Genomic DNA, 144179 nt, shown 5'->3' on the forward strand with positions numbered 1-144179 from the left:
TATAAAGGATGCAATATAATAAAAAAGTCTAAAATTGTAACCAGCTGGTTCCACCATCCAACCAATAAATTAGAAATTTTGACGAGCTCTCTTTCCCCCAACGGAGTTACAGAAAGTTTGCATAGAGAGGATTGTGAACTCGAATTGAAAATGAAGTCTCGATTGGAACCGTTAAGAAACAGTCAAACGTAGCCGGCCCTAAAATTGTTGCAATGCAGCTAAAATAGTCAGGAGTTTCATGCGCTTTTCATGCGTCCACGCGCTCCGAGCGTATGACTGAGTATATTCAGCCTTTGGAACTATCAACGGGGCACCCACGACTCCGCATCCAATGTCCGGCGCGTGATTTTGTTTCTAGAGATGATAAATTGTTTTTCTCAGATGAGATAAGAACCGCCCTACGTAGTATTTTCAAATCGCTTTCCTCAGATAAGCTAAGAACCGCCCTGCAAGTAACACGACAGAGTGTTTTCTAGAGATTATAAATGTCTTTTCTCAGATGAAATAAGAACCGCCCTGCGCGCATTTTCACGATCCAGGCACCAACGAACCGAACGAAAACAGGATCAAAACGAGTCGCAGCAAAATAAATCTTCCACGAACAATTTCTTCATCAGCCTCCCTAAATTCTTCATCTGCACATATACTTTGAGTCGGTGTTATCCTTGTCCATGCATATACCTCAGTAACCTCTCACCTCAGTAGCTCTTACCCTGAAGTCTCGTCGTTTTCCTCAAACGGTCGCGCGGATCGCGCAGCTTTTTATATAAGAGTCATACCAAACTCATCCGTTTGCGCATCGATCGCATGTCAAAGCACAGAAACCCGCCACCGCCGCCCCCCCACGACTCGCTTTCCAATAGTCAACGGCTGCACGAGGAGGGCTAAAATTGAGCACCCACCTCTAGCATTATCCAATTCAGAAACATCAATCGATCGCCTTGTAAACATGCGTGTGGCACAAGCCTTGAAAACATCTTTTGAGAGTAGTGGACTAGTCACTATTATAGCATCACCTATGATTTCATCGTTGCCTATGATCCAAATTTTCAATGCCCTCAGCATATATACAACTTCAAAAAATGACTTTACTATCCCATTGTTCTTCTCAAAATGCATCTTCATAGTTTACGAGTAACCTGACCCGTCTACAACGGGCTAGCGACCCGCTCCGCCGGGTCTCAAGATGCTAAAATGTCTGAAACCAGCAACATATTCAAACAAAAAAAAATGTCTTATGACATAGTACTTCAAAATATTACATCCGAAAGTGAAGCCAGACAACTCATTGATACGTCCAAATACACATCCGCATACAAAGTCATAACTGAACATACAAAATCTACAATAGGCACACAAACACCTCTAAAGGGAAAAGTCTGCGGCCATGTACTATAGGGAAAAGCTTGCGTCAACCATGTACTTCACATCCGCCATGTCCAAAAAAAAATTCTGTATGACAGAGTAAATCAAAATATCACATCCAAAAGTGCAGTCACATGTTTGAACATGCAATAGCTACATCAAAGAACTGATTGATATATCCAAATACACAGCCGCAAATAAAGTCATAACTGAACATACAAAATCTACAATAGACACACAAACATCCCTAAGGGAAAAGTCTACGGCCATGTACTGCACGGAAAAGCTTGCGATGGCCATTCACTCCACATCCACCGCGTCCGCCGCGTCCACCACGGCTACGAACATACAACAGAGTACTAGCAATCGTATCTGGACCAACATCACATAGAAAGATAATTTAGGAACTATAATTGTTGAGCCATAAAACTTTTATACATGTATGTTGGTAAAACCCAACTCATTCTTTAGAGTACTTACTCAGACGCAAAGGGCTGTCAACAATGCTCACATAGGTGTACGTGTAGTCCCCATTTTGCCCTCGATAGAAAATTCGTGTCCCCACACATTCATAGTATCCTAGCCAGCGAATAGTGATGGTCTGTGGTCCATCATCCCTATGAAGCCAGCAAGCCAGGACAGCGTAATATCCCAAATGGACTCGTCTATCCAAAGGATTGTGGATGTGGAGATTCATTAGAAACCTTGAATCAGGAATAGTCCTAAAAGACAAACAGTAGCATGTTTTCCCACTCACATATAATCGAAAAAAAACCTTTTATTTTAACAAAAAAATAAAGCAACAAACAATGTACACGATTCTTACCCAAGGTAGCTCTCCAGCTCAAGCAAATCCAACAACAGTTGCGTGCTCTCCAAAGATCCCCAGCCCGCAGGATCTCCAATTTTCTAAAAGTGAGTGACTATACTATAAAACATGTCAACATAAAACGTGGTTGTCAAGCAACTATGTACCTTGCACCTACGCTCCTGTTTCGATGACAAACGTGAACTGCCTAGACATCCTATCGCATTGCAAGAAAAGAACGCACGTGTCAATCTACATATACTGGAAAAAAACAATAGGCTTAAAGAGAAAATAGGCTGTAGTATATTGCAAACCCATGACTCAAATGAAAAATGAAATCCAAACATTATCAAGGACAAAGTCATGAAATATTACATCTCAGTTCATATTTCTGTAAATAGCCAACATTCCCAAAGACCTATGACAGTTGGAATATTGAAAGAAGTTTAAAAAAATCTATACAAAGATTACCGAAATGAAGATTTGCCACCCAAGAAAGTCTCAAGAGGGCTTTCAAAAGAGAAATGTCATACTCCTAGGCTCTTGCTATTGCCAATTGCAAAACTTCCTTATACACAACATTTGTGGTAGAAGTATTATCCATCTCCTCGCCCCTGGCATCAGATGCACTCTGCAAAATGAAAACCTTAACAGCGTTTGATGCTCGGATATGTGAAAATGCCACGTACCTCATCATTTTTGTTGTAAACAGAGTAGAAATCTTTTTTGTTTTCATGCACTAGAGTCTTCTGAAGTTCATTGTCATCAAGCTTGAATCTTTCTCCCTTCAAGGTGAAAATATCACCAAACTGCGCATCAAGGTGAAACATTTTGTATCCATCGTCATGGACTTCATATTGCAACTCCATTGTCAAATCAGACCCATTATCATCAAAGTGCTGATGGACAGATATGGAACCAAGTGTGAATTGAAAATGGCTAGTAAGCACCATCTCTGACAACACTCCTCTACCTACAGAAGTGTGAACAAACATATGCAAAGGTCTATCCTCATTCTGAATTGTGATAGATTCCATAAGAGCTCCACATCCGCCTCGTCTAAAAAAATTTTCTCTATGATAGAGTACTTCAAAAATATCACATCCAAAAGTGCAGTCACATGTCTGAACATGCAATAGCTACATCAAAGAACTGATTGATATATCCAAATACACAGCCGCAAATAAAGTCATAACTGAACATACAAAATGTACAATAGACACACAAACATCCCTAAGGGAAAAGTCTGCGGCCATGTACTGTAGGGAAAAGCCTGCGACGTTCGCCACATCCACCGCGGCTATGAAAATACAAGGGGGTACCAACAATCGTATCTGGGCCAGCATCACACAGAAAGATAATTTGGGAACTATAATTATTGAGCCGGCAATCTAGGACAGCGTAATATCCCAAATGGACTCATCCATCCAAAGGATTGTGGACATGGAGATTCATTAGAAACCTTGAATCAGGAACAGTCCTAAAAGACAAACAATAGCATGTTTCCCACTCAAATAAAAACTTTTGTTTTAACAAAAATAAAGCAACAAACAATGTACACGGTTCTTACCCAAGGTAGCTCTCCAGCTCAAGCAAATCCAATAACAGTTGCGCGCTCTCCAGAGATCCCCAGCGTTTGATGCTCGGATATGTGAAAATGCCACACATTGATGGCCATGACTAAATACCGGTGTCGCCAAGTACAGGCCCCAAAACAGACAATGTTTGGCCCTGTGACTTATTGATTGTCATGCCAAATGCCAATCAGATAGGAAATTGCCATCTCCTCATGTCGAATGGAAGTTTAAGGTTGGTCGGAATGAATGTTATTCTTCGAATAAATGTTCTATCACCAGCATTGGTACCAATAATGATTTCAGCTTCTAACACTTTCGTGTGAAACTCTTTCCAAATACACATCTGCAAACAAAGTCATAACTGAACATACAAAATCTACAATAGACACACAAACATCCCTAAAGGGAAACGTTTGCAGCCATGTACTATAGGGAAAAGCCTATGCCGGCCATGTACTCCACATCCGCCACGTCCAAAAAACAAATTCTCTATGACAGAGTACTTCAAAAATATCACATCCAAAAGTGCAGTCACATGTCTGAACATGCAATAGCTACATCAAAGAACTGATTGATATATCCAAATACACAGCTGTAAAATAAAGTCATAACTGAACATACAAAATCTACAATAGACACACAAACATCCCTAAGGGAAAAGTCTGCGGCCATGTACTATAGGGAAAAGCCTGCGACGGCCATTCACTCTACGTCCACCACGTCCGCCGTGTCCACCATGGCTACGAACATACAACGGAGTACCAACAATCATATCAGGACCAGCATCACATAGAAAGATAATTTAGGAACTATAATTATTGAGCCATAAAAATTTTATACATGTATGTTGGTAAAACCCAACTCATTCTTTAGAGTACTTACTCAGACGCAAAGGGCTGTCAACAACGCTGACAAAGGTGTACGTGTAGTTCCCATTTTGCTCTCGATAGAAAATTCATGTCCGCACACATTCATAGTATCCCAGCCAGCGAATAGTGATGGTCTGTGGTCCATCATCCCTATGAAGCCAGCAAGCCAAGACAGCGTAATATCCCAAATGGACTCATCCATCCAAAGGATTGTGGACGTGGAGATTCATTAGAAACCTTGAATCAGGAACAGTCCTAAAAGACAAACAATAGCATGTTTTCCCACTCAAATATAATCCAAAAAAACTTTTGTTTTAACAAAAATAAAGCAACAAACAATGTACACAGTTCTTACCCAAGGTAGCTCTCCAGCTCAAGCAAATCCAACAACAGTTGCGCGCTCTCCAGAGATCCCCAGCCTGCAGGATCTACAATTTTCTAAAAGTGAGTGACTATACTATTAAATGTGTCAACATAAGACATGGTTGTCAAGCAACTATGTACCTTGCACCTGTTCTCTTATTTCGGTGACAAACGTGAACTGCCTAGACATCCTATCACATTGCAAAAAAAGAATGCACGTGTCAATCTACATATACTGGAAAAAAACAATAGGCTTTGAAGAGAAAATAGCCTGTAGTGGATTGCAAACCCATAACTCAAATGAAAAATGAAATCCAAACATTATCAAGGACAAAGTCATGAAATATTACGTCTCACTTCATCTTTGTATAAATAGCCAACATTCCCAAAGACCCATGATAGTTGGAATATTGAAAGAACTTAAAAAAAGCTATACAAAGATTACCGAAATGAAGATTTTCCACCCAAGAAAGTCTCAAGAGGGCTTGAAAGAGCAAGGTCATACTCCTAGGCTCTTGTTGTTGCCAATTGCAAAACTTCCTTGTACACAACATTTGTGGTAGAAGTATTATCCATCTCCTCGCCCCTGGCATCAGACGCACTCTGCGAAATGAAAACCTTAACAACGTTTGATGCTTGAATACGTGAAAATGCCACATATAATTGGCCATGAGTGAATACCGGTGTCACCAAGTACAGCCCCAAAACTGACAATGTTTGGCCCTGTGACTTATTGATTGTCATGCCAAATGCCAATCGGATAGGAAATTGCCATCTCCTCATGTCGAATGGAAGTTTAAGGTTGGTCGGAATGAATGTTATCCTTGGAATAAACGTTCTATCACCAGCATTGTTACCAGTAATGATTTCAGCTTCTAACACTTTTGTGTGAAACTCTTTGCATATCAACCATGTCCCATTGCACAAACCCTGGCGAGGATTCAAATTACGCAACAAAATTATAGGAGCATTCCTTTTCAAAACCAACCGATGCGGGGGATATACACCACCAAGATCAAGACTATTCAAATACTCGACTGCAAACAAAAAGGAATCTCCCCCTAAGTTGTCCACTGAGTCTGCACTTAGGTACTCCCTTTCCTCACCAGGCATTGCCTTCGATGCCGTAGCATTAATTGCATCAACCTCGATGTTTCGAGGTGCAAGAATAGCGCGTTCTCGAAAGTATGGTGCACAGTCCAAAACAGTTGCAAGCCCTTGATACACCCATCCAATGAGGCCTTCCATGGACTTTGTCTCTAAAAGCATCTGCGATGGAATCACAACAGTATCTTCTTTTGTACATCTATTTATCCCATTGCCAATGTCCAGAACCCATTGCACGAACTCTTGCTCAGCACAATTATCACCATTCCGAAGGACCCGCATATTCTGCGTCTACTTCAATACTGTAGTGTGACCCCAAATCCTTGAGTGGCATAAGGTAGCATTGACAATGTCCTCTCGTCCTGCCTTTGGAAGAACTGGCAAGACTTGCCTAAAATCCCCCCCCAACAATACCACCTTCCCACCAAAAAGTTGCTCATTGGACATGATATCTCGCAAAGTTCTGTCTAGTGCCTCGAAAGCAAACCGGTGTGTCATGGGTGCCTCATCCCATATTATCAGCTTAGCCATCTTCAGAACATCTGCAAGTTGACTATTAACCTTAATATTGCAACTGCTAGTACCATCCAACTCTCGGGGGGGTCACTCATCATATGTAACCCTATCACGTGAGTTCAACAGAAGGATATTTTCTATTTCTAAAATTTACAGAAATAAATATACATAAGGGACTATTTTAAATAGTTTTGGAAAAAATTTACAGATTTGTATAGAAAAGGGGTACATTTTATTAATGAAAATTTTACAAATAAGGCATTTTAGAAATATGCCTTGAACGCACGTGGTATAGAGGGTTTATACATAGTGACCCCCCTGAGATCCAACTCCAACGGTATCTTGAATTGTGAGTGTGCCGTGCATCCATTGGCTAGTAGCAATGCAGCAATCCCAGAAGATGCACATGCCAAAGCGATGAGCCCCTCCCCACGCAATCGAGAGAGCAAGCAATTGTAGAGAAAGGTCTTTCCAGACCCTCCTATACCATCGAGAAAAAAGACCTCACCACCATCTCCATAGACCCTTGCCAAAATCCGATCGAATGCCACACGTTGACACCTTTGGGATTCCAGTAAAAAAGTGACATAAAAGTCTCAGGAGTCTCTTAATTGTCACAGGTTGCGATTTACTCTAGTTTACGGCTCATCCTGGTCATCAAAGCAGTTAGCCTATTTAAACCAACTTTGAACATTGACACCTCAGTGGACAGTAGCTGAACTTGTTCTTTCAGCTTATCAACTTGTAGTCTACACCCATTCTCACATACAACTGCCCCTTCTCCACCTCTCCCCAAAATCTGCTGCATCCGTTGATTAGAGTCCTTAACGCTATTCTCAATTTGAGAAATCCTTGCAATGAGAGTTCCAGGGAATTCTGCCATGCCCTGTGCTATTACTGCAGCACCATCTGAATGGATTTCTCCCCATCTAGAGCCCAACTATCGTGTGTTCATGGCACATGCATCCTTATTATTCTCACACATGGCTTGAATGGACTTTAAAAGATTGTAATGACTTGAATGCTTAGTTGCATGGGTTGAAGCTCTCCCCCTTCTAAGTCGTTTCATTATATTAGCAGTGCGACGTTCGCGGCTAGACTTAAAATGCTTTGAAGGCAACTTGGGACCGTGATTTCCTCCATGGGTTGAAGTCTCGTCCCTTGCAAAAACTTGATTTATCACATGAAGGCTATCTGGCTCACGAAAAGATGACAACACAATGTCAGAAATTGCAGAGCCCTCCACCCTTGCAACTCGCTTCATTGCCCGAAGGCTTTGTCACCCATGGAAACCCGACTCCCCAAGATTTGGAACAACGGTAGAAGCCATTTCTAGAGCTGCATCCATAACAAAATACAAAAACCTTTTCAGGTATGTATTGGCTCAATTGTATAATTGGATCACATAGATTCCATAGAACAAACATGAGCAGAAATCAATTGGCATAGGAGGTAGATACCCAAAGATTGTAGCCCATCTCCTCTCAGCAAAGAATTTGGAATCAAGTTGGATGGATTGAGATATTTGTGAATGAGCTCTTGCCAAGCACTCGTGCAAATATTTTCCGATTCAAAGGTGGTAAGTTGCTTAGAGTGACCAAGGATATGGTGGTAGGAAGTAGAAATCATAGGATATGTTAAAAGGAGAAATCGACATGGAAGGCACATGGCCCTAGCGTCTATTTCAAAAATCAAATCCCCCTAACCTCCCCTTGCCATGCATTAGCCTCCTCTACCCAACCCTAAATCTGAGACCTTAGTCCTATGATCATCACCAAGCAATCTCACTACAATGTTATTGTCTGCTCATCAAGGTGCTCCTGGGAAAGATACAATTAACTTTGGAGCTATCCAACCACATCATGGACTTATTTCACTTCTGTCCACCATTATATTTTGCTCTGTGTGTGTGTGTGTGTGTGTGTGTGTGTGTGTGTGTGTGTGTGTGTAGCCCCATCTATCATCCAATCGCCTCACCTCTCGAGCTTAGTTCTCATGGCTATAAAGAACATGACATGAAACACACTTAATCCTTTACTCTCCTTGAGAAGCAAGGCTAACTTCTGAAAGAGGTTAGATTAGATCACTTAGGGAAGAGGATGCTGGCTTATCTCTAGACATACTGCCAGCTCGATGCTCCTAAGAAAAATACAAATACCTTTAATGATTACTGGTCCAAACACATCATGGCCTTGTCTTATTTCACTTCTGGCCTACCATTATATTTTTTCGTCCCCTCTCTCTCTCTCTCTCTCTCTCTCTCTCTCTCTCTCTCTCGGTGTAGCCCCACCTATCATCCAATCGCCTCACGTCTCAAGCTTAGTTCTCATGGCTATAGTCCACATGACATGAAACATATTTAAGCTAGCCTTGCTTCTCAATGAGAGTAAAGCATCAAATATGTTTCATGTCATGTGGACTATAGCCATGAGAACTAAGCTCGAGACGTGAGGCGATTGGATGATAGGTGGGGCTACATCGAGCGAGAGAGAGAGAGAGAGAGAGAGAGGGAACGAAAAAATGTAATGGTAGGCCAGAAGTGAAATAAGACAAGGCCATGATGTGTTTGGACCAGTAATCATTGAAGGTATATGTATTTTTCTTAGGAGCATGGAGCTGGCAGTATGTCTACAGATAAGCTAGCATCCTCTTCCCTAAGTGATCTAATCTAGCCTCTTTCAGAAGTTAGCCTTGCTTCTCAAGGAGAGTAAAGGATTAAGTGTGTTTCATGTCATGTGCACTATAGCCATGAGAACTAAGCTCGAGAGGTGAGGCGATTGGATGATAGATGGGGCTACACACACACACACACACACACACACACACACACACACACACACACACACACATGCACACACACACACATACAGAGCAAAATATAATGGTGGACAGAAGTGAAATAAGTCCATGATGTGGTTGGATACGAAAGCTCCAAAGTTAATTGTATCTTTCCCGGGAGCACCTTGATGAACTAAGAACCATCTTTTTTCAAAAAGGTAATGGAGGCGCGAGAGAGAGAGAGAGAGAGAGAGAGAGAGAGTATTGACGGATTTATCTCTCCATATGTTAAAGCTATATTTGCATCGTTTAAGACAAGCTACATTTTTAAAATCATCCAAACCATTATGATCTTATAGTTTGTAGATAATGGAGGCGAGAGAGAGAGAGAGAGGGAGAGAGAGAGAGAGAGGGAAAATATAATGGTGGACAGAAGTGAATTAAGTTTGTAGATGATTATATTATTGAGATGGAAGAACTAAAAGATAATGGAGGCGATGATGTGGTTGGACCAGTAATCATTAAATGTAAGCTACATTTTTAAAATCATCCAAACCTTTATGATCTTATAGTTTCTAGATGATTATATTATTGAGACGGAAGAACTAAAAGATAATAGAGGCGAGAGAGAGAGAGAGAGGGAAAATATATTGATGGACAGAAGTGAATTAAGTTAGTGTATTAGTTAGAGACAAGGCGATGATGTGGTTGGACCCTAAGTGATCTAATCAACCTCTCAAGGAGAGTAAAGGATTATGTATGTTTCATGTCATGTGCATTATAGCCATGAGAACTAACCTCTAGAGGTGAGGCGATTGGATATCAGTAATCATTAAATGTAATGTATCTTTCCTAGGAGCATCTTGATGACCTGGCAATATGTCTAGAGATAAGCTTGCACCCTCTACCCTAAGTGATCTAATCTAACCTTCGTTTTGAGAAGCTAGCCTTGCTTCTCAATGAGAGTAAAGCATCAAATATGTTTCATGTCATGTGGACTATAGCCATGAGAACTAAGCTCGAGACGTGAGGCGATTGGATGATAGGTGGGGCTACACCGAGAGAGAGAGAGAGAGAGAGAGAGAGGGGGGGGGGGGGACAAAAGAATATAATGGTAGGGCAGAAGTGAAATAAGACAAGGCCATGATGTGGTTGGACCAGTAATCATTAAATGTGATTATATCTTTCGTAGGAGCATCTTGATGACCTGGCAATATGTCTAGAGATAAGCTTGCACCCTCTACCCTAAGTGATCTAATCTAACCTTCATTTTGAGAAGCTAGCCTTGCTTCTCAATGAGAGTAAAGCATCAAATATGTTACATGTCATGTGGACTATAGCCATGAGAACTAAGCTTGAGATGTGAGGCGATTGGATGATAGGTGGGGCTACACCGAGAGAGAGAGAGAGAGAGAGAGAGAGAGAGAGAGAGAGGGGATGAAAAAATATAATGGTAGGCCAGAAGTGAAATAAGACAAGGCCATGATGTGTTTAGACCAGTAATCATTAAAGGTATTTGTATTTTTCTTAGGAGCATCGAGCTGGCAGTATGTCTACAGATAAGCCAGCATCCTCTTCCCTAAGTGATCTAATCTAACCTCTTTCAGAAGTTAGCCTTGCTTTTCAAGGAGAGTAAAGGATTAAGTGTGTTTCACGTCATGTGCTTTATAGCCATGAGAACTAAGCTCGAGAGGTGAGGCGATTGGATGATAGTTGGGGCTACACACACACACACACACAGAGCAAAATATGTCTAGATAAGCTTGCACCCTCTACCCTAAGTGATCTAATCTAACCTTCGTTTTGAGAAGCTAGCCTTGCTTCTCTCTCTCTCTCTCTCTCTCTCTGTCTCTCTCTCTCTCGCCTCCATTACCTTTTTGAAAAAAGATGGTTCTTAGTTCAGTTTTCCCCTCCCAAGAATCTAAGCGTCCACGAATTATAAGATCAGAATGGTTTCAATGAATGTAGCTTGTCTCAAACGATGCAAACTCACACACACACACACAATGTGTCCTAAGGAAGCAAAGAATTCATGAATTATCAGATCGGAATGGTTTCAATGATTTTGAAAATGTAGCTTGTCTTAAACGATGCAAACACACACACACAACATGTCCTAAGGAAGCAAAGAATTCCAAATAGAAAGCAAAGTCAATTGAAAAGCAAGGCTAGCTTCTCAAAATGAAGGTTAGATTAGATTACTTAGGGTAGATAGTGCAAGCTTATCTCTAGACATATTGCCAGGTCATCAAGATGCCCCTACGAAAGATACAATTACATTTAATGATTACTGGTCCAACCACATCATCGCCTTGTCTCTAACTAATACACTAACTTAATTCACTTTTGTCCACCATTATATTTTCCCTCTCTCTCGCTCTCCCTCTGTCTCTCTCTCTCTCGCCTCCATTATCTTTTAGTTCTTCCTTCTCAATAATATAATCATCTAGAAACTATAAGATCATAATGGTTTGGATGATTTTAAAAATGTAGCTTCTAAATCTCTCTCTCTCTCTCTCTCTCTCTCTCTCGCCTCCATTACCTTTTTGAAAAAAGATGGTTCTTAGTTCAGTTTTCCCCTCCCAAGAATCTAAGCGTCCACGAATTACGATCAGAATGGTTTCATGAATGTAACAAAGAATTCATGAATTATCAGATCGGAATGGTTTTAATGATTTTGAAAATGTTTAAGATGCAAACACACACACACACACACACACAATGTCAATTGGAAAAAAAGTAATCACCAAAAACAGTGCTAGTCCAACAATAAAATGAAGCACCTGCAAGAAAAACAACCCAAAAAAAAGTAAAGCTAAGCGAACTGTACATCTCTCTCTCTCTCTCTCTCTCTCTCTCTCTCTCTCTCTCTCATAGAAATACGTAATGACATACACCCCCACGTATAAATTAAGCTAATGCCTTACACCTTTATCCCCCCCTCCCCATTTCCTTTATATTTGATTTAATCCATATTCTTTTGTTTTCGGCGCATGCAATGAAATAGTCATTGCACCCCTTCGCCTCACTACATGGGCCCTCCATGGTCTAGATTCCATAAACCGAATCACACCTCCCTCACCTTTTTCTTTATGCCGCAAACCTCCAATGTACCTCCATGAGTGAGGGGATACTTTTCCTTCACTTTTGGGCCGATGATGCTCAATTACGTCTCAAAGTGGATGTTTGAAGTGATTTTTGTTATGTGCTGGAGGAGCATGGGATGAGGCAAGGAAGGGAAGGCAATAGATAGAAGATAGATGCTCAAGGGCACTCGTATGTCTGCACTCTGCATGCCTTTGCCCCCTCGAGATTTGCATTCGTGTCCTCACACACACGCCGTTTTGCTCTCTCTCTCTGACCTTGCTCGGCTCCCTTTGCTGCAGACCGTAGTAGCGAGTTGCAAAGGCAAGGAGTAGGCAGAGGGTAGGGCACTGAGAGAAGGAGGAGTGGGTTGGCACCGCAGGAGCTGGAGGTCGACTGACGGTGATGATGAAGGGTAGGGTGGTGGAGCTGCAAGAGACGGAGGGTGGAGGACAGTGTGTAATTCATATGTGTATATTTATGGAGGGGTGTCTAAATTTTAAGATGGAAAAATGTATACATGCAAGAGGGGGTTAATCAATTACATGAAAAAATGTAAAAATCAAAGAATAGGGGTATTTTTAATACATGCGTGTTCGCACATGCTATACCCCCCTAGGTCCATAGTTTGGATGTCAAGAGCATCTTCCTACTACCTCCAATCTTTTATTTTAAGCTGGGCCAATGCACGATCGGGTGTAGCCAATCATAGAACTATTTTTGGGGCAATTTGTAGGGCCATGCTAAGGTGCACTGGTGGGTGAGATTTCAAATTCGGGACAGCTAACACTCTCAATGGGTTTTTCTTAGGGTACTGATTGCCACACTAGCATAATGATCAGATACACCCTGTCAGAATTTGCTAGCATAATCATTATGGACATTGTGTAGATTTCAACACGCAGCAGTACTCCATGCCTTTACTCCTGCATGGGCATATAACCATTCTAAACATGGTGCTGAGCACTTCATGTGCCACTCCTTAGCACCTCATGTGCCACTCCACATAGGTCTTTACGCCATGGGCATATAACCATTCTGAACATGGTGCAGAGCGACCCTAAACGCCTTTATTGCATAGGAACACATAAATGGGTAGCAATATAGTGTATGACATGTGGCAGTCTACAAAGTAGTGGGACCACCATACTAGTTCTTTAGCGCTACCTTCGCACTATGGCTTACCGCCGCATTTGTTAAATAAGAGAGCTAATTTTTTACAGTTTTAATGCTATTTAAAACCAGCACGGTGGTCTCGGAAGCTTTTCATATAGCTATTTTGATGCAAAGAAGTAAATCAACTACTATTTTATCTTATGATGTACTAAACTTCCCTTGAAAATTGTAGCCCAAAGCAATAATATGTGTGCCCCCATTGCATAGAACAAAAATTCTAACATTGAATGCTACCTTAAATTGCAAATTAGCATAGCAAATAATTGTGGGGATAGATCTCACTGCCCACCGGGAGGGCTAGCATATATGCCAACCTAGCATCCCAAGCAGCATCCTAACCATGATGGTGGTGAAATGCACAATGTAGCATTGTTTAAGTAGTATTTGGGTACCTTTTTAGGGCACTTTTTAGCATTTTAGAGCATGCTCATGATGGCACAGAGACTAGCACAAAGAAAAAAAATGATCACAACCCAACAATGGCATACTCTTCTACAATATCATAATCTACTACAAATTTTTATTATACTAGTTTAAGCGGATTCACCATTTGGCACTTGTTGAGAGAATATAAGAAAAGAGAAACATGTTTGTATTATTACAAAATTTTGACACAACCTTGGGTCCAGCCCACTAGATAAGCTTTTTTACAATAATCTAAGCAGATTCACCATTTGGCTCTTGTTGAGAGAATATGGAAAAAAAGAAACACGTTTGTATGATTATAAAAACTATAAATCATAACATTTTGGCAGCCTTAAGTCGTTTACATCTTGAGGTGTAGCCTTGGTCTCTATGTTCAAATTTTTGGCCATTTGCATCCCTCGGTACATACCTAATTAGGCTAGTTGTCGGATATAAAATAGGACACCTCCAATTCAAAAGGAATACTACCTGGCCTTGCAAGCCTTTCAAGGAGGCTAGACATAAAAAGGGCCACAAGTGGAGCTCCACTTCAAAGGGAATAATTACTCTCAGGGGGTGCACTACTAAGAAACCCTAAGTATCACTTATGTTTTAAGGGTATTAAAAAAACCCCTCAAGGCGCAAAATTAGCAAACTCTTCTAAAAAAATACCAACTCCTAGATCAACGCCCTCGATCTTGAGACCAATCGGGAACCATTGTTGAACACGAAACCTGAACACAACACATGGCATTAAAATATTTGAGCAATGCAATGCGAGCACCTTGAAGACCAAAGAACATAGAATAAGGATGATGTTGGTAGAACGAATGTTGGTGACAACAAGTGTCAACGCAAGAGTATACATGACAAATAGGGGAGCAATGGAGGAATAGGCGATGAGCAGTGGTGGCAACCAGGTAACCAAAAAAAAGTGGAAAATAGCCAATGGATAAAAAGCCTTAATGAAGAAATAGAGTCCTGGATGGTAAACATGGGAGTGAACAGGGGAGATGAGAAGCAATGGAGAGATAGTGTTTGATGCATGAAGATCAGGGTTCTCTCTTATTCCTACATCTAACTATTGGCATGTCTAAAAGGGTCATTGTTTGCTTGGGTGTAGCCATTTTTGGTGAGGTTCAGGGAATTTTCTGTATATAGGTATCTTGTATGACCCATAACTTATGCATTGCTCAACGGAATTTGGCAAAATTTGTCTTCAAGTTGTAGTCCACATTCCAAACTTCAACATGAGAGCAAAAAATTATGGAATAAGGATTTGAAACAAGACATTAAAGCATTACAAGTGCTATGTTGCATATGAAGCATGCATCCTAAAGACTGTAGGATATAGCAATTTATTCAAAATCATCAAAATTTTGTTCTATACATACATGCAACCATGTAATCATTCAAAAGAACACTACATGAGCTTCTCCTAAACCCAAGTACACACATAAATGAGAACATTAGGCATGGGTTAATGGGCCTCCAATATTGTACTAAAGTGATGCATATCCATTTGAGGGCATGCTCCATAACTTTTTCTTGATTTGTTGAAAACCGAAACGGATTAAAAATTTAGAATCCAAATAGTGGGACTATTGTATGGTGGTCTTAAAACATTGATATTTATTGATATTGGTATCTAGATTCACCCTAAAATGGAAGAAGCTAGAAAAGTGCAATTTGTGCATGTGAAAATATAATTTAATAAATCCAACACTATTTACAATTTTGAATTGTATCTTTTTCCATGCACTTGCTTGCTATATGGCTCATAAGCATGCCAAAGGTCATTGGATTTAATAATACATAGCATCAAACCCAATAGCGCGCTCTTTGACCTATTTGTGTTTTGAAGCATTTTAGGCCACATTGCACATGTTTGGGATATCCAATTCTACTCACGTGTATCGCCGGAGGGGGAAAAACCGGTGGTTGAAATTTTGCTACTCCAGCGAATTACAAATTTTCACACCTCTCGCCCATCAAATCTTGGAAGATTTACCTGCAACCTGTCCCCGCCCTGCAAACACCCTGCAACATGCACGCACCTCGATGTGACCTTGCGTAGAATTTGGTTTGCCATTGTCTTCTTTATGATAAGTTGTATTCTCTTCTTTGCTTGCCTCACTAGCTCACAGCTTAGATCAATTAGCTACAAAGAGGGTGACGTTAGCTATGTTGTTGTCTCGTGAAACAAAGGAGAAATGGCTTGCAATGCATGATCGTCTTGATCCGAGAAGTCTGTGGGCTTCAACATAATGCAAGAAAAGGAGAGACAACCTAAGTGTGGAAGTCATTGCTACAGTGATGACGTTTTGGCACGAAAATACCAGAGTTTCTCCAAATAAAAAGGACATCTGTAAGAAGAGGATGGGAGACAAGGCATTTGAGGATCACATTAGACACATGTTAGATACGATGCATGTCAGTGGTGTATAAACCAGCCCACTAGTGGTTGTTTCAGATTGAGCTTTGAGATAATTTACTTGTTTCATTTCTTAAACCAGACTTGGACTAAATGTGATTGTCCTAAACCAACCTGGTGGTTGGAACATCATGCAATAGTAGGCTAGCTCAACTCAATCGCCATTTATGTGATTGTCTTGAACCAGCATGGTGGAATAGACATTAGTTGTTGTCCAGCCCGGTGGCATAGATGAGTAAAAATTAACAGCAATATATTTTGCAATATATTATTAGATTACTAAACCAATCCGGTGGTTAGAACATCATGCAACCGTGGCTGCTTCAGCTTAATCACCAGTTACGTGATTGTCCTGAACCAACGTGGTTGAACAGACATTAGTTATTGACCAGCTCGATGGTTGAAATTATTCATGTGTTTCTTAATTACTACTTAAATTCATTAAACTTAATTTCTTGCTATTCCGGTCATAGACCACTATTAAATTGTGAAATTCTGAAATGAAAAGCAATATATTGTTATTTTCTAATTATTAAAATAAAAAATGAAAAGCAATATACTTGTTATTGTCTAATATGTGAAGTTGAGACCGTTAGGCTAAACCATCCCAGTGGTTGAAATTGTGACAGTGTCCTAAACCATCTTGGTGGTTGAAATTATGACTCTCCTAAATGTGCCCTAAACCAACCCGGTTGTGGACTGTCTTAAACATATCCTAAACCAGCCTGGTGATTGAAATTGTGACTGTTCTAAACTAGCGCGATGGTTGAAAATTATTTTGCTTCATTATATACTTTAATTAGACTGTGTTTTGGAAAAATACAATTAAACTTTCAAAAAATGCAATTGACGATATGGCCCTTGAGGGTCTCCTCTAGGGGCAAGGGCCATATCGACATGCATTATACAATATCCAAGATGCCACTAGATAGAAATGGCATGTCAATATGACCCTTGTCCCTAAAGGGGAGGGCCATATCGTCAATTGCATTTTTCTTGGTTGCACAACAGAATACATTTTCCTTGGTACACAAATATATAACTCCAAGAACCAGTGCAATGGCTTTCATAGATCTCCTTCTATTTGCTAGTGCACTGGTCATCATAGACCTCCTCCTGTAATACATAAAAATAGGTAACTGAGTTATAACTCCAAGAACCAATGTGGTGGTCTCTCCAAGACAACCTTGAATTCTAGATGATGACAGGTTGTTAGGCCAGAGACTGTGTTGAGGCGATCCTCAGAATGATAGATTACGTCTCATTATTCCACCAAAAGTCTCTCCAAGCTAACCTATGTTTTGAATGGGCTGCGCAGGCAAAGATGTGGCAAAAGGTTGCACGATGACAGGTGGTCAAACTAGAGACTGCACTGTGGCAGTGTTTAGAATGATAGATTGCATCTAATTATTACACCAAGAACCTTCAATTTTAATGATTTGCATGGATGCGGTGCCCAGTGACAGGTGGCAAAGCTGCGGCAAAAGGCTACACAATGATAAGTGATCAAGCGACGTATACCAGAGACTGCGTTGTGCAAAGCAATGCAGAGATGTCATGTGTCGAGCTATGCCATGTTCAGAACAAATAGATTGTGTCTCATTATTACGCCAGTGTGCCTTCATGATGTTGAGAAAATTTCCAACGAGAGCACGGGTCCTCACAAAATTCAAATATTCACCTAGAAGTGCATCACATTGCGACCCAAAAATAGTTCTATGATTGGCTACACCCAAGCAAACATTGACCCAAAAAAACATCAGTGGCCTTCAAACAATCAGAATGTCCCTTGAATTAATTGCATGCAAACCCGATGGCATGTCTAACTCATCATGAATTACTTTTAATGAATCAATCAATCAATCATGGGGCCAATGCATGTTAGCCAGTGTGAATTCATTCACGATGCCAAATTATGTCTCAATGATTGGTAATTAACTATTCACCCTACTTAATCTGCAAACAACCGGTGGTTGTCATTGTGGCTACTATTTGAATCATCATTATATTCTTAAATTTACACCACCATTACACAAATTCAATTCAAGCCATATACATGTGTCTAATACATGGTAGCCAAGTGGCTTCATTCCAAATTGCTGGGGCAACCTTGGCGATTCATACCTTAGTTGCTTACCCTACTTACTCTCCATGCAACCCTGGTGGTGCATGCAAGCCCATCGTGATTTGTAATTAATTAGCTGCTCACTCTGCTTACATTGCATGTAAGTAAGCTCAATGGTGCATGCAATCCTAATGGTTATCATCATGACTGCTCACTCTACTTATTTTGCATGCAAGCCCGATGGTTGTCATCATGACTTGAGTTTGAATCATCTTTATATTCTTAAATCGTGATTTGTTATATTCTTAACTTGACGTTGACCTTGCTCACTCCCCCTTGCATCCAATGCACACCAGCTACTTATTTTGCAAGCTTGATAATTAGCCCAATAGTTATCATGATGGTTGCAACTCAACACCCCCCCTTGCACACTCCTTGTACTCAGTTAATCAATCAAAATGCAAACCGTGTGCTTGCATTCAATGCATGCTAGCTAGCTCTTTACTTTTCATGCAAGCTTGATGGTGCATTTTACTTCAATTTATGTCACCCTTGCATAGCCTGAACTCATCCATCTTGCTCCCTAGCATGTTCCCTTGTAGTTATATTCGGGTCATTATTTGCTTGGGTGTAGCCATTTTAGTGAGGTTCATGGAATTTTCTGTACATAGGTATCTTGCATGACCCATAACTTGCTCAATGAAATGCGGCAAACTTTGTCTTCAAGTTGTATAGTACACATTCCAAAGTTGAACATGAGACCAAAAATTTATGAAATAAGGATTTGGAACGAGAATGTTAAAGCATTAAAAGTATTATGTCGCATGTGAAGCACGCATCTTGAAGACTATAGGATATAGTAGTTTATTCAAACACATCAAAATTTTGTTCTTTACATAAATGCAACCAAGTAATCATTCAAAAGTATACTACATGAGCTTCTCCTCAACCCAAGGACACCTAAATGAGAACATTAGGCATGGATTAACGAGCCTCCAATGTTGTGCTAAAGTGATGCACATCCATTTGAGGGCACGCTCCATACATTTTTTTTAATTTGTTGAAAACCAAAACAGACTAAAATTTTGGAAATTCCAAACTAGTGGGACTACTACATGGTGGTCTTAAAACATTGATAGTTATTGGTATTGGTATCTAGATTCACCCTAAAATGAAAGAAGTTGAAAATGTGTAATTTGTGCATGTGCTAATAGCTTTTGATAAATCCAACACTATTTACAATTTTGAATTGTTTCTTTTTCCATGTACTTGCTTGCTATATGGCTCATAAGCATGCCAGAGGTCACTGCATTTCATAATACACATCATCAAACCTGATACCGCGCCCTTCGGCCTATTTGTGTTTTGAAGCATTTGAGACCACATTGTACTTTTTTGGCATATCCAATTCTATTGCAGTGTATCGTCGAGCGGAGAAGAATCTGGTGGTTGAAAATTTTTCTACTCCCATGAATTTTAATTTTTCACACCTCCCGCATATCAAATCTTGGAAGATTAAGTACCTGCAACCTCCCTCGCCCTGCAAATGCCCTGCAACTTGCACGCACCTCGAAGTCACCTTGTGCAGACTTTGGTTTAGCATTGTCTTCTTTTGGGTAAGTTGTCTTCTATTCTTTGCTTACCTCACCGGTTAGCTTCTCTCAGTCTATTCTGGACTCTGATCATGGCCATGATGTTAAGAAAAACAAGAAGAGAGATATAGGAAGCAACCAGGAGGGAGCAACAGTCTCCTCCACAATGAGCTCATATTCACCCCACACAATACTTTTGAACACTACTAAGGTCAACACCCATACATAGTAAATAAGAACTAACTATGGTCGAGTCAGTGTGACTCACCTTATTCACCTACTCACACAACAGGAACAATAACCAAGAGCTTGATTCCCAACAACCCCCCCTCAAGCTCAAGTAGGGAGCATAACACCAAGTAGCTCTCTAAAGTATGTAAACTTATCTCTCCCCAATGACTTGGTAAAGATATCTGCAACCTGATCTTCAGTCTTCACATGTATGAGATCAATCTTCTTTGATAACACCATCTCTCTTATGAAATGGCAGTGTACCTCAATATGCTTAGTTCTAGCATGATAAACTGGATTACTTGCCAACTGGACACTACTCATGTTATCATAATAAAGTCTGACTGGTTTTTCCACATGAAGTCCCAAATCTTACAAAAGCTTGTGAAGCCAAGCAATCTCACATGCAGCCAATGCTGCACCTCTGTACTCTGCTTTTGTACTAGACAATGCCACTGTGGGTTGCTTTTTACTACTCCAACTCATCACTGCACTACCAAGGCTGAATGCATAACCACTGGTGGATCTCCTGTCATAGGCACATCCTGCTCAATCTGCATCTGTGTATCCAACTAGTTCTATATCCTTTCCATACTCATAAAAGAGTCCATACTAATATGTCGCCTTGACATAGTGCATAATCCTCCTCACTGCATCCAAGTGAGGCTTATGTGGCTTCTGCATAAACTGACTAATGAGTCCCACAGCATATATTAAATCAGGTCTAGTAATAGATAAATCAAGCTTCCAACCATCTGCCTATACATGGTAATGTCATCAATCTCAGCTCTAGAATCAGCCATCATCTTCAAGTTTTGATCCAAGGAGATATCCATTGGTTTGCAATCTTTCATGCCAAACCTCTCCAGCATATTCAACCAGCATATTCAAGGCATACTGCCTCTGCATAAGCCAAATGCCATCAGGTGTTCTCAACACCTCTATGCCAAGAAAGAACTTCAAGTCCCCTAAATCCTTCATATCAAACTCCATTTTCAGCTTGCTCTTAATTTCAACAATGCCATCATCATCACTACCAGTCAGAGAATCAGATCATCAACATAAATCACAATCACAACATATCTAGCAATTGTCTTCTTTGTGAACAGTGAATGATCAGCCTTCCCAACTACAAAACCAAGCTCCTACAGGTATCTACTGATCCTTTCATTCCATGCTCTAGGTGCTTGCTTCAGCCCATAGAGAGATTTCTTCAACATGCAAACATAGTTGAGATAGTCAAGGTGCACATAACCCTCGGACTAAACCATATAGACTTCCTCCACAAGTCACCATTTAGGAAAGCATTCTTGACATCCATTTGCTACAATTTCCATCCATTTGCAACAGCCAATGCTATGACAGTTCTCACAGTTTCCATCTTGGCAACAAGGCTCAAAGTTTCCTCATAATCTAGCCCATACTAGTGTGCATACCCTTTGGCAACCAGCCTTGCTTTATACCTTTCCACTGATCCATTAAACTTGCATTTTACTTTGTAGACCCATTTGCAACCAATAGGATTCTTGCCTTCAAGCAACTCCACCAAATCCCAAGTTTGATTAGAGGCAAGAGCATCCATCTCCTCATCCATGGCATTCTGCTAATGACCATGTTGCATAGCCTCACCAAAGATAGTTGGCTCAGTATGTCCCGTAACTTTTTTCATATATGCATAATGCTGAGTAGCATAACCACTATAAGTTAACCTGTCAACAAGATACCTGACTCTCTGTGACCTTCTTACTTGAGTGCCTGACTCTCCTCGTTTATGAGAAGATATGTACCTGCTTCCCTTGACTCTAGGTGTAGACACAGATGGTATAACCAACTCACTATCCAAACTGTCACTACATGATGAATAGCCACAATTTGATGGCCCAGGGACATTATTTTCAGCTTACGAAAGCACCTCAACACCTTGGCTTTCCCTTTATCTCTCCCCCTCACTAACATAGAAGTGTTAGTGGAATTGCGTAACCTGCCAAACCAAGGATTCACTATAGTAGAACCAGTAGATGTAGGCCTAGATATGGATGTACTAATTTGCTGATTTTTATCATATGTATGACCTACAGATGCATCATTTGGAACAGCCACTTGGATGAATCTCCCATAGAATCCTGACAAACCTAAGAATATATGGAATTCTTCTAGATTTGTAGGATGTGGCCATTCCAATATGGCCCTTAGTTTATCAGGGTCCATACGAACCCCTTGGGATATTATATGTCCCAATTATTTCACTTCGTCTCAGCCAAGATAGGCAAAGTATAGATCGCAGATGCTCCATCGGACCTTGGAAAGAATTCATAGTTGTATTGCAACTGACATGGAGAAAATCAAAATCATCATGGAATTGCCTCCTCCTACAAATTTCAAAGGTGTACAGGTCTTTATGGGACATGCCAGCTATTATAGAAGATTTATATTACTGTATGCCATGATAGCTAGACCACTTTACTTTGTCAACCTGGTGAACATAAGAAAGACTACCCATTCTGCTTCACCAGTCGACAACTCAATGATGCAATTAGGAGTGTGCTTTGTCAACCTGGTGAACATAAGAAAGACTACCCATTCTACTTCACCAATCGACAACTCAATGATGTAGAAATCAACTATACCACCACAAAAAGAGAAGCCCTAGCAATGGTGTATAGTGTTAAGAAATTTTGACACTATCTACTGGCAAATGATTTTGTCTTCAATACCGACCATCAAGCATTGCTTTATCTTGTGAACCGTCTGTGTACAATAGGAAGAATAACCAGATAGCTCCTCTTGCTTTAAGAATTCAACTTCAAAATAGTGGTTCGTAAAGGTACTGTGACACCAAAAATTGATATTTTTAACTTGGCATTGATATTGTTTTTCTCTATGTTTGATAAGAGTTTGAGTATCAAGTGATAACCTAGCAGCTCTCACTTATTTCTATTTTCTATGATATTGTATGGGATTGAGAGGATGAGTGGAATGGCTCATTGTAAATACCATAGGTATGAATTATAAATACCTTGGTATGGGGTGAGAGTTATTTGTGTATGGGATATTATGGGTTTTTTAGAAAATAGGAAGAGTGAGTCATATAAAGAGGTGGGCTCATGTCCACGTGTTCCAATAATATAAGAGAGGCCACACGCCAAGAATCCTTCTAGAACTCCGATTTGGAATAAGGAGGATGTGGACATGTGGAAAAGAGAGGGTCCCTATGGGCTCCATGTGAGGAGACTCTTGACTTTCTCAATATTTTAAGGGTCTTGAGCATCTTGTGATGGGACACATGGCAAGAGTAGCCCAAAAGGACATGGATGGTGACATACGTGCTTATGTGATTGATGGCGAAAGGAATCTACAGGCAGCAATTGTAAATGGGTGAAGGAGGGTAACAAAATCTCTATAAAAGGAGCCCTCCTCTCCCTTGTTCATCAATCTCTTCCACCATTAGGCCTCATGTTACCGTAGCTCTAGTCTCCCCAAGCCTCTTCCATCAGCCTTCTCTCCCTCTTGTACATATTCTCTTATGTAGACTCTTGAGTCCTTCTCTCTCTAGTTTATTCTCTCTCTATAAGTAGTCTTGGAGCTTCCGCTCCCTCTTGTATGTATGAAACCTCTTCTTTTCCCTTGTGTTTGTAGTATTGAAGTGGATTCTCACTCTATTTGTAATGAAGGTTACTTCGGGTTCTCTCTCTCTTGAGTGTCTCTTCCCTTTTCTTTCTTTCAAAGCCTTAAAAGTTCTTTCTATTCGGCTGCTCAATGTGCACACATGGTCCCTCTGTTTCCCGAGCCACCATGCAAACTTCTTCCCCTCTTCTACTCTTGTGCTTCCATCATGGTAGAAAATGACACAGTATTTGATTTTGAATATCAAGATCCGGATAATCCAATTCGTACTCCCATGCCAAGTTCCAATGATGGGTATGATTTTGATGAGATACCACTTCCCAGTAACCCAATCAAGGAATTTTGGAGCAAATATCTTGATACGAAGACGCGAGGTGGATGGACCCTGGACAACTTTCCTACCAATCTTCGTCAACGTCAAATTAGTGAAGGTTGGATAAGCAAGTTGGATCCACAACCTGATCGGTGCCATCCCAAGCTCTTTGATATAATCTTCTTGAAAGAGTACCTACGTGCACCTCCATGTCTCAGAACCCATCCCAAGTTCTATGCAGTTCCACAATGTAAAAAATGGGAAGCCAACATACACACTTTGAATGAAGATCGCACCATTATTTGGCCAATGATCGAACCATACTCTAGTGTAGAATGGAATATCCGAGCACTTCAGCAGGATGAACAAATAATACGCGGCAACATTGATGGCTTCTTTCGCCTAAGTGCTATCTTCTGCAAAACATTGGAATTCATTCGGGAGATCCCATGTTACCTCGATACCCATTTGCCTCCACTCAGTTTCAATCCCAATGAACGGGTCAATGCTGTGATCTTCTTAGAAGCATGCCACATATCTCTGTTCGAACAAATGGTGGATACAAGCTACCTAGAAACTGAGCAAAAATTGTATGGAATCAACACTTTACAGCAGGATTGACTGGCACGACACAAGTTCCATCCATTGGACTAAAGGCATGGCAATCCAGCTACGTGCTCGCAATAAGCCATAACCCGAGTACCGGTAATTAACTGGATCTGGAAGTATGTTGTGTCTGTGCCAACATGACTTAGGTAGTACAGAATGTGTGTATAGAGTAGCGACAAAGCTCCTCTTGTACTTGCATAATGCTAGGAATAATCTCTCTTAGGAATCCTCAACATGCAAGTTCTACTTGCGATTCCTACATGCAAGTTCTACTTGCGATTCCTACATGCAAGTCCTACATGTAATTCCTACAAGCATGTTCTACTTGCAACTTCTACATGCAACTCCTACATGCAACTCCTATATGCATGTTCTACTTGCAACTTCTACATGCATGTTCTACTTGCAACTTCTACATGCAACTCCTACATGCAAGTCCTACATGCATGTTCTACATGTGAGATCTACATGCAACTCCTACATGCAACATGCAAGTTCTACATGCAACTCCTACATGCAACTTCTATATGCAAGTTCTACATGTAGAGAGAGAATGTCTTACAATTCCTACATGCAGAGAGAGAAGCCCTCCAACTTGTATAAATACCCCATAATGGAATGAAGCCCACACTCTTTGGGGCATTGTGTTGAGTTCTACTTTGGTATTCCAAGCAATTGTCTCAAGTATCCATGCTTCCTTGCACTCCACATCCAAAAGCATGTCCTAACCTTGCAACTCCTCCTTCCCTCTCCTCCAACCTGGCAACCCATCCTCTCCCTCTTCTCCTTCCTCCTCCTCCTCCCTCCTCCTCCCTCCTCCTCCCTCCTCTCTCTTCTTTCCCCCATGCTCTTACACCTTCTTCCTCTCCCACTCCTATGCTCCACCTAAACCCTTAGTTCCTCAACCCTTAACCTCCATGATCTATGAGGGAGACGAGTACTCCACCATATACTCTACCCTGAACCTTGGATTCTCCTTCTAAACTCTGAAACCTCTCTCTAAACCTTGGAACTTCCTTCTAAACCTTGGACCTCCTTCTAAACCTTGGACCTCCCTCTAACCCTTAAACTCCTCCTAAACCCCTCAACCCCCAATGAAGGCGAAAGCCTTCATTACCTCAACCATGATGATACACGTTCATTTTACACATGCATGTAATATGTTTGCTTACCACACTTAAGCCTACGTCTCTCATCGGACTCGAGGTCCTAAGCTACACGTATACTACAAATGACAACCCCGATATATCTGTAGGTGACAAAAAGCTCAGAACCCTGCTCAAGAAGCATTCTAAGGACACCGTCAAAAGGTTCTCCTCCAATAACAATCGTAGTTGCATCTACGAGAAGGGAGAAGTTGCATGTTCCACCTTCACCAACAGTTTTCTTAACAATGGTGGAACCCTCAATCCGATAGAAGGAGTCTATGACTAGGTTATCTCTATATTGGGGCACATACACATGTGGCACAACCAAAGTGACAGTGTCACAATTGTCGTTGTCAGTGAAATCAGTCCACAAACAAGTGGGATATGATGCCTCCCTAGCCTTATAAGTCCCATATTTTACTAAAAGCCTCCCCTCAAATGCAAAGCGGAATTGTATGAACTCAGACAACTCCGCAATTCGTAGTATCAGAAGTGAATTTTTGCCTCGCACAAAGTTAGGTGGAGCAGCAACTAGTGCAGCTGTTGCACGCTCTAGTGCACACAAAGGAGGTTGACAAATGGACCTAGCTACATGATTACTCAATGAATTCACATCCTTGGATAATTCTTGTTTCACTGATGAGTTTTTACTTGCTGTAAGCCAACGTACAATCATTTCAAATGAAGTTCAACACAATTAAAAAATGATGTGCAAAGAATATTGTGCCCTACTCACATTAGCACTTATGCTGCAATCAAAGAGACTAGTGCGAGCAATAGAATGGTATCTACACAAAGAAATTTTAGAGATCCTATAATTTTGACATGAAAGGTCAGTATTACAGTGGATGCCCAAACTGTTGAAACAATCCCATATGGAAAATTCTGCTTGGATTATCAATTAAGCCACATACATCACTAATTCAATGTCAAAAGTGAACAAGTGACCATGTATTAAATGAACGTTGTTTCGGACAACATACAGGACTTCATAACACTCCACTATCTGAAAACAGCCAGTTCACTACAGAGGACAACATATGTTCACGATGATGTTCTTTGCCATTCCTAAGCTCAAAAGCCATTACAAACACAAAATTCTCTGGTCACTATGACCTATGGCGAAGATCGCCTTCTCACAGAAGCTACATTTGTTAATGCACATACTATACTTGCAACAGTAACCACATTGCCTACGGTTTCTGTAAAAAATACCTGCAGTAGCAAAGAAGACAATCGTGGACAAGTGTCACTACTTTTTTTTAAAAACATCTATCGCTGCCATACAACAACAGATTTCCCCTAAATTTCTATATGATTACCTTCAGTATAAGCTTGCCTGGCCACAACAAGAAAAGCTTTCCTTAAAGTTTTTGCAGAGCTAGATTTCTTAATCGCACCAACGTTTGAAATGCCTCCGGGCTTCAAAGCCTTACAGTACGGAGTCATAGCCAAAGGTGCATTGGAGGAAGCTGTATCCTCTACTAAATGGGAAAAATAACCAATACGTGGGTAAACACATGATTAACAGAGCCTGGAACTTACTTTGAGACATTAAGGTTAATATAAAAACATGTCCACCAGAAATGATCCATTGACATGCCTTCAATATTGGTCATTGGAAACTTGGATGATTGACCAACTTCTGGTGTGGTGTTGAGTGGTGATAAGCCTACACAATGGGAGGCAATGACCATTGCAATAAAACAAAACTAAAGAGAAAGACAAGCACACATGACTAATGCAAATGGTTTGCACTTACCCTTGAAAATGTTGCTACCCTCATCGCAATAAATGTCAACATCCTGCACACGCTCTTTACCCTTCCAAGTGTGCTTCTTCCTAGATTTCTCATAAAACGATGGAACCCCTTCCACAAAACAGCGTGACAACAAGCTGTAGCCTGCAGATTCTTCAGTAAGAAATGGGCAGAAAATTAAATACATGTCCTCATTCCATGTTAATCCTTTGCCCTAATCAGTCAACAAGCAACCTTACATTTCTTAAAACCATGAGCAATAACAATTGTGAATGACCATTCGAGATTCCCATTACTTTTTTCAAAGCACCTCACCATTGCAAATGATTACTTTGTCCCTTGAAACAGATACAATCTTAATGCAATAAAAAATAAATTCTATGTGGTATGTCAACAGCAGAGGGAATAAGCCACACAATACCCATGGTTCACACATAAATATGTATCCTCTGCAAGCAGTTCATAATCCACATGTAAAAAAATATATATGAAAAGACAAAGGGACACTAACCCTCTTGAAGCATAGAGAAAAGTCTCTACAAAACTCGGAAAGGACTCAAACAGTACAAATCTCTGCTCAAGAGTAATAGAGTGAAACAAAATAGTCACATAGTAGTGTTGAGTGAAGCACGCAGAAAATAGGATAGGTCTTCGTCAGAATTCCAGAGTTGACAGCTGCACCCAAGGAGTTCAATACATTATCACTAATCTACACAACGATCACTAATCATTATCTTTGTGAATCTACACTTACTAAATCTACCAATATGTAATCGTCTTACTGAACGAACAATTTTGTTCGTTAAACAGGAATGAGACATTGAACGACCTGGAGGACCAATCCATCCAAGCATTTAAACAAACTAAACATTGTGCTGTGTCAAAGTCGCCAAACATTAACGAGGTTGCTGTAGGACTTTTTAAATTTGCAGGTGATTCAAAGGCTTTGCTAGTTTTGCGTCAGACGAATGACAAAACAAACGAGCAACATTCAATGATTTAGATGCAAACGATTAACATTCAACGATTCAGATGCCCACCGTGCATATGCTGTCTACTACACCAGTGCTGTTCGTCCTCATCGATTGGACCTTGGATCATTTGCACTAGCGTATGGGCCCATTATTTATGACACACCAATAGCAAAAGAAGCGATGGTATGTTTCGATGGACGGACGTGGGCACTTACTAGTAATTGAATAAAGCACTAAATCCTACAAAAGTTTCAGTAGACACACCTTTGTTTTGAAAGCCCTTATGATGACCTGCGTGTTTAACCTACTCTCATGATCACTTCACTCAATAGACTACCGAATGAAATCATGATTTTTGTGGAATGTGTGGACGTTAGGAAAGGGAAGAATGAACATAACTATCTACATAGGCATCGCTCACAATACACAGCGTCCAAGAGTCTAAAATTCTTCGACAATCCAACTCGCACACAATGGAGAAAAATAACACAAACCGCTGGACTCCGAACTAGCATCGTACGATTTGTCGTCCGACTTCTCTTATTGATGGTTATCAAAGTTCATCTCCAAATCTGCGGATGAAATCAGGATTTTTGTGGAATGTGTGGACATTAGGAGAGGGAAGAATGAACAGAACTATCTACATAGGCATCGCTCACAATACAGAGCGTCCAAGACTCTAAAAGTCTTCGACGATCCAACTCGCACACAACGGAGAAAAATAACACAAACCGATGGACTCCGAACTGGCATCGTACGGTTTGTCGTCCGACTTCTCTTGTTGATGGTTACCAAAGTCCATCTCCAAATCTGCGGGAAATCAAGGAAAAAGAAGGGAAGTAAGCAAAGGAATATCAATTTAGTGCTTTCAGTATCCATGGCCTCTACAATGCTCTCGGATGTCTTGCTGGCCTCCATAGCTCATGCATAAAATAAACGATACGATAGAAGTCGTTTGATGAAGCAGATTTGGAAAACAAAAGACAACAGTACCATCTTTATATACAGATTGGAAAAGAGGCCGCCAAACAGACATAGCCAGCCAAACACCTCCAAAGAGCCACAGCCAGCCAAAGATCACCTGCAAAGAAAAACTCCATGACGAAGCCCCAAATAGGACCATTCACAGGACACCAGAGAAATATCACGCCACACAGACCTTCATGTATCTGATACTGTGCCACTTGATACAGGGGATGAGCTAATCACGCCATCATGCATCTAACACTGCCAAGGTCAAGAAGATGCGCTTTGGACCGGCATGCATAGTTGTAGCACATTAGCCAATCATAAAATTGAGATTAAAGAAAACAAATTAAATTCAGCATTTTTCTCATTCCATCCATTCGGGGGCAGGCCAATAGAGAGAGCTTCTCTTCTCTTATCTCTTATTGCTCTTATGGGCTTTTATTGAAGCACTCGCCTAAATTTGGAAGACCGCACGTGTGACACGATGTGGTGGGGGCAACTCACACGAGCGGGATACACGCACGGCACGTGCAGGGAAGAAAGGCTTATGAGGGAGCTCTCCCTCTTCTTCTCCTTCTCCTTCTCCTTCTCCTTTCTTCTTTCTTCGTGCTGCGAATTTCTGGAGATGGTTCCTTCCGTCTCAGCCATTTGCACTGTCGAGCTTGCACCAGCTTTCATCCCTCCTTCAAGCTCCCTTTCTGCTGTAAGTTTTTCCGTTTGCATCTCCTCTGCTTTGCAAGTTTCTCCGCATATTTTGCCAATTTTGTTCCCCTCTCGTGCAAACAATCCGAACGTTTGGTTCCCTTTCGTGCAAAAATCCGATCGAATTCTTCGCCATCTTTTGCACTGTCGAGCATGCACCAGCTATTAAGCTCCCTTTCAGCTGTAAGTCTTTCCGTTGCATCTCCTCTGCTCTGCAAGTTTCCGCGCATATTTTTGCCAGTTTGGTACCCCTTTTTCGTGCAAAATGTGAACGTGTGGTTCCCTTTCGTGCAACATCCGAACGAATTCTTCGCCATGGTTCCCTCCCTCTCAGCCTTTTGCATGTACCAGCTGCAGCTGCAAGCTCCCTTTCAGCCGTAAGTTTTTCCGTTGATTCTCCTCTGACTTGCGCAAGTTTTCGTGCGCGTATTTTGCCCGTTTGGTTGCGTTTCGTGCAGAATCCGAACGTTTGCATCCTTTCTGCAAACATAAGTCAGGCTACGCCGCCAATGCAGCAGCTTGCATAGTCCGCAAGCTATGTACAACCATTTCCCTATCTGCATGTTCCATTTGCACGACTCTTGTTCGCATTGTGCCCGTCGCACGTTGTTTGGCGTTTTCTTCTTTTTCCTTGCTGAAGCCCTCCGTTTCTTTTCCTTGTTTTGAGTTCCACAGGCCTGTACTCTTATTGTTATACGTTTCTCTACAAGTTTAATTCCTAGACGCAATGGTTCCGCATTGTGGTGCGGAGTCATTTGCAAAGGAGATTTTTACATTTTTCACGGGTTTGACGCGCTGCAGCTGCTCCCATTCTTCGCGGTCTCGAATTCTTCCGCTCCTATGCGTGCTTGTTCGTATGGTTACTACAAAATCATTGCGACAAAATTAATTGCTAGCTTCGCAATGCTTCAACTCCGTTGTCCATTTCGTCTTCCGCCGTCCTGCAAGTGCCGAGCAACATTGCCGTCGTCGCGTAATTGTAAGCCTGTCTAGATACCTTCCTTCTAGAGCCGTCCTTCAATGCTTGTTGAGGAGCTCAATCTAAGATCTCACCGTACGAAGCAGCGAAGGGAGAGAAGATTTGACAACACATAATGATTTGGTTCTTCACCTCTGCGAGTATCCCTATTCCCATTCTCCTTCCTCCAGAGCAAAACTTTGTATATGCGAGGTTGTCCTTCGTCCGAGACTTAGAGCTCTATATAGTCTCTATGACTCCTTTGTTTCCATGGAGCTCGTGCTCTCGGTTTAGGCGTTTCCTGGATCTCGTTTTGTTTCTTAGCCAATTGCTTATTACTTCGGTCTCATGAACATGCTCTTATCTTATTTCTGCCTGACAGTTTGGTGTCCGCTTTTCTATTGTAAAGCTTAATCGGCAAGCACCTTAGCTATTTATAGGTCTGTCCCATTTTCTTGTGTATTGAGGACCTTGGTAATTGCAGAGCGAAATTACATAGTTAATCCATAAAAAATTTTGAATTACTGTCGTCACATTCTTCTATTCTGCCAATCAAATATTGGTAGCCCCAACAGATGATCCAGCACACGGGGTAAATGAGTCAAGTGATCCCTTAGGGGGATTCTGATAACGGGGGAAGATACAAAAGCCCCAACCAAACAATTGGTCAGACTTATAAGCAAAACCAACCGAATACAAGGTTTCCTAGCCAGGTATAACGATTATATATAGTTCTGTATTTTCTTCTTCACAGTTAGGAGAATCCATACTGGAAAAACAGATCTGGAGAGACGATCCCTACGCTGGAAGATAACGGTGGAAGATACAAAAGCCCCAACCAAACAATTGGTCAGACTTGTAAACAAAACCAACCGAATACAAGGTTTCCTAGCCAGATATAACCATTATATATAGTTCTATATTTTCTTCTTCACAGTTAGGAGAATCCATACTGGAAAAACAGTTCTGGAGAGACGACCCCTACGTTGAAGACAAGTGAGGGTGTTTAGTGTAAATCCCAACCGAACATCAAAAAGTAATTTCAGAGCAGTAGCCAGCACTCGGACAAGCACTCTGCTTGTGAATCAGAGAGTACGGAAGCAAATCGTTAGTAGGACAGGCGCCATGAAATATGAAATGTCTCATGGATTTTACCCCATGATGATGGTAATTCCAATTTGTAACTTAAAGGTGAATTTTTCTTGACGATCCGGAAAGTTCCATAGTATCTTGGTTGCAACTTAGGAAACATAGACTTAACTGTCTTATAGCGATGTGGGGCTACAAATAATAGCACCATGTCACCAGTGTCAAATTCTAGGTGATGTCTATGTTTGTTGGCAGACCGTTGATACCGCTCTTGCGCTTTTCGCATATGATCCCTGACTTGGAGTAGAATGTCTTGCATTTCTTGAACCAATTGATCAGCTAGGGTCACTTGATGTTGAAGTACAAAATTCATTGGTACAATCGGAGTGTGTCCATAAGCTGCTTGAAATGGAGTCATGCTAATGGCACTATGGAAAGAGTTATTATAAGCAAACTCAAGGAGTGGTAGATACTCTTCCCAAGCTGCTAGGCGTGACTGAATATAATGTCGAAGCATTTCTTCCAGAACTTGGTTGACTCTTTCAGTTTGGTCATCTGATTCTGGGTGGTAGGCTGAGCTGAACAGTAGAGTTGTACCCAAAGATTCGAACATTGAAATCCAAAAGTGACTGGTAAACTTAGGATCTCTTTCGGATATGATATTCTTGGGCAATCCATGGTGTCGGAAGATGTGTTGTATGAAGAGTTTGGCGATGTCCGGAGCCTGTGCACTGCTTTTGCAAGCAATAAAGTGTGCCATTTTGGACAATCGATCAACAATTACCATAATCTGAGTGTTACCTATGGAGGATCGTGGTAGTGTTGTAATGAAATCCATGGAAATACTTTCCCATCTTTCAGTTGGAACTGGAAGAGGCTGAAGAAGTCCTGCTGGAAGTCGTCGGCTTGCTTTCATTTGTTGACAAGATAGGCAAGATGTAACCATTTTGATGACGTCGCTTTTCATTCGAGGCCAGTAGTATGTTGCACTGAGTAACCTATAAGTCTTGTTGATGCCTGGATGGGCAGCATAAGGAACTACATGATGCTCTTTTAACAAAAGACGTCGAACATCCTTGTCATGTGGTACACAGACGCGATCTTGATAATACAAAAGGTCGTCCGTATAAGAATAGGATGAGAAAATCTTCTGTTCAGAAGTCGAAGGTTGATCTTTTGAAAGAACTTGTACTGCTGTGCCGAAGTCTTTATCATTGAAATACTTTCCTTCGAATGAATTGGGAACATCCATAGATAATGTAGAGATTACCATAGCTGATGCTAGAGTTAACCTGCTGAGAGCATCTGCAACTACCTTGCGTAGTCCTAGAATGTACTCAATGGTCATGTGAAAGTTGGCCAGAAACTCAACCTAGCGTGCTTGTCGAGCGATCATGACTGGCTGAGTAAAGATATACTTTAAAGAGTGATGGTCTGTCTTGACCACCGAGTCGGCTTCCATGAGATAATGTTTCCAAGAGCGATAAGCATGTACAACGGCAAGAAACTCCTTATCATAAACCGGGTATCGGGTTTGGATATCGGAATGTTTATGGTTGTCAAAAGCAATAACTCTGCCTTCTTGCATCAAGACTGCTCTTGTAGCGATGTTGGAAGTGTCGGTCATGACCTCAAATAGAAGGTTTGGGTCAGCAATAGCCATAACTAGTGTGGTAGTGAGTGCTTGCTTGAGTTGTTGGAAACTATACTCTGTTTCGGGAAGCCACTGAAAAACTGCTGTGCTTTTCAATAATTCGGACATAGGAGCTGCGATTTTGGAAAACTGATAGACCTTTGTATGGTAGAAGTTTGCCAATCCGAGAAAAGAGCGGACATCATGAACATTCTTAGGAGTAGGCCAGTTTCGGATTACCTCGACCTTCTTGGGATCCACCGAGATGCCTTGAGCTGAAATAACATGTCCCAAATATTCTAGTTGGGTCTTGAAGAACTCACTCTTTTCAATGTTGATGTAGAGAGAATTTGCGCGGAGAACTTCAAAAACTTGGTGAAGATGTTGTTGTAGGGATCTGCTGAAAACGAGGATGTCATCGAGGTAAACGAGGATGTCATCGAGGTAAACGAGGACGAACTTATCGAGGAAAGGCCTGAAGATGTCGTTCATTAGTGTCATGAATGTAGCCGGGGCATTGTTTAACCCAAAAGGCATGACCAAACATTCATAGTGTCCATACTTTGTTCGAAAAGCTGTCTTGTACTCATCGCCTTCTCGTATGCGAATTTGATGATAACTTGAACGAAGATCAATCTTTGAGAATTGTGTTGCGTGTAGAAATTGATCGAAGAGGTCATCAATGCGAGGCAATGGATACTTATTTTTGATAGTGAGCTTATTGAGGGCTCGGTAGTGGATGCAGAGGCGCATTGACTTATTTTTTTTTTCCACAAGTAGTACAGGAGATCCGAAAGGGCTGCGACTGGGCCGAATGTGACCTTTGTCGAGTAGTCCGGTCACTTGTCTTTGGATTTCTTCATTTTGGTGTAAGAAACCCGATAAGGAGGTTTCGACGGTGGATTACTGCCGGGAATAAGTTCGATTGGGTGATCCACTGCTCATTGAGGTGGTAATTGCTTTGGTAATTCCTATGGAAAAATATCCAGGTAGGGCTGGAAAAAAGATTGGTTGAGGTATTCAGGAGGATCCTTTGTTGGTGTCTTCTCTACTGCCGTAACCAACAGAAGTGAAGTCTTTACTTGACGTTTACGAACCCACTTCTTTACTTGTAGGGCAGAGGCAACTGGGGTTGAAGGAGAGTTCCTAGAACCAGTTAGCTCAATAAGTTTTCCCTGGTGGACAAACTGGATAGTATGGCTACGAAAACTGATTGATGGATCATAGTCGTAGAGCCACTGTTGTCCAAGTATGACATCGTACCGAGAGTGTTGTCCAAGTATGACATCGTACCGAGAGAGAGGCATGATGTCGAAGTTCAACTTGTCCGTATAATGTTGGATGCGAAAAGACAAGTTTTTGATCCTGGTGTTGCACAAGATGGTAGTTCCATTTGCGAGTTCAATCTGATAGTCCATGAGATTAGGACTGGTGGTCAACCGAAGTTTGTCGACCATAGAACTAGCTAGGAAGTTATGAGAGCAGCGACTGTCGATGAGGATAGTGACCGTTGTTCCACGAATCGATCCTTGAACACAAAGTACTTGAGTGGCCAGGGAAGGTTCGGGGTTGTTGGCAAGGCTCATGTGGATGGTATTTGCCATTCGAATAGCTTTGCCTTTCTTGTCTTGTGCTGAGTTAGCATCTTCTGTTTGGGAAGTGCTAGGTTCCATATTGGAATTTGGCTTTGGTCGCTTGGGACAATCGAACCATCTATGGTCGCTTGTACAGATGGTACAAAGTCCTTTTGTGTTGGAGTTGTTCTTCTTGTCAGTGGCCGCACCTTTATGTTGGGGATGACGGTGATAATTTTATGAAGAAGAAGAGGCGCGATCCTTGGAGGAGTGCTTCTGTTGGAATCCAGCATACGATTTCTGAGACTTGTGGGGATCTTGAGACTGTCGCTGACCTTGATTACCCGAGTTTTTTCTAAACCTGGGGTTATCTTGAGGGCGAGCACCTTTAGCCATAGTAGAGTTCTGTGTTCTATTAGCACTCTGCTTCCCTGTGTTTTGGAAATTTGTTATGCGCTCTGCGTAAGCAATAGCGCCAGCTATGGTGGTGATGTTTGCTTTGAGGACATCAATGCGTAACGAGGGATTTAGGCCTGAGATGAAAGCATGAAGGCGATCATTCTCAGTTAAACCATCAATCTCCAGCACCAATGTGGTGAACTGAGAGATGTAGGAAGACAGGGAGCCTGTTTGCTCTAACTGTCCACGTTTTGAACGTGCTTGGAAGTCCGCATTGGCAGGTATGAACTGCTTACGGAGCACGTGTTCAAAACGTTCCCAGGTTAACACACTTTTGCCGTCCTTTAAGCGTCGTTGCCACCATAGGAAAGCTGTATCCTTAAGGAGGGAGGCTGCCAAGGCAATCTTTTTGCCTTCAGTGAGGTCAACAGTATCAAAGTACATGCGCAATTTTGCGAGCCATTGGTCAACTGTTCGGCGATTTCGTTGACCAGTGTAGGCTTCCGGAAGTTTAATGTCAAGTCTTTTAGTTTTGGAAGCTTGGAGTAGACGGTAGAGGGCACGGAGTTCAGTGTTTTCTACCTCTGGTGGGAATGAGTTCACATAGTCGTCTGGTTGCGTTACGTCATCCTCTGTATGTGTGGTGCTGCGAATCTTGGAGTTGTTGGACTTTCTGGACCAAGTCGGAGATGCTGTCCTGAAGCTGGGAAATTTGAAGTTGAAGTAGTGCTTCGCCTTGTAAGTTGACTTCAGGGGTCTTTTTTGGACTTGAGTCGCTTATCTCCGGAGAGGTTGCACGCGAGCGTTGCGACATATCTGAGGTCCGTGTGAGAAAAGCACGAACCTGTGCTCTAGTTTGTACCATTCCTGGAAGAAGATTCGGGCTGCTCCCTGAGGTTGCTCATGTTGGAGGGGGCAGGAGGAGTAGGATGGAACCAGCCGTGGAAATCTGGTAAAGGAGGTCTCGCTGAGGTAACACTGGTGATGCCGAAATGGGTGTTACTGCTCGTGAGAGTACAGGGGTAGGTTGCAGAGTCCACGGATCTGAGAAGGGATAAGGAGCTGCTGTCAGAAGTGGAGGATATCCAGGAGGAGTGCCTTCAGAGTGTAAATACTGTCTTGGGGAAGGTACAACCTGTATAGGAGGATATCTGGGAGCTGAAGGAGGTGGAGAGTACCCTGGAGATGCTGAAGCTGAGGGGTAAAAATCTCTCCAAAGATGGACAGCAAACTCGTGAGGAATATCGGGTTTTGGGTATCTACGTGTCTCGTGGAACACAACCTGGACTGTGCTGAGGAAGTAATGTAACTGAGGTGCCTCACGTAGAAGGTATAGAATGTGGTCCAAGTCACTGGAAGGGCACGTGACAGAAGACCTACGATGCAAAAGCTCCGAAATGGGCTGGTTGTGCAATCTGAACACGATATTGTGTGGTAGATGATGCCTGAGGTGTCCTTGAAAGGACGGGTGAATTACCTGGGGTTTCCATGCTTTAAGGAGGAGGCTTTCATTTGCTCTAATTTGATAATGAGCGTCAAATAACAATATGAAAGAGAATCCTTAGAAATAGAATGGAAAGAATCCACCTGGCATAGATTAGATCTGCCAATTAGTTGCGTAGAATGGCCTGAAAATCTTTGGCCGGAGGTCCCTATCTTTGCAGGTTCACGTTGAAGTGTGAGCAAGAAAAAGGTGCCTGGCGAGACTTTCGTGGTAGATAGGGGCGTTGGCAGAGGCGTGGTGCAGAAAAGGGCAGATTGCATGGAACCAAACACGCTTTTCTTGCGTTGAATTCAGAGGCAAAGTGCCTGTGGGGTGCGAGGAGCAGATCTGGGCCTGGCTGGTCGGAATCGGAAGGCAGCAAAAGGCCGCTGTTCACAGGCTAAGGTGGCGAGATGAGCCAGCAGGATTCAGGCTGGTCTGAATCGCGATAGAGGGGCAGAAAGGCTGCTGGGCATAGGTAGGTATGGTGGCGATTGCTCTAGCAAGGGTTGGCTGCCAAAAACGATCCAGAAAATTGTAGGATGGAAGCCGGACAAAGGGTGCAGCCTGCTTGCTGCTTGCTTCCAGGGCTGATTTGCAGTAGAAAAAGATGGCGAATTTTTGGCACCTAGGCGAATGTCTGGCACCTACGCTGTTTGCAGAAATTGAGGCAGCAAGATGACGATAGGGGCTGCAAAGGGGATCTGTTTGATCACTAGATCGTGTAGGCAGGAATGCAAAAGAGCCGGTTGATGCAGGCCATTAAGAACGTCGCAAGATGGAGGCCTGACGAGGGGCACGGCTTGCTGCAGGGATATGGCGCAAAGATGTATGGCTGTTTTGGAGCAACGAAAACAGAACGTGAAATCGCGATTGGATTTCGCTTTTTTTTTTTTTTTTTTCTTGCTGGTTGGTGGTTGCCAAAAATTAAAACGTGGGTTTAATTAACCCTAGGGTAGTCTAGGGTTAGGCCTAAGGTATGGGGCTGGTTTTCCTTTTTAGCCCTTTTTGGTACCCTTCTATAGGGTGCTTGGTGCCAAAAGGTGTGCCTATTCGAAGGGGTGTGACCCTTGGAATAGGTGTACCTTTTCATGAAGGGGTGTGACTCTGTTTTAAAAAGGGGTGTCCCCACACGAAAAGGTGTGTCCTTTTTTCCACGATGGGGTGTGTCCCTTGGGTGAGGAGTCAAAACTCTTCATCAAAAGGTGTGTCCGATGGTGGAAAAGGTGCGTCCCTTGGTTTTGGGACAGCCCAAGCACATGAAAAGACACGATTTTTTCCGTGTCCATTCACATCAACTCGTGATGTGTGGGAGATGGAGAGGCCATTGATGACTTTAGGTAGGGTTGGCGCTAAAAATTTTTACGCTCATTCTCTCCATCTCTTCCATGCACAATGTGCACGGATATCCTTCTAGCGGAAAGAGATGTATCAGATAGGCGCTAGAAGGTGGGGGGCATTTCCTACAGGCAGGAGCGAAATTTGCTCTGATACCATTGTAAGAAATCCTAGATTTACTATATTTAGAAATGTGCTAAGGAATAGAAAGGAGACTGAAATAGTAGAGAACAAGGAATAATTGTATTGCTTGAGTGTCTGTAGTGTCTGTAGTGTCATCCATACAATTGGGCCTCTCTTATATAGAGAGTGAAGAGACACATGAAAAGGTGTACTCCAAAGTGTATGTGCATGAAGAGGTGTGTACCCCTTGTGAAGGGTGTGACCCTTGATGAGAGGGTACATTACAATAGGAGTGTCTCTTCAATAGAATGTCTCTTGTGAAGGGTTGTGCCTTGTAGGAAGTGTACCGTCGAAAGGGCATGTAGGAAGTGTCCCGTCGAAAGGACATACCCTTCCACAAGTGTCCATTCATCAAACCATCCATAAGTCTAGATATAGAGAAAGGAATACGTCACAGATCGTGACATGCTACGTGTGATGGAGTTTATGGTTTTCAACCTTATGAGTGACTATCATGAGATTGAAACTGCACTATGTTGTGTTTTTAGAGGATGAGTTTGGGAATGTTCCTGGATTCATCTAGGTATATGCCTTCAGCTGCCCGTTTTGTTCCTTCATTATGAGGTCGTCTTTTCCAAAGTCAAGCTCATCGCCCTCTTCTCGGCAAGGCTCCTGAAGTGGAGGCATGCCTGCTGCAGCTTCCTCCTCCATGCAGCTCCCTTCAGCCATGGGTAGGAAAATAGAAGAAGACTGGGAAGGTGGAAAGAGAGGGGTGAAGCTGCAAGTCGAGGAGTGAATAGAGAGGAGAGATTAGGCTGGAATCTGCACAGAAACAGTGCGCTCAGAAAGAGAAATGTGAGGTGAATTGAAACGGATTCAATTTGCAGCCAACTGATTGGCCAACTACTTGGGGACCTGTCTGCAATTACTGTAGGTTAATTTGCAGTGATTGTAGGCTAGTTAGGCTATTAAATAGAGGGGGGGCACAGTCCCTAGGCCCTCTGTTCTTAAAGCAGTCCAAAGGCAAAGGAAAATCAACCCCTGGCCTTGGAAAGCGTTCAAAAAAACTTCTAAAAGCAAGCTTTTGGCTTTCTAAATCTGCAGCCTTGTATAGGACCTATCCAAAAGCACTGGTTGGAAGCTGGGAACGGTGCGATCTGCAGCAGCCTCCCCTTCAGGTATTCCCCTCTTTGCTCTTGGTACTTGCCGTACCTGACTGTTCACACAACCACAGATCAATTATCTGCTATTTTGCAACCTACCACCCTAAACAATCAATCCTGGCAACCACACCTAGGCAGCCCAGCAGCAATCACTGTGAATTGGCCCTCTGCCACCTGCGATCCACTGGTACAGCTATCAGCAGCACGTGCACATAATCAAAGTAGTAGTTCTTGGTGTGTTCTTCAGCAGCGATGAACTTCTCATCACTCAACCTTGATTCGAACTTATTCTAGGTGAGATCAAATCATGCATAACATTGATAGCTTGCCTCACCAACCTTCTACCATACCACGCAAACTGGTTCTAACCAGTCGCTCAGCCTTCTACTAGTTTTTTCTGAGATAAAACAATTTAGCACCAGAAAACAAAGCACTAGCCCTCTCGATTTGACTCCATGAATTTGATGAAATGCTACCTCACGACACAACAGCAACTCACAGAAGCACCTTGCACTAATGGACACCATACCTGGCACAACTCGCTTGCATACCTTGCAAACAACGGTTCCTTTGTCTTAAGGGCTGCTTTGATACCAATTGTAGATTCCCTCTGACACGTCCCCAGCACTCCTGAAACCTCTGATCTGCAAGCAAACACAAGAACACACCAAGGTGAGGAAACTGAGCAGGCTGCTCACCACCCAACCACGACATCTACGAGATGTGCTCCTGAATCAGGAGATGTCCCCTCCGAGCCACGAGCTGCGCTACTGGCACGAACTCCCAACCAGATCCTATTCAGCTTGGTGTCCCATACCACCAGATGGCGCTGTGAAGCCTGGGATCTGCAGCTGGGCCTTGGGCTACGCTATGATGTAGGTGCGCGTCCGCGACTCAATCCAGGATCAGACCTAGCACCTGGGAATGAAACTTGCTCCCATTGGCGCCCTGAGAACTGAACCTCTGGGCCCCTTATATAGACTTGGGCTCCAAGCACCAAAAATAGCGAAGACTTCTAACTGGTTCGTACCCTTGCCACTCAACCTGAGAATCAAGCCTGCCTAGCTCTAAGCCTCCCCAGGCTACCTGAGCTAGTCTTGTCTACCCAGTACACGTCGGATACCAATCCGTGCACATGACATACTTCCCCTCCTCTAAGAACTCACTCCTGAGTTCGCTAAAAAACTCGAGAATGTCTTCTGGAGGTTCTGTGATGTCTCCCGTGTTGCATCCTCCTCAACACGATCCTTCCACTTGATCTTGTATTCCGTGATAGTTCTATTACGAATGTGTCTTTCATGAAATTGAAGAATACACTCAGGTTCGTGTGGAATAAAAGTCAAATCTGTAACTTCTATTATTTCTTGAGGAGAAACAAGTTGATCATCCGCACCCAATACTTCTTTCAGTCTACTGACATGAAATACTGGATGTACTTTAACATCAGGAGGCAATTCTAGTCTATATGCAACTGGTCCAATTCTTTTAATAACCTTGAACGGACCACAGTATCTGGGGGATAACTTCGGAACCAAACCAGTACTTAGGCTCTTGGATTCCTTGGGAATTCACAAATATACCATCGTTCCTTCAGAGAACTCTCTAGGTGAACGATGTCGATTAGCATAAAATTTGTCCCGATCTTGGGCACTTCTAATAGACTCCTTGGCAAACTGCAACATTTCCTGCATGTCTTGCAAGAAGGTCTTTGCCGCATCATTTTGGATTCCCTTTAACCCAACCATAACTGGTGATTTAGGTTGAAACCTGTACATAAGCATAAAAGGACTGTAACCAGTACTTGAATGCTTTGCACTGTTATAAGCAAATTCTATCATAGGTAGATAATCTTTAAGGTCTCTAATGATGTTTTGGAGTGTTGATTCTAATGCGTGTGCCTTTGGACCTTCTTTGCTGGGCATTCTATTGCCTTGCACAGGGTACAATTTGGAGCAAGCCGGAAGCATATCTTCAACCAATTGGTTGACCTTCTCTGTACTGCCATCGGATTGTGCATGATCGGAGGAACTCATACTTAGAGTAGTTTCTAACTTCTTAAAAACAAGTGTCCAAAAGTTACTTGTAAACTTCGAGTCCCTGTGAGTGACTATGTCAGAGGACAAACCATACAGCTTAAACAAGTGGTCCACAAACTCATGAGCCAGCTGAACAGCTGAAATAGTTGTTCTAGTAGGTAAGAATCGAGCCATTTTTGTCAGACGGTCGACTATGACCCAAATGGAGTCATGACCCTTGCGCGTTCGAGGCAAACCAGTAATAAAATCCATGGAAATACTTTCCCATTTATTACCTGGAATTTGCAATGGCTGTAATAAACCTGCGCTTCTAAGGCGTTCTGCCTTAGTAACCTGACAAACGTGGCAACCTACCGCATAGTTTTCAATGAATGCACGCATTTTAGGCCAATAAAAGGTATGCTTCACAAGAGACAGAGTCCGATGTATACCCAGATGTCCAGCACTAGGAGCATCATGACACTCCCAGAGAATCTTGGAACGAAGTTCCAAAACATCTGGCACACAAACCTTTCCATTCCGGAACAGCAAGCCGTTCCTAATCATCCACTGACCTCCCGCCGCCTGTACCGTAGGGGCCACAATCTTTGAGTCTTGGTCAACCATGGAGCTGCCATCCTGGACTTTCAGCCAATAAAAGCTGAAATGACTATCAGTTGCGCAAAGCTCTTTCAAGGATTGAAATAGGTCTGAGGATATTTTCGTAAATGACATACTTGACTCGACTTAAGGCATCCGCCACACTATTTAACGAACCCTTCCGATAACGTATTTCAAAGTCAAAATCTTGCATTAATTCTGCCCATCTAGCTTTCCGTCCCCTCAATTCAGACCCATCACACACATACTTGATTGACTCATGATCGGTCAATACAAGAAACTTCGAACCATACAAGTAGTGTCTCCAAACCTTCAGTACATACACGACTGCATAGAGTTCTTTTTCTAGTGTGGGCCAACGATATTGGGTGTCGTCTAGCTTCTTGCTCTCAAAAGCTATAGGTCTGCCCTCTTGGAATAAAGCTGCCCCAATCGCAAAATCACTCGCATGGGCCTCTAAAACATAAGGCCGGGTAGGATCGGGTAATGCAAGAACGGGTGCTTCCTTGATAGCTAACTTCAAGGTTTCAAAAGCCTTGTTCAATGCATCATTCCAAGAGATCGGCTGGGTAGACCTGTGTCCACGACCCTTCAATATGTTTGTCAGGGGTGCCGTGATGTGTGAATAATCACGCATAGACTTTCGTAGAAATACCGTAAATCCTAGGAAAGAACGAAGTTGTTTCACAGTCTGAGGGATAGGCCATTCTAAAACCTTCTGGATACGATCCAGATCAATGCTAATACCTTGAGAAGAAATGTTGTGTCCTAAGTAAATGATCTCCTTCATAAAGAAGTCACATTTACTCATCTTGGCATAGAGCTTATGCTGTCTTAGAATAACTAAGACAATCCGGAGGTGTCCTATGTGAGCTGTTAAATGTTTCTTGGAGGCGTTGTCTATAGACTTCGACTCCCCGGTACCAGTGGTAGACTGGAAGAACTTCCTGTTGTTCTTCCCACCCGTATCGGCAACTGTGGTTCCCTTTGCGCTGGCCATGGTATCATCATAAATGCACGCGTAATTCATGGCCTCTTGCAACGTGGTACACTTGTTGTTCTTGATCTGTAACTTGTACGAGTCAAGCAAACCATCCACAAAGAAACCTAACAAGGTCACTGGATCCATCTTTGTAGCTCTGGTCTGCAAAACCTCAAAAGTTAGATTCAGCTTGGACATATCGAGGGCTTTGAGCTTGCCTACGATATCGTAATCTTCCTCCTTCTTCAGAAACTCTTTCCTGAAGACCCCTTCGAATTCTATCCATGTTGCAAGCTTGGGTTGGAGTTCCTTCCACCACAATAAAGCCTTTCCTGACATAAACCCGACTGCAAGCTGTATTTTCTTGTCATCTGGGTAAGGGTGAAACTGGAAGTGTACTTGCCACTTGTGCAACCAAGTGTCAACAACCTCCTTGGTACGAGACTTCTGATCTTCGGGAAAAGGATCTGGAGTGATGTTCGGAAATAAAACTGAAGCCATGGCATCCACATGCGTGAGTGCCTGAACAGTGCTAGTCAAAAGTGTGAGTGTAGTCTGAATCCCTTGGAGTTGCTGTGTCAACCCCGTTTGATTTGTGTTAACCTGCTCAAACTTTTCATCAAGAGCAGTGGTGAATTCATTGAAGGCTTTCTTCGTAATCAGATCATCGTAGAGACACTGGTCATCTTCTCCATGGTAGTTCACATCTTGATCACCCGTAGCGAACTCGGGGTCTACTGAATCTGCCATAAAGAATGAGCTCTGAAGGCCAAAGGGAAAGGAGAGAGAGTCGTGAGGAAAGGAGTGGGCAGCAGAGAAAACGGAATCCCAAAGCAGGCAGCAAACAACGATCTCCCTGGAGATTTCGTTAGAGGGGAGAGCGTTGAAGCAGAGGAGCAGCAAGATGGCGAACTGGAAGGCTATGAGAGAAGGGCTGTTCCGAACTCAGAATTGCGATATAGCAGCCTGAGCTAACAGGTGGTACTAGGTGAGGGCGGGTGGATGGTTGGCTATGCGCACTCATGGACTGCGAACTAGAGCAAGCGAGATGGCCGCTTGAACAAAGAGCGCCATACTCCAGGCTTATAGCAGCCTGCACGCCAAAAAAGCAGAGCCCTACTTTTGGTAGGGCTTTTGCTTTTTTTAGCTTTCCAAGCCCAATTTGGACACAGCCTTCCCAGCCTGATTCGCATCCAAGCCAGTCCCTCGAGACTGTCATCTGCTGCACATCTCCATCCTCACTCCAGCCATCAATACCCGCTCCCTAACTCTCATCCTGAAGGCTGCCCGCGGCCTTCCATCCCGTCCTTGCTCTCTGCTTTTATTCTGAAACTCGCTCCCACTTCTTTCCTGCGCCAACTCTTACAACTAACGAACTGCTCCCAAGCTCTTCCCCTTACAGACGACCATACTCGTGGCCTCTCTTCCACTCCACCTTGCTTCTTACGAATTCACCCTTTCTCTCTGTCTCTCCTTCTTCTTACCCCATCTAACCGCCACCCTTAACCATGAGCCATAAGGCACGTGTAGGGTAATAAACATGAATTTCAAAATTAGGGCATACCTGGAGGAAAAAAATCGTCCAAAATTCTTGGAACAGTCCCCAGCACTCCTGAAACCTCTGATCTGCAAGCAAACACAAGAACACACCAACGTGAGGAAACTGAGCAGGCTGCTCACCACCCAACTATGACATCTACGAGATGTGATCCCGAATCAGGAGATGTCCCCTCCGAGCCACGAGCTGAGCTACTGGCACGAACTCCCAACCAGATCCTATCCAGCCTGGTGTCCCATACCACCAGGTGGCGCTGTGAAGCGTGGGATCTGCAGCTGGGCCTTGGGCTATGCTATGATGCAGGTGCGCGTCCGCGACTCAATCCACGATCGGACCTAGCACCTGGGAACGAAACTTGCTCCCATTGGCGCCCTGAGAACTGAACCTCTTGGCCCCTTATATAGACTCGGGCCCCAAGCGCCAAAAATAGCGAAGACCTCTAACTGGTTCGTACCCTTGCCACTCAACCCGAGAATCAAGCCTGCCTAGCTCTAAGCCTCCCCAGGCTACCTGAGCTGGTCTTGTGTACCCAGTACACGTCGGATACCAATCCGTGCACATGACACTCTAGGATCTTACTAAAACATCAATCTGCACAACAAAAGGATTAGGCAACTGACCTTCCAGCCACCCCTGAGTATGTGGGCTAGAGTTCAGGCTCCCACAAGCCCGCTCTCACAAGCCCATTCTTGTAGCTCTTGCATCCCATACCACGAGAACCCGTTCCCTAGGAACCTTTGGCATAGCATCTTGTGATCCGCCATGGAGATGGCAAGACTCTAGGCTCAAGATCCAGACCAGGCCATCCTTTGTTATGTACACACTGAATCAACTCATAATAGCCTTGGCTACTCTTATACAGAAGCGCTTCCTGGTTTATGAAAAGCACCTTGGCTAAAATTAATCAACTGGCCCTTTGCTAGCGTGTAAGTCCTCTAGCCCCATGTTAGCCTGCTTCCCTTATTCCCAGAACCCCTAACCCTGTTAAATTTAATGTCTAGGTACATGACAAAAGCTCTATGAAATTGACAGAATGTCTCTCATGCATATTCTTGCTCTACTGTCTTGGGCTTGTAGAGGCTCTTTGTTGCATGATCTAGAGGGTTGGATGATTAGTATTTCAAAGGGCTAAATAGCATTTTGTGCCCTGCAAACAAGGAAAATGTGCCTCTTGCTACACATCTGCTATAGTTGTGCAGGACCCAACTTGCCTGTTTATCTAAATAGTTGGTTGTCGTTCAGCAAGATGCACATGAACATTTAGTACGGATGCTGCCCTACATGTTTTCGCCTAGCAGTTATTAAACTACTTTTGCAAGTTGAAATAACTTATTTTGCTTTCTTCAGATCACGAAATGCTACCTGTGTTCCTTATGATCGTATGCAGACATCAGCCCTTCAAATGGGGAAGTAACACGTTATTCAGAAAAACAGTATTACAGAGTTCCATTACTCACCTGCAATAATGATATCTGATTTGCCATTCAAAAGCCTTGGAATGACTGTTGCTTCTCTCCAGACATGTGAACAACATGCCTTGCAGTACTCCAAGACATGAACAATCTGTACAGAGAAGATTGAAAATTCCTTTCCTAGTACATCTGCTGAAAATTACAAGGGTGCCTTCAGCTGTGCCACCTGTTAATGTTGGTACACCAAGGGAACATGTAACAAAAAATGCACTGAAGGTGACAGCTCTCTACAGCAGCAAGCAGGTGGCTCTTGGGGATTTCCCAATATGCAATAATACGTGTATAATTGATCAGCAACTGATCTGCCAACTCAATTTGTCCAAGTCAGAGGGTCACTCCAAGCTTCATCTTTACATAGGTGAGCAGGACTTAACATGTAAGTGGCATGTTGACCATATGTGTTTCCTTCTGCCTCTGTTATGATATTTCAACTTTCTTTGAATTTCTAGGCAGGATTTGATACCTCATTTTCCTGCTTGCTTAATAAAGTTAAATCGGCTCTTTCTTTCCAGATCAAGCATTCAGCTCAGGGCTAACTGGACACATCATTCTGGACTTGAAAGAGGTTGGTTTCAAAGTTTATGCCTAAAACTATATCGTGGTGAAATGCTGCTCGTCTTCTATTTGAATACGTTTGTCATTCCTAGGTTTCGAGCAAACAGGTTGCTATCTGATGCAACTGTGGTCTAAACATGGTCTGGAGTGTTGCTCTCACATGCTCTTGTCCAAGTATTGTAAGAAAATGTTTATGCCGTCCGTATACGTTTTTGTGCAATAATTAGATAACTGCCCAAGATCATCATGGATCTGTATTCAGTATCCTAAGTTTGTTTGCATCTGAATCATGCTTTATTGGAAACAGAGGCAGGGCCTCTTCCCTTTAGATGTAAGGTTCTACTATCCATGAATGTTAGCTTTCTAATCTGGCTTTTGATGATGTGAATATAAAAGTCGGTTATTTAATTTAAGTGTTTCTACTGTCTAATGAGTAATCTGTTGGTTATTGTTATTGTAGCCATTTTTGTTGACTGGTGTTATTAGTTGCAAGTTCAATACCCATTGCTTTTGACAAGGATATTGTTCAAACTTTAACTTGAGATGCCAAACAATGGTTCATTAAATGAAGCACAAGCGCATGCTTAACATGCAGTGGTAATCCTAATTTTCTTGCCTATGGTTCCACTCCTAACACAGTTAACTTCTGTTTCTGCTCACCATGATATGTCAAGTTGACTGTGTATGATTGGCATGAAGGAGGATGCTAGTATGTTTAAAGAACATGCAGGATATTTAAAGAACATGCTGTAAATTTAAGGAAAGAATAGTGACGTGGCTGATCTTAGGAAGTAGGCATTTTGTTGCACTCTGTATGTCCTTCTGCTGCTTGAATTAAATTTCCAAAGCCAAATATTCAGATTTAGGTCAAAGTGAGTGCAAAGAACTTTAGTCTTGATGGAAATTTCCAAGTGCAAAGAACATTTAGTTCTCCAGTTTTTGATGAGATAAAATCCAGGGAGTACGGTTTATTAAAAGGATTTTTTAATGGCCAAAGGAACTACAATGCTTTTACTAATACAAGGCAGTTGCTGCATTTCAGTTCATAGGTGAAGGCGATACAGAGATATATTTGAAATATCCTTTGTATGCAAGCACGCCAGGCCATAACTGGGGTCCCATTCTCAAGGCAAGTAATTCAAGGCATGGTAATAAGTTTACACATTTCTTTTTTAGAGCTGCTGCATTGCTTATAATATTGTGCTTTTGCTTCAAAGCTCCGCAGTTTTGTGCTGAATGTCAGCTTTTTAACGTTGTACACAGATGGCTGTTCACACTGTGCAGAAAGAAGCTGTTGAGTCTCTCTTTGATGAAGACAATGATATCCTTGTCATTCCACAGCAAAGGTTTCTTGGGATGTACCTATGTTTGCAAGCAACTTGTATTTTGATAACTGTCAGTTAACCAGCACAGTGACACAGGGCTTCTTATGTTTATGTTAAAAATGGGTCATGCAAACAGGATTACACGCTCAGAAGCTGACTGTATGTTGCAAGATACTGCCTCAGGTCATTATGGAAGCTTGACAGGGGTATGTGATTTTTCAGGTTATCAGTCGTATGGGCAGAATGATACACTGGTGCATTGCAATGATCATGCTTGTATTGTATAGTATTTATTAGTACAAACAAACAAATTTTATGTTGGTGTTATTCTGTACAGCTTGTCCAACAAGGTACCTTGTTTAAGCAGATCATTTGAAAATTTCAATATGAGCATAACCGAAGGGAAGAAATGTGGTGGCCAGTGTCTTATACTTTGTGTGGTTTTGCTATTGTCCAATCAATTCCCACATATACTCAGATAGGAATTCACAACATTTTCATATGCGTGGTATATGCAAGATGCTGAGACTGCCTACATGCAAATTTCTGCCAACATAAGGCCAACTCTGTCTTGGCTTCTTCCATGCTTCTTCTTTAATCTCATTAACTCAACCTGCTTAGCGTCGTACATGCGAGCATCTGCATAGATGTTAGACATCAAGACATAAGCTGCAGCATCCTTTTTATCCCATTCCACTGCCTGTTCAAAGGCCCACCTTCCAAGCTCCACATGCCACAACACGTCATCTTATTTATCATCTACTGCCTTGTCTAATTGGCCTGCATGGCGAAGGAGACCAACCATGCAAAGTGTGGTGCTCAATAGTTGGCACAATGTCATAGTCATTGCTCATGGACTCAAAGGATGTCAAGCATACACAAAGTACGCTAAGGATTGCCGCTCTCCAATTGCATATTTTAGAAATAGTTCAGAGCGTCCGGACCAAGAACATACGTTGTGATAAGTGTGCTCCAGGAGATTGCATCTTGAATTGGAAGTGGTCAAATAGTTCCTATGCATTTGCAAGCAAGCCACATGTGGCATACATATCAACCAACGTGTTGCCAACAAAAGGATCTCTTTCCAACACCAACAAAAGGATCTCTTTCCAAGAACCCCTTTCTCGCAATCTTAGCATGTATTTCTCAGCCCTTGTTTATGGCTCTTATGCTGCCACAAGCTTTCAAGCTGCAAACAAATCTGATGCTCTCCAATTGCATCTATTCGAAACAGTTCAGAGTGTCCTGCCTAAGTTCATGTTCATCAAACCTTGCTACAAGTGCATTCCAGGAGATTGCATCTCGAATTGGAGGTTTGTCTAACACTTAGTGTGCTTTTGCAAGCAAGCTACACTTGGCATACATATCAATCAACGTGCTACCAAGAAAAGTATCTCTTTCCAATAATTTCATTCTCGTAATCTAGCGTGTATATCTAGGTTCTTCTATATGGCTCCTATACTGCCACAAGCTTTCAAGCTGTCAACAAATCTGATTGTCGCACTCCAACTGCATCTGTTCGAAACAATGTAGAGCATCCTGATCATGATCATCTTCAACATACCCTACAATAGGTGCATTCCACATAACTGCATCTCGAACTGGTAGTTTGTCAAACACCATCCATGCATTTGCAAGCAAGCCACACTTGGCATACATATCAACCAAGGTGTTTTCAACAACCCCTTTTTCACCATCTCAACATGTGTTTGTCGGCCCTTGTCTATGGCTACTATGTTGCCAAAAGCTTGCAAGCTACAAATAAAAATAAGTGCATTATTTTTTACCTTTTTAAAAAATCTCCTGCGAGTTCCTCCTCCACGCCTCCCTGCCGTCTACCTCCCCCCTTCTCGTGTTACCTCGCGGCCTCCCTTCCTGTTTCGCCTCCCACCTCTCCCCGCTTCTGCCCATCGCGACGCCCCCCTCTGCCGCTTCTCTCGTTGCCTGTCGCGACCCTCTTCTCATCCCCCCGCTGGCGTTCTGATACTCACGCTGAACTCGGCCGTTTTCAAGCTCCTGGTTCTATTCTCCACGTGAAGCCCTCGCAGCACTCTGCAGGTCGTCGACAGACTCCTCTTTGCGCAGCTACCCAGTTCGTTTGGACTTGGCGTTTCTTGGTCCTGCGTGGACAGATTGAGCAGCCGGCTCCTCCCCCGACAGCTGCCCCTGACTTGCTGCTGGCCCTTCACCTCCTCAACCTGTGGAGGGACGACAGTGAGTGATATCCAGCCGCTTCAGAGGCTCGACCCTGTGTGCTCTTGCTTCCAGCCCGGGTCAGCCCTTCCAGTTCGCCTCCTTCCACACCCGGGCTCCACCTGCTGCTCCTCCCTTTCTCTCTTCTGTGGCAGCCCCTTCCTCCCTCGGAACGTTCTCGCAGTACGTCTCAGCGGTATGGCGGCATCTTGCCTGGAACCGGAGGCCCCTTCGGACCCCCCCTCTCCTTCAGCCTACCGTGTTATTTTGACAGAGCAACAAACCTCCTTGGTAAAACAGGCAGCCAATGACTTCGCCCACACCTCGGTGTATGGCAGAGTCATTGGGCACTCCCCTTCGAGATCAGCCATCAGAGACTGGCTACAGTCCACCCTTGTGCTAGGGGACAGTCACATTGAGGAGGTGGCCCTTATGGGACGGGGCATCTTCTGGCTCAAGCTCTCCACTGCTAGAGCTGCGAGCGACCTGGTTTCACGCTCCCCCACATTAGTGGACGGGAAGTTCATCATTTTGGTTCCATGGTACAGGGGCTTCAGCGTAGCTGACTTTGATGATCGTTTCAGCATACCCCGCCACCCGGTAACTCTTGTATTCCCAGGCCTTGCAGCAGAGTTGCGCCCGATAGTCAGGGACCTGGGGGCGCATTTTGGGTGGGTGATGCAGGACACTTTCGTCGACGCAGTCGCTGTGGCAGGGGCCCCCAGGGTTCAGGTGGCAGTGTTAGATCCTTCGTCCCTCCCATCAGAGATTGAGATTGTGACAGATGCAGGCTCCCTTACTCAGAGCTTGGTAGTTACTGGGCAGCCTGGGCAGTGCCTGCGATGTCATGGTTTTGGGCATTTGGCTGCTGCCTGCCCGCGCTTCGCCAGCCCCACTCAGCCCCCCCAACCCCCCCCTCCGACGCTGCCGCCCCCCCCCCCCCCCCACCCAGCCGCGCCAGGTGGAGCAGAGGCCGTTGCAGGAGGCAGAGGTTGTTGGTGGGTGGACCGAGGTCAAGAGGAAAAGAGGCAAGAATAAAAAGAAAGGTAAGGAGGCAGTAAGCCCTCAGCCCCCTACCGTACCACAGAGACCTGTGAGCCAGCAGTCCCAAGGACTTGGGAACGCGTCCTCATCTGCTGCCCCCCCCCCCTCAGCACCTGGTCCCTCCCTCTCCACGTCGCCCCCCCCCTCCTCCTTTACCCAAATCCCAGCCCCAGCCTCAGCCTCAACCCCCACCCCCCCAGCCTCAGCACCTACCCCCCCAGCCCCAGCCGGAGCCCCAACCCCCCGCCCCCCCCGCCCCTCGTTCCTCCTCGTCCTCCTCCTTTAGTCGCAGCTCCCCCAGCCTTACAGGTTCCCACACCACCTGCAGTTCCTGACCCCCAGCCTCCACCCGCCCAGCTATCCACTCCTGTGGAGGTTGAGAGCCCTAGCCCGCCTCATCCGCCCCCCCCGTTCCCCTTGTAGGGCACCCCCGAGACCTCACCCGCTTTGGTGCAGTCTACCATGCCTGACAGTCCCTCAGTTGCAGATTTCGATGAGCCGCAGCTCAGGGAGCGAGCGCTTCCGCGTGAGTTCTACAGGGCCGGACCTTGGGATTATCTGGACGTGGCGGATGTTGGGACCTTCCCAGCTTGTCTTGGCATCAGCATATTCCTTCTCCGCAAGGAGACGGATGGGAAGATCATAGCCTTAGCTCCGAGAGATGGACCCAGCTTTGCTTTCACCTTTCACAGCGACGGGACAGAGAGCTGGACAGATGACTCTGTCTGGGAGTCACTCAAGGAGCAGACATACGATCATATTTGTTCCTGGATCGAACCGCTAGGTGGACAGCTTCTCAGATCTCAGTGGTCCGAGGGCGATGTGCGCCTAAGGTGGAGATGTGCCGCCAAACGATTCAGGCTGATTGTGATCCTCAGACCCTTGCTGACATGGCACCTCCCTCTCGAGGTCAGAGTGTGGACAGCACAAGAGCTTCACACTTTCTACGGGATGACCACCTCAGAGATCTCGAGCTGGCTCGAGAAAGCGTATTCTCATGGTACTAGAGGCCTCACGCCTTTGCTCATAATTTTGAAGAATGGCCAGGATGATCCGGCTTCTCCCTCCAAGCCCTCACAGAAGCGGTTGCGCCTGCACTCGGGTCAGCCGCCATCCTCCTCGACCTCGACAGCGAGCAGACAGTTGTTCGGGGCCTACCAGTCTTCGCCATGAGTCTACACCTTGTCTCCTGGAATGTGAACGGATTTCATGTTTTGGCACTCGCGGTCCCAGGAAGCTTATCCTACGACAGGAACTTCAGCCAGCTGTGGTTGGTCGCTTGGATTTGCTTTTGCTCCAGGAGCATAAGCTCTCTTTGGCTCATGCTAGCAGATGTGGGAAGATCCTCTCTGGGCGGTCTCACACATTTTGGGAGCCTTTAGGGAGCAGGGCCGGAGTGGTGGCGTTTGTACGTCCATCAGCGAGTCGCTCCTTCAGAGAGTTCTCGGTCACGGTACGCTGATCCCAGGCCGTGCGTTGTGGATTGGCCTAGAGTTGGAGGGCTCCAGGATAGGAGTCCTCAACGTCTACGCACCTACAGATCTTCGGCGCAGAGCCACCTTTTGGAGGACACTTACGGAGTTGCTTCCAGAAATGGATTCGTGGATTATTGGAGGAGACTTCAATAACCTCGAAACCATGGAGGACCAGCAGGGCAGAGGGCCAGAGTTTGCAGGCATTGCGCAGGCGGAGCAATCCGCTTGGGACTCCTTTCTCTTCGTGACTGGAGGGAGGGACAGTTGGAGAGATCTCGCCTTCCGTCGGTGGCAAGGCAGCCTAGATTACTCTTGGGGCTTCCGCAGGGAAGGGGGCAGGCTCTTGGAGAGGCTGGACAGATTCTACGTCAGTGATTGGGCCATAGGCAGAGGAGGACAGGTAGGAGTTGTGCCAGGGACGACTCTCTCAGACCATGTGCCAGTGATCCTGTCACTGGACTCAGCAGTTCAGACTCTTCCCCCCCGCTCGTGCAGGATTCCCGACTCCATCTTCTCCAAGGGGGAGGTGCGCAGTTGTATCGACAGTCTTTGGGACAGAGATTGGGGCGAGCATGATGACTTGGCAGAGGCGGTTGCTCAGGCTCTACTGGAGTCCAGTCAGATCTGCCAAGTGGCAGCCTTCCAGGCTCGGCAGGAGTGGTGGGATAGAGAGCGCGCTCTTCGCAAGGACTTAGCCTCCATTCAGCGGCTTCAGCAGGCAGTCCCTGGCTCGGAGGAGCTTCGCCTTCAGGCTCTTCGTGCCAGAGCCCTCCTTGAGGAGACCCTTCAGCTACGCTCAGAGTTTTCGTACCACGCTTCACTGTCCTACTGGGCTAGGAAGGGAGACAGGATGAGCAGAGAGTTCTTCAGGACGCATGGCCAGAGGGCAGCAGGGGACCAGATCCGAAGTCTTAGGACGACGGATGGTCATATCACTTCAGACCTGGAGGAGGTCATGAGGATGACTACCGACTTCTACAGTACTCTCTTTCAGCAGGAGCTGCCCGCACCGCACACTAGACGTTGTCGTGAGGAGGTGTGGAGACACATCCCTTCCATTGTCCAGCCCAGTATGCAGGCGTCGCTGATGGCTCCGTTCACCACGTCTGAGTTGCAGGAAGCCTTGATGGCTATCGATGGGCAGAAATGCCCTGGCGAGGATGGTCTTTCCAGAGCTTTTTTTCACCACCTTCTGGGACCAGATTCACTAGCCTCTTCTAGCAGCCTTCCAGCAGATTTTCAGCAGCGGTCAGATGGGCAGCGGTCAGATGCTAGAGAGCCTCTCATCAGGCTTGATGTGTCTCATCCCGAAAGGGGGAGACAGACAGGAACTCCGTCAGCGGCGACCGATCACGCTCCTCTCCACAGCATACAAAATCCTCGCCAAAATGATCAGTGCCAGAGTTCGGCCACTGTTCCCGGACCTCATCCATGACACTCAGACAGGCTTCCTCCAGGATCGCAGCATTCTGGATAATGTCTTCACCTTCTCAGAGGCCATGGAATGGGCACAGCACAGTGGGCAGCACTTAGCGATCCTACTTCTCGAAAGAAGGCATACGATCGAGTGGATTGGTCCTTCCTGGAGGGCACTTTGGAGAGACTTGGATTTCCGCCTGGCTGGATTCAGGGTATATCTGCTTTATACAGGTCAGCCTCCAGCAGGGTCATCATCGGCGGCAGGATGGGGGAGCGATTTCGCTTAGAGAGGTCAGTACGTCAGGGCTGCCCTCTTGCCCCCTACCTTTTCCTTTTCTTCGCTGAGGCTATGACGTACTTCCTCCGAGCTAGGAGCACAGGGATCCAAGGGGTTCGCCTCCCCATCAGGGAGGACTTAGAGCTCCTAGACTCAGAGTACGCAGATGACACGGCACTGTATGTTCAGGATGACGAGATGACGCTGGAGAGGGTTAGGCTGGCTTTAGAGGTTTTTTGCTCAGCTGCTGGTGCGAAAATCAACTGGAACAAGTCAGTTGGTTTTCTCACAGATCCTGGGGCTTACTTGCAGTGGGGGAGATTCCTGGGTTTCAGATGGATTCCTCGAGGTCAGACCACTCGGTATCTCAGCTTTCAGGTTGGACTGGACGTTACCCTTGCTCAGCAGTTCCTCTCGGTGCTAGATTCCATCCGACGAAAGCTGGCATTCTGGAGCACTGCTAAGCTCGCTTGCAGGACGGGCCCTGGTGGTCAACCAGGTTCTATTAGCCACAGCCTGGTATGTGGCTTCGTGCTGGTGCTTTGCTCGATCATGCGTGGCCCAGCTGAGGCGGATGGTCCGGAACTTCTTATGGTCCGGAGGGGATGGGCTCAGAGACACCAGAGCCAGGGTAGCGTGGCAGACAGTCATTCTCCCGCAGGCGGAGGGAGGCCTTGGCATCATTGATCCAGAGTTCCAGAGTCAGGCCCTGCTGGGCAAGCTAGTCATCCGCGGTTTGACCTCGGGGGGGCAAACGTGGAAGCTACTATTTCAGCAGGGGATCAGCTCTTGTACCCCGCGCCGGGGAGGAGAGTGGATGCCCTCTCTTAGATGGATCTTTACCTCAGCACCGCTCACTCGCCCCCGTTCACCTTTCATTCGCAGCCTTCTCTCTGTTTGGAGGCGACTTCGTCTCAACCTCATCCAGTCCCCTCTGAGCTGCCAGGAGGAGATCGACCGGCAGCCGCTCATTTGGAACGGCCAGGTCAGAGATGCATCGGGTCTACAGTTGAGAGAGAGGACACACATCTCTTGGGATGGTTGGATGAGGGGGCCCGCTCGCTCCTTACGAGTTTGGAGAGATACTTACAGACACCTGGAGACAGCAGCGTTGGCAGCAGCAGCAAGGGGGGTTAGAGGTGCGCAGGCGAGGCGCACAGAGATAGAGGGTGCGATACCTGACCGTTGGCTGTCACCCCCGGAGCCTCAGGTCCTCATGCCCGGAGATGCCCGCTGGCTGGGCCAGTTCACCCCCCGCGGCATTCCCCTGGTTATCGCAGGTCGCCTTGCAGACACTTCTATCATGTTTTTCGCCGTTATGGATGACGGACGTCTCAGGAGAGAGGGTGCTCTGATCGACCCCCTTCTCCCGTGGCAGAGGAGCCGTGTTGTTGGCCTTTTGGGGAAGGCCTAGCAGATCGATCCCAGCATCGAGCAGGAGCAGCTGCAGCTTTGGCGTCTTTGGCTCTGGGAAGGGCGGGCCCTGTCAGAGCTTGACTGGGATCCTGGCGAGTGGAGGTGGCCAGAGGTGGTGACAGATCAGGGGCCATCCCCTTTCTTCGCCTACAGTGCGAAGATTGGCAGGAGAATTCTTGGGAGGATGCAGAGCAGACCGCCGACCCAGCGTCCCCGATGGTATGCTCAGGGGATTTCCAGGTTATTTCTTCAGGCCTTTTGGAAGGCCTTGTGGGAGAGCTGGCGGCCGCGGAAGATCTCATACTTCCTCTGGCTACTCGCCCACAAGGGTCTTCGAGTGGGGAGTTGGCTACGTCAGATTGGGCAGGAGGGTCTTTGCCAGATGTGCCACGAGGTAGAGGAATCACCAAAGCACTGCCTGTGGAGCTGCACACGTGCACAGGAAGTGTGGAGGTGGGCTCTCGGGATCCTCACTCGAGCAGCTCCGGAGCTTGGATTGGTCACCTGGGGCGCCTTCTGTTGGTGTAGCACTGCACCAGGGTATCATCAGTTGTTCGAGGCTGATCTGCAGGACCCTGTTTTCCTTATCACCCAAGGGACTTGGGGCCCTCTCGAGGGCATTCCGCAGCATTTGAGAGAGGTGGATACAGGATCACAAACGAGGCAGCCTGCTTGGGAGATTATTGGTAGCATCATTGGTTGGCACATTTGGACATCGCGCTGTGCGCAGTGCCTTGGAGGTACCTCCCTGACGACTGCTCAGATCTTGGTCGACATTTGGAGCGAGCTCATTCACACGCTCAGAGGCCAGTGGGACCAGATCGAGGGCGACTCCCGGGCCGGCCGGGAGAAGCGGAGACGGTTCCTTCGGGATTGGGACTCACAGGATCTTTTCTTTGAGCAGACCTCCGAGGGCCTCGGGTGGCGCTACTCCCCGCCTCTCTGGCTATTCCCCCATACCCGACTGATCCCTATGTGAGAGTCCATTTTGTTCATTCTAGGGCTGCGTCCGTTTTGTGAAAGCAGCCCGTCAGCCGGAAGGCAGATCGAACGGCAAGAGTCAATTTAGATGGTTTTCATGCCTGATTTCTCCATCAATCAAAACTGTATGCATACATGGTTCTTGAAGTAATATAATTAGCACTGTTTTTTCGAAAAAAAAAAAAAACTGCATTAGGAGAGACGCCTTGCAATTGCATATGTTTGAAACATTCAGTGTGTCCTGACCAAGGTCATGTTCAACATTCCCTATGATAAGTGCATTCCAAGAAAATGCATCTCGAACTAGAAGTTTATCAAACACTTTCGGCGCTTTTGCAAGCAAGCCACACTCGGCATACTTATCAAGCAAGGTGTTCCCAACAAAAGGATCTCTTTCCAATAACCGCTTCTTCGCAATCTCAGCATGAATTTTTTGGCCCTTGTTTATGACTCTTATCGTGCCACAAGATTTCAAGCTACAAACAAATGTGAGTGCATCAGGAGATACACCCTCCAATTGCATCTATGCGCAACATTTTAGAGCATCTTGGCCAAGGTCATGTTCAACATACCCTGCAATAATTGCATTCAGCGGGACTGCATCTTGAACTGCAAGTTTGGCGAACACTTCGTGCGATTTTGCAAGCAAGCCACATGGCAAACATCAACCAAGGTGTTAACAACAAGATCTCTTTACAACAACCACTTCTCGCAATCTCATCTTGTGTTTCTCGACCCTTTTCTATGGCTCCTATGCTGTCTCAAGCTTTCAAAGCTGCAATCAAATGTCACGGCATCAGGAGAGATGCCCTCCAATTGCATTTGCTCAAAATAGTTTAGAGCGTCCTAACCAAGGTCATGTTCAGCATACCTTGCGATAAGTGCGGTCCATGAGACTCCATTTGGAACTGAAAGTTTGTCAAAGGCTTCTTGTGCATTTGCAAGAAAGGCACACTTCCCATACATATCAACCAAGGTGTCTTCAGAAGCAGTTGTAGCTTAAATGGAGAGAATGTGGACAGTGCAGCTTAAATGGAGAGAATGTGGACTACCTTTTGATTAGCCTCCTCCTTTAGTGTTAATCTTTGTCACGGCTGAGTTTGCCCTTCACCTATGGAGTGCCGATAGAATCGCAATTGGAAGAGCTTTGTGTAAATGGATGCTCAATTATGTGTGGGTGTGTGGATTTGTATCTATGAGAGTATATGCTTATATGAGGGTCTACAACGAGTGTTGGGCACTGTTGATGTCAGTGGGGAAGTCATAGTAGCTTTTCATTGCTATGCGTGATCCAGTTTATCGTTTTTAACCTTATGAGTGACTATTGTGAGATTGGAACTGCACACTGTGTTGTGTGTCTAGAGGATGAGTTTGGTCGCGTTCTTGGATTCATCTAGATCTGTGTTACCAACAAATGTCTATCTTTCCAACAACCCTATTCTTGCAATCTCAACGTGGATTTCTTGACCTTCTGTCTATGGCTTCTATGTTGCCACAAGCTTTCAAGCTACAAACAAATGTGATTGCAGCCCTCCAAATGCATCTATTCGAAACAGCTCAGAGTGTCTTGACCAAGACCATCTTCAACGTACCCTACGATAAAGTACATTCTACGAGATTGCTACTTGAACTGGACGTTTGTCGAAATGCTTGTGCATTTGCAAGCAAGCCCCACTTGCCATACATATCAACCAAGGTGTTACCAACAAGGATTTCTTTCCAACAACCTCATTCTCGCAATCTCAGCATGTATTTCTTGGCAGGTGCTACCAACCCCAACAAAAGGGTATCTTTCCAACAACCCTTTTTTTTTGTAATCTTAGCATGTATTTGTCGGCCCTTGTCTATTGCTCCTATGCTGCTACAAGCATTCAAGCTGCAAATAGATGTGACCGCATCAAGAGAGACACCCTCAATTGCTTTCGTTTGAAACAAGTTAGTGCACCCTAACCACAGCCATACCGTGGGATAAGTGCATGCGACGAAGCTGCATCTCCAACTTGAAGTTTATCAAACACTTCTTGTGCTCTTGTAAAGAAGCCACATATGGCATACATATGAATGAAGGTGTTACCAACAAAAGGATCTGAACCCGGATCTGTTTGCAACACCCCTTTCTTAAAATCTTAGCATGGTTTTCTCAGACATTTTCTATGGCTCCACAAGCTTTCAAGCTGCAAATAAATGTTACCGCACAAGGAGACACCCTCCAATCGCATCTATTCAAAACAGTTTAAAGTGTCCTAACCAAGGTCCTGTTCAGCATAGCGTGTGATAATTGTAGTCCATGAGACTATATCTCGACTTGAAAGTTTGTTGAATACTTGTGCATTTGCAAGCAAGCCACACTTGGTATATACATATCAACCATGGTGCTACCAACAAAAGGATCTCTTTCCAACGATGCCTTTCTCGCAATCTCAGCATGTGTTTCTTGGCTCTTTTGTATGGCTCCTATGCTGCCACATGATTTGAAGCTGCAAACAAATGAGGCTGCATCAAGACAGACACACTCCAATAATCAATTGCATCTATTTGAAACAGTCCACAACATCCTAACCAAGGTCATTTTCAACATACCTTGCGATAAGTGCAGTCCACGAGACTGTATCTCGAACTGGATTTTCTCAAAAACATCTTGGGCATTTGCAAGCAAGTTGCATTTGGCATACATATCAACCAAGGTGTTACCAATAAAAGGATCTTTTTCCAATAACACCTTTCTCGCAATCTCAGCATGTACCTCTCTGCCCTTTTCTCCGGTTCTCATGCTCCCACAAGTTTTGAAGCTGGAAACAAATGTGACTGCATCAGGAGAGATGCCTCTAATTGCATCGTTTCAAAATGGTGCAAAGCATCCTGACCAAGGTCATGTTCGGCATGCCCTGCGATAAGTGCCTTCGACGTGGCTGCATCTTGAACTGGAAGTTTGTCGAACACTCTGTGCTTTTGCAAGCAAGCCACACGTGGCATACATATCAATCAAGATGCTGGAAACAATGTGACTGCATCAGGAGAGATGCCTCTAATTGCATCGTTTCAAAATGGTGCAAAGCATCCTGACCAAGGTCATGTTCGGCATGCCCTGCGATAAGTGCCTTCGACGTGGCTGCATCTTGAATTGGAAGTTTGTCGAACACTCTGTGCTTTTGCAAGCAAGCCACATGTGGCATACATATCAATCAAGATGCTACTGACAAAAGATCTCTTTCCAACAATCCTGTTTTTGCAACCTCAACATGTATTTATCGTCGGTTGTCTATTACTCCGATGATGTTTAGCATATCTTGTGATAAGTGCATTTCATGAAATTGCATCTCGAGCTGAAGTTTGTCAAACACTTCTTGTGCTTTTGCAAGCAAGCCACCCTCGGCTTACATATCAACCAAGGTGTTACCAACAAAAGGATTTTATCCCTTTTTCACAATCTTAGCATGTATTTCCTTGCCCGTGTTTATGGGTCCTATCTTGCCACATGATTGTACGCTATAAAGAAATGTGAGCACATCAGAAGAGACACCCTTCAATTGCCTATGTTCAAAACAATTGAGAGCGTCTTGACCAAGGTCATATTCATCATACCTTGTGATAATTGCAGCGAGATTGCATCTCGAACTGGAAGTTTGTTGAACACTCTTGTGCTTTTTGCAAGCACAACCTAGGTGTTACCGACAAAAAGATCTCTTTCCAACAACCACTTTCTCGTAATCTAAGCATGTATTTCTCGGCTCCTTTCTATGGCTCCTATGTTGCCAGAGGCTTTGAAGTTGCAAACAAATGTCATGGCATCAGGAGAGACTCCATCCAATTGCAGTTATTCAAAATCGTTCAAAGCGTCTTGACCAAGATCATCATCAGCATAAGTGCTGTCCATGAGACTGCATCTCAATCAGAAAGTTTGTCGAACACATCTTATGCAAGTGCAAGCAAGTCACATTTGGCATACATATCAACGAAGGTGCTACCAACACAAGAATCTCTTTCCAACAACCCCTTTCATGCAATCTCAGGATGCCTTGGCCGTTTCCTATGGCTCCTATGCTACCACAAGACTTCAAGCTGCAAGCAAATGTGACTGGATCAAGAGAGGCGCCCTCCAATTGCATTTGTTCGAAACAGTTTAAAGCATCCTCACCAAATTCATGTTCAACGTATCTTGCAATAGTTGCATTCAGCAAGACTCCATCTCAAACTAGAAGTGTGTCAAGCATTTCCAAGGAAGCCACACTTGGCATACGTATCAACCAAGGTGTTACTAACTAAGAATCTCTTTCCAAGACCTCCTTTCTTGCAATCTTAGCATGTATTTCTTTGTCCTTGTATATGGCTCCTATGCTGCCACAAGCTTTCAAGCTGCAAACAAAGGTGACCAAGCGCCTCCAATTGCATCTACTCGAAACTTCAGAGCATCTTGACCAAGTTCATCTTGAGCATACCTTGCGATAAGTGCACGAGACCGCATCTTGAATTGGAAGTTCGTCGAAGACTTTATGTGCTTTTGCAAGAAAGCCACACTTGGCATACATATCAACCAAGGTGCTACTAACAAAAGCATATCTTTCCCACAACCCCATTATCTCAATCTCAGCAGATATTTCTCGGCCTTCCTCTATGGCACCTATGCTACTGCTAGCTTTCAAGATGTAAACAAATGTGACTACCCCCCTCCAGTTGCATCTGTTTGACACAGTTCAGAGCATCTTAACAAAGATCATGTTCAACATACCCTGCGATAAGTGCTTTCCACGAGAGTGCATCTTGAACTAGAAGTCTGTCAAATTTTTTTTTGCACATTTGCAAAAAAGTCACACTTGGCATACATAACATATCATCCAAGTTCGCTCTTTGATGGCACCAGCTCGAAACAAGCCAAATCGTCATGACCAAGGTCATGGTCACCATACCTTGCTATAAGTGCATTCCACGAGACTGCATCTTGAACTCGAAGTTTGTCGAACTCTTTGTGTGCTTTTGCAAGCCAGCCACACTTGTCATACATATCAACCAAGGTGTTACCACCAAAGGATCTTAAAATCTGAGCATGTATTTCTCGACCCTTTTCTATGGCTCATATGTTGCCACATGCTTTCAAGTTGCAAATAGGACGGCACGAGTAGAGATGCCCTTTGATTGCATCTATTCAAAATAGGTCAAATTGTCTTGACCAAGGCATGTTTAGCATACCCTATGGTAACAAGACTACGTCTTGAAGTGAGTTTATTGAACACTTCCCATGCATGTGCAAGCAAGCCACAGTTGGCTTATGTATCAACCCAACATAAAGTTCTCTTTCCAACAATGCCTTTCTCGCAGTCTTAGCATGCATTTTTGACCCTTTTGTATTGCTCCTATGCAGACCACAAAGTTTGAAGCTGCAAACAAATGTGATAGCATCGGGAGAGATGCGCTACAATTGCATTTGTTCGAAACAGTCTAGAACATCCTGACCAAGGTCACGTTCAGCATACCTTGCGTTAATTGTAGTCCACGACTTTGCATCTCGAACTTGAAGTTTGTTGAAAATTTTTTGAGCATTTGCAAGCAAGCCGCACTTGGCATACCAAGGTATCACCAGTGAAAGGATCTTGATCAAGCAACCCCTTCTGGCAATCTCAGCATGTATTTATCTGGTATTGTGTACAGCTCCTATGCCGCCACAAGCTTTTAAGCTAGAAGCAAATGTGACCACATCAGGAGAGATGCCTCTAATTGCATCTACTTGAAAGTATCTTGACCAAGTTCATGTTCAACATACCCTACATCTCGAACTGGAAGTTTGTCCAACACTTTTTGTGCTTTTGCAAGCAAGCCACACTGCATCTAGTCAAAGTAGCTCAACGTGTCGTAACCAAGGTCATGTTCAGCATAGTCTGCGAGAAGTGCATTCCATGAAACTGCTTTCGAGCTGGAAGTTTGTCGAGCACTTCTTGCGCTTTTGCCAGCAAGCCACACTTGACATACATATTAACCAAGGTACTACCAACAAAAGGATCTCCCTTTTTTTTGCAAGCTCAGCACAGTGTAACCAAAAAACGCGTTTCTAGTAGGCGAAACGCTTGGAAGCGTTTCTAAATGAAACTCCCCGAAACGGGCGAAACGTTGGTGCATTGGGTGAAACGCCTTATTACAGGGAGTCACCTGTGTCTTGACTCTTTTGAGAGTGCTCAATGTCTTTATGTGTATGTGTCTTGACTCTTTTGAGAGAGAGAGAGAGAGAGAGAGAGAGAGAGAGAGAGAGAGAGAGAGAGAGAAAGAGAAAAGAAAGAAAGAAAGATGTATCAACGTCTGTGGGAGGCCTCGCGGGCCTATGGGACAAAAGTGTGGAAACAAAGTAAACTCATACAAGCCATAGTGGGCTGGAGCGAAGGGCTCGCTAAGGCCCTGGCTGAGTACTAGAAAACACATAAATTGAAATGCTAATGTAGTACATCATATCAAGTCAGGCTAGAAAAGCCAAATAGTGTGTAACATGAGTGGGGCATGTAAGACGCTCAGGGCTAATGCTCCAAGAACATGATTTGGCTCCATGTATCCAAGCTCCATGATAGCTCTCTGGTGTGCCAGAAAGAGCTCACGTATTTGCATGTGCGAGTTGTCTGGCACTGTGGTGGGGGGCGTGGTCTCCTCGATCTCTGGATCCGATGGGCTATGTCAAGTGTAATGCCACGTCTCTATCGGTCGCCTCTAAGAAGAGCTGAGATAGGTCTAACCTCAATCGTGTGTGCTATGGTCTCCTGTCGCATGTGAGATCCCGTGACCCTCGTCCAGTAGTGTTGTCGTGTCGACTCCCTCTACTGACCCATCTATCTCTCATGTCAGCTAGCTCCTCCTCCTCTACTCCCGAGTGCACTGGAGCTGACTCAAATGCATAGAAGTCAGTGACCTGCCTCAGCGCTTGGTCCACCTCAATGTCCTGTGACGTGGTGGTCGCATCCTGCTGCTCTCTGACCCGTCGCAGTAGTGTCTCTCTGTGTCTCCGCATCTCCATTAGGTAGAGCCCAATACAAATATGATCCTGGAAGTGGATCAGTTGTGAGAGTGGGCCAAACCTGTGTCCCTCTTGAAAAAGGCAATGGTAGTGCCCTCGGATCTCGTAGTAGGCGGGACATATACAAAGAAAGTGCTCCTCGGTCTTGACCTATTGACCCATCGTGCATAGCATACAAGTCCGCTGCTCTCTGGGTATGCTTGCAGCTCTCGTTGCATCAATCCTCAGTTGATGGGAGGAGACTCGCATCTGTCCGATGGCACAGCTTGGAGCGTCTTGACCAAGTTCATGTCTAGCATACCTTGCATTACACGAGATTGCATCTCGAATTGGATGTTTGTCGAACACTGCGTGTGCTTTTTCAAGCAAGCTACACTTGGCATACATATCAACCAAGGTGCTACCAACAAAAGTATCTGTTTCCAACAACCCTATTCTCGCAATCTTAGCATGTATTTCTCGGCCTTTGTCTATGGCTCTTGTGCTACCACAAGCTTTCAAGCTGTAAACAAACGTGACTGTCGCCCTCCAATTGCATCTATTCGAAACAAGATAGAACGTTCTGACCATTTCAACATACCCTGCGACAATTGCCTTCCATAACACTGCATATCGAATTGGAAGTTCGTCGAACAGCTCCTGTGCATTTGCAAGCAAGCCACACTTGGCATACATATCATCTTAACCAAGCTGTTACCAACAAAAGGATTTCTTCCGAACAACCTCATCTCGCAACCTCAGTATGTATTTTGTGGCCCTTCTATGCTGCCATAGGATCTCAATCTGCAAACACGTTGAGTGCATCAGGAGAGACGCCCTTCAATGACAGTTGTTTGAAATAGTTCAGAGCGTTTTGACCAAGGTCATGTTTCGCATACTCTACGAAACTGCATTTCATGAAGCTGCATTTCGAGGTAGAAGTTTGTCAAACACTTCCTGTGCTTTTGCTAGCAAGCCACACTTGGCATACATATCAACCAAGGTGCTGCCAACTTAAGGATCTGTTGCAAACAATCCCTTTTTCACAATCTAGTCATCTATTTCTCGTCCCTTTTCTATGTCTCCTATGTTGCCACAAGCTTTCAAGTTGCAAATACATGTAACACCATCAGGAGAGAATGCCTATTCGAAACAATTCAATGCATCTCAACCAAGGCCATGTTCAGCATACCTCGCAATAAGCGCATTCTATGAAACTGCATCTCGAGCTGGAAGTTTGTCAAACCCTTCTTGTGCTTTTGCAAGCAAGCCACACTTGGCTAGTGTGTTACCAACAATATGATCGCTTTCCAAGAACCCCTTCTTCGCAATCTTAGCATGTATTTCCCGGCCCTCGTATATGCCTCCTGTCTTGGCACAAGATTTCAAGCTGCAAACAAATGTGGGCGCATCAGGAGAGATGCCCCACAATTGCATCTTGCTCGGAACAGCTAAGAGTGACCCGATAAAGGTCATGTTGAGCGTACCTTCCAATAATTGCATTCAGTGAAGTTTAGCGAACACTCGTGTGCTTTTGCAAGCAAGCCATAGTTGGCATACATACCACCAAGGCTTTATCAACAAAAAGATCTTTTTCCAACAACCAATTTCGGAAAATGTTAGCATGTATTTATCGGCCCTTTTATATGGCTCCTATGTTGCCACAAGCTTTCAGTCTGTAAACAAATGTCATGACATCAGGAGATGTCCTTCAATTGCATTTGTTCAAAATAGTTCAGAGCATCTTGACTAAGGTCATCTTTAGCATACCCTGCTTTGGGTGCAGTTCATGAGACCGCATCCCGAAGCAAGAGTTTGTCGAACACTTCTTATGCATTTGCAAGCAAGCCACACTTGGCATACATATCAACCAAGTTGCTACCAACAAAAGAATCTCTTTTCAACAACCCCTTTCATTCAATCTCGGCATGTATTTCTTGGCCCTTTTCTATTGCTCCTATGCTGAGACAAGATTTCAAGCTGCAAACAAATGTGATTGTATCAACAAACACACCCTCCAATTGCATTTGTTTGAAACAGTCCCGTGCAATCTTGACCAAGGTTATGTTAAGCATACCCTACGACAAGTGCAGTCCAAGAGACTGCATCTTGAACTAGAAGTTTCTCAAGCACTTCCTGAGCATTTGCAAGCAAGATACTTTGCATATATATCAACCAAGTTGTTACCACCAAAGGATCTCTTTCAAAGAACCCCTTTCTCTCAATCTCAGCATGTATTTCTTGCCCTTGTCTATGGTTCCTATGCTGTCACAAGCTTGCAAGCTGCAAACAAATGCTACCGCGTTAGGAGAGACGCCTCCAAGTGCATATGTTCGAACCAATTTAGAGTGTCCTGATGAAGGTCATGTTCAACATATCCTGCGATAAGTGAATTCCAATGGACTAATCTCGAATTTGAAGTCTGTCAAATGCTTTGTGTGCTTTTCTAAGCAAGCCACACCTGGCATACATATGTACCAAGATGTTACGAGTAGAAGAATCTCTTTCCCACAACCCCGGTCTCGCAATCTTAGCGTGTATTTCATGGGCCTTTTCTATGGCTCCTATGCTGCGAGTAGTTCTCAAGCTGCAAACAAATGTGATAGCATCAAGATAGATGCGCTGCAATTGCATCTGTTCGAAATAGTTCAGAGCATCCTAACCAAGGTTGTATTCAACATACCTTGAGAGATAAGTGCATTCCGCAAGACTGCATCTCGAATTGGAAGTTTGTTAAACATGTTCCAGTGCATTTGCAAGCAAGTGCCACTTGGCATAGATATCAACCAAGATGCTACCAACAATAGAATCTCTTTCCAATGACCCCTTTTTCGCAATCCCAGCATGTATTTGCTGTTGCTCCTATATTGCCACAAGCTTTCAAGCTGCAATAAATGTGACTGCATCAAGAGACATGCTCCAATTGCATTTGTTTGAAGCAAGTCAGTGTACCTTGACTAAATGTCATGTTTAACATACCGTGTGATAAGTGCATTCGAAACAACTGCATCTCAAACTTGAAGTTTATCAAACACCTCCTGTTGTTTTGCAAGCAAGCCACACTTGGCATACATATCAACCAAGGTGTTAACAACAAAGGTTGCTTTTGCCAACAACCCATTTTTCTCAATCGCAGCATGTATTTCCTAGCCGTTGTCTATGGCTCCTGTTCTGCCTCAAGATTTCAAGTCGCAAACAAATGTGAGTGCATTAGGAGAGATGCTCTTCGATTGCATCAGTCCGAGTGGTAGCACGCATTAGGAACAACATCTCAAACTGAAAATTTGTCGAACACGTCCTATGCATTTGGAAGCAAGCCACACTTGGCATACATATCAATCAAGGTGCTACCAACAAAAGGATCTCTTTCCAACAATGCCTTTCTCACAATATCAGCATGTATTTCTCAGCATGTGTTTCATTGTCGCCTCAAGATTTGAAGCTGAAAACAAATGTGACCGCATGAGGAGGGACACCCTCCAATTGCATTGTTTGAAATAGTCCAAAGCGTCCTAACCAAGGTCCTGTTCAGCATACCTTGCGATAAGTGCAGTCCACGAGACTGCATCTTGAACTTGAAGATTGTCCAAAACTTCCTGAGCACTTGCAAGCAAGCCGCACTTGGCATACATAAAGATCTCTTTATTACTACCCCTTTCTCGCAATCTCAGCATGTATTTCTCTATTTTCCCTTGTCAATGGCTCCTAAAGCTGCACTTGTCATACATAAGGATCCCTTTATAACTACCCCTTTCTCGCAATCTCAGCACGTATTTCTATGTCTGCCCTTGTCGACGGCTCCTATGCTGCAACAAGCTTTCAAGCTAGAAACAAATGTGATCGTATCGCCAGAGATGCCTCTAATTGCATTTGCTTAAAATAGTCCAGAGAATCCTGACCAAGGTCATGCTCAGCATACCCTACAATAAGTGCATTTGATGAGACTGCATCTCAAATGGGAAGTTTGTCAAACACTTGCTGTGCTTTTGCAAGCAAGCCACACTTGGCATGCATATGAACCACGGTGCTACCAACAAAAGGATCTCTTTCCAACAACCCATTTTTTGCAATCTCAGAATGTATTTCTTGGCACTTGTCTCTTGCTCCTATATTGCCACAAGCTTTCAAGCTGCAAATAAATGCAACAGAGATGCCCTCCAATTTCATCTCTTCGAAATAGCTAAGTGCATTTTGACCAAGGTCATGTTGAACATAAGTGCATTCCAAAGAAATGCATCTCGAGTTGGAAGTTTGTCAAAGGCTTTTGCAAGCAATCCACACTTTACTCACATATGAACCAAGGTGCTACCATTAAAAGGATCTATCTCTTTCCAATAACCCATTTTTCACAATCTCGTTATGGGTTTCTCGGCCCTTGTTTATGGCTCCTATGCTGCCACAAGCTTTCATAAATTGCATCTCGACACGTCTTGTGCTGTTGCAAGCAAGCTACAATTGGCATACATATAAACCAAGGTGTTACCTACAAAAGGATATCTTTCCAAGAATACCGTTTTCGCAATCTCAGCATGTATTTCCCAGTCTGTGTCTATGGCTCCTACCATGCCACAAGATTTCCAGCTGCAAATAAAGAGATGCCCTCCAATTGCATCTATTCGAAACAGTTAGGTGCATTGTGACCAAGGTCATGCTCAGCATACCTTGCGATAATTGCATTCAGCGAGATTGCATTGGGAGCTTGAAGTTTGTCGAACACCTTGTGTGCTTTTGCAAGCAAGCCACACTTGGCATACATATCAACCAAGGTGTTACCAACAAAAAGATCTCTTTCCAACAACCACTTTCTTGGACTCTTAGCATGTTTTTCTGGGCCCTTTTCTATGGCTCCTATGCTGCCACAAGATTTCAAGCTGGAAACAAATGTCATGGCATTAGGAAAGATACCCTCCAATTGCATCTGTTCAAAATCATTTAGAGCGTCTTGACCAAGGTCATGTTCAACATACCTTGCGATAAGGGCAGTCCACGAGACTGCATCTCAAATTGAGAGTTTGTCAAACACTTCTTGTGCAAGTGCAAGCATGCCACACTCGGCATACATATCAACCAAGGTGCCACCAACAAAAGATTCTCCTTCCAACAACCCCTTTCAAGCAATCTCAGCATGTGTTTCTTGGCCTGTTTATACGCCTACGTTGCCACAAGGTTTCAAGCTACAAACAAATATGACTGTATTAGAAGAGATGCCCTCCAATTGCATTGTTTGAAACAGTTCAGAGCATCCTGACCAAGATCATGTTTAGCATACCTTGCGATAAGTGCAGTCCACGAGATTGCATCTTAAACTGGAGGTTTGTCGAGCATTTCTTGAGCATTTACAAGCAAGCCACACTTCACACACTTATCACCCAAGGTGTTACCAGCAACAGGATCTCTTTCCAAGAATCCCATTCTCGCAATCTCATCATGCAGTTCTCAGCCCTTTTCTATGGCTCCTATGCTGCTACAAGCTTTGAAGCTGCAAAAAAATGTGACCACATTAGAATAGACGCCTCGAATTGCATCTATTTGAAACAGTTCTGAGCGTTTATACCTTGTTCATGTTGACTATATCTTGCGATAAGTGCATTCCACGAGATTGTATCTTGAATTGGAAGTTTTTGTCGTACACTTCGTGTGGTTTTGCAAGCAAGCTAGACTTGGCATTCATATCAACCAAAGGTACCATAATTATCTCTTTCTAACAACCCCGTCCTTGCAATCTGAGAATGTATTTCTCGGCCTTTGTCTATGGCTCCTTTTCTGCCTCAAGTTTTCAAGCAGGCAACAAAGGTGATTGTCGCACTTTAATTGCATAGTTTGAAACAGTGTTGACCATGTTCATGTTGACTATACCTTGCTATAAGTGCATTCCACGAGACTGTATCTTGAATTTGAAGTTTTTGTCGTACACAGAGCCACACTTGGCATTCATATCAACCAAAGGTGCTACCAACAAAATTATCTCTTTCTAACAACCCTGTTCTCGAAATCTGAGAATGTATTTCTCGGCCTCTGTCTATGGCTCCTCTTTTGCCACAAGTTTACAAGCTGGTAACAAAGGTGACTACTGCCCTCCAATCGCATCTGTTTGAAATAGTGCAGAACGTCTTGACCATGTTCATGTTGACTGTACCTTGAGATAAGTACATTCCACGGGACTGTATATTGAATTGGAAGTTTTTGTTGAACATAGAGCCACATTTGGCATTCATATCAACCAAAGGTGCTACCAACAAAATTATCTCTTTCTAACAACCCCGTTCTCGCAATCTGAGAATGTAATCTTGGCCTCTGTCTATGGCTCCTTTTCTGCCACAAGTTTTCAAGCTGGCAATAAAGGTGACTGTTGCCCTCCAATCGCATCTGTTTGAAATAGTTCAAAACGTGTTGACCAAGATAATCTTCAACATACCTTGCGATTCCATGAGATTACATCTCGAACTAGACGTTTGTTGAACACTTTCTGTGCCTTTGCAAACAGGCCACACTTCTGGATACATATAAACCAAGGTGTTACCAATAAAAGGATTTCTTTGCAACAACCCCATTCTCGCAATGTTAGCATGTTTTTCTTGGCCCCTTTGTATGGATCCTAAGCAGAAACTGCAAACAAAATTGAGTGCATTAGGAGAGACGCCCGTTGCATCTATTCAAAACAGTTCATAGCATCTTGACCAATTTCATGTTCAGCATACCCTGTGATAAGTGCATTCCATGAGACTGCAGCTTGAATTGGAAGTTGGTCAACATTTCATATTCTTTTGCAAGCACGCCACCCTTGGCATACATTTGTACCAAAGTAGTACCAACAAAAGGTCCTCTTTCCAAATCCCTTTCTCGTAATCTCATCATGTCTTTCTCGGCCCTTGTCTATCACACTTATGTTGGCACAAGTTTGTACGGTGCAAGCAAATGTGATAGCATCGGGAGAGATGGATTCCAATTGCAATTGTTCGAAACAATTTGGAGTGTCCTGACCAAGGTCATGTTTAGCAGATGCTGCGATAGGTGCATTGCATCTTGAACTAGAAGTTTGTGGAGCATTTCTTGTGCATTTGCAAGCAAGCCACACTTGGCATACATTTCAACCAAGGTGCTACCAACAAAATAATCTCTTTCCAACGACCCCCTTTTTCGCAATCTCAGCATGTATTTCTCGGCAGTTGTCTATCGCTCCTATGCTCCCACAAGCTTTCAATCTGCAAATAAATGTGACCGCATCAAGAGACACGCCGTGCAGGCATCCCTTCAAAACAAGCCATTGCATCCTAACCTTCAAAACAAGCCATTGCATCCTAACCAAGGTCATGTATAGCATACCCTGCGGTAAGTGCATTTGATGAAACTGCATCTAGAACTCAAAGTTTATTGTCCAATGGTTTTGCAAGCAAACCACACTTGGCATACATATCAACCAAGGTGTTACCAAAAAAAGGATCTCTTTCCAGCATGTATTTCCCGGCGAATGTGGCTCCTATGTTTCCACAAGATTTCAAGCTACAAACAAATAATAGTGTATTAGGACAGACGCTTCCCGACTGCATTAGTAAGAAAAAATTCAGAGCGTCCTAACCAAGGTCATGTTCAATATACCTTTCTATGAGTGCTTTCTGCGAGATTGATCTCAAACTGGAAGTTTGTCAAATACTCGGCATACTATCAACCAAGGTGTTACCAACAAGAGGACCTCTTTCCAACAATGCCTTTCTTAAAATTTGAGCATGTATTTCTCGGCCCTTTTCTATGCTCTTATGCTGTCACAATCTTTCAAGCTGCAAATAAATGTGACCGCACCAGGAGAGACGCCCTTAAATTGCATCTATTCGAAACATTGAAAGCCCTTCAGGTGCCAAAGCGTCCTGACCAAGGGCATGCTCAATTGCTTCTGGTGCATTTGCAAGTAAGCCACACACTGCATACATATCAACCAGGGCGCTACAAATCCAGCAATGCCTTTCTCACAATCTTTGCATGTATTTCTTGGCCCTTGTCAATGGCTCCTATGCTGCTACAAGCTTTCAAGTTGGGAACAAATGTGATCGCATTATAAGAGACGCCTCTAATTGCTGTTCGAAATAGTTTAGAGCATTTTTGACCAAGGCCATGTTCAACATACCTTGCAATAAGTTCATTCGACGAGATTGCAGGAAGTTCGTCTAACATTTTCTATGCTTTTGCAACACTTGTCATACATATCAACCAAGGTGCCACCAACAACCCTGTTTTTATAATTTTAGCATGTATTTCTCGGCCTTTGTTTATGGCTCCTATGCTGCCACAAGATTTCAAGTTTCAAACAAATGTGACCGCATTAGGAGAGAGGCCCTCAATTGCATCTATTTGAAATAATTTAGAGCGTCTTGGGCAGGATCATCTTCACCATAGTGTGCGATAAGTGCATTCAATGGCCTGTGCCTCGAACTAGAAGTTTGTTGAACGTTTCTTTTGCTAGTGCAAGCAAGCCACACTCTGCATACATATCAACCAAGGTGCTACCAACAAAAGGATTTCTGTCCAACAAGCCCTTTTTTGCAATCTCAGCATGTATTTCTCTGCCCTTGTCTATGGCTCCTATGTTGCCACAAGCTTTCCATTGCAAACAAATGTGAGGGCATCAGGAGAGATACCATCCAATTACTAAGGTCATGTTCAGCATACCTTGTGATCAGTATATTCGAAGAGATTGCATCTCGAACTGGAAGTTTGTCAAACACTTCTTGTGCTTTGGCAAGGAAGCCATACTTGGAATCCATATCAATTACTAACAAAATTATCTCTTAGACACCCTCCAATTGTAGCTGTTCGAGATAGTTCAGTGTATCATGACCAAGGTCATGTTTAGCATACCTTGCGATAAGTGCATTCCACGATTGCATCTCGAGCTAGAATTTTGTTGAATACTTCTTGTGCTTTTGCAAGCAAGCCACACTTGGCATACATTTCAACCAAGACGAAAGGATCTCTTTCCAACAACCACTTTGTCGAAATCTTAGCATGTCTTTCTCGGCTCCCTTTTTGTCGCTCCTATGTTGCTGCAAGCTTTCAAGTTGCAAAGAAAGTTGACAGAATCAGGCCAATTGCGCCTATTCAAATTAGTTCAGAGCTTTCCGACCAAGGTCACGTTCAGCATACCCTACAATAATTGGAGTCCACAAGACTGCATCTCGAACTAGAAGTTTGTCGAACACTTCTTGTGCATTGGCAAGCAAGCCACACTTGGCATAGTTAGGTGCAACCAACAAAATAATCTCTTTCCAAGAATCCCTTTCATGCAATCTCAGGTTGCATTTATCGGCTGTTTTCTATGACTCTTATGTTGCCACAAGATTTTAAGTTGCAAACAAATCCGGCCGCATCACAAGAGCCACCGTCCAATTGCATCTGTTTGAAATAGTCCAGAGCGTCGTAACCAAGGTTATGTTTAGCATACCTCGCGATCCATGAGAGTGCATCTCGAACTTTTTCAAACACTTCCATGAGCATTTGCAAGCAAGCCATGCTTGGCATATATATCAACCAAGGTGTTACTGACAAAAGGATCTTTGCAACAACCCCTTTCTCGCAATCTTAGCATGTATTTTTTGGGCCTTGTATATGGCCCTATGCTGCCACAAGTTTTCAAGCTACAAATAGGTGTGCCCACATCACGAGAGGGGCCATCTACTCGAAACAGTTTACAGCTTTTTAACGAAGTCCATGTTCAACATCCCTTGCGATTAGTGCATTTCGCGATACTGCATTTCGATTTGGAAGTTTGCCGAATGTTAAGCTGCACTTGGCATACATATCACCCAAGGTGCTGTCAACGAAAGGATCTCTTTCCAAGAACCTTGTGCTTGCTATCTCAGTGTGTACTTCTTGTCCCTTGTCTATGGCTCTTATGTTGCCAGAAGCTTTCAAGCTGCGGACCGCATTACGAGAGACACCCTCCAATCGCATGTGTTCGAAATAGTTTAGAACGTCCTGAACAAGTTCATGTTCAACATACCTTGCGATAAGTTCATTTGACAAGATTGCATTTGAACTGGATCGAACAGCTCTTGTACATTTGCAAGCAAGCCACACTTAGCATACATATCTTCCAAGGTGTTATTAGCAAAAGGATTTCTTTCCAACAACCCTATTCTTGTAATCTCATTTTGTATTTCTTGGCATTCTATGGCTCCTATGGTGCCACAAGATTTCAAGTTGCAAACAAATGTGAGCGCATCAAGAGAGACGCTCTCGAATTGCATCTCTTAGAAATAGTTGAGATCGTCTGACCAAGTTCATGTTCAGCATACCTTGCGATAATTGCATTCCAAGAGACTGCATCTTGAACTAGAAGTTTGTCAAACACTTATTTTTCTTTTGCAAGCAAGCCACAATTAGCATACATATGTACCAGGGTGCTACCAAAAAAAGGATTTGTTTCCACAACCCCTTTATCGCAATCTCAGCATGCAGTTCTCAGCCCTTGTCTATGTCTCTTATGATGCTACTGGCTTTCAAGTTGTAAACAAATGTGATCGCATCACATCGGGAGAGACGCCTCTACTTGCATTTGTTCGAAACAGTTCCAAGCATGCTGGTTAATGCCACTTTGAGCTTACCTTGCGATAAGTGCATTACGCGAGATTCCATCTTGAGCTCAAAGTTTGTCGATGCTTCTGTGCTTGCGCAAGCAAGCCACCCTTGGCATACATATCAACCAAGGTGCTCTACCAACTTAAGGACCCCTTTTCAGCAACCTTGTTCTTGCAATCTTAGCATTTATTTCTCGGCCCTTGTCTATGGCTCCTATGCTACCACAAGCTTTCAAGCTGCAAATAAATTTGACCGCTTTCAAGTTGCAAACAAGTTCTATCGCATTCAGGAGAGACGCCCTTTAATTGCATCTGTCATAAATGGTTCAGAGCGTCTTGACCAAGATTATGCTCACCATATTCTGTGATAAGTGCATTGAGAATGCATCTCGAACTATAAGTTTGTCGAACACTTCTTGTTCATTCACTTGGCACACACATCAACCAAGGCGTTAACAAGAAAAGTATTTCTCTGCTATGCTGCCACAAGATTTCAAGTTGCAAACAAATGTGAACGCATCAGGGGAGACGCCCTCCAATTGCATCTTTTTGAAATAGTTGAGAGCGTTGTTAGAATTATTGGCATATTCTAGGTAGTGACCAATGTAATCCATAAGTGAGTTAGGGGCAATTTTCCCTCACTAGAGGTTTTCCCTCCTAACCACAGTTAGTGGGTTATTGTGGTTTTGTCACTTAGACAAAACCACCTCTGCACTTGAAGTTCATCCATAGTATCTATTGCATTCTACATTTTGCTCTCTACTCCCTTGCATCTCCTCGTGCTCCCATTTCAACATTTGGTATCAGAGCAAGACTAGCTCCCATCGTTGTCAATCTTCCGTACAGTACCATACGCCCTTCTGCTCAGCCCATCATCCGTACGAGTTCTGCTCGTTAGACCGTACAACGTACGATAGTTGCAGCTCACGCTGCCCGTACCTGCTAGTTCGTACAGTCCGTACGATTGTACGAATTTCTGATGTCCATCGCGCAACACCCTGCAATCGTGTCGCCATTCAGCCGCACAGGTCGTGCGTTCATGCTTCTGTCTTTCGTACGGTATCCGTACCATCGTACGGTTGACCGCTTGGTATCTGCCGTGCGTTGTCGTACAAATCTGCGACACCTATCCGTACAGGTATTTGTAAACCCGCGTTCTGTACAGGTATCGGTACCTTTGCAGGTTCTTTTTGCAGGGTCTCCTTGCAAGATCTTCTTGCAGGTGATTGCCTTTGCAGGTGTTTCTATTTGCAGAGAAATTGGGGCTTCTGAGTACTTTGCAAACACATTGCATTTTTGGAGTGCTTTTGTGCATCTTTTGGTCGGACATTGCAAGCAGATTGCAAATTGTCCAAAAATTTGGGGCTTTTGCAGTCAATTTGTCGTCTTTCAATTGCAATTTCTTGTAAGATTTTGGGAATTTTGCATTTTGGATGCAGTTTGGCAGTGGACAGATAATTTGGGAGTTTTGCAGGCAATTTTGGACTCAGTTTGAGTCACATTGTAGACATTTGTCAATTTTTGTAGACAGATTTTGCAGATTTTGGGCATTTGCAAAGCATCATGGTGCATTTTAAGCCTTTGATAGGCTGTGACAGCAAACTGTCATTTTGGGCAGATTTTTTGCAAACTTTGGTTGTGGATTTTTCATCCCATGAAGGGATTTCACTTATCAGGTTTGCTGCATTTTTTTGGAGTTGTCTGGCAGATATGAACAGAAAAATCCCAATGAGGTCTTTGGTGTCCTCACATAGGAGGATAAGTTGGATGACACCAACTACTCCTTGTGGAGCTTTATGGTGTGCAACATCTTAGTTGGCAGACATCTATGGGATTATGTCAATGGAGATGAGACAAGGCCAGAGACTGTGGTTACACCTGTCGCTCCTACTTAACAAGGTGGAGGCAGGGGTAGAGGTCAAGGTGCAGGACAAGTGATAGGAGCAGCAGCTGTTGCTTTGGTGGCTCCCACACTAGAACAGAAAAGGTGGGATTCACATGATGCACAAGCTCTTTTAGTCATTTCCGTTTCTGTCAAAAGGTTTGTCATTCCTCACATTCGAAATCAAAGGCTGCTGATTTCCCACTTGTTGCATTCACCCAATTTACTAACTCTTGCTTGTGGCTGTCTTGATTGTATTGTAAACCATCATCACCATAGTTCAAAGTTGTCCACACCTCCCACTGAATACTCCGGCCCTGTCTTCTCTACATAGTGGCCTGCATACCCTTTAGCAAAATCAAATCTCCATCCATCGAAACCAACGTGAGACTTCAACCACTTTATCTAGCTGACTAGATCATGCTGTACACGTTCGTTCGTGTGGTCAATGTCTGGAGCAATACCGAAATCTTCACCAGTGTCGGGCTGCCCAGAGCTATCGGTGTAAGCTTGATCTTGTTTTAGTGCTAAGGTCCCCAATCGAGCCGTTCATCGTGCGTGCCTCCCTTAAAGATGCACCACACTCTACGTTCATCTTTCTTATCAGCGCATCTGTGGTCGATGACAATATCAACAGTGATGTAACGAACTCATTTTCATGAAACGAGTCAATAAGCCGCTTCAGCTTTTCCTCATTGGCCATACTTGGAGGTGTTCTAGTTGTAGAGCCTTCCTGGCATATATCTTGTAAGCAAAAGCGATATTGTATATCTAAGACCAAAGAAGTTCCATGGAGCCACGAGACTAGACTCTAGTGCAAGCCACATCTCATAAAGCTACTAATACAGAAGCAGAAAAAGCAATTCTAGCAGGTATGCACACCTTGACGTGCCAGATCTCGAAGGCAGCATGGGATATTTTAGAGAGCATGTTTGTAGTAGAAATGATGCCCGAGTCTTATCTCTGAAGAGAGAGCTATCTCACACACATATGGATGAGGGTGATTCCATGAATGCTCACCTCACCAAGCTTTTGGATTTGAGGGAACAATTGCTGAATATAGATGAGATCATTCCTGATTTAGAGATGATTACCACCACTCTGAATTCTCTTCCCGAATCGTATCTCGGTTTTCATACCTCACTGAATTTGTCATTGAGGGGGGGTGGCAATCCTCTTTCTTTTCACGAGTTGGTAGGACTCTTGTTGCAGGAAGAGCAAACAAGGAAGAACATGGCCACACGGGCTGGCGAGCATGCCATGCTTTCAAAATTCAGGCCCAAAGGAAAAGGTTGCAAAAGCAACATGGAAATCACTCTACTGTTGGAATACTGAAAGAAAAGAGTAGAGTGGACACAAAATCAGAATACTTGCTTATAGAATGAAGAAGAAAGAGGTCCTTAAGTAGGCACCTCATACAAGGTCACTGACATCACTGATGACCTCAAAGCTCCACAATCATCTCCTCAATCTGCTCCTAGATTCACTCAATCATCCTATGTGGCTTTTCACCACCTAACTGTGCCTCTAGCACTCACACATAGAAACATAAGGTGTGCCTGAGGCATACACCTTGAGATATCCCAACAAACCCCCCCTCAAGGAAATGCCTCAGGCTATGTCAAGGATACATCTAGTCTCATAGTTTCTCATGCCATCTCATGGTGGTCAAGGATTAATCTATGGCTAGGTTCTCATGCTAGCAAGGGTTCCCTTGGGTGTAAGGTAAACAAAAAGGGATACAAAAAGACCTTCCAATGGTTATCTCCCCTGCATGTACATGCACACAATGTCTGCAGGAGGTACCGTGGAACAAAACATACACATGGCCTACATCATAAGGTGACCAGAGGTGTTTACAAAACACACAAAACACAATAGTTTATTTTCATTCATTTTGGAGGACTATCCAGGCTGAGTACCTTGACATAAAAAGAGAGATCTGGAGCATACATAGAGATGTGTTTAAATGCATAATCTTCAAAGGATGCCTCATCTTGTGGAGGCTCATTAACTGTAAGTAGATTTGCATTTTCTGTCTTTGGTTTGGCTCTGCAAAACTTCTCATGATGGTTGTTCTTGCCACAGTGCTTGCATGGATTAACTTTGAAGCAGTCCTTTGAAAGGTGATTGTCTTTCCACAGTGATTGCAAGGAGTATACTTGCCCTTCTTGACTTTTACAGCATAAGCAGTGTCATTGCCTTTCCTTAGCTCCATATGCCTTTCTTCTTCTTGGAGAGCAGAGATAATGCCTTCAAGGTTAGGATTGGGAAGATTCTTCAAAGTGCTAACAATGTGATCAAAACTTTCAGGCATACTCTTAAGTAACACTGCCATAGCATCATCAGGGGTGATAGGAGAGTTGATAGAAGCTAATTGAGTCATAAGACTCTGCATATAGTTGACATGAGCAGCTAAAGTAGTATCCCTTGCCATCTTTAATTCAAAGAAAGAGATTTTAAGTGATAGTTTAGAGATGTGAGAGCTTGCACCAAAAATCATGTCTAGCTTCTGCCAAGCTTCCGAAGGAGACTCCAAGTCAGAGATATGGTGTATATAATCATCACCTAGAGCAAGAGCAATTATACCATATGCTTTTTCTTCTCTAGCTGGATCCCTTGCCGGTCGTGTCGGTGTTGAGGATTCTCCAGCATTGGAGGCTGTAGAAGAAGCGGTAGGAGTAGGTTTGACAAGTCCCCATAAGTTCTCCCTCATCAATGCAAATTTCACCTTCATCTGCCATGTATGGAAGCCCTTTCCATTGAACTTTTCTAGATTCAATAGGGTAGCCATGAGAGGGTCTAACCCAGATATTGGGCAGTGTCTATCTCTCTTACAAGGCAAAAATAACTGAAAGACTTCCAAAATATGAGCACTTGATGTAGCAAAGACTAGTGACCAAATTTCAAACAGTGATGCTTCTTCTTACATGCTTCATAGAGGTGGCTTAAAATGAGAACTTTCCAATCAAAACCAGGTCTAGTAACTCAAAACAAAACTGAATCCACACTTGTACTGAAGTTATTGAAAGCTTCAAAAAACCAGAAATGCTAGAGTAGCATTTTATGTAGCATCATCTTCAAAAACTTGTCCAAAACTGTCAAAACTGAAAAGCTGAACTTGGAGGGCTTGTAGCTCACTCTTCAAAGCAAGGAAAAGAGGGCTTTCTGAAGCAAAAGAAAACTCATATACCAGAGAAGGTCCAGCACAGAGGTTGGATGAAATGGTGCGCACTTTTGCCCGGGAGAGTTGCTACAGGCTGAAACTGAGTTTTGACGATTTCTCCCTCGTTATTGAACCAAATGACCTGAAAAATGGCTCAAAATCTTCGTCTTGAGGTCACCCATCTACTCCTAAGAGGGCTCAGGCAATGGCGTAGCAGGCAGGGAGTATTGAGCAACAGAAGAAATTCGCTGTTTGGAGAATGGCAGCCACCACAGACGTTTTTTCTTCAATTGCTTGCAGGTGGAAGTTCGCCCATACTAGAGGAGTTTCCAGCTCAGAGGGTTTGGGCAATGGTCATTTGTAGATGGAGAACCAAGCTCTCAAAGATTTTGGGAAGAAAGAGGAAAATGGAGAAGAAGAAGATGAAGAAGAAGATGATGATGTGGCAAAAATGGGCTCAAGGGGGATCAAAGGGCTCTGATACCATGTTGGAATACTGAAAGAAAAGAGTAGAGTGGACACAAAATCAGAATACTTGCTTATAGAATGAAGAAGAAAGAGGTCCTTAAGTAGGCACCTCATACAAGGTCTTTGACATCAATGATGACCTCAAAGCTCCACAATCATCTCCTCAATCTGCTCCTAGATTCACTCAATCATCCTATGTGGCTTTTCACCACCTAACTGTGCCTCTAGCACTCACACATAGAAACATAAGGTGTGCCTGAGGCATACACCTTGAGATATCCCAACATCTACACATGAGCATAAAGTTGATTTCGGACAGCCCTCTCACAAGGCTAAAGGTGATGCTGAGAAGCCAAAGAAGAGAATAGCAAAGGAGAAGAAAAAGGATTCGGGTATGGTTGTCTCAGATGCATCAGTCCCTAATGCACATGAAGGAGGGGATGTTATAACCAACTTTGTGGAAGAGGATTATGCCTTTTTGTCTTGCATTTCAGATTTTCCAATGGCTGGTCCAGATACTACAGCCACTCTTGAGGATGACTCATATGCTTTCCTGACTTGTAGCTATGACTCTTCGAAGGATGCATGCGCTTTTAGTGTCAATGAGACAGTGAACACATGGTATTTTGATAGTGGTGCATCCAAGCATATCACTTCAAGGAAGAGTCTTTTTGCATCTCTGCATGCGCCACCTGCTAAAAAGAAGGTGACGTGCAAACAATTCTTCTTATTTAGTGTGTGAAGTGGGTGATATTATACTTACCTCCACGGATGGCACAGATTTCAGAATTACTGATGTTCTTTATGTGCTTGGTATAAAGAAGAATTTACTTTCAGTGTCCTCTCAATCGAGGAGGATTTCAGGTTATGCTAAGTGTGTAGTCCGAGACAAGGAGAATGATTATGCTTTGATGTTGTGTGCCACTTTATATTGGGGTCTTTTTCAGCTTGATGTTTATGATAAAAGATTCGATCTTGCACTTGCAGTAAGCACTTTCACTGCTGCCATGTAGAATGTAGAGTTATGGCATGCCAGATATGTGGCAGCTTGATGACACTTCAGAAGCATGCTATGGTTGATGCATTGCCTCCTTTGGAATCACCTCCTCCTCATGCTTGTGAAGGATGCATCCTCGGTAAGATGCATAGATTTTCCATTAAAAAGGATCGTGCAGTATGAGCTACTCGCAAATTATAGCTCATACATAGTGATGTTTGTGGTTTCATGAGGACACCTGCTTTTGCTAGTTATCTGTATTATGTCACATTTATAGATGACTACATAAATTATACTTGGGTGTATTGGTTTAAAAAAATAATTAGATGTGTCTATGCATTTCAAACATTCTGTGGCCATGGTTGAGAATGAGATAGGACTCAGGTGCAGACACTTTGCATTGACAGAGGGGGGGAGTATATGTTGAAGGACAAATTGATGTATGGGTGTGTGTCTATGGGCTATGAGTCCTATGCTAGGAGTGTATGAGTGTAAGTCTTCTAGAGTAGAAGGTTCTAGTGTGATTGAGAGATTCATGGGCTTGATTAAGAAATCAATGGAGTGATTTGTGGATCTAGATGCTCTACTGAGCTCGCATATGAGGTCACTCCTTGATGTAACTTGTGCCTATATATTGGGCATATCTCTCATGAATAAACAACTTCATTTTTGCTTCATTTGCTGAATCCCTCTTGCTACTCCAACATGTGGTATCAGATCTTGGTTCACCCTCCTTGAGACCTCCTTGAGTGCCATGTCATCATCTTCTTCAACCTCTCCATCTTTCTTCACATTTTGCCTTCTTCTCTCCAAATTTTGCTAAGCCTTGTTCTCCTCATATGTTGCGCCATTTGCGAGACCCTCTGAGCTGAAGATCCCTCATCTTGGGGCGAATCTCTGACCTTGTGGAATTGACTAATGCTTTTCTCGTTTAGCCGTGCCAACACGTCTTCCACTCGTCGAATCTAAGCGTAATTCTCCACGTAGGAGCAACCATTCACTAAATGCTCTGAGTTGTTGCTGGGTCACCTTATTAGCCAGCTGCTGATGAAGTTTGAAGGCAAATGGTCCACTAACTGAGGCGTACTGACAAAAAAACCAGTCAGCATTGAAGCTTTTAGCTATGGTGACCTGACGCGTTTTTTTGCCCAAGCTTGGTACTGTGTCTTCACTATCAATAGACCTTTCAGTGCGCATCAAATGCCCTTAAAGAGCTGCTCTCATTTGGTTGAGTTTCATCCTCCAAGGTTGCTCTGTTTTTTGCTAGTATTTTTGACAGTTCTTTGAGTTTGATGCTAAAGTAAATGCTAAAGATGATGCTTGAGGTATGAAGTGGGGCTAAACTATAGTTCAGAGAATGCTCTTTTAGTTTGAAGTTTAGTTGGCATTGATATCTTGTCAAAATGCCAAGTTCTCAATGCTCTTCTAATGCTAAGCACTTGATGTAGTCTAAAAAATATCCCAGTTAAGAGGATTTGGGGGAAGCCAACTGGTTATGCATATGCTAAATAACTAGGTTTTTTTGAATTTTTATCTAGCAATTTGCATTTATATGGTGAAGTTGATTTCTTTGTTTAGAAAGACTAATCTTTTGTAATGGGATTAGACACTTCCACATCAGTGGTAAGATCTTTTCTATGGCCTCCAAAATCAAGATAGATAAGTTTGAGGGAGAAGGGTTTTCATACTTAGCAGATCAAATTGAAATTTATTCTCTTGAAAAAGGAGATCTGGAATGTGGTTAAGGAGAAGCTTTATGACTCCCTAAGGATGAAAAAGCACTAGCCATAATTGCTCTTGGATTGAGTGATTCTTTTATCCACCACATTGATGGTTGTGAGACTACTCATGTTGCATGGACTCATCTTGAGCTTGTCTTTAGAGCAATATGGCACTATTGTCACTACTCTCACCAATATACAATACAAGAGATTAGTTTGGTGGAAATTGAGGCATCCCTCTTGGAAGAGGAAAGGAAAATCAAACAGAGGAATGACGACAAAGAATATGGGGCATATTTGGCCAAAAGCAACTTCAAGGGTAAGAGTAAAATGAAGTGCAACTTTTATGGAAAACCTGCATATTTTAAGAAACCTAATTGAGGAATATGGCACTATTGTCACTACTCTCACCAATATACCAGAGATTAGTTTGGTGGAAATTGAGGCATCTCTCTTGGAAGAGGAAAGGAAAATCAAACAGAGGAATGACTACAAAGAATATGGGGCATATTTGGCCAAAAGCAACTTCAAGGTTAAGAGTAAGATGAAGTGCAACTTTTGTGGAAAACCTGCACATTTTAAGAAACCTAACTGAGGAATATGGCACTATTGTCACTACTCTCACCAATATACCAGAGATTAGTTTGGTGGAAATTGAGGCATAAGCAACTTTAAGGGTAAGAGTAAGATGAAGTGCAACTTTTGTGGGGGGAAATGAAGGACAAATTGATGTATGGGTGTGTGCCTATGGGCTAGGAGTCCTATGCTAGGAGTGTGTGAGTGTAAGTGTGCTAGAGTAGAAGGTTCTAGTGTGATTAATAGATTCATGGGCATGATTGAGAAATCAGTGGAGTGATTTGTGGATCTAGATGCTCTACTGAGCTCACATATGAGGTCACTCCTGGATATAACTTGTGTCTATGTATTGGGCATCTCTCTCATGAATAAACAACTTCATTTTTGCATCCCTCTTGCTACTCCAACATATGTCTCATGAATTTGAGGCATTTTTGAAGGATAAAGGCATCACACATCAGCTTACAGTGAGGCTTACCCCTGAGCAAATAGCAAAGTTGAGCAGAAAAATAGAAGTCTCATGGAGATGGATATATGCATGCTCACTAGCAAGAAGTTGTCTCATAGATTTTGGCACGAAGGCCTCATGTGTGCCAATTATGTTTTGAATCGGGCTCCCACAAAGGCTTTAAAGACAATCACTCTATATGAGGCTTGCATGGGAGAAAGCTTTCAGTGGATCATTTTTCGTGTTTTTAGATGTGTTGCATATTATGCCCATGTGCGTGTAGAGTTTCGACATAAGCTGTGAGATAAGGTACTAAAGTGTATCTTTGTTGGGTATAGTGTATAAAGCAAAGGCTATCGTCTCTACAATCTTGCCACACGCAATATTTTTTGCGAGTAGAGATGTAATTTTTTCCGAGAATTCAGCACATACACAAGTTGAATTTACTATTCCAGCTTCCCCAGATGATGTTTTTGAGGGGTTGCTTCCTATTGTTTTTGGTTCCTCAGGTGATGCTCCTGCTGAAAATCAGCAATTACAGCAGCCTCCACTTGCTCCACATGCCCCGATTCAGCCACATGTTGATTTTTTCCTCCACAGGCAGTGGATGATGTTGTCAGGCAAGAGATTCAAGAGATACATACAGTAAAAACAGTCCCAAATTGGTTGCTACAAACTTATTGGCATATTCTAGGCTGTGACCAATGTAATCCATAAGTGAGTTAGGAGCACTTTTCCCTCACTAGAGGTTTTTTCTCCTAACCACAATTAGTGGGTTAGTGTGGTAACTGTGGACAAAACCACCTGCACACTTGTAGTTCATCCATCTTATCTATTGTATTCTATGTTTTGCTCTCTGCTCCCTTGCATCTCCTCGTGCTTCCATTTCAACAAGCGTCATGACCAAGGTTATGTTCAGTTGCAAACAAATGTGAATGCATTAGGAGAGACACCTTCTAATTGCATCTGTTCAAAACATTTAGAGTGTCATGACCAGGTCATGTTCAGCATAATCTGCAATAAGTGTATTCCAAGAGACTTGCATCTCGAACTGGAAGTTTGTTAAACGCTTTTTGGTTTTTCGCATGCAAGCCATACTTGAGATACATATGAACCATGGTGTTATCAACCAATGGATCTGTTTCCAATAACCCCTTTCTCACAATCTCAACATGTATTTCTTGGCCCTTGTCTATGGCTCCCATGTTGGCACAAGCTTTCAAGCTACAAGCAAATGTGACCGTACTTCCAAGACGCTTTTCAATTGCATATGTCAAAAACAGTTCAGAACAAAAATTCAAAAGACAAAGTGCTTAAAAAGCATAGTCTTTATTTTCTTCATTTGCTGATGGAGTTCTTCCTTCAGCCAGATTTGCTTTGTTGTTGAAGTAGTTCTTCTTCACAAGAAATGCTTGATTCTCTTTGTTGTTCTTCATGGAATAACACATTCCCTTTTCCAATTGTAGGTAAAGGAACTTAATAAGCAAGATATATTTGAAGCATTTTCCTTGTGCACCAAATACTGTGAGATGATGATCCCGAGCTTCATGTGAAGTTTCAAAGCCATCAATGTGGTGAATGTATGAGTCAATTTTAAGAGAGTGCATCTCGGACTAGGAGTTTGATAATGCCACGTATGTATACCGAGTAAGATATACACAATTCTCCTAAAAACTTCCCACATTCAATATAGCTTGTGATGAGAGATGTACTCATCTGGGTCGCCCAATAGATCACAACCCTACTTGGCATCACACATGCTTCCAATTTCCACCAACATTGTTGTTTGAAAGATCACCTCCCTCTCTGTAAGCCCCCATATGAGGAGAGCATTGGGAGAGGGTGAACCTGGGTCTTGAGAGACTGACACATGGACAGGGTTATATCTACCATGTGGGCAGGAATCAAAGAGACAAGAAAAGAGAGGTACATGGAGTCATAATGGCTGTGACAGATGGAGCTAAAAGCCAAGAGAAGAAAGAGATGCACAGAGCATGGATCTAGCCTGGAAGAGGTAGATTTTGGAGCAGCAAATTGAAGGAAGAAAAGTGTTGAACAGAGTGAGAGCAATGCAAAATGTGTGATAGAAATGAGATAAGAATAACATACTAAGATAAGAAGAAGAAGAACGACTGAGGGGGTGCATCCAAACTATTTTGAAAGGGGGGGAGCTTGTCCATCTGAATCTCGTATTTGGCAAACCATGTGGATATACATGCATACGATGTGTGTGCCCCACCCTCAACTAGTCGCTTGGATGACTCCAGAGCCAGCCTCGATAGTCTCCAATGGGGTAGTCCCAGAGTCTATGGATGAAAGTCATTGTCTGAAAGATGGCATCAATCTGTAGTCGTGTCATGGCGAACTCTGCTTGTACTATCTCATGCGGGACTGAGAGCTTGCTCTGAATCACCCTAGATCCCATGGTCACTTGTAACCACTCAAATGTCTTTCACATTGTATTGGTAGATCACATCCCCAGAAAGGTGTTGCATACATGGCAGTCGGTCGCACTAGCGTATCAAAAAGCCAACACTTCGTATGAGAGAGAGAGAGAGAGAGAGAGAGCGTTAATTCCAAATTTTTGGAAGTTATTGTTTTTTGTTTTTTGTTTCTTGACTTGCTTGTTTATTTTTGCTTAGTCACTTTCTTTCTTTCTTCTTTATTTCTTGTTTTCTTTCTCTTTTGTTTATTTGACGTACTTTAGTAAGCACTGGGTTTGCCCAAGAGACTCCGCAGGTCTTTAGAAACCCAGTATAGTTGCTTATGCTTGGGCACTGATGACAACATAAGTGTTGCTTTGCTTGCTAAGTATGTCTTTCTTTTGTTTTTCATAAAGTTTTTGTGACCTCTTTTTTCTTCTCTTTCATTTTTCCTTATTTTCTATGTAGATTTTTGGTCTTTAGAATAACAAAAAATCTAAATTTGTATGATTGGACTTATTCTAGTCTTACAAAGGTATATATATATATATAACCTTTGTCGGTGGATCTTGGAAGTGTGCCTGGAAACACTATCTCTTCAATCGGACTAGAGCACCTCGTCCTCGTGTGAGTCGTGCTTGGGCTGCATGTGTCATAGTGAAATGGGGTCCTATAAAGACTGCTCCCAAATATGTGTATGATTGGACTATCTCCATTGGCTCGGTTCGATAAGTGAAATTGAGTCGTCGGATTACTGCATGTGAGGTGTTGAAGACCATAACCTTGGTCTTTCCAAGGTTGACTGTCAGGTCTTCTTTCTACAGAACACCTCTAGGGCCTCCAAGTGTCTCTGCAGCCCCTTTGCTAAGGATGAGATATGAGGACTATGTCATCAGCGTATAGCAATATTTGTATCATGAGATCGGCCATTGGTGATCCTTCGCCTCCTAGGCAGTCTATGAAAGAGGTGATTTCATCAATGTACAGCCCGAAGAGAGTCGGTGAGAGGGGACATTCCTGCTTCACTCCAATACTCTCAACCCAATCTGATAGGCCTCCTGGGACACAAACTCGGCCTCTAACTGACTCATATAGGCTCATCACCCCCCATATCAGTGTCTTTGGAATCTGTAGCTCTTGTAACCTCCTGATCATGCGGGATCGTGGGAAGTGTCAAAAGCCTTTCGCAAGTTTACAAAGCATGTGTAGACTTTCTGGTGTGTGTAGACATTGCCTCCTCAATGATAGCCCTCAAAGTGAAGATGTGATCTAGGATAGAGTGTTGTCTCCGGAGTCCTGCCTGTCTTAGTTTCCCATCTCCATAGGGTCCCCGGCTTTGTGCATCGGTGCAATAGTGGTGGTACTCCAAGAAGGTGGAAATCCATGACAAACAGCCCGGTTGAACATCTGTGCTAGGATCGGTGCTAGGACCTCCTGTCCATATGCAAAGTGCTCAGTCCGGAGGCCCTCGTGCTTTGCACTCTCCGATTGTGTAGATGGTGAAGTGCAGCCCGTACATTCTGTGTGGTGAACAGATGACAAGTGGTGGGCCTAGGCGTGGAGGACATATCCGGCGGTGTCTGCATCTTGGCATTATAGAGGTAGCATGCATTCGTGTGCCACACATCTGGGTTAGAAATGGGGAATCGGGATAGGTGGCTTCCCCTTTGATAGAAATCCCCATCTAGTAGTCGGGTCTCCTTGTCGTAAGGATTTGACAATCTCCATTCTAAGTCGTGGATAGATCCTCTGTGCTTCAGGTGGGGTCAGATGAATCAAGATCTGTTGCTGTGTGAAGTGGGCTCTCGCCTCTGTGCATTCGTTGTCAAACCAAGGGTTCTGAGGCATCTTCCCATATCTGGCCCGCATGGATCGGGTCGTGGGAAAAGATCTGATAGCAGCGACCTATACAACTGAGACAAGGGCGTCGGAGGCGTTGGTGAGGTCTATGTCATCTCAGTATTGCCGGGAGCTCCCTGGCTAGATGGCTCATGTATATTGGGTCAAGAGCATGGTCAAAGTGGATCTGAGTGCGTGGGGGCATGGGGGGAGCTTTCCTTGTGGTTGGCATGAAAGGGTGATATGGAAGGCCAAGTATGAGTGATCACCTCAAAGAGAGAGAGAGAGAGAGAGAGAGAGAGAGAGAGAGAGAGTCTTTTATTTATTCATCAAGTATGATATGACAAGTGAAATATAAGCCTTTATACACACACAGTCTAGTACCAAGCATATGGTACATGAACCACTACTAGATCTCCTAGTACAACACATCACACACTCTTTGGCTATAATTTCTCCAACACCCCCCTTCAGAGCAAAGAGTGTGAGATCCAACACGTAAGGAGTAGACTGATCCCCCCTCCACTGCAATATTGCAAAGATCAAGTCCAACTATCCAACACCTCCGATGTGATAGTGACTTCTCAGTCAGCTTGGGACCGGCAAAGGTAGACCATAACTCCCTCCCCTCCCCTACTCTGAACTGGGTGTTCAATACCATCATACCAAAGTAAAAAACCTTACAATCATTTATGGGGGACAACCTAGGGCAGAGTACCCTTATTGACTCCAAATACATTCATTTTGGAGGGACTACTCAAGGCTGAGAACTTTATTGACTCAAGACAAAAAGGACTAGTAGCACTAAATATCATCTACCACCTCAGAGAGGGATAGATCATCTAATATAGCAGATAAAGCTCGCTCTTCATGTCCAATAGATGTGGCTAAAATATTATGAAGCTTGTCCCATGTCGTCTTGGCTGGACTATTGAGGTGAAGATGTGTCAGCCAGCCTTAAACCAATAAGCGCCAGTGCCTTGTCATTCTTCTCATCCCAAGCTGACACTTGTGTGGATTGGTCTTCACCACGAGGACGAGGCTCGTGCTAACTGAGTGAACAAACTCGCAACACCAGATGAAGAACCAGCTGTTGGGGTAAAGGCACATTGCCACCCACCCCTTTATTAAAAAAAAGACATCTATGACTGTCTTAAGACAGTCATAGGATAAAACCTAATCCTAATAAAACTAATGAGTTTGTGGTGTGGCTCATCACTTCACACCCGTACACTTGAGTCTTCTCTCTCTCTCTCACACTCTCTCCCTCTTGCTCTTCTTCCCCCTTCAGGTCCTTCAACTGGTATCAGAGCCACTTCTCCCCCTACCCTTGCCTACCCACCCCCCTCGACCTCTACCTAGCCTCTTCACGGGCCAACGGGCCAGCAGGTCAGACAGCGCCGTACGGACGTACGCGGACGTACGTCGTCCGTACATCCGTACGGACGGGCGTCGAAGGCATCGTAGCGACGGCATTGCATCGCAGGCACGGGCGCGGGCACGGATCACGACGCGGGCGCGGGCGTAGAGCAAGGCACAACGTAGGCTCGGGTGCGGGCACGGATCACGACGCGGGCGCGGGCGCGGGCGTAGAGCAGGGCAGCAGCTGCTAGCTGCTAGCCTGCGCAGGGCACCAGGCTGCGCGGAACCAGAGCGCGCAGTGCGCGCTCAGGTACGAACATCCGTACCTGCTGTACGGACTCCGTACAGAAGCCGTACATCCGTACGGATCTACACTCCGCAGGTACAGGGAGCTGCATCAGGGAGACCGTTGAAATTTTTTTTGTCTTCTCTCTTCTGGGATTCTGCACACGTGCGAAGATACATCAAGTACAGCAGGCAGAATTTTTCTTTTGTGGGAAGAAAAGAAGGAGAAAGAGCTCTCTGCTCTTGATTCAGGATCATCTTTCAGTTCACAGAACTGTGTTTTCTTGAAAGTACAGCAAGTACCTTCATTTACCTCGTGCTTGAGGTGAAGAGAACCACAATGTGTGGTTGATTGCACAGTTGTCTGTTTTCGTGAAGGAAATGCCTTGATTTTGCAGAGGACTTTTATGCTTTTACTGGGCTTGAATCTCAGTTTCCGGGTGAGCAGATCATAGGGCTTTTGCCTGGCAGTTGATGCTTTGTATGCCTTGAGGTAGTGTGGTGCCAGAGAGCACACATTTGCCTCGATTTCCGCAGTGTTGAGGTGACATTTTCTTGCAGGTCACATTTCTTGTGCAACACTCAGAGAACCTCAGTTGAGCCACGCTTGGCCAGGGCGCATCGAGTTTACTCGGTCCCTAACTGTCCATCGTTGACAGTGCTCAAAAGGTTCATCATTGAGTGTTTGTACGTTGGGATCTGTGTATGTCATTTCTACACAGGACAGTATATGCATTACACTGTTGGTTGATTTTGTCAGAGAGATTTTCACATTGCATGCTACCTCAGTGTTGAGGTGTTCTTCACTTGGTTCAGGTGTCAGATCAAGGGGCTTTTGCCCAGATTTTATTTGATAGCACTTGGGTTACCGACAGAGATCTTCAGATGCATCTTATCCCCTTGGCAGAAGGGGTGATTGCTTGGGATTTATCCCATTTTCTGTTGCAGGTTTTGTGACAGGCTGAAGTGTCATTTTTTTTTTGGTGTTTGCCAAGTGGTCTATGCATATTAACTCAGTGCAATACCTCATCTGAGGTGGGAGAAGTGATCAGTACAGCCAGTACAGCAGTGTTTACAGCAGTGTTTGTGCTTTGTCAGCTGATTATGCACTGTTAAGCACTTGTTGAGCAGCTGCAGCAGTCTGAAATTACTGTTTTTATGCCTATTTAAGCACAGTACAGTGCTTCAGAAGGTACAGTAACTGGGAGAATTTTCTGTTTTGCTGCAGATTTCCTGACAGTAAAAAAAAAAAACAGCACTATTGTGAGTGCTCCTGGCTCTTGATAGAGCAGGTTTTTTCTGAGAAATCAGAATTTTTTTTTATTCAGTCTTTTTTACTTCCAGGGAGTCAGATACTTTCCTTATCTGATATGGCATCAGGGGGAAGTGAATCTTCAATTCTGAACATAAAGAAACTGGAAGGAGCACACAATTATGCATTATGGGCAGAACAGTGCTTGAATGTACTTCTGTTAAAGAAGATTTCTAAGCCCATAAGGGTGAAGGGTGTCAAGCCATCTGACATGGCAGCTGATGACTGGGAAGAGCTTGATTTGTCCGCAAGGGCAGCTATCATGCTCACTATTTCTGACACTCTTGTGTTCAATGTTCAGGCTGAAAAGACCTCTTATGGTCTATGGCAAAGGCTAGAAGAATTGTATGCCCAAAAGAGCTCAGCCAGTAAGGTTTATTGGTTGAAGAAGCTGGTTGATCTTCGCATGAAGGAAGGTACAGCTATGACCTCACACTTGAGTGAGTTCAATGCCATCTTTACATAGCTGATTGCACAGGGATTGAATCTTGATGAGGAGTTCAAGGCTACTTTCTTGCTGTGTACCCTCCCTGAGAGTTGGGACACTTTCAAGACCACCCTGTCAAATTCGAATGTCACTCTTATTTATGTTGATGTAGAGAGCTCTCTCCTACACAGGTACTCATGGAGTTGTTCATCTTGGGAACAACTATGCATGTCAGATTGCAGGGATTGGCAGTATACAGATAGTATTTCCTGATGGACGCATATTCATGCTTGATGGTGTCCGCCGTGTGCCACAAATCAAGAAAAATCTGATTAGCACTGGCTTATTGGATGACAGTGGTTACCACACCACATTTGGGGATTCCAAATGGGTGATTACTGATGGCCAGGCTGTAGTGGCTGAGGGTTTTAAGAGTGATACCTTGTACCCTCTTTATGTTTCCAGTGTGGGTAATCATGTTGTTGCCATAACCGAGCTGCCAAAGGTTTCATTGTGGCATAGCCGGTTGGGACACATGTCTGTTAAAGGAATGCAAGAACTGTCACGCTTGGGTTATCTGCCATCTCTTTCTTTTTCAGATTTGCCTACTTGTGATCATTGTATTTTTGGCAAGCATTCTGTGACTCCTCATACGAGGAGAACTCCCCAGAATAGAGCACCACTTGATCTAGTGCACACTGATTTGTGTGAGATGCCACAGTTATCACTAGGGGGTGCAAAATATTTTATTACTTTCATTGATGATGCCACACGCAAAGTGTGGGTCTATTTCTTGAAGCATAAGGGCGATGCCTTAGATGCTTTCAAGAAGTTTGTCGCTCAGGTTGAGAATCGGACAGGTCGCAGGCTGAAATGCCTCAGATCCGATAATGGGGGTGAGTATGTGTCACATGCTTTTGTGCAGTTTTGCCAAGCTAAGGGCATCAAACAGGAACTCACAACCCCTCGTAATGCATCTCAAAATGGTGCAAGTGAGCGGATGAATCGAACTATTCAGGAGAAGGTTCGATGTATGTTGTCTTATGCTGCATTACCCCATGGCTTTTGGGCAGAAGCCGTGCAAACAGCAGTTCACATTATTAACAGGTCGCCAAACAAGGCTTTGGAGTTGAAAGTGCCAGAGGAGGTGTGGTCTGGCAAGCCACCTTCATATAAGCACTTACGTGTATTTGGCTGCGAGTGCTTTGCTCATGTACGCAAAGAACTGCGCACCAAACTGGATCCAAAGTCTATCAGATGCATCTTTATGGGTTATGGTGACGAAGGTGAAATGGGGTACAGGTTATGGGATCCCGTTAAACGGAAGATTATACGCAGCAATGCTGTCATCTTTAAAGAAGATAGTGTACACAAGGAACCCGTGCAACCTGTGGAATACAGGAGGGTTATTTATGATGATGTTGGACAGCAAAGAATGCCCATTTATATGCAGCAGCAGGCTGCTGCAGATAACCCTGTTCAAGAGGGTATACAGGCTGAAAATCAGCCAGATAATTTTGCCAATGATGCACCACTGGATATGCCAGCAGATGGGGCTGTAGAACAGCCAGATATGGTGGTACAGCCACCCGTCATGCATGACGAACAGGCTGGACAGCAGCCTAATCCGGAACATTTTGTTAGGAGGAGCACCCGTGTACAACGGCCTCCTGCCAGGTTTGTTCCAGGAGCCAATAATGTGGCTGATTTTATCATGCTGACAGATTGTGGTGAGCCTTCCAGCTTCAAGGAAGCTATGGGAAGAACAGAGAAAAAGAAGTGGGAGAAAGCCATGCAGTCAGAAATGGACTCCCTACTTCAAAATGATACATGGGACTTGGTGCAGCTACCTGCAGGCAGAAAGGTTTTGCCATGCAAGTGGGTTTACAAAGTCAAAGTGGATTCAAATGCTTTACCGAGGTATAAGGCCAGATTGGTTGCCAAGGGATTTAAGCAGGAGAAGGGCATTGACTTTGATGAGATCTTTTCCCCTGTAGTCAAGATGACTACTTTGAGAGTAGTGTTAGCTCTTGTTGCTCATGACGACATGGATTTATGTCAGATGGATGTGAAGACAGCTTTTCTTCACGGAGATCTCCATGATGAGATCTATATGAGTCAGCCAGAGGGATATGCTGTTAAAGGGAAAGAGCAGCTTGTGTGTAAGCTCAAGAGGATCTTGTATGGACTCAAGCAGGCGCCAAGAGAATGGTACAAGAAGTTTGATGCCTTCATGCAGTCCCAAGGGTATCATAGGTGTGAGACCGATCATTGCTTGTACACCAAACGGGCAAAGGATGGCAGTTTGATGCTACTCATTCTATATGTGGATGACATGCTTATTGCCAGTAAATCTCAGCATGAGATTAGTGCTTTAAAGAAACAACTGCATAAGTCTTTTGACATGAAAGACTTGGGTGATGCAAATCATATTCTTGGCATGCGGATTACTCGTGACAGGTCCAAGGGACTTTTGTTTCTGTCACAGAAAGAGTACATTGACAAAGTACTGCAACGCTTTAAAATGGAGGGGGGGAAGTCTATTAGTACCCCGTTGCCTCCACATTTAAAACTCAGCAGTAAAGACAGCCCCAGATCAGATGATGATAAGGCTGAAATGGCCAAGGTTCCGTATGCATCTGCAGTTGGATCTTTGATGTATGCCATGGTTGCCACTCGTCCGGATATTGCCTTTGCGGTGGGAGTCATCAGCAGGTATATGGCAAATCCAGGCAAGCGGCACTGGGAAGCAGTGAAAGGTGTCTTGAGGTATCTCAAGGGTACCAAAGACTTGTGCATATGCTATGGTAGGCAGGATGCATTGGTGCATGGTTTTACAGATTCAGACTATGCAGGGAATGCAGATAACCGGAAGTCTACTACCGGTTATATTTTCACATTTGCAGGAGGTGCTATATCATGGGTGTCTCGGTTGCAGAAATGTATTGCACTGTCAACTACTGAAGCTGAATATGTTGCAGCCACTGAGGCTTGCAAGGAAGCAATATGGCTTACTCGGCTGGTGGGAGACTTGGGCATTACAGGAGATATGCCAGTTTTGCATTGTGATAGTCAGACTGCTATCATGTTGGCAAAGAATCCGGTCTTTCATCAGAAGACCAAGCACATAGATGTGAAATATCATTTCATCAGGGAGGTACTGGAAGACAAGCGACTTGAGCTTGTGAAGGTGCATACTGATGATAATCCTGCAGATTTGCTCACTAAGAGCTTGCCTACTGAGCGGTTTGCACATTGCCGCCACATCATGGGATTAGGATGAGACCATTCTTATTTTATGGTCTTGTATACAGTAACTGTATATTGCTGTAATTTTTATTCTTTTCTCCCCTTTAGGCACATTGGCCTTTAGGTGGGAGGTTGTTGGGGTAAAGGCACATTGCCACCCTTTATTAAAGATAAGACATCTATGACCGTCTTAAGACAGTCATAGGATAAAACCTAATCCTAATAAAACTAATGAGTTTGTGGTGTGGCTCATCACTTCACACCCGTACACTTGAGTCTTCTCTCTCTCTCACACACTCTCTCCCTCTTGCTCTTCTTCCCCCTTCAGGTCCTTCACCAGCAAGTATGGTTGCTGGTCTAGGACTCGAAAATGCAATAGCAGCCTCCACGTGTGCAAGACAGCTTAAGAGGTGCTCCTGTAGATAGTTGCAGCAGCTGGTTGAAGGCCTGAAGGACTCCAAAATGCACACACAGGTTTGAAATGTGCAAGGCGGTTGATGTAGATGGCTAGGCGATAGCTGTAGGTGCTCCAGATGCAAAGGCAGTCACGAAATGGATAAGGCGGCTCAGCAGGGCAGATCCGAAGTGCTGCAGCAGGTCACCAAAGCAAAAGTCGGCTGGTATATGTATGCTGGAGGGCTAGAAATAGCTGGGAAGTGGCTCTGCTGAAGGCGGCTATGCAGCAGCACATAGACCCTGAGTTCGGCGATGGAGAGCTACACATGTGCACCCGAGCCTTGAAGACTGTGCCGACCAGCCAGCTAACAGGCTGCCTAGATCACCTAGAATACTCGGGGACAGCTCTTGGACAGTCCGGATGAATGCAGCATGTAATGAGCGGGTAGAAAAGAAGGGGCGGTTGGCTATGGAGGCCAAAACAGAAGCAAATGGCTGAAAAGAGGAGGCAGAGTAGTGGCGAAATGAGCTAGTTGAGAGGAGACAGCATAGGCGGAATTAGGGTTAGGGCTGGAGAGGGTGATGACATGGCAAGGCGGATTAGGGATGACCTGCTCTGATAACATTAAGGAAACATGGTGAGTGTGAGGGAGAAAGAAAGAAAGTTTATTACAGTCTGCTAAAGACCGATGGGTCTATGAGATTGATAGAAAAACCTGATACATTGAGCAAAAGGGTGGAGCTACTAAGCAAGCATCCTAACCCATGCTAGAGAAAACTGTGTAGACATAGTCAATGATATCATCATACATGTCACTCTAGTCATAAAACATCTCTGGCATCAACATCTCCATGGAAGATGCAGTTTGATTAAACGTCAAGATACACTCGATGAGGGACTAGATAGTGTAGGCAAGAAGCCCGTGTTAGATCGTTGTCTGCCATCTAGATGAAGGGTCCATCGTGCCCTCTTGGTAGCGCTACCCGATGCCTAATGAGCGCCACGGTAACCCTCGTCAATGGTACGCCAGGTATAAAAATGGAAGAAATGTCAGTGAATGTGATCTGTGAAGGGCCTGTAGGGGAAAGAAGAGCAAGAGGGAGAGAGTGAGAAAGAGAGAGGACTCCAAATGTGCGGGTGTGAAGTGATGAGCCACACCACAAAACTCATTAGTTTTATTAGGATTAGGTTTTATCCTATGACTGTCTTAAGACAGTCATAGATGTCTTAACTTTAATAAAGGGGTGGCAATGTGCCTTTACCCCAACAACCTCCCACCTAAAGGCCAATGTGCCTAAAGGGGAGAAAAGAATAAAAATTACAGCAATATACAATTACTGTATACAGGACCATAAAATAAGAATGGTCTCACCCTAATCCCATGATGTGGCGGCAATGTGCAAACCGCTCAGTAGGCAAGCTCTTAGTGAGCAAATCTGCAGGATTATCATCAGTATGCACTTTCACAAGCTCAAGTCGCTTGTCTTCCAGTACCTCCCTGATGAAATGATATTTCACATCTATGTGCTTGGTCTTCTGATGAAAGACCGGATTTTTTGCCAACATGATAGCACTCTGACTGTCACAATGCAAAACCGGCATATCTCCTGTAATGCCCAAGTCTCCCACCAGCCGAGTAAGCCATATTACTTCCTTGCAAGCCTCAGTGGCTGCAACATATTCAGCTTCAGTAGTTGACAGTGCAATGCATTTCTGCAACCGAGACACCCATGATATAGCAGTTGAAGGGCCTGTAGGGGGAAGAAGAGCAAGAGGGAGAGAGTGAGAAAGAGAGAGGACTCCAAATGTGCGGGTGTGAAGTGAGATTCGAATTTGACAGGGTGGTCTTGAAAGTGTCCCAACTCTCAGGGAGGGTACACAGCAAGAAAGTAGCCTTGAACTCCTCATCAAGGTTCAATCCCTGTGCAATCAGCTGTGTAAAGATGGCATTGAACTCACTCAAGTGTGAGGTCATAGCTGTACCTTCCTTCATGCGAAGATCAACCAGCTTCTTCAACCAATAAACCTTACTGGCTGAGCTCTTTTGGGCATACAATTCTTCTAGCCTTTGCCATAGACCATAAGAGGTCTTTTCAGCCTGAACATTGAACACAAGAGTGTCAGAAATAGTGAGCATGATAGCTGCCCTTGCGGACAAATCAAGCTCTTCCCAGTCATCAGTTGCCATGTCAGATGGCTTGACACCCTTCACCCTTATGGGCTTAAAAATCTTCTTTAACAGAAGTACATTCAAGCACTGTTCTGCCCATAATGCATAATTGTGTGCTCCTTCCAGTTTCTTTATGTTCAGAATTGAAGATTCACTTCCCCCTGATGCCATATCAGATAAGGAAAGTACTTGTAGTCCAGAAAGACTGAATAAAATTCTGATTTCTCAGAAAAAACCTGCTCTATAAAGAGCCAGGAGCACTCACAATAGTGCTGTTTTTCACTGTCAGAAAATCTGCAGCAAGACAGAAAATGCCCCAGTTACTGTACCTTCTGAAACACTGTACCGTGCTCAAATAGGCATTAAAAAAACAGTAATTTCAGAATGCTGCAGCTGCTCAACAAGTGCTTTAACAGTGCATAATCAGCTGACAAAACACAAACCCTGCTGTAAACACTGCTGTATTGGCTGTACTGATCACTTCTCCCACCTCAGATGAGGTATTGCACTGAGTTAATATGCATAAACCACTTGGCAAACACCCAAAAAAAAATTTGACACTTCAGCCTGTCACAAAATCTGCAACAGAAAATGGGATAAATCCCAAGCAATCACCCTTCTGCCAAGGGGATAAAATGCATTTGAAGATCTCTGTCGGTAACCCAAGTGCTATCAAGCAAAATCTGGGCAAAAGCCCCTTGATCTGACACCTGAACCAAGTGAAAAAACACCTCAACACTGAGGTAGCATGCAATGTGAAAATCTCTCTGACAAAATCAACCAACAGTGTAATGCATATACTGTCCTGTGTAGAAATGACATACACAGATCCCAACGTACAAACACTCAATGAGGAACCTTTTGAGCACTGTCAACGATGGACAGTTAGGGACCGAGTAAACTCGATGCGCCCTGGCCAAGCGTGGCTCAACTGAGGTTCTTTGAGTTTTGCACAAGAAATGTGACCTGCAAGAAAATGTCACCTCGACACTGCGGAAATCAAGACAAATGTGTGCTCTCTGGCACCACACTGCCTCAAGGCATACAAAGCATCACCTGCCGGGCAAAAGCCCTATGATCTGCTCACCTGTAAACTGAGATTCAAACCCAGTAAAAGCATATGTCCTCTTGCAACATCAAGGCATTACCTTCTGAGAACAAAATAACTGTGCAATCAACCACACACTGTGGTTCTCTTTTCCTCAAGCACGAGGTAAATGAAGGTACTTGCTATACTTTCAAGAAAACACAGTTCTGTGAACTGAAAGATGATCCTGAATCAAGAGGAATGAAGAGCAGAGTGCTCTTTCTCCTCTCTTTCTTCCCCAAACAAAAAATGTACCTGTTGTACTTTCGTACTTGCTGTACCTGTGCAAAAGCCAGATCCAAGGAGAAAAGTATCCTCTGACACAGATCCCGAAAAAAAAAATGTACCTCCTTGCTGCAAAAATCGGAAGCAGCTCCCTGCTCAGTTGAAGGGCCTGCCAGCGTACAGTACGGTAGTCTGTACTGTACGGCACAGGGCCGTCCGTACGGATGTACGGCCAACGTACGGATGTACGGCCGTACAGATGTACGGCGCGCGAAAGGAGCCTGCGTCTGCGCCTGCGCGATGCGCTGCCCCCTGCGAAGTGGCGCGCCGATGCGCCGCCCTGCCCTGCGCGATGCTCCGCCGCCCTGCCTGCTCGATGCGCTGCCGCCCTGCCTGCTCGCAGCTGTAGCAGCTAGCAGCTGCTGTTGCAGCTGCTGGTGCTGTTCAGCGCCGCCTGGCCGTGCTGCAGATGCTAGGTTGAGGAGTTCGTTGAGGGGGTGGTTAGGCTAGGGTAGGGTGTGGAGTAGGGAGAGTAGGAGAGGTAGGCTCTGATACCAGTTGAAGGGCCTGTAGGGGGAAGAAGAGCAAGAGGGAGAGAGTGAGAAAGAGAGAGGACTCCAAATGTGCGGGTGTGAAGTGATGAGCCACACCAGTTTTATTAGGATTAGGTTTTATCCTATGACTGTCTTAAGACAGTCATAGATGTCTTAACTTTAATAAAGGGGTGGCAATGTGCCTTTACCCCAACAATCTGTGTGTCACTCTACTGTCGGGTGTGCCGCATCTTGATCTCGGGGTCCTTGCCTCTCCTACTAACCGTGGTCGGGAGGGTCATACTCTAGGATGGACCAGGTAAGGCCCCCCGCTCCTGTCTCCATGATCTGATGAGTTGCTTCCTATGTCGGACAGCCTCATGAATGAAAGCGGCCAAGCATCTCTGGTTTGGGTATGACAGGAATCTGGAGAGGCCCTCGAATCCGTGTTTGGCAGTGGTATCGTCCATGGATCTCATAGTAGATTGGGCAATGAAAGACGGAGTTGGTGCGATGACACATGGAGCTTTCCAATGGCAATCTTGAGTGAGTGTGGTAGGTAGATCTAGGTGTACCCTGGTGGGATAATGAAATCCTCCTAAAAAATGTGCAAGTACTGGTCTTGATAGAAACGGAGCTTCACAGGAAGCTCTGTCTAAATGGATCTAGGTGTACCCTGGTGGGATAATGAAATTCTCTTAAGAAATGTGTAGGCAGTGGTCTCGATAGAAACTAAGCTTCATAGGAAGCTCTGTTTGTGCCAACCAGGTCTTGAATGTGTGTACCTATAAGAGATCCTCCCGGATGATTGGGTTGTACTTGTTGCCCCGAAACGGGACAAACGAAATGTGTAGGTGTGTACCCTGGTGGGATAACGAAATCCTCCTCAGAAATGTGTAGGCAGTGGTCTTGATAGAAACTAAGCTTCATAGGAAGCTCTGTCTGTGCCAACTAGGTCTTGAATGTGTGTAGTTGTAAGAGATCCTCCCGGATGATTGGGTTGTACTCATTGCCCCAAAACGGGACAAACGGGGCATCTATGCTGTACTGAAAGGGGGCAGTCTATCTATACGGAAACCCAATTTCTCAAACCATCTGCATGTGTGTGCATACCAACATCTCTGATGCCAATGCCATAGAAGATGCTAATGCCATAGAGAGAGAGAGAGAGGCTAGGGTGAGAGGAAATGATACTCAAATGAAGACATCATGAAAGGCTTTCATTCATTCATCAAGTATGATATGACAAGTGAAGTACAAGACTTTATAGGCTAGACACACACACACTCTAGTACCAAGTGCATATGGGATAAGTCCCAAGGTGACACGTGGCACTCACACATGAACCACTACTAGATCTCCTAGTACAACACATCACACACACTTTTTGCCTATGATTTCTCCAACACCAAGGAGCCAAAGGGTAGTAGAAGGCCCAATAGTAGTTGCTATTAGTTGTAGACCTTCTAGGAGGGTGCGCGGGATGAAAGAAGACCAAGCGAGCGCTGCTTGGACAGCAGTAGAAGGCTCACACCATCTACAAACAGCTTCAGAAAGGTGCTACCTATGGTAAGGTGAGTTTGCCTCTTGACCAAAGATGAGATATTTGCAGCCGATGAGTATGTGACAGACTTGGATACAACTTTTGCATTGGTATGGACAGAAATAGAGAGATCTAGAGAAAAGCATAAGAGGGCTGCGGATAAGCATAGAAAAGAATTGAATCTCCCGAAAGGAGATTGGGTGCTACTACTCTAGAACAAGAAAGCAAGGGTAAAAAAGATGAAGGGGAAAGAGAAGGTGTATGCAAAGTTTGGACCAGGTATTATTTCGGGATCACTGAGCCAATTGATAAAGCTGCATACCGAGTTGAGTTACCCGAGCACTTGAAGATCCATAATTCCTTTCATGTGAGTCTTTTGAAGAAGTACCAAGGACCTGAGCCTATAGAAACAGTTTTGGAAGAGTCATCAGAGGTGGAAGAGATGGAGGAGATCCTTCAACCCGAGCAAATTGTCTATCATATAGAAGAGGGGCCCGACATAAGGTCACCCGAAGGTACCTTGTGAAGTTCTAGAATTACTCAGCATTGGATGCCAAGTGGGTGGATGAAGAAATTTTTCTTAGAGTATCCACTGATTTTGCAATTGTATAAAGAGGATTTTCAGTTGGGGACAACTGATTAGAAATGAGGGGATGTCACGGGATTTTATCCCAAGAAATAAAGAGAAATATTTTACTTTGACTCCGGTTAAAGAGAGTTGACCTTGGTCAACTCTAGAGAAAGTTTCTACTGTTCTTATTCGTTTTTATTTGTGTGCTTGGTGGAAACGCCATAGAGGACTAGATCACAAGTATGCATGCACTGGCTAACAATTAATGGGTAAAATGTTGTGTTATTTGTTTATTTCTATGTTGAGAGAGTGGTAAGTTCACTTATCCATGTTTTAAGGGGAAAATCTTTTTAGGAGGGTTCCACCTTCGCAAAGAAGCTACTTTTAGTGGAGCGCCAGTTTTTGAGGAAAAAGGTACTATCTTTATTAACACCAGCTATTTATGGCTAAATATATGTAAGCTTTACTCGAAAAGCTTGATTATTTGTAAGCAAAAGCAGGCATGTAAGCCTATTTAATTAGGAGCTCTCTCTTTGCTCCAACTTTTGTTTACAAGTAACACAATCCTAGGGGGGGTCTAACCCTTATTTCTGGGCCCTAGTGTTGTGTGTGCTTTCATCTCCTCCTTCCTCATATTCCCGGGATTCAAGCCTATTTTTGGTTCTTGATCTTATTGTATTGTTTCTGATATTGAATCAGGGAATTGTTCAAGCTTTATTGTTTCCTCGACTCCATGCGTTTTACATATTCTAAGCTCTGAATGTATGTAAAAAGGGGTGGGAAGTTCTGGTATCATTCATGAATTTCTATTGTGAATCTCTAAGGCCTATACGATGCCTTTAATGCATGGAGTATGGTGTAAATTCTTGTCCATTTTTTGGGATAAGTATGTGGAAGCCTCAAGTGCTGGTTATTCATTACCTATTTCTTGCAGTCAGCTCCTTTACCTATCAAATGCATAGGAAGATTATATATCCAGCACAGGCTTAGATAGGAACTTGTGAGGTTTGAAGTGTCGGTACGTTCATGATGAATGCCAGGCACAGGGCCACCATAAGATTTATAATGTTCATGAATTTGGAGACTAGATCAATTTTTTGTCACCTAAAAACGTAATGAGAACATATTGCATGACAGGCTTATTTTTGTTGTGGCGGTAAACAAACATTTTCATTAAGATATCACTTTTCCTGTCTTGTTTTCTTACAGAAGGAAAAAATACGATTGCAACATTTGGATGAGGTAGTATTTCAATTGAAATTATGTTAAGTTTCAAGAATATCTTACAGGCAAGCCAGCTTTTTGAGCAATCATTGAGCAAGGTGATGGTTTTTTACTGACAACATAAGGGTGTATGTTCAGACTCGCCTTCTTAAGTTAGAGGGCGCACTTTCTGACCTTGACAAAAAATTAAAGATTCTTGCTTCAGCTTACAAAGATATTGAAAATGCTAGAGACAGTAAGTCCTTGCCAACTAACACCAACATTAAGAAAAGATGTATCATTTTTTTTGGAATGGAGACATGTTGCAGCTTCTTATTTATGTGCAAGGATTGTTGTCTTAAAGTAAAATTTTCAATGTTTTGTGGAACTGCATGGATTGCCAGGCGATGCCCCATCACATGAAGTTGAAACTCAATCAAGTTCTAGCTCTCTGCTCACTGGAACTTGTGTTGATAGTAACTCGGAGCTTTATGAAAAGCCATGCACAGATTCAGATGATGCTGATTCCTACCCTGAATTTGAGAGTATGGTATATCCTTTGCCCACTTTCAAGCATTCCCGCACTTTGTCAGATATTGCCTGCCTTACGAGCAGTCTTGGAGATCGGCAGGTGAGAATTCATTGCTTGCTTTTGCCCGGACTTGATTTATTGCTGGCTTTCTTCGTGTATTATACTTGGTGTGCCTTTGAACTGGGAAACAGGTCTGGCTCAGATATAAGCATCCAAAGAAATAGTCGTGTAGGAAGTGACATCCTTGATCCATGTATAGTATTACCTTGAACTTGCTGTTTCTTCAGAAGATTTTTTCAAGGAATGTGAGTTAGGTCCAACTAGTTAGACTTTTTTGGGGGGAAGAGGGAGGCCATGCCCTCCGTGCAGCCTATGACCGGCTACCCTCCTACATTAACGAGGGACAATGCTTGAAATCTAATAAAAGATGACAGCTCATTTATTTCTTAGGATTCAACCAATAAGGGCTTCAAACTTCACACTGATAGCCGTGATCCTGACACAATCGAAGTCACAAATAGAAAGTCTACTGTTTTAATCCAAGTCCAACAGCATTTTAGAAGCCTAATCGATTCTCCCATTGACTACCCTCTTGATGCCAATCCTCTGGAGGGCAATTAGTTTTTCCTCTGCAACTCCAGCAACCCATTCGACCATTTCAGCAGCTTCCATGACTGGTCCATCCAACATTTCCAGTTTTTTTGAAGCTTGTGAACTTGCTGTATCATTGCCTTGTTGATGCTTGTCTCATTGTGCTGCTTCTTATCCATGAAATCCTTGCTGTAACCTTACCATCCTCTGTTGCTTTCCTGCTTGGAATCACCATTCTTGGTGCCCTTTACCATGGATTGGGCCCTTCATTTTGCTGTATCTTCCTGCTTTTCTAGGCTCTCTTTATTGTCCGTTAACCTGGTTAAACTAGCTTGCAATCGGGTCCTCCTTTCCCACGTGTCACATGAAATTTCAATACTAACAATGTGTAATGGCCATTTGTGAAGTTTTGATGTAAAATATTTCAAGCACCTAGAGCTGCAAAGTTGAATATTGGCAATCCCCTGGAAAAGTTCTGGGCTGTACATAAATCAGGCTGATGCAGAAACCATTTTCACAGTCATGGTTTTTCATGTGGCTTGAGCACCTGGAGCTGCAAAGTTGAATATTGGCAATCCCCTGGAAAAATTCTGGGCTGTGCATAAATCAGGCTGATGCAGAAACCATTTTCAGTCGTTCTTTTTTCGTGTGGTGTGAGATTTGAGGACGAGGAACCTCTGTGTTGCTTCTCTTTAATAAGTCGACTCTTGCAGGTGCCTGTGCACAAGAGAAACAAATCAACAGATGAGGTCTCCCAAAATTTCTGGTGCTCACGGCCACGTAGCATAAGTGGTAAGGGGTGTCTCTACTTTCCACATGGGTAATGTTGAAAGATGTTCTTTGATTCAGCATGAATATTGCTCAGCAATACTAAAATTGAAGTCATATTCTCAAGAATCCTTGGTTTGTGTCAAAATGAATTTCTAGGAAACATTCAATGGCATGAATTACGCTTGGCAGCAATTAGAAGTATGGTCTATAGCTTAAAATGTACATTAATTGAATGGTTTTATGAAATTGCAAATGCGTCCATAAAGGGGAAACTCAATTTAAACACACTAATCTAACAAAAAGACTGTTGGGATTTCTTAGCAGAAGAGGAGTATGACCAGCACTGCTCGGATGATTGCTTTGTTTGCTCAACAAATGCTCTTAGCTCGTTTGAAGGAATCTGCTCCAGTCTCTCAAGGAGCAGCTCGGTGCCTATATCACAAAGGCTACCACAACACACTAGCTCTTTATCCATATCAGTAGGGCTATCTCCGCAACCAGACAATCCTATATCAATGCAACAGGATGAGGTCAAGGCACCGGTATCCAAGAAAGGCCCTGGTTTACTAAAGAGCTTATTTGGTGCGGTAGTGTTTGCTGGAGTCTCAATTCTAGGCGTAAGGAATGCAAGCCAAGCAAAGAAAGATCAATCACGAGCTGAACGTTGGGATAAATTTGGACAGGCAGCTATATCCAGTCGTTCTGACAATTTGACCAGGCCAAGGACCATTCGAAATCGATACTCATCCAGATCATCATTTAGTTTTTGAATGTATGAATCTCCAATCAGTCTTCACTTCTGATGCTCCCAACACGCCTGGATTTTCTCCTAGCATCCTTACACTAGGCTGAAGAACTGTATATATTTTCAGGTTTCTTCTTTTGCTTTAGATGTACATTAGTGGATAGTATGATGATAGGCAAAACATAGGAAAGCAGCCATTTATTTTGTGTCACTTGAACAGGTGCTCAGATTCTTGAACATTTTTTCAATTGTGATTTTCGACAAATGGAAAAGTCCATTTGATGTTGTACGCTATAGAAAACTACACCCTTTAGCAGAGCAGACTATATCCCCTTTCTCATTTGCACCTCCAAAGTCTATTGAGGTTATACAAGCTGTGTTTTAAGCTGCTCAAGACAGAATATGATTCCCAGGTCATACATCTATAGACGCTCACCACTTTTCAAGTGCAAAGATTTTTTTGATGGATGACCCTTTCAAACATACAAAGACCTCAAAAGGCACTGTCTGCATCAGCTGGAGCATCCAAAGGCTAAACAGAAGTAACATAGACAGTCTTGCAGCAAGGTCGACCCTGTACAGGGTCAAGGCAATATAACCTAAGAAATGGAAGAGACTGACCAAAGGAACAGTGAATACTGATGGCATGAGGTTAGTTGATCGTATCGATGGTTTGAATGCTGTGCGCCTAAATCCTCTTGATAAAACTTTCTGTTGGTGGTATGGGCATGAAACCGTGAACTGCTAGAAAGGGAATGACCAAGGGGGGTAATATGTAATGATAGCATGACAAAAGATTGATCCATGTGCGTGTGTAGATAGTTTAATTTTAGTTCTTGTTGGATTATAGATAAAGTAATGATATTGTCAATGAATCCTTTGTTCGTTCAAATTGAAAATGGCTCTTTTATATTTTAGGAATGTCTTGAAAAGTTAATGTGGTTCGTCTTAAAACCATAAAGCTGTTTTATCACAAGGCTTATTGCATTGATTATCAGTTGTGAGTAAACCCTTGTAACATACAATACACACAAGTGTCTTCACTAGAATCACTGTTGATGGTCCTTACCTCTGAGTTGACCAATGAGCGCAATGCTCATGCTCGGTGTGATAGCACAATGCTCAGATATAGACAGTGCTCGGGTGGAAGATGCTCTCTTGCACTCCAGGCTATGCTTGGTATGCATAACCATAGCTTTCAGAAACACCCTTTTGGAAGATTCGAAACGGTATGGCATTTTTGAGCCGTTATTAAAATGCGAAGCGATGTTTTGGATAGGCTCTTTTTCTTGTGTTTTTGTGCTGAGCCCAATGGACCATTTTTTGGTGTTGCTTCCGAGTTGCTCTCCTTTGCTTCTTCCTCCTCTGCCTGTCCTTTTCCTTCGTGCACCATTTCAGGCTTCTCTCCCTATACTTTTTCCTTCACTTGACTTAAGCTTGGAAGTTGCTCTGTTTCCTTCTCTCAAATCTACCTTCTAAACTCCTTTACTTCATAAATCATGTATCAGTGATCTTTTCCTTCCTCTGCCTTGCTATGCTTTCTCTCTTTGAGCTTCATCAAAGATTCATCGTCCAATCTTTTGTAATGTTTTCATTAATGATAATATGTAAAGTTATGAACATTAGAAATCAAAATTCTGTTTCCATCGTTTTCTCTGGTGGTCGAAACTCCAAAACATCGTTTCTTGTCGTGCTCCATATCAACATTTTCGAAACTTTTGGGAACTATGTGTAGAACCTACTAGGTGCTTGGATGCAGAGTTAGATGTCGTTCTATCATGGGGTTGTTACTGCGTGGGCAAAACTGTATGGAGATGAAGCGTGCACAATGAAATATAAGTTTGTAGGAAAGGAAATAAGTCATGATGCCACAACCCAATACTTTTATAATAAAAATTGGCCTTGGTTTTGCAGGGGAGCTCGTGCAACAACCGGTGAGGGATATGGACAAACTCTCGACTCGGCTTGAAGCACCACACTCTTTAAGAGCAATAAGGCTCAACCTTGTCTAGCCTTACTTGACTCCTACGTAGACAATCGGCAAACAAGAGTAAGAGCTAGAGCCCTTTCTAACTAGGGCCTTTTGATTAAAATAGTTGTAAGACTTTAGACCAGTCGGTTTTGGTGAACCGTCTTTTGAACTCGGTGGCTTCACAGCATTGCCTATGTTTGTTGCTTCTTGGTCGTGTGTCGCTTCGGGGTGGGTCGCTTGCCCTTAGGGATAACCAAGGTTGACGGAATGATGGAGTAGTGATGGGTAGGGAACCTTTGTTGGAGTTGGCAGTACGAGATGATTAAGGAGTTGTCCCAACTACTCGATTTGGTGCACGGGTTGTTCAGATGGAGAAGACGACGAGCCGGAGTCAGCTATTTCTACTAGGGGCAATTGCATGGTATAGGGAAGCGAACCTTGCTAGGCACAGGGTGCAAAATGCCATTGGGGCCGCGTGTCGAGAAAATTGATGTGACCTTTTGTGAAAGGCATGCACTCTTCAATTGGCATGCGCTCCAAGTCGTTTCTTCAAGGCATAGGGGGGAAGTTTGTGAACTTGTTTGAACCCAATAGCTAGGGGAAGAAGAACAAATAGTAGCGAAAGCCACAAAGCAAGGCTCAGGGCCCTATAGTAAAAGAGCTTGGAGCGTTGTTTTCTCCTTTGAGTCATGGCCTATGGATTGCTTGGTGGTGGTGGTATGGCCGTCCTTGGCCGTTGTGGTTTTTGAACTAGTCTTCATGGAGGTGGTTGGTGTGCGAGGCTTCGTAACAAGAGGGTGCAAGACTTAGAAGCTCTTTGTCATCATCTGGGCCCTTGCATTGGTCAAGCTTGGATGCAGTTACAGACATCGTTTGCAATAATACTTGGATTCGTTTCAGGGTGGCCACCTTTTCTTGTAGAGTCGCCTTCTCTTGGTGTAGTTGGTTCAACTTGGTGGCGCAATAGATGGGGCAGTTGGCTTCAACTTGGTGCTAGCAATAGATGGGGCAGTTGGCTTCAACTTTTTCTCCTGGTGTACAATGACTTGTTGTTTGGTCTTTACATCCGTTAACATTGCTTGGGTCTCTTAGAGTTGTTGGGCCATCACACGTTATTGCTTGCATCTTGACATGAGGGCATCATGCTATGCCTTAAATTTATCATACTCCTCATCTTGGGCATCTAGCTGACCATGGAAATAATCTTTGAGCTACTGCCTGTATGTGTAGCGTTGTTGCTTGTATCATACGACTTGAGGGGTTGGCCATTAACCGCAATGTGCGAGTCGCAGATATGGCTTCTTGCAATATGCACCAAGTGACCCATGTTTTAGCCATAGAGACATCATCATCAAAAGAAAAATAAATGATCGATGCCCTCACACATTGTGACCCTCTGGGGTAGTGATAATTGCTCTACATATTGGAGTTGCTTGGGATATGAGTCATCTATCTCGTCATCTTGATTATCGAATTGGTTAGAGCTGTTCTCGGCACCTTGGTCCTCTACCTCTTTGCTCAGATTGCTTTGCTCAAACGCACCCTTGGTTGTTGGATCAAGTAGGTTCCAAATGATCTTCTTGCCTTTGACATCAAGGTCTCAACAATCTCAAGCTGCTCAGCTACGTTGGTCTCCTAGTCACGAGATTGCTTGGTGACAACTTCCTTGTCTTTGAGATCCGGCATTGTCGCCATGTTGGGTTACTCATCTGCCACCTTTTTAGGGTCCCTTATCAGCGGGCTACTTTTTGATAGTCTTCTTTCCAAGATCTTCTGGCACTTCAACAATAGGTTGCTGTTGTGTTGGAATGCCTTTTACTTTGTTGCTCGACCTAGAGGTTAAGAGTTTGATTGATATATTCAAGAAAGCCTATGGCTTCTTGAATCTTCTCTTTTTCGAGTCCCACCGCTATTGGGGCTCTAGGTTGAAAATCCATACATGAAAAACTGGATGTACTATGGATAATTCTAGTAAGGCTAGTTTGTAAACAGGTTCTCCAATTTACATAAGTATTAGGAATGGTCCGCAACACCTAGGAGATAATTATTTATGCACTTTAAGGAATTTGAAGATTTGGGCACCCTAAGATAGAATTTCTCATTTTCTTCAAACTCCAATCTTCTATGGTGTGGATTCGCGTAACTTCTTAATGTATCCTGAGCCTTTCTAATGTTATCTTTAGATAATTTAAGCATTTGATTGATATATTCAAGAAAGCCTTTGGCTTATTGAATCTTCTCTTTTTCGAGTCCCAACGCCATTGGGGCTTTAGGTTGAAAATCCATATACGAAAATTGGATGTACTTTGGATAATTCTAGTAGGGCTACTTTGTAAACAGGTTATCCAATCCTCGTAAGTATTAGAAATGATCCACAATACCTAGGAGATAATTATTTACACACTCCAAGGTTTTTGAAGATTTGGGCACCTACAGAAAGATTTTCTCATTTTCTTCGAACTCAAACCTTTTATGGTGTGGGTTTGTGAAACTTGTTACGGATCTTGAGCCTTTATAATGCTATCTTTAGATAATTTAAGCATTTGATTGATATATTCAAGAAAGCCTTTGGCTACTTGAATCTTCTCTTTTTCGAATCCCACTACCATTGGGGCTCTAGGTTGAAAATGGGAGAAAAGAAGAGTGCCAAACTAGGAAGTAATAAAGAAACTAAGAGAGGTATAATCGAGGTAGCATTGAGTCTCAAATAAGAGGCAGAATCCAATTCCCTTGCAAGTGTGTGTAGGTTGTCTAATTGTAATCTTTAGATGACTGTGAGGAGCAATATATAGAGGCTCTTGGGATTTCATTGAAACTTGGGATATAGAGGCTCTTGGGATTTCATTGAATTTCTTGGGATATAGAGGGTCTTGGGATTTGTTTGGTATCATGGTGAGGACTCAACAATATACTTAACAAAATCATAGTTTCTTGACAAAGCTTGTGGATGAGACTTTTGAGTTGTAGGTTAAGAGGCCACCTATTGATCCATACAGTAGGAGGCCCCTAGAAGCTAGAAAGCCACACCCACTACATGTGGCAAATTTGAGGATTAGAATGAAAATTAGTCCCTTTGTGATGCCCTTGTTGGTGATGGCTGATCTAGCCCATTGCTCGGACAAGGTATTTTGATATCTCAGAGGTTAACTTGTATGACTACTTTAATATCAAAGGATTTCATAGTGTAGAGGCTCGAAGGAAGCTATGTATAGAGGGACCTAAGTCTATGCATTTAAAAAAAAAGAAGTGTAAGATATTTGTAAGACTTATAAAGGAATAGCTACAATTCTTGCTTGCCTCATAAAAATGATAATGACTACTGGTAGGGCATGTCTTTTATTCAAATTAGAAGTTTTCATAAAATGAGTACCTCAATTTTATGAGGACTAGTGACAAAGTAACTCTAGAATTTATGACCCAGTGTTGCAAAAATACTAGCATGGGTTTTTATGAAACAAGGTATTGGGATGGTATGAGGAGGTATGACAGTTTTTCTAGCCTACATTTAAATTATACAAGAAGAAATTTTTGGTATGTGAGAGAGAGGAGAAACAAAGGGTTAGAAAATGTGAGAGAGAGTAGAAATAAAGGGTTACATCCTCTTAAAAGAAAAGAGTGTCTTACAGAGGTTGTTTGATGAAATGAAAATCATGTCTTAGACATCAATGCAAAAGGCACAAGACTTTAGCTTGGATGAGATGTCTCATATTTGGAAGAGTAATTTCTTGGTCTCTTTTCAACAGATAATGTTTTCTATGTGTTTATTTTTTCCTCATTGTTTAAGAGGTATGGGAATAATTATATGTGTCCCTTTTTTTGCAAGCGCAAGACATACATAAATCTCACCATGTAGATGCGGGACTGGATAGTTTCCCATTGTCCCATCTCAAGTGATATGAGTCTTTGAAGCCATGCTTTATAGCACTTATGCCCCTTTGCTAGAGTAAACAATTTGGCATTTGATTTCCTCAAATGCCTTCCAATGGACTTCCAAGCTTGGCTCCCTTTTGCTTTGTAGGGTTTAGGGTTGCAAATGGCAGACATAGTAGGATAGTTTTTCCATTGAGAGCTCTCAAAGGTCTAAGGTGACTGACATTTCTGAGAAGGAGTTGAGCCCAATCACCTTGAGTATGCAAAGCACTCTAATGACCCAGGTGGCAGAAAGCTTCCTAGCAGCTTGTTCTATATCAATGATCCCTAAACCACCTTCCACTTTGGGTTTTATACAAAAACTCCACCTAACTTTAGCAATTTTCTTACTCTCACCCCAAAGGAAAGATCTGTAGATTCTAATGAATCTGTCAAGTCCTGCCTTTTGGAAGGAGACCAACAGGTGAGGTAAAAAATTGCAATGGGATAAATGCAATGGTTGAGGACAATTATTCTACCAGCTTAATTAGCCTGAAACCCTCTCCATTTCTCCACTTTTTTCTAGAATCTATCCATGAACTTGTCCCACCTCTATTTCATTGAAATGTCAAATCCCAAAGGTATCCCTCGCAGCTTAAAAACAGTACCTTGCTTGATACTGTGGCATCCAAGCTCCTTTAGGACATCTTGTTCTTCTTCTCTGAGAGTGGCATACCCAGTCTTTGTGTGGATCCAGAGGCCTTGCAAAAGTGTCTAAACAGTTCATCACCCTTTTAATATTCTCTCATTGTTTCTAGGTGTAAGGTTGATTTCATATGCAAACTATTGATGTATCAGTTGTTTTCGAGAAGGCAGTTCTATGCCCTTCAATTCTCCTGCATTGCTATGGCTTTAAAGAAGCTAACCCAAAGAGTCATCAGCTAAGGCAAAGAGGAGGTGCTATGGGGAAACCCTATCTAATTGATTTTTTAAGGGTAAAAGGTTGACTCATAGCTCCATTCACATAGATCTTAGCTGAGGCATTAGGAAGTAGCAACTTTATGTAGGAAATATACAAAGGATCAAGGCCCATGTCTATGAGAGTTTGAATGACAAAGTCCCATTCCAATCTGTCATATGCCTTATCAAAATCAACCTTGAGAAAACAAATATCTTGCTTAGTCTTCCTTGCATACTCACCCCCTCCCCCCCCCCCCCAAGATGTTGATTTTGGCTTCTAAAAGGCGTCTCCTTTTGATAAAGCCTTTTGCTCTTGGAGGATCCAAGAATCCATTCTTTTTTTAATTCTAAGGGTAGAGCTTTGACAAATATCTTGTAACTGCAATTAAGCATAGTGAGAGGTCTCGAGTTTCTTAACTCCTCTTTGGATCCCTCCTTAGGTATCAATTTAATGACACCCCCATTAATATGAGGAGGCAGGGCTTTATCCCTAACACTCTCTTGCCAAAGAAGAGGTAGGTATGGTCCAACTATATCCCAAAAAATTTTATAAAATTTAATGGGAAGGCCATCTTCACCAGGGTTTTGCCATCTACCATAACTTTAACTTCTTCCTTGAGCTCCTCCAAGGTTCGGCGTTTTTCAAGGTAAACATTATCAGAATTGTGTACAGTCCTCTCTCTAGCCCTTCTGCATATCTCTCTTGCTCTGTTGACCTCATTATCTGGGATTATTGAGGAGGAGAGAAAATTCTTGAAATGAAGTTGAATAAGCTCTAAATTCTCTTTTGAAGAAGAATCTAGATTGTTATTTGTTTTTCTAATTAGAGATATTTCTCCATTTGACCTTCTTATAAGTTTAAAGAATTCTCTGGTAGGTATGTCTACCTTACCTGCCCACTAGTCCCTGAAGTAAACTTTCGAATCATTGAGAATAATTTTCTCTTGACTCCTCAACTCCTTTCTTTTTATAACAAGATTTAGTCTCAGCTTGAGAGTCACCTTGCCTGGCAAGCTTTTCTAGTTTGGTTATTGTACCTTGAATACAGTCCATCCTTTTTGCTCTAATCTTGGCCCTATGTTTTCTCTCATTTTTAAGCATCTCTTGAGTCTGTCTAATTGTTTGTAAGCCAGGCATCAGAAGCATTTCTAGCATTAAAAAAAACACTTTGTCAGATAGTCTTTACACTCTCCTGTATACTTTTTAGCTCAAAAACACTCTTCTAGATAGTCTTTACACTCTCTTGTACACTTCTTAGCTCAAAAAGCTTGGGGTCAGCTTTGAGCCAAGTAGAGGACTTTTGACCTAGTCCAAATTCACAAGTAAGAAGCACAGGTTTGTGATAAAAAAGGCAGAGGGAAGAGAAAGTTTGGTTTTTGAGAAAACTAACTTGACTAAGAAGATCCTATGAGACATAGATTCTATCTAGTCTAGCCTCTCTTCTATTCAGGCCTGTTTGACTATTGCACCAAGTAAAAGTTCCTTTGACACCAGAATCCACAAGGCACAAAGACTCTTTGAAATCCTCCCAAGCTATACGTTCACGTCCTCTAATAATAGTGCCTTTTCCAAGCCATCTGTCAAAACAATCCTCCACCATATTGAAGTCTCCTAGGGCAAAGCAATTGCCCTTTGCATCAAGTAAAGACTCCCAAGTTTCCTTTCTAGCCTGAATTCTGTTTGGTGCATAAAAAGAAATTACATTGAAGTCCTGCTCTTTAATTGAACCTTTAATTGAACATTTGAGTAAAAGCCGTCTATTTTGAACATCAAGTATAAAATTTGAGATACCATTGCTATAATGAGAGAGAATCCCTATAGTTGTTCCTCCCTTACCTTCATCATGTTGTGTAAAAAACCAATCCCTTCTTTTGTCCACAACTTTAACTCTACTTTCCAAACTTGGACCAGAAACTTTGACCTCTTGCAGAGCGAGAAATGTAGGGAAAACATTATTAGTTTTGAGACAGTGACCCAATTCTTCTCCCCTACCAGAGTCAGTAACGGCTCTAACATTTAGAGACAGAAAGGAAATTTTTTTATTTACCATTCTTACTTTTGTCCCTTTTTAGCCTGAGGGTTTGGGCTGTTCATATGAGGTGGGGATACCTTCGCCTGAGACACTCTTTCTTATTCTATACAAGAGTGAAATGTTTCCCTTGAACTGAAATATCTTTCCCCCTTGCATTAAGGACATCCTGCTCATCATCAATATCTTCCTCACTTATCCTTGCAGTAGTCATGGCATCTTCTCTGTCGATATCATCCTCAAATTCCTTAGGCCAACCTGCTTCCACTTGAATGTACATGTCATCCTCTGATTTTTCCTAATCCACTCTTTAGTTACTCTGTCGACCAGGGCCTCAAAAACATTTTTTGAGAGAATAGAAGGGGGCATCTTTTCCTTGCGTTTATCCACATGGATGTAGGACTGGAGGAAGTCCCCACATAAGGAATGGCCTTATCTGAAGTGCTAGGAGGCTTGGGTACAGGGGACACAGTTGACCTGGGAAGATCCGAAGAGAAGTCGTGTGACCACCATTCAAGATATAATGGCTAAGGTCTAATGGTCCAAAGACCATACTACAAGGCACTAGTAGCCATACCAGGTCTATAAAAAACAAAAGCAAAAAATCCATTTCTCAAGAATCTTACATTGGTAACAATGAACCCTTTCCTTACCCACTTGTTCCTCACCTAGCTTTTTGACTGCTAAAGGAGGTCTGCTCCACAGGCAGGTAACCAATAAGAGCATGTGTACTAAGCCACTCTATTGAGTTAGAAAGAAGACTATTGTTGATGAATGCGATGACATCCATACTTGTAGGAGGGCTATTTCTCTCTCTTGGAACACCTTAAGTTCCTTTTAGATTCTTTCCTCCTCCCATTGTCTTTCCAGCGGGGTGACGGTCTGTGAGTGCACATCTTTGCCATGAGTTTTAGAATACCTTTTGTCCCCTCCTTCTGTAGTTCCATGAATTGGAGGAGCTTTCTCCTCCATAGGTCCTCTTTGTTTGAAACAGTAATTGATGAGCCTGCTTCTTGCTTTGGTTCCTTTAGCGTGCTGAGCGGGAGCTACTCCATCACCTCCTCCACCTCCTTCTTGACCTCCGCCAGTTCCACTTCCTTCTTTACCACCACTGCATGGAGCTCTTGTTGTATCTCCTCGACTTGCTTCTTTACCTTTGTCTTCCATTCCTGGACCGTCACTTGAGCATACATGTTTTGTTCTTGCATTGGTCCTCCAAACTCCTGGGAGTTGGCAAAGCGAGAAGGAGCATTTGTTCACGCGAGAAGAGAGAAAAACTTGCCTCTAATCATCTATGTAGCCATCGGGTAAGATGCACGCATGCTTCCTCCTCTTCTCTTATCGTGGGTGCCTGATGTGGTGAGGCCATTTTTTATCAAAGGTAGAGAAAAGTCTTGAATATGCGCTGGTGCAATTGAGGTGTAGTTTCCTTGTTGCTACAGGACACTTTTTGCTCGACAAGCTGAGGAAGAGATACATTCTGTCCACCAGGTGCTGGAAAGCTCTCGTCATTAGTTAAGTCCCTAAGGTTCCATTCAAAGGGGTCCTGAAGGAGCTCTATGGCTCCATACTTCGGATGCAAGGGCTATAGCGGGAAGGGATGTGACAAACTATCACCATCACTGTCATTCGTCTCCATCACTCCGGAAAGAGATATTTTTGATTAGCAAAGTGCTAAGCTCTCATCTTTTCAAAATTTCCAAATCTAGCATTTGTATTTCTAAAATACTATAATTATGTATACTTTTTCAAACAGGGAGCAAAAAAGGCCATTTTTTCTCTTAGTTTAGTGCTTTTTGGGTTCTGTTTTTGGGGTTGAGTTAGGATGTGGATTTGCTACCCATAGCTCCTATATGGGCATTTCATTATTGTGAGTGTACTAGTTTCTCTTTGTGTTTGTTGTGATATTTAGGATGTCGGTCTCAATCTCAACTTATTATCCTGCAAGTGCATATTCCTTAACATAAGATTCATCACCCCCCAAGAGCCTTTAGTCTTCTTCGTACAACCCAAAAATTAGATGTGGGGATGAATTTGTCTCTTCATGTGGACTTGCTAGCAAGCTAGCAAATCTTTTAGTGTCCTCATATGAACCTCAACCTATCAGAGGGATTGGGCCAAAAGAAGTAATGCATGAGTTCCAAAGCTACTAGGATAGGTCTAATGTGCATTCTACTCTCACTCGAGCTACGAAAGGATCGTTTTCACCTGTGATTATTTCAATCACATAGTTGTCTTAATTGCCAAGGTTTGAACATAGTGCATCTACTCCTTCCAAGGACCTAAGAAAGCAAAGGTTGCACATTGATAAAAGAACCAAGAGTTAGGAAGGAGGAGGATGCAATTCTTAATATCCAAGGCTCAACTAAGGGAACATGCACTACCATGTGCTGCGTTCAAAATTGTTAAGGGACAATAGGGATGAGTAATATGAGAGCTTGTGAGGACATGATACTTTGGTTTGAATCATGAGGAATGAGATTATTACTTGAATGCAACAATCAGCCCTCTAAATAATGACCAAGTAGAGTATCATTTGGGGAATATGAAGATTTATAGATTAGCCTTTAAAAATATTTATAGTTTGGGGGACACAAGGCTTGCATGTTTGCAAAAGTGGACATGATGTTTTAGAAATCCACGACTTATTGGCCTATTGGACATATGGTGATGTCATGGATGGAAAGCTACTTTGCTATGAATGTAGAAGTGACGCCCACAATAGGAAAATTGCACTTGATGGATAATTACACAATATACAAGTACGAGATGTTAGAAGGCTCTGAAAAGTTTTCTACTTATAGTCATTTTAGCAGACTGTGGAAGAACTTCTTTAAGAATGTGAAGATATCCAAAAAAGAAAGAATGGGAGAATGTAGTACATGTACAAACCGTAAAAGTCGATGACAAATGGCAGCAATCTCAAGCAAGTGATTTCCCAATCTTTTACATGTATAGGTTCATTCTCTCAAGGATTTTGGATGTTTAATTATTTTTGTGTGTTCTTACATGCAGCCCAAATTAATAGTGCTCTTTAGTACTATAGAGAGCAAAAAGCTCAAATGAATAGTGCTCTTGAGCACCGTAGAGAGCAACAAGGTCAAGAACGCTCAAAGTTTGCAAAGCATAGAAGAAGGTGCCAAAAATTGCCAGTAGGTATGTTGGGAGCTTTATAGATGGTATTGATCAAAAGAAGACCTATTTGCCAACTTTATGAGAGTTCCAAAAGTTGTGAAAGAAGAGACATTGTGCAAATGCATCTTGTGGGATGTTGTTTGTATTACAAAAAGCTCCAAGCTAAGGTATTTTTCAATTATCCAAATTTGCACAATGATCCAAGTCTATCAATCACAATAACTCATCACATTATCATGTTCTGAAAAGGCCCTCTTCCAAAAACACTATATATTAACTTGACACTACAGTAAGAGGAAATAAAAGCCTGACATCTCTCACAAAAATGTGTATGCTTGTGGACAAGGGAAGTGTTGAAAAGATCAATGTTGGATTCCTCTTTGTTAGTCATACTCACAATCAAATAGATCAAATGTTCAGTACATTCTCCAAGAAGCTTGGAAAACTTTTGGTAGAGATGATGGATCTTGTGAAAGAATCTTATACTCGGCGGCCTAATGTTTATCGCTTGGAGAGACTCACGATTTTAAGAGATTTATTCAAGGTGGATAAATTGAGAACGTTATACCAAAATATTGAATGATTTGAGATTTAAGCATCAATTTATCATAAAGAAAAAAGTGGATCAAAGAACACATCTATATGGTAAGCAATATGCCTCTTGTTTTGATTGGGTAGCCATGGATGGCTTACAATTTTTGTCCACTCCATGAGTTTCATGCTTCAATGCAAGGACCTTTGTTTATTGATAGTGAGGTGACACATGCACAATCTCAAGGAGAAGGGATGTTCACTATGAAAGATGCATGTCTGAAGATAAGTGATTGAAAGGCAAAAACATATTGTCATGATGGAGATAGTGAAGTGTGGTGGAATAATTTCTTAGAATTTCTTTTGAAGATCAATCCCTTATCTTGATCAACTTAAGAGTAACACTACTACTTTTTGCAAATATTTTATATGACCTACATCCTCTCCTCCTTTAGAATATCTAAATACAACCTCAAAGTCTACTACTTGAGGTGTATTCAACATACTTGCATGAGAGATGTACATTGATGCATGATGACCTCTCCAAGGATGAGTTAGGCTCTATATAAGATTTAAAGGTTGGACCTTGTAACTCTTGTTCAAGAGGGACCTCTTGAAAATCCATTCTAGATTAAAAATGTAATAGAAATTAAAATATCTATGCAAGGGCAAGTGACTTCCATTCTTGTGCAATGGTTAAAGAGTGCTCATGCTAATCCATAGAAATGGAAGCATGTTCCTAAATTAGTTGCATGTTTAAATTTGAAAATGGAAAGAAGGGGCACCCAAAACCATCACTGTCCTTGATCTTGAAGACATAGATATAATTGGTTATGTTTTTCAACTTACAAATGATGGATGCCTATGGAGAAGATAATAGGCATCCTCTTTGAGAAGGTTTCCTCCTATGCCACACATCATGTAGGACCCTCCTCTATACTCATTGTTAGGAGCAATGCAATAATGGAGCAGTAATGAGAGAAGTGGAATGCATAAAATACACAGTACAAAAGCACACGGAATGGAAGAGAAAGAGTGACATACCTGGTTCACCTAGTGTGGGTTACATTCACGAAAAAGTAGCCAAACCTGTGTTTTTCTTAGCTAGCATGCAAGAAGATATAAGATATAAGCAATATATCCACTGCTTGTAGTAATCGTGCATTTTTCTTATCGAGCAAGTAAGAAGATACAATATACAAGCAGTATATCCACTACTCTCCTGCTATGTGAGCCACACCCTTATCTTACAAATTTGACCACATAAATCATGCACCAATTTTCATGTATTTTTGGCTTCGGGGGTGCTGCCCCTAAACCCTTGCCAAGGGGGGTCTAATGCATGTCATCGGCCCCCCTTGGAACCCCCCGGCGATTGTCCTAGGGAGGCCATTGCCCTGCCTACTCCCTTTTCATGGAATGGGTATAAACATGCTTGGGTCCAAAGCACAGCCAAAAACAACCTCTAAAAAAAAGATCAAGCTCCACATACAACATTCACATGGTTGCAAATGGAAGGAGAACTAGGTCTTGACGAGGACAACGGGAATGCTATTGTTAATAATGTTGAGGAGGATGGATCATCCATTTTTGAATCATCATCAAATCATGAAAATGAACTTGATCATAATGAAAGTGTAGGTATTGATCTAGAATAGGATGGACTTGCAAAAGGAGAGAGTTCAAGTACACTTTTTGGTGATGTAGATATACCAAAAGTCCATCTTTTTTGGATTATCATTGTACAAAGAAATTGCCCAACTTTTCAATTCTTTTGATGATGTTAACAAACCATAAGGATTGTTTTTTAGAATCATGTAAATGTTGACAATTTTTAAAATTGTTACGAAAAATACTCATACACTTAGGCCTCTTTCTTGTATTTTTTTTTGCTATAATACCGTGCAACCATGTTTCTAGTTATGACAAAAAAACTATCAAATTTTTCCTTTTAAAAAGGAATAATCCATTTAGTCGTTTGTGCATAATGTAACTCGTTTTATACACAATGGTGTTTTATCATGTGTATATAAAAATTCACAAAAGCATTTACAAAAGCTTGTGGTAAATCTATATTTATGCTCCTTACATGGTCAGCTTAAACATTTTCTTCAACTATAATGTAACCTTTTTTAATTCATAGCCCTAGACTTTATAATTTTCTCAATAGCATAGTTTATTTGAGCATAAAAAATCATGGAAGGTTAGCTGCTTAGGAGCTATTTGTAATGCAAAAAGCATGGAAATTTCTCATTGGAGAGTAAAACACATGATGGAGGCAAAGGATGTCTTCAAGAACATACACTTGTTTCTCTAGAAAGGCTCTTTGAAAATCTTATGCAAAAGCAAAAGATTGAAACAAGGCAATGAACATGCACGAAAAAGGAAATTTAGAATAGCACTCAAGGAAGGATAAAACATACATAGCATTAAAGGGGCTACAATTTAGGAAAATGTGTAAATTCAACAAATTGCTTAGTAATAAAATGGCCTTGAAATATCCCTCCAAAAGTGTCTTATTGAAAAAAAAAACTTTTATTTTTACGATGATAAAAATGTTCTATGGTTGATTTAAGTATCCAAATTTTACATGACCTTGAACTAAAGGTTGCTATCCATATGAGTTTTTTTTACACAAGTGGTGGAACATATTCAATCCCACTGAACTAAAATTTATCAATATGCTAGTCTAAGAGAATGTGTATATATTTTCTTGTGGCATTCTTTATCCAAGTCACAAAAAATGAGATCTTAATATTTTTTGTTTGCTTTAAATATTGCACTCTAGGTTGAAACACTCTTTCCCATAACTAAGGAACATAATCCAATGTTACAGTTATCACAAACACTTTTTAAAAACTCTATGCACATAGGAAAAATAATAATCTTATTTATTCTGGCTATATAAACATATGATTTTCTTGGTTGTGTCTCACTCTTACACATTAATAACCCATTGAGGCTAGTATGATTGCATTTTCTTGGCTACTTTTCACTCTTACACATCAATACCCATTGAGCCTAATTTGAATGTATTTCAAATAGAATGTCTTTGTATTGGAATTTTTAGTCATGACAATCATCATCTTTTCCTTTTGAACTTCTCATCAATAAGAATTTAGGACAAAATGAAAGTTTATAGAATAACTCATAATTATAAACTTAAAGAAATATTTTAACTTTTTTTAAATGCAAAAGTCCTTGAGGTCAGCAAAGACTTATTTGCAGCTACATAAGTGTCACATGTTCCAAGAGCATATGGGTATAACTTCATCCCTGAGATATTCTGGAAATCATTCATTCTTGATGATCATTTTAAAATTTTGTAAAGCAAATCTTTCTTTCCATCTTATGGGAAACGTTTGATACTGCAGAACCATCAATGATATAAAAAGTGCCCTTAACCCAGTCAAAGAAGCCATAATAAACGTTCAAGTTTAAATCTTTTCTTAGTGTTCTTTGAGTGATCCATTTGGTTTCTCACAAAAGGCATGATATCATGTGCCAAGATATTTCAAATATAACTCAAAAGATGTAGATTGATTATCATTTACAAAAAATTGTATGTACTTACTTCAGCCATCTTCTTCAATAAAAATTTAATTGGAAATATCAATAGAAGTCTTAACCATACTTTTTATGGATTTTGGTATTAACATCAAAGCATTAATTCCCTTCTTGGTTCCTTGATTTGTGACTACTCTTTTGTTTGCATATATTCCTGTGGTGCTACTTGGTGGTAAGATCTTTGTTAAGGGGTTTAAAAAATGATGTCATGCAATTAGATGGTGTATTATTGTGTCCAAGATTCTCCTCTTTTTTCCACTTAAGCTCATATTCCACTCCTTCAATTTCATGTATGTTGTTTCTAATGATAGTATATTAAACTCACTTTGTTCTTCTTGATTGTCTTATTTGGTTGCAAAGTGATCTTTAATAGTAATGATAAAGGATAAAAACAAAATCCCATATTCATTCTAATGATTGTACATGTTTATTGGGGCAATCATTACAATTGTAAACAAATATCTTACTGCTACTCTTGGATGAAGCCACTCAAATTTTCTTTTCAATCCATTTTAAAGATCATCTTCAAAGGGTTTATGTAGATGAAATCTAGACTTCATCGATGTAGTATATGCTTTCGAGTTTTGTAAATCTAGTGAGGACAACTATATAGATGCGTCTCAACTTTTTCCATCTAGTGAGAAGAGCTATTTTGAATCAAATGCTCAAATATGTAATAAGATTCTTCTAATTGCTTTAGAATCAAACTCTTCATTTGTTTAAATATAAAACTTTGATTGAAAGCTTTATACATTCTTCATCTTTCATTTTGAAAAGTCTAGTTTTTGAAAAAGGGCATTTGTTTTATAAAACTAGACTTTCATAAGGTATTCAACCTCTTGCAGTAGTCACTTAAAAGGCTTTGGATTGGATTTATCTCTCTCCCTTTGTCCAATTAAAATGCTACAATATGCCTTAAGGAAGGTTTCAAAAGTATTTTCAATGCCCTTTCACTAAAATACTCCATCCATCAAGGCTCTTCTATCTGCCCTCTAAATATAGCAATAAAATATTTAGGCTAGGTGACATAGGATAACGTGGATGAGTGGATGTTAAGGGGAAATGTCCCTCCGGATGGAAAGCAAAGTGTGAATAAAAAATTTGTTGATGAAACCAACCTCACCCCTAGGAACTTTGAGAGAGAACTCCATTGAGTTGGGCGAATTATTTTGTGAGGCTTCAGGTTCCACTCAAAGCTTGGTGTTCATGTTCTTTTGGGTGAGCCTATCGCTAGTCTAGTCCATGGGATGCAAGCAAATAGGAAAGTGATGATTTCTTTTGCTATTAGATATCTCAAAAATGGGCTTCACTCTCTTTTTTGAAAGAGATATAGGTAAATGTCTTGAGTGCCCCATCCACCTCTTGCATGGAAGAAGGCTCCCCCCAACCTTCTGCATGCTTCATAGGCAAGAAATTAGGGTTTCTCTCATGAGATCATGCAGAGCCCAAACAATTGATAGAATCACTCCATTGGGTGGTGAAAAGGAGTGGGTGTTTGCTCCAAAGTGTGTAGGAGCCACCTTTAAGGTGGATCCATTGTGCGTGCCCATAACAACCTCCTCAATGTGGACAAGTCTCTCTACCACCTCCAATCCTCATGTCGCTCCAACCATAGGATGGAGATCTGTTAAGGCTGAGAGCATCCCTTGCATCAATAGGTCTCTTGCAAGATTTGGTAGGCTAGGTAGTGTAATTGGCCCTTAATTTGCAATTGTTCCCTTGAGATACCACTATTTTCAAATTGGGCCCATAAGACACATTGTTTTCCTATAGTAATACCAAAATACATCTCATATTGTTTTCTGCCCGAGTGTTGGAACTCAAGTTTGGAGTAACCATTTGCAGATCTGTCAGTTCCGGTGGACTCAGGAGGTCCTAAAACTTCTATGTTGCTCATCATTCGCACTCCGGTGGAGTTTACAAATAGCTCTGTTTCCAAAAACGTTTTTCAATCCGTGTGTTGGACCCAGTGATTGAGACCATGGTTTCCGAAACCGTCTGTCCCATTGCATTCTGGACGCCCAAAAACCCCTGCCTATCAATTCTTACGTGATTCAATGGAGGATTTTCAGAGTTATAGGTCTCCGTGTATTCGATTTTGTCTCTCTGTTATGCATTTTTCATTCAAAGGTTTTGAAACCTTAGATTTATGCCACATGGTAGTGGATAAGTATTGACTCCCATTTCTCACTCATCGGTTGGGATTTTGGAGTTCTGGCAGAAGAGAGATATTTGCACATTTTCTTGCTAAGTCAATTATGCAATGGCACCCATGTTTTGAGGCATCTCAGGTTCTATTTTCAGTAGCGGTGATTACTGTGGGACTATGATTTCTTGAGCATACCTTATGCAGATCACTCTGGTTGTAGTTTGAGCAGTGTGTGCTCATTTGTGGTGTGCATTGGGTTGCAGTGGATGATTTATAGGCCATTTGGATGCATTGCGATCCTTATTGGATGTGCTGATAGGCCCAAATTGCCTTGTGGGATGCTATTTTTTATGGACGCTTTGCACATGGATGCTATTTTATGTTGAGGAACAGCTTTGACACATTGCAGGTGATGCATTGATAGTGCTATGCTCTCTTGGATGAGATATTATTAATGCATATGCCAGTGGATAGTGTTTATGCTTGAGTCATTTGGCACTTATTGGCATTTTGGATTGCCATTGCAGTTGGCATTTTCTTTTGGGCCAGATTTGCTCATATGGATGCATAGTACATGCACATGAGTCAGCTGCATCTTTTGATTCTTTGAGCTTTGCGTTTTGGTGATATTTCACTCTATTGTAGCATACACATTTGGGTGCACCTGGTATTTGGTGTGATTCTCTCTTACAGGCACTAGCATTTGGGATTTTGCTTTATTTGCATTATGGCATCCTCTTCCATGTCTGAAAAGGAGTTTTTTAGCATTAAAAAGTTTGATGGGACAAACTTTTCTTTGTGGAAAGAACAAATTAGGGATGTGTTTATTCAAAAGAAGCAGATTAAAACCTTGGCAGGGATTGAAGCCTGCAAATATGTCTGAGGATGATTGGAATGAGTTGGATGCATTAGCAAAATCTATTATTAGACTTCGTCTTGCAAAGTCAGTTTATTTCACAGTAGTAAATGAGCAGACTACGGAAGATTTGTGGAAGAAATTGTGTGCCACTTATGAAAAGGAAACTGTCTCTAATAAAGTTTACCTCATGAAGAGGTTGTTTAAGCTGCAGATGAAGGAAGGGGTCTCCATTACTTCTTACTTGAATGAATTCAATATTATTTTTAGCCAGCTTCAGGCTCAGAAGATGAATTTTGATGCGGAGACTAATGCCATATTTCTCTTATGTTCATTGCCATCCTCATGGGATACCTTCCGTACAGCTGTCAGTAACTCTGCACCTGGTGGAGTACTGAAATTTGATGATGTTGTGGGTAGCTTGTTGGCCGAGGAGATTAGACGGAAGTCTATGGACGGCAACAAGCAGGATGCAGCCTTAAATGTGCAAAGGGGCAGATCACAGTTCAGGGGGAAGTCCCAAGAAAGAGGGAAGTCTTGTAGCAAATCCAGGGCACGGAACATTGAGTGTTACCACTGTGGCAAGAAGGGCCATATGAAAAAGGATTGCTACAAGCTCAAAAGAGAGCAAAAGGATAAGAAAAAGAATGCAAATTGGGGTACAAATCAAAAGGAAGAGAGCCCAAGGTAGGACAAAGGAAAAGTGAAGATCGAGGAGATCAATGCAGTCACACATGATAGTGACAATGACGTTCTCTTCATGTCTAGTTTATCTGCAGAGTTGCTTACCACTTTAGATGATGCATATTCCCAGGATTGGATTTTGGATTCTGGTGCTTCATTCCATGTTACTCCCCATAGGGAATGGTTCTCCACTTATGACAGTGGAAAGACAGGTTGCGTGCATCTTGGAAATGACTATGCATGTGACATAGTCGGAGCAGGTGACATAAAGTTTTCTTTTGCAAATGGGTCTGCATTTATTTTGAAACATGTGAGACATGTGCCTAAGTTGACCAAGAGTCTTATTTCAGTGGGTCAGCTAGATGATGCTGGTTTTCACACCACTTTTGGCTTTCAGAGTTGGAAAATTCAGAAGGGCTCTATGCTTTTGGCCAAGGGTGCCAAGTGTGGGACTTTGTATCTCTTACATGTATCAGGGGTATTTGATCATGTTGTTGCAATAACCGAGCAGCCAAGCACTTCTTTGTGGCATTGCAGGTTGGGGCACATGAGCCAGAATGGAATGAAACTCTTATGCCATTTGGGTTATGTATTGCGCGCATTTGAGTTTCTCTGATTTTGAATTTTGTGAGCACTGTCTCTATGGGAAGCAAACTAAATCAGCCCATAAAAGAAGAGGAAAGAAAGAGTTTGAAAAGCTTGATTTGGTGCATTCAGACGTATGTGGTCCCATGCCTACACGGTCATTAGGCGGGGCTGAATACTATGTGACATTCATTGATGATGCAACTAGGAAAGTGTGGGCTTATGCTATAGCTCGGCGGAAGAGTGATGTGTTCCAGGTATTTCAGAAATGGCTGGTCTTGGTTGAGAATCAGTCAGGTAGAACGCTTAAATGCCTACGGACTGACAATGGTGGAGAGTATCTCTCTCATTTCAGCATTTCTGTGATACATGTGGGATTAAGAGGGAGCTCACATCCCCTCGTACTCCATAGATAAATCCAGTTGCAGAAAAGATGAATCATACCATTCAAGAAAGGTTGCAATGCATGCTTTCCAATGCAAGTCTTTCTGGTGGTTTTTGGGCTGAGGCAATGAAGACTGCAGTGCATGTGATCAATAGATCACCTAGTAAGAGTTTGGATGGTGGTATTCCTGAAGAGGCATGGAGTGGCAAGAAGCCCTCTTACTCTCATTTGCGTATATTTGGGTGTGAGGCATATGCACATGTGCCGAAAGAGCTTCGAAAGAAGCTAGATCCTAAGTCTAGGAAATGCATCTTTCTAGGTTATGGTGAAAGTGGAGAGATGGGCTATCGTCTCTGGGATCCAGAAGCAAAGAAGATCATACGCAGCCATGATGTAGTCTTCAATGAGAAGAAGATGCATTAGGCACCCATGAGGGATGTTAAAATGAGGAGAATCACTTTCCAGGATGTGAATCCACCTGCATATGTTGATAGACAGCAAGCTATCCATGCACCAAATGTGCAAGAAATGATACCACCAAGTACTCCCACGGGTATACAATCAAGGGTAGATGATGGATTATCTATTGGTGGAAATGATGAGCCAAATGTGGCTGATATGCAGGTGGGACAGCAAGCTGAAACGCCCTTGAGAAGATCATCTAGAGTGTCTAAACCGCCTGATAGGTTTGTTCCAGGGGTAGACTATGTGATGCTTATTGATTGCGGGGAGCCTTCTTGCTACAGAGAGGCTATGATGCACGAGGATCAACGCAAGTGGGAGTGTGCTATGCAATCAGAGATGAGTTCACTTATGAAGAATAATACTTGGGACTTGGTTCCTTTGCCACATGGAAAGAAAGCATTGCCATGTAAATGGGTCTACAAAATGAAGGTCACAGGTGATGATGTGCCTAGGTACAAGGCCCGTTTGGTCGCTAAAGGGTTCAAGCAAGAGAAGGGTGTGGACTTTTATGAGATATTCTCTCCGGTTGTGAAGATGACCACACTTAGATGCATGCTTGGACTAGTGGCATTAGAGGATATGGAGCTTATCCAGATGGATGTCAAGACAACTTTCTTGCATGGGGATTTGCATGAGGAAATTTACATGGTGCAGCCGGAAGGCTTTGAAGAAAAGGGCAAAGAGCATTTAGTTTGCAAGCTGAAGAAGAGTCTCTATGGTCTTAAGCAAGCACATAGAGAATGGTATCAGAAGTTTGATGCTTTCATTCGGTCCCAGGGTTTTAGAAGGAGTGAAATTGATCACTGCCTCTACACTAAAAGGGCTAAGGATAATAGCCTGATAATCTTGGCACTATATGTGGATGATATGCTATTGGCTAGCAAGAATACTTATGAGCTAGATGCATTAAAGGCCAAGTTGCATGAGGCCTTTGATATGAAGGATTTGGGACTTGCAGGTCATATTCTTGGTATGCGCATCACGCATGATCGGAGTAGGAAACTCCTTTGGCTTTCATAAAAAGAGTATGTTACAAAAGTATTGCAGCGTTTCAATATGGAGGGGGGGAAGGCAGTGAGTATTCCATTGCCTCCATATGTGAAACTGAGTCATACAGATAGTCCCAAATCAGATGAGGGAAGGGCCATGATGGCCAAGGTTCCTTATGCATCAGCGGTTGGGAGTCTTATGTATGCTATGATAGCTACTAGACCAGACATTGCATTTGCAGTGGGAGTCGTTAGCCAGTATATGGCTAATCCAGGAAAGAGGCATTGGGAGGCAGTTAAGTGCATCATGAGGTACATGAAGGATACCAAGGAGATGTGCATCTGCTTTGGTAAAGGAGACATGCGTGTACTTGGGTACACAGATTCAGACTATGCAGGGCATGTGGATAGTAGGAGATCCACTTCTGGTTATGTGTTCACTTTGCAGGTGGTGCAGTGTCGTGGATGTCTCATGCACAGAAGTGTGTTGCTTTGTCTACCACAGAGGTTGAGGATGTTGCAGCCACAGAGGGTTGCAAGGAGGCTATATGGCTTGATCGGCTTTTCAGCATGCATATCATTTTCTTTTTCTTTTACAAAAACCATGTACACGAAAATTGCAGACTTTATTGCTTTACCACATGTAACATCAGATACAAGGGGGATAGTTTCCTCTTTATTCCTAGGAATCAAACGTTGGTTTTTCCCCTTATGGATAAAACTCAGCACCCTCTCAAGGTATTCTATCTTTACTTCCTTTCGATGGAATGGTGTACCAAGTATAACATCATGCTGCTTGAGAGGAGAAATTAAGAAGTCCTCCTAATCTATATAACTTTGCACATGGACACGACGCTTTCCAATCAAACGAGTAACTTGCACTAGATTCCCAAAGGACATTTGATCAGCATCAAGAGCTTTGCCTAGCTCTTCAGTTTTAATCCCTAATCTCACGGCTAAGTCTTCGGATATGAAATTGTCTATAGACCCTAGATCAAATAGGATTAATGCTTGTTGATCTCTTCGCTTTCCCCATGATAGCAAAAGCTCTTTTTCCTTTGGGTCTAAGGTACTACCCAAAACATCTGGGATTGCTCCCACCATTGGTCTTGGTGGTACTTGTGGATTTTTCTGTTCCTTAGAACCCAAAGGCTTCTCAGGGCACTAGGTAGCCATATGCCCCTCTTTCCCACATCTAAAGCATTTCCCATCTCTGCGGAATTCAGCTATCAGTTCAGGAGTGAATGGGGATTTGCCTTTATATGACTTTGAAAGCTGAGAACCCCTCGGCATTTGAGGCTAAAACCCTTTCTTTTCAACCTTGGGATACTTTTTCTTTTCTGATTTTGAAAAATCAGGTTTCTTCCTTTCAGTACCTCCTGCATGCGCAAGGATAGCACAATGGCTGGATCTTGTATCTGCATGAGACTAGCTACTGAAGTTGAATGCATAATGTCTTGAATGTTCTTGGCCCTCAAAGCATTCACCACTACTTGAATTTTTGGACTAAGACCTGCTCTGTACTTTCTCATTTGGGTTCTTTTGGAGATCTTTTTGTTGAAAGGTGCAACCTGCAAATAAGCATCCCAAAACTTTTGGTTGTACACATCCACTGTATCTCCTGCATCCATATGTAAACTATCCCAATCTTGAAGAACATGATCTCTAAATTGTTTAGGCATGAACTACTGGTAGAAGGCTTTCTTGAAGCCCTTCCACCTCTTTGGGGCTGACCCATCTATGGTCTATGCACTCCACCATGCACTAGCTGTCGCTGTCAAGTGCAAGCTGACTATTCTCAACTTGGAGGATTCTGAAAATTTTTATGTACCAAATGCAGCATCAAACTGCCTAATGAACTGCAGTGCTTTGTTTGTATGACCATATTGTCCATTATAGGTCATAAACTTGACAAATTTACCTCCATCTTTGAAATCCTTGATCTTGGAAGACTTGCTCTTCCTAGACTTCTTGTGTTTCCTTCTTTTCCTGGATGGTTTATCTGATGAAGAAGAAGATATAGAAGTTGAGGTAGACATTGAAGGGCTTGGAGATCAATGATGATGCCTCGATCTCTTCTTGCTATGAGACCATCCCCTATGAGATCCCTCTCTCTCGCGCTATACACGAGAGTGTGCCTCTGGCATTGGCACATCATAAGCTGCATTAGGCATAGTTTATGCTTGAAACAAATGATGAGCTCTTAGATCCCTTCTGAGATTTTCCATCTCCTGCATACGAATGCATACCATCTACTCAAATTCTTGCTGAGTTTGCTGCACACTTCTCTGTCTTGGATGTGCATCCCTATCTTGTGAATCCCACTGGATAGGTGATTGAGCCATTCTCCTACAACTTCTTTGAGATCTGCAAGTTTTTCACACACACTGTGTATGCAACTGATGCACGCAACCTTTGCTTTTCAAAGAGAAAATTACCTCAACAAGAGGTGTCTTGCATTCACAACTTCTGCCAGTGTCGGGCTGTCAACTCAAGGCATAAACTCAAAGCCCTTTTCTGGCTGCTGCAAATGACTTCAAAAAGCATCTATTTTTCCCTCTTTTCATTGCTCAAAGGCATGCATATTCTTTTTCTACAAATCTCTGATTTTCTCTGATTTTTGCTTTTTTTTATAGTAAATACTCTCTCAAGTAGGTGAAAACTGCTAGCAGAAACATTCTCTGCAACCTCCTCTTTTTTGTTTGACAATAATTGGATGGGTAATTGTTGGTTACACTAACCAGATTGATTGGTTTTAGTTTGGTTAGTCTATAACTAGACCAAATGGACTGGTCGCAGTTTGGTTACAGTGACTAGACTAGTCTGGTTCAATCAACTAATTGGACCTCTAACCAAGGTTAATTGACCAAAGTCACACTAACCACGAGTTAGCCACATCAACCTGCGACGTGTCTTGCCACATCATCTGTTGGGTTGGCTGCCATGTCATTTGACACATGTCCACATGACACATCAGCAAGTCCCTGTGCATTGCCACATCAACGCTTGTGCCACATCAACACCTGTGCCACGTCATCGCCTGTGCCACGTCATCAAGAGCCTAAGGTTCCAAACCTTGGCTGGCTCGTCAGCATCGCGCGTCACACCGACGCCCTGTTCCCTTCTGCAACATCTAGTGCCCGCGCAAAGAATCATGATGAAATACGTTGATGAAAGAACCTGCTTCTGCAATTTACGACGCCTTATCAACGATCGATTTCGTTACACGTAAGGCGTAGGCTGATCTCTTCCACTCAGTTTATCAAGGAGCTTCCGTTCTCAGCGGCAAGTGCCAGACACATAATTGTGGAGTCTTTCCCCTCGACAATGCTCATAGAGCTATTTATTTACAGATACGCCAATCTTAGATGCGCTCAGATTTGCAACAATAATACTAAGTGCTACATGCGCTTTCTCCCTAGCGATGGACCAATTTGCAAAATGGTGAATAATTCACTCGTCACCCGTCAGCATCATGTGCATTGATTTTTACTCAAACTGTACACGTTCACACGCAGCTCTTTAATTCCCTTCTCCTTCACGCTGATCTACGTGTATCTATTATACACATCTCTCACAAACAATTAGAATCGTGTCCCCTTCAAAAAGAGGGCAAAACCTGCTTTGATACCAATGAAATCTGAGACAAAGGTCAGCATTAATTTCCTGCGCTCAATTTACTCTTGATCACAGCAATCTGCGCCCACTCTGCTCTCTCAAACTCTCTCTCATTCCCTCACTCAACAAACAGCTAGGACCCAAGACAACATGTCGTGCTGGACCCCCCCGAAGGTACTTTATTACTTGAGAGATTTTGAGTACAAGAGTTCAGCGTGAAGCTGCTCATACAAATCCAAAACGTGAATCAAACTACATGAGCTCTTAGGCTCTCTTTCTTGGCAACAACCCACTTGTCAAATTCTACATTACTTTCCCAATTACATGCCACTAAGGGCAACTTTGGAGTCTTCGAAGCACTCGGTCACACGAACAGCCTCCTAGATGCTTGTTGGGCTCCATATCGCTTGGGAAAAATAACCCTTCTTAGTACCTGCAACAATTAATTAAAGTGCACCACCATGGCACCCATTAATTGTTAGCGCTTTGCATGCAAATAATACACTATGGACTAATTCTAGTCACGGTGGGCGTCCCCACTGAACACATGTACACACATAACAAATATATAAATATATTTATTCTCTGGTTGACCAGAGTCAACGCTCTTGATCATAATTAAGGGGCTTTGACCAAGGGTCGAGGCGCTTTGATTATAGTCAAGTCTCTCCAACCGAAGTTGGCACATCTTGATTAACCATAGTTAAACTTCTTAGTATAAACCAAGTCTTCCTGATCGAAATCAAGCTTACTTGACCTAAGTCAAGTATCTTTGACTGTTGTCAATTCTTTGACCAATAGAAGAACTCTTTTGACCATAATTAACCTAGATGGAAAATTCTTTAATTATGATCAAATAAATGGTCAACTGTACTTTGACTTAGGATATTTACATTGTGGTGACACTGCCCATGTGCAACCTTTTTTTCTCTGAGTCCAGCACGCACAGCATCTTTTTTTTTAGCCCATGTGGCCTCTCCAAGATTCCTTTTCTGCTACAGGGCATCCTCCCCCATGGATTTGGGGTCTAGTCCCCAACACCCCCTCTCACTTAGCGCTATACCCACTCATTGATGCAAACAGTCCTTCAGCTCCATCAGCTGGAACCATTCGAAGGGATTCTCGATCTTCAGCCTTGAACCTGCAGCTCCTATTCCTCTGGTCCAACTCTGCACAGGTAAGTGTGTTAAGAGTTCTGGGCATCTCCTGTCCGTAAGGGAATGAGGGCCCGTGTGGAGGGCTTTTTTGTGGGTTTGTGCGCCCAGAGTAGTAGTAGATTCTACCTGTAAAACATGTAGTCAGTAGGGAGCTGCGCCAGGGCATTTAGCCAATGTATGTAGCCATGGTTAAGGGCAGAGAGAGGGCAGAGGGCTGGTTAGGGCCACATTTGGGCCAGGAACAGCAGGTCTGGCTGGGGGGAGTCAGGCCAACCAACCACCCAACCAAAAGGGTCAGGTCAGCCGACCTGAACAGGTATGGGTCGACCAGACCAGGTAGTCTGCTGCCTACCCCCTCCTATAAACATGTTTGTATCATGCAATGGCGCAGTTTCTGCCACCGTTTACACATTCTGAAATGCAGTTCTACTTCAGTTTACAATTTCAGCCTTTTGTTTGGGGTCTTCCAGCCTCCAGGGCAGAGTTACAGTCTTGGTTTGTATCTTCCAGCTGTGGTTTTCTCAGCAGTAACGAGCAGAGTTTTTCCAGCACTAGCTCCATTGCAGTTTGTTGTGCAGAACATTCTCTCTCTAGTCACATTTCCACATCTCTTCCACACGCAAACTTCCACTCATGGCACTACACTTGGTCATGAACATTCCAGCATTCTTGAGCAATCCTGGTACTTTATTAGGTTCATTCACCGGTTCCCCTCATTGGCCAAGGATTTCTTGGATCTTACTTAGAAAAACCCATCAGTTAGCAGTGTGGGTTATACTATAAGCCTTATTCTAGAAAAACATCAACTAACAGAGGTGTATTCCATCCACAAAGGGTATTTATATGGGTGTGTGTGGTATGCTTCCAATATTCCATGTGTCCTTGAATCTTGTTGTTTTATTGAGTATCACAACAATGGGGAAGATCCCATCACTTCCACCTACAACAAATATAAAGCTAGCAGCCTGTGTCCTGCCCAGCTGTGGACTTTAGGCAACTCCAGATGCTACCTTCGAACACCATGAAGCTTCAGTGGATGGGTAAAATGCTGAGCCAATAGACCTCCCACTGATCATCTTCCTTGGTGAACATCTGCAGCCACTCTTCTTCCTCATTTAGATCAGCAGGTTTTACTACCTTTCTCGTTGCTGCGGATTTCAGCAAACTGAATTGAAGTCACCTTCCTTTCAAGCACAGGTTCTCACTTGCAGCATGCACTTGTGAGTCTCCCCTGGGCACCAAGTACCATGTCACAGAATCTCACGTGTACCACTAAAATTGCTCCAATACCAAGGGCAGCAACTCCAACAAAAAGATGGGTGACAACAAATCTGAACTCTTCTGACCCTGTACATGCTGTTGGAAAACACTACACTTCATCAAACACCAACCTTGACCACAAGTCATACTAATGACTAGGTACGTTTTCCAACAATTGTAGCTTGTATGGCTACAATTTGGAATGCCTAGAGCCATAGCCAACGTTGCGATCCAAAAAGAAGCAAAGAACATTTCCAAGCTAATAGACACTGGCCTATAAAAAATGTAGGATGACCTGACTGGAGCAATCTGCGGATGAGCATGGCAGCCCAAAGAGAGGTACATATCTAGATGAATACAGGAAGATGCCCAAACTCGTCCTCTAAAACAACACATACTGCAGTTTCAAACTCATGACAGTCACAAGGTTGAAAATCATAAACTCTATCACGCATTGCAGGGACTTGCAGCTACCTACTATGACATCCCCACCGACATCATCACCACCAGACACTGGGTGTGGACCGTAGTATAAATGTATGCTCTCATACATACATATCCACACACCCACACATACTTGAGCATCCATTTATACAAAACTGAGTTTCTGACAGTCAAAGATGCCAACCTCATTCAAGACCATCATTGAAACAATAGTTGTCATAAAAAATCCAAGGAACTTGCTGATGACGTTCAAGAGAGATTTTCAGGCCAAACCACTAATTTCGAAGCATTACTTGATGGACCATGGCTAATGATAGATGTTGACTAAACACTATCTACATAGTGATTCAAATTAAACAAGGAGTAATGAAGCTCAACCCAAATACATGGAAAAATAAACCAATGCCCACAATCTTAAAAGTGAAAATTCGTGTTCCATGGCGTTCATAGACAAGGGCAAGATTCCATCAAATGACAGGACCCAACAGGAGCACTGTGGGCATCAAAATGACTGGTTACATAGCATCACACGAATACTAATTTGCCAAGCCTATTCAGCTGGCTATTTTATGAACAGCATCCACTTTGCTACATCATGGATTGAAATATCCACAAAATGTCTTGTAGTCTTGTAATTATTGAGATGACATTATGGTCTAGAGATGGTTGTCATGGCAATAAGGTGTAGGAATGGCATCTAGCTCTGCAGTTAACTTGGAAGCAGACACGATCTAAGATGCTGGGTAACATGTGGTGCTCTTACAGCTCTCATATAGGGTAACATGTGAAGAACGAAAAACCCCGTGACTCATTTCGCATAGAGGGTCATAATGACTGCCCCAAGTGAAGAACAAAGCTGCAATGCATCAGATGTTCAAACACGAAATCCACACACGTTCTAAAGATATAGTGTGGGACTTCGAACATCTTACTCTTGCTTAGAAATTCACGCTTACGGCACTCTGCACAAAATATGAACTTGCGAATCATAAGATCCGATATGAGATATGCCTCCCGAAATTTGTAATAAGAAGTTACATATTGCAGAGCAGATTTCCCCCACAAAAAAATAAAAAGGCGAAACTGCGCTTAGCACAATTATCCTTTTAGTAAAAAATTTCTGCTGAAGGGAGACAGACACATGCTTATATGAACAAGGCACCGCTACCCACTCCGTCGTCCTCGTCAGGAGGAGGGGGGAGGTTTAGGTCCAACAACGGTCTGGGACAAGTTCCGAGCGGAGCTTCGTGATCAGATACCTCCTCTTTGTCTAAAATGACAGAGGAGGAAGAATCACAATCGCTGTGGTATCCCAAAGGCTCAGCAACCTGGTGTTTGAGTTGTCTCTGAGACCAACTCGAAGGCGATGGCAAATATGCCCTTATCGTGCATCTTTGCTTCCGATCCTCTGACCCGTGACGCCGCTTGTGCGAACTGCCGCTGGCATGGCTTGTGCTGCCGCCTTCTAAAGGTTGGCCTGGTTGGGCAGCATCTTGCTGAGCTGACGATACCCCCTGCCGATGTTTCATCACTGAGCGCGTCTTGGGGCTGCTGGATGACTGAACAGTACTGCTATGGCTGGTGCTCTGTTCCTCGCACGGGGTGGAGAAGTTGGTCTTGGCTTTATTACCTCTCAACGCCCTGGCTGCAGCGTCGTAAGCACGGGCAGCATCTTCGGCGGTGTCGAAAGTGCCAAGCCAAACGCGGGACTTCTTGACGGGATCTCTGATCTCGGCAGCGAAGCGGCCCCATGGGCGTTTACGGACGCCACGAAAGCGGGGATGGGTGAGGGAGGAGACAGGGCGGGAGAGGTGGTGGTGATGCAAGGGGGCTGAAAGCATGCTGGGGGGGAAGAAGGCGAAGGGGAGGGCAGAGAAGGATGAAGAAGATGAAGCTCAGAGAGCGAGCAGAAAAGATGAAGAGCCCAGAAAGTGTTCGTGCACAAACGAGAGGAAGGAGGCGCGGAATGGCCATCAGAAGGCCCTTTCCCACGGCGGCCGTTGAATCAACGCACGCTGGCTTTATCCTATCACCCGTCGCCACCTGGCTCATCCACGTCACCCTACCGTCAGACACACCGACTCTTCGTTCCCTCATCGCTGACGGCGCCGTCGGCCGCTTCTAACGAAATCGTTGTCCCGCGCCGCCAAAAAACCGCTTCACAAAACCGCCCTCCGGCTTCTTTTTTCCCCCTCGTCGGCAAACTCTCCTGAAACACTTTTTATCCATTGCCATCTCGAGGGATAAGCGACACGTTTAAAGGCTCGGAAACTTAGGAGCAGGGAAGGGCCATGGGCAGCCCTTTTGAGCAGGAAGCTGGCCGGATTCCGGCGACCGACTGGCAACAGTCAGGAGCCTAAAGCTGGCCGGATTTCGACCAGGAAGGGCTAACACATGGCCTATCTCGGCCGTCAAGTGTGATGCGGAGGCGCCACATGGCATCGAAATATTGGAGGGGAATCAGGATTTTCAAGGGTAGATTTTGCATTATAGGGGCCTGTGATTTGACAGCGAAGATTTAATATGAGCCGACGCACGTCCTCGAGGGTTAATTTTTCTCCATGAAGCCACGAGATTAAAACAATTAGAATTTCCATTTTTTCAATATTATGGGGACATACTACTAGAGGTAGTGAGATAGTGGAGGGTTTTGTGGCATACATTCATAGGCAAGCTCTCCATTCTCACATATCCTTACTTCCTCTTTATTAGAGGTAGTGCTATATTGGAGCCTCCTTTTCTAAATTTTCACGTGTAATTTTTTAAAAATTATTTAAGTTGTGTGTTTAAAATTGGAGATCATCCTACAAAATTTACCTTTTTAATAGCCCAACCTCAACAAAAATTGTTTCCCACCAAGCCAGGAAGCAACCAACTTCACAAAACCACCTTCCCTCTTTTATATTGAAGTGAGGATACCACTCTTCAAACATGGATGATTTTTTCATGTTAGTTTCGTTAAGAAGCAAAAATTTTACATTGGTATCAAAAGCTTGTATGCCCCAATAAACATAAAATTTTGAAACATTTGCCAAGATTTGAAACTTTTATTTTCAAAGTTTTAAAATTTTGCTAAGATCTACATCTTTTCTTTTTCAAAAGTTGAGAGAAGATATTCTTGTACTATTTGCTCGTGTGTAATGACACGTGTAATGACACACTACCCATCCCTTTTCTAGGTTGGGCGAGCAATGTGAGGTGTGTGGCTGCTTTGAGTACAAGTACTCATAATCGTATATATATTCATACAATGAGGTTTCCTCAAAGCACTTTTTTACTCTCTTGCTAAAGCTATGTGTGCAATTAAAACAAGACCCTCCAAAACTCACTTACATTTATACCCTCAACGTGAAAACTAGAATTCAAATTAGTAGTGGAAAAGTCATAGAGATTATGTTCATTAAAGAATTTTATCCATAACTACACCCACCAAAATTCACTAACATTTATACCCTCAATGTACAACTAGAATTGAAAGTAGTAGTGGAAATTTCATAGAAATTGTGTTCTTTAAAAAAGTTTTAGACCCAACCAAATTCCCTAACATTTCTACCCTCAATGTGAAATGTAATTAGAACTAGTAGAGGAAAAGTTGTAGAGATTATGTTCACTGAAATTTGTATCATGAGGCTTTTGTAAAATTTTAGATGCCTTTTTTTCACATTTATGACTCTACTATCATCATTCTGGCAGTTTTACTAAATGTCAAACAAAGCATCATTTCACAATATCTTTTTAACATTTTTCAATTGTTCCGAGCTCCAAGAAAGCATCACTCAATGCATTGATTTGAAGCAAACGCGATACCACAAGTCCTTGGAATGATTAGTTAAGCTTGAAAACACAAACTATGTAATTTAGAAACATAAATGGAAACCATCCTAGTTCTAATAGATATTCACGATCTTTTTCTCTCCTCGAGGTTGGCGGATTACCCTGTGCCCACCAACACAATATAGGTGAGTGATTGGCTCAATAAGCACATGCTCTCTCTTGTAGTCATCATGAGGTTGCTTTGTCATGCTCCTATGCCACTCTAGGTGTAGAAGCATATCCCAATTATAAAATACCAATAGTCAAGTTTTGTACTATGTGGGTAAACTGTATGAGGATGGGTGAACACACACTCGAGTGGAATACAAGTGGAATGAAGAAAGTAGTAAACCAGATATGCAAAACATACGTGTATAAATTGAAATGTTTGCCTGTATTAGAAACGGCTCTGCTCAAACTCACACGGATTGAAACGGCACTATGAGCAACAACAGCCCGGACTCAATCTTGCTAGCCTATACAATGCAAGACTAGAACTATCATAGGGAAAGAGCCTGTTTTACAACTTGCATTCTATCCCTATACTAAGACTCTCTACTTGGATTGTGGTGGTCGAGCTAACTGCCTTCTTAAGCATGTCCTTGTAAATCAAGTGAATACTCCCATTGATTGATCCATCAATACTCCTATACTTTTGCATTTATGAGAAGATTGGAGGTGCATCGCTTGCCCATTGGTGTTGACCAAGTCTTGTTCCAGCTCGCCAGCATGGTCTCTATCGGGGCTAGCATCTTTCAAGTTTTGACTCGCGATGACTTGATCCAAGTTGCATGTTAACCAAGGGTTGACATTCACCTTGACTTTGCTTGCTCTGTGTCCTCACAGCTTCTCCGGCACTGATGACTGTAGCCTCTGTTCGAGGGTGGGTGGTCTAGTAGTAGAACGACTTGCTCGGACTAGAGCATGGCAGGTTCTGTTGCTGCATATACTCTAGAGGTAGCCTCAAGAATATCAGGGTAGATGACCCATGTAGAGTAGGTGACCTCTGCATAGCTTTAGTGGTAGAGTGATAAGAAGGGATTGGCCTAGAGGTGTAGGTTCATTGGGTGGTGAATCATGGTATGGATCTCTCGGTAATTAACTAGTGGTTGCTCTAATGCCCATGGAGAGAGTCAAGGGATCTACCCTTCTTCCTCCCATTGTCTGGTTGAGGACTTGGGTGGCCATGGTAGAGGTGATGGATATCAATTGGATTAGAAAGTTGGAAACCCTAGCTATTTGACCTACACACACGCACGCACGCACACACACACACACAAACAAGCCAAGATCAAAATTAAAAAGACGTACCATGATACTACTAACTTCAAATTGGTATGCAAAAAAACGTGGAGATTGCACAGCAACTACAAAAGACCATGACTGAGTGTGTCATGGGGTGTGAAGGATCACACTCCACCCTATGAATTTTTGCAAAGTTCGACAAAGTTTCATGCTTACTATGTGAATGATGGATAATTTTCACATGATATCCATTGCGAACGTTTTATATTGCTGTATAAACATATTTCATCCACATATTACTATGCCACAAATTACTACACGGGGATCTTTTTTGGTTGGCATTTTGGGGGTAGAGGGAAATAATTAGTTTGACATGGTTTGTTCTAAAGTAGGCCTCTGTAATTAAAATAATGGGTTTAAGCTTTAATTAATCTTTATTCTCAAGATGTCAGTCTCTGTTTTTTCGTTCCATGGAACATTATTTTACATGTTTAAGGAGTATTAATAAGATTAGCAGTAGTTAATGGTTGTACATGTTTAAGGATTATTAATCAAATTATGTGCGAAATTCATCTAATTAAATAAAAAGACCTTAAATGAGGGAGTTGTTAGTGGTGGGCAATGTGCCTGAGTCTTTGTTGATTTTTTAAAATTTGATTGACAAATGGTTTTGTATCTTTGATTTTCGGATCCTTCATGTTTAAATTAAACGTTGTGGGAGTGGTAGTTTGTGTGGTGATTGTAACCTTAGGTTTGAGTGGTGATTGTAACCTTAGGTTTTACTTGATCTCCTTGGACCAATTTTTTTGCTCAAGTATAAGCTTGATTTTCTCCTCCTCCTGGTGTGTAGATTTGTGGTCTTCAAGATCCTTGGGTGGCTTTGTTTTACATTTTTGTGATTAGTATTTTGGCGTGTCTGCTTGTGTGTTCAGCATGTATTCTAGTTGCTCAAGCGCTTAGTGGTTGCACTGCCCTTGGGGTGCCATTCGTCTTTGTTTAAGAGTGTTGCCCTGCAAGTCATTTGTCAAAGCTCTCTATCATTTAGTTTTTGGCCCGAGCCAAAGTATCACCTCTATGTTTTGTCTTCTTCTTAATTTCGCTCCACTAGCCGATGAATTTGCCAGCTCACAGTTCTTTGTGTTTAATGTTGCTTGTTTTCGTTTACTTCTCAGGTCATACTATGTTTTTTTCCCCCTTCCTCTTTAGGGTAGCCTTAGCAATGATGCAATTTGGGCAAAGCAAAAATTAGGCATTTTTAGAATTTTTGTAAGTGCATTTATATTGATCTGTGGGTTTTCTTCTTGAATGCAGACTTCTCTCTCTCTCTCCCCTTTTTGTTTGCTTTTTGACCTGCCCTGAGGGTAGCCATAGCAACGGTTCGACTTTTGCAAAGCTAAATATCGTGATTATTGTAAATTTTTTATCGTGATAAATTTTGATTAGTTGCTCCCAACTTTGGTAGTCTAGTATTTATGACTTTGGACCTCCAATTTAATTGCTATGCAGGTTCGCATTTACTTGACTAATCTGTGCATGGTCCCATCTTCTCTGACTTCTTCCTTAACCATAAGTGAGAGAGTACATGTACCTCTCGCCATAGCCATGGTCCACGGCTTGAAGAGCCCACTTGCTGGATGCAAAATGCTGTGAAGGCGCCGATTGTTGAATGTTCCTCCCATTTCTGCCATCGCTCCTCTAATTTTTGTCTTTTCTTCTTCAATGTTTCATTTCAGTTCTTTCTTCAATGTGAGCCCTTGATCTACCTTTTTATCGTCTACGTTGGAGTCATTCTCTGCTGTGATCGCCTCATTTCAATAGACATGTACGGATTGAAGGTTTTAGTGGCGTCTGTTTGTATTCTTTAGATATGTTAGATGATTCTTTGTCTTTTATCCCGTGTCCCTAAATGGGTTTGTATATATTCTACATTTTCAACTAAATCTAGTGTACAGTTAGTCATTTGTGGTGTGCTCTCTAACTATGCCCTCTCTCCTCATCTCCAATCTTCTCCTCTGCCCTCTTCATATTTTGTCATGGTATCAGAGCTCCTTTGCCTTCCGCTGAGGCATTGAGATCATTGCGAGAGTGATTGAGAGATCAAGATCGAGAGTTCTTTCACCTCTGATGAGTGATAGAATTTCCATCTATTTGAAAAGTTTTCGTCCATTGATTCCTTCCATTGCATTGATGGAATTCCGTCCTTGAGAGAATTTGAGAGATTTCAGTTTGTGGGATTTCCGTCTTCCCATTCGGAGAGAGAAAGGTTCTTTGTATGAGAGTTTGTGAGAATCCATTGAGATAAATTTTCTTGGGAGAGTTCCTGAGGTTTACTTCTTAGAGGGAGAGATTTCCTAAATAGATCTGTTCACTTCAAGAGAGAGTTTTGCGACCATTGTGTGTCCATAAGTCCTCGACTGCAGAGCTGAGCGGCCAAAGCCAAGCATTATCGATCTTCTTCAACAAGCTAGCCTAACTCAACCTTCAAGCTCGTCTTCCAGCTCTCCACCAAAGGCTTCTCTATAACGATCAGCCCCTACTGGCTCCTGCATCTAAGGTCCTTACAGAGAAGCGACCTCAACAACGAGATCCAGCGAACTGAGTCCGTCTCCCACTCCAAAGTTGGACAACCTCATGTTCCGAGCGGCTCCAGCTTTCTATAGCCATGCATGCTCATGATGACCGACTGGCTCCCTTGCCCATTGCTTAGACGACTGTGTACCAATAGCGCCTCACGGGCCTTCTCTAGCAGAAAAACAAGGCTGCCTCCATCTCTGACGCGCCTCACGACGGACCAGCCACTCCACCAATAGGCTCCCATAGCCTCGCCAATGCAGCGTAGGCTCTCGTCCAATCGACCGGACTACCAAACTAAAGCAGCAAACAGCAGCCCGTGACCCTCCAGCAAACCCGACTACTCCATCCAGCCTCGACACCTTCTGAGCGACGGCCAACGCTTCTGCGCCATCAGCTCCTGGATCTACAGACAGCTCCTTGTCCAAACGGTTGGACGGCTCCTCTCTACACAACCTCGACTCCTGCACCGGCTCATGTTCGATCAATGACCAAAGCCTTAGCGACTTCCGTGCAAGGCTCCAACACCACGACAGTGCGGCTTTGTCCGATTGCTAGCTACTCCAGCACAGTGCCTCCTACGAATGGAGCTCCGAGCTCCTGCGCCTCTAGCTTCATCTGCAGCTACTCAACGATAGAGCGACCAATGCTTCATCCACAAGCTCCGGGTAGACAAAATCTATACGATTCCATCGAAATCTATAAAGATTTTGACTTCCCAACAATCGACACGTGGCAAGATAAGGTAACACCTAGGTTAGGTCTACAGTGTGCCACATGGTACATCCTATATACATGCCACATCAGCAGCCTCGTGAGGCTGCCACATTAGTATCCAGTTGGTCATATGCCACATCATCTTATCTACCACATGGCAGATAAGCCTCTCAATCTGTGACATGTGGCACGATTGCCACATTAGCTTATCCACAAGCCACATCACCACCACTGATTGCCACACGTCAGTAGTCTAGTCAGCAAGAGCCACATCATCAGTCAAAATCAACACTACCACATCATCTACCAAGGCGGCAGTCCATGTCATCAAGCCACCTCAACTACCACATCATCAAGCCACTTCAGTTGCCATGTCATTTGCTGACATTATCATCTATGCCACCTCAACAATGCCACCTTAGCTATCCAGTCACTTGCCAGGCCCACTGTGCACACACTGCATGTGCACACAGTTGCCACCTCATCACTACTCCACAAGCACACCTCTTGCTAGGCACAGTGCCACATCATCACAGCATGTGACTCACAGTGACACATCATCATTGAGCACAAGATCAAGTCGTATCTCTTGATCTAGGAAGAATTTGAGGGCGCTCCAAAAAGGAAAGTTTCTCGATTTTTCATGCTCTACACGTTTGTCACATCATGCGCACATTTCAGTGCAAGTTACACTCACTTTTGAGCTTCACTCGACAAAACCACTTCTTACACGCACATCAGCCTCTACATCGACGCATCTGACCCATCACTTAAAAAGAACAAAAGAAAAGGAATTATTTGATGTTCTTTCATCGCTCAATGGTTGGTATAGATCTAGATCAGAGTAGACTAGATTGCCATAGAGGGGATGCTTTGAATCTCCCCAAGTTGCCAATCTAAGCCATGCCCAAAATTCCCGACTGATACCTACTTGGAGTTAGTCCATATGCTCACATACGGTTTCACATCATCCCATTACCTGAAACCTGATGTTCATCAATTCAATGAGAAGACTTCAGAGTTTTTCAAAGGCATTGTTCGATTGTCAGTGAGCAGATAGCACATGATTTGATTTCACACACACATGCCACCATTATAAAGCCTACACAGCTATTTCATGGCATTGTGCACATCATTTCAGCCTTCTAAAGCCTCTTGGCTATTCCTGGCATCATTTGCCACAAGCCTTGTAACACAGATCATATTTCATATATTGCAGTTCTTCATCGACAGTTCAAAGATTTCACTTGCCACAGTCAATGTTATTGTAGTTGATTTAGACAATGATTACCACAGCACTTTGAGTACATTTCTCGCACCATGTCTACGACTAGCAACCTCAATCTGGAGGCATCTACTAAGCTAGACAACTCCAATGACGGTACATGGAAATACCAAATGGAGACCATTCTTGTACTTCAGGATAAATGGGAGTATGTCGATGGATCTACATCTGGACGGATCTAGCCACTAGTAACTCTACTCCACCTGTTGTCACAACACCAATAGCGGGATCTACAATGGGATCTATAGCTACACAAATAGTGTCTGCACCTGTAGCAGATCCTGCCATTGCCCA

At 43.1% G+C, this 144179-nt stretch overlaps 2 protein-coding genes and 1 long non-coding RNA gene across 3 annotated transcripts; 1 reads left to right on the top strand and 2 right to left on the bottom strand.

Moving 5' to 3' along the window:
• Positions 1-4803: 4803 nt before the first annotated feature.
• Positions 4804-5172, bottom strand: LOC147889658 (uncharacterized). The gene is made up of 3 exons (XR_015542881.1): positions 5124-5172; positions 4975-5047; positions 4804-4874 (listed from the first exon to the last, which is right to left on the bottom strand). It is a non-coding gene; the product is annotated as an uncharacterized LOC147889658 (long non-coding RNA).
• Positions 5173-30374: 25202 nt separating this feature from the next.
• LOC147889659 (uncharacterized) lies at positions 30375-106204 on the top strand. The gene is made up of 11 exons (XM_087391531.1): positions 30375-30469; positions 46924-47252; positions 47389-47441; positions 48474-48560; positions 48695-48777; positions 48893-48962; positions 102987-103019; positions 103140-103236; positions 103385-103611; positions 104817-104895; positions 105199-106204. The coding sequence occupies exons 2-11, from the start codon at positions 46937-46939 to the stop codon at positions 105642-105644; spliced, it is 1491 nt and encodes a 496-aa protein (XP_087247657.1). The 5' UTR covers positions 30375-30469; positions 46924-46936; the 3' UTR covers positions 105645-106204.
• Positions 106205-134701: 28497 nt separating this feature from the next.
• Positions 134702-136180, bottom strand: LOC147889660 (ethylene-responsive transcription factor 3-like). The gene has a single exon (XM_087391568.1). The coding sequence runs from the start codon at positions 136093-136095 to the stop codon at positions 135400-135402; it is 696 nt and encodes a 231-aa protein (XP_087247694.1). The 5' UTR covers positions 136096-136180; the 3' UTR covers positions 134702-135399.
• Positions 136181-144179: the final 7999 nt, after the last annotated feature.

The sequence above is a fragment of the Dipteris shenzhenensis genome, chromosome 20, assembly GCF_047967505.1.
Source record: "Dipteris shenzhenensis isolate YYH24624 ecotype China chromosome 20, Dip_SZ_1.0, whole genome shotgun sequence".
NCBI lineage: Eukaryota > Viridiplantae > Streptophyta > Polypodiopsida > Gleicheniales > Dipteridaceae > Dipteris > Dipteris shenzhenensis.

Excerpts from the sequence above, each read along its gene's own strand:
- LOC147889659 (XM_087391531.1), top strand. The coding sequence starts at position 46,937 with ATGCCTTGCAGTACTCCAAGACATGAACAATCTGTACAGAGAAGATTG. Across the intron at positions 103,020-103,139 it reads GATTGCAACATTTGGATGAG|ACTCGCCTTCTTAAGTTAGA; the intron begins GTAGTATTTCAA and ends GTGTATGTTCAG. Across the intron at positions 103,237-103,384 it reads TATTGAAAATGCTAGAGACA|GCGATGCCCCATCACATGAA; the intron begins GTAAGTCCTTGC and ends ATGGATTGCCAG.
- LOC147889660 (XM_087391568.1), bottom strand. The coding sequence starts at position 136,095 with ATGCTTTCAGCCCCCTTGCATCACCACCACCTCTCCCGCCCTGTCTCC.